General features: G+C 38.4%; 1 protein-coding gene across 1 annotated transcript; it reads right to left on the reverse strand.

Annotated features, from left to right (window-relative positions):
* Positions 1-43,999: 43,999 nt before the first annotated feature.
* On the reverse strand, positions 44,000-113,863 carry MYOM2 (myomesin 2; the record flags this gene model as incomplete). The annotated part of the gene is made up of 37 exons (XM_080615924.1): positions 44,000-44,317; positions 47,273-47,328; positions 48,190-48,212; positions 48,338-48,374; positions 48,707-48,870; positions 51,461-51,566; positions 52,236-52,274; positions 55,227-55,314; positions 56,686-56,799; positions 60,801-60,868; positions 62,224-62,283; positions 62,396-62,540; positions 67,895-68,031; positions 68,499-68,543; positions 70,522-70,628; positions 70,730-70,886; positions 71,433-71,547; positions 71,716-71,894; positions 75,936-76,062; positions 78,578-78,765; positions 80,136-80,156; positions 80,979-81,100; positions 82,493-82,667; positions 86,145-86,328; positions 89,349-89,476; positions 91,872-91,925; positions 93,087-93,286; positions 94,870-95,011; positions 96,892-97,053; positions 101,370-101,534; positions 101,801-101,851; positions 101,933-102,021; positions 109,480-109,572; positions 110,445-110,602; positions 110,792-110,930; positions 112,600-112,719; positions 113,757-113,863. The coding sequence occupies 37 exons, from the start codon at positions 113,861-113,863 to the stop codon at positions 44,000-44,002; spliced, it is 4,383 nt and encodes a 1,460-aa protein (XP_080472050.1).
* Between the last annotated feature and the right edge of the window lie 30,316 nt (positions 113,864-144,179).

Below are 144,179 nucleotides of genomic sequence, written 5' to 3' on the forward strand. Positions count from 1 at the left end.
TGATTCTAAATGTATGTAAATACCACATAGAAATTCAACAAATAGCTTTTAGCATAGCAAACGGTGAAATACCAAATGTTACAAGTTCTTACAGTTTGGGACTAGAACTGAGCAGCTTCACATATTTAATGAACTGATTTCAGAGCAAGATATTCTCATATAGAAGTAGATTATTTACATTCTTGACAACTGCAAAGATTTGTATTATTTTGATCGATCTTTACTAAATATTGGGACAAAGGTCATAAATTGGCTGCTAACTCTTATAAATGTATGTCAAATTTAGGAAGAAGAACTTTTTAAAAAATGCATAACATTTTGAGAAAGGTAACAAGTCAAACCTTTCATTTCAATCAAAATTTCTTGCTTATAATTTTTTTGATTGAAAAAAAGGTCCTTAAGAACAAAATTCCTCTACATTTAAGTACATTTTACAAGACCCTGGAAATAGCATGAAACAGTTTTTCTTTCAGATCAGATTAAATGCTTTGTTTTGCTTATAATCAGTTTTAGACGCATTTATTCATTGTTTTGTAAAAGGAATGAAAACAGCAAGGTTAAAAAAAAAAATCAAAACCCTGCATGCTTTATATTATAGCATTTCACCTTAGATGAAGGAGGGTTGCAAAGCAGTGAGATGTACATTCCTAGCAGCATATTCTGCAGCTTTACAGAAACATTTATCAGTCTTGCAGGCTGCAGCTAGACTCTCTCATATGGACAGTCTCAGCTGTGCTCCAGGATTCTAATTCTCTGACTTCCAGAGTACTTGTTAGCTCACAAGATCATGACAGTGTTTATGCTGCAGAGGAGTCAAACTCAGCAATACGCAACCTTAAACTGCCCTCCTAGCACCTTCTGAAGTAGGAACAAGACCATAGTTATTGGGCACCAGATTAAAAAACACCTGTATTCTATATCTGTAGATCACTCATCAGTGTTTGCTTTCCTTCACATATAAGATGCCCAGGTCTTTCATTTACCTGGACCGTCAGGTTACAAGAAAAAGCACCTGAGGTCTTGTCAGAAAGAAAGGCACACAGATGAGAAAAACTAAAACATATCATTAAGCTTCACAGGACTCCCAGTAACTTCACTGAAGGAAGTCTTCCTTTTTGTTACCCACCTCACCCTCATAGTAGTGGGAAAGGCTCCAGGCAGGCACACACCCCAGCTAACACACAAAAAGCCTGCTTGATACTGCAGATTAAAAGTCTGCTCTTAGTTTGCTGGGCAAAACAAATCTTTCTAGCAATGAAACTCTTTGATACCACAGGTGGGATAAAAGTGTGCTGCTAGCCAATACCATATGCATTATATAGTCCATTTTGACTTACACCATCTACCACACCTGACAACATCTGATGCCTCCTAGGCACATTTCTTTTCCACAACAAAGGAGCTGCCTGGCTTTCTGCCTTTTTATGTCATTTTCATTGTACATTCAAACTCCACAAGTCCAAATCTGACTCTTCAGGCTTTCCCCAGTCCTGACCATCAATGATGGTGCTATGGAGAAAGGAAAGACTGCACACAAATGCTAACAATCAAAAAAAAAAAAAAATTAGAATGTCACATCTGTCCCAGGGCCACATTTTGCCTTGTCTTGGGATAGGATGGTCACAGATTTGGAGAATAGAGGACAGCACTTTCTCAACAATCTCTCAGCTATATCCAGGTCATTTCCTGGTTCTTCAGTAAATGGGAGTGGGACTCAGTTATGTTAGCACTCTATTCCCAAACCAAAGCATAGAGATCATCAGGAACCAGCTATAGTACATGCAGGTAGAAGAGCAGCATGTGTTTAGCGCTGGCTTTGTGCTGTGCCTGCTCTATCTCTTCCACAGTGAATGGCGTGCACCAGACCCCAGGCCAGCAAGAATATCAGGGACTGCCCAGAACCCTGGCACTCCTGAAACACTGCAAGCTTGCTGTTCTGCCTTTTTTTGTGCAGGGAGAGACACCTACCCAGATAAGGTTACCTAGCAACCTATCCAATCTCACTTGAAAACCTCTGGAGATGGGGACTCTACCACATCCCTAGGAAGGCTGTTCCAGTGACTGATTGCTCTCATTGTAAAAAATTTTTTCTTTATATTGGATGAAACCTTTCCCAGCACAACTTGTACCCATTGCCCCTTTGTCTTCTCCATGTGGGTCCTGCAAAGAGAGGCTCTGTCCTCTTTGTAGCTACCCTTTAAGTACTAGGACGCTGTAATGAGGCCGCAGCCTAAGCTTTCTCTTTTCAAGTGAGAAGAGACCTAACACTTCAGCCTTTCTCATAGGGAGTTTCTCCAGCCTTTTGATCATCATGGAGTTACTCTGGACCCTCAGTGACACCTCTCCAGTCTGTCCTCATCTTTCTTAAAATGTGGGGACTAGAACTGAACACAATACTGCAGATGCAGCCTGGCAAGAACTGAGTAGAGTGGGACGACCCTCTGGCTTCAAAATAAAATGGTCACATGCAAGTTACCTATTGAGGGTAGTCTCTGACCTGTACCAACTTCTATGGTATGCAAAATCGACCAGGAGAGTACTAGCTTGTCCAGGCTGAAAACCGTGTTTGGAAGCGTTGCAACAATTTAACAGTAGAAGCAATTTAGTTCAAGTGCCTACTTGTGCACTATTTTATTTACTAGTATAGACACTGCCTACTATTCTAAGCAATGGGATTGTGCTGTAGGTTCCTAAGGAAGTGCTCCCGGCTTACCAACATTTAGAAGATCTGTTTAGGATCACCTCACACTGTGAAAGCACCTGATATCCCCATGAATCAGGTTCTTTGTCTTCAGCACTAAAAATTAACTCACCAGGCAATGCACCTGGAGGCTGCAGGAATTGGAGGCACAGGAAGGAAAGCACCAAGCATTAAAAATGCTTATGCAGCTGATTATCCATTCCCTTTTTGCAATCTTCCCCTTTCTCAGTATTTCTATCTCCATTCACATTATCCTCTGTCCCACAACTTCTTAGCCTTATCCTCTGGAAGATCCAACTGCTTGCTCACATTCCTCTGAGAGTACATTTAGGGCAAAGGAAAAAATTACTGAAGACATGCTTCAGTTCTGAATATTTGTCAATTCCCAGTTTCCTGTAGCTATCAGTTTCTTTTATATGTATATGTATACACCATTTATGAGTTATGATTTCTATTTTGACATTCACTGCAACTCCAATAGCCTTTCTCATATTAAAAAACCTGTACTTAGTAAGCAACACCTGTAAGAAGCGTTGTTTAGGAAGTTTCTACTCCTCATGGGTCCTTTCATCCTTCTTCAGAGATGATGAACCCTGATGATACTAACTGAGCTTAATCACTGCAGCCTTGTGAACAGGAGGGAAAAATCTAAGGTGTTTAAGAACAGTTTCAAGCAATTGGTGCTTGTGCTATCGCATTTAGAAGTCAACATGTCAGCAGTGATGAAAGGGCTTTCTTTAAGAAAATACCTGAAGGAAACAAAAGAAAACTCTTGCTACAGCTTAGTTTCTTTTCATAGCTTGTACATACTGAGAGACTGCAAGGAGAGTATTTCTCCCGAAGGCTGAAGTTGTACCAGAGTGAAGATGTATAGGACTGGAAGAGATCTTGATCAAATCTCTTCTCCCATTTCCACAGATGTTGAAAACTCTGATAAACTGACCAAGATTCAGCTAACTCACATTTCTCTCACTATTCATAATGGAGCTGCCCAGAACCTCAGTTCTGTAATGACAAGACTCTAAGTCCCAGCCTAAATGTATTTGCAGCTTCTTTACACCTCTTTGTCCCTATATCAGCATTGTCTAAACAGGAGCACTTTTATGCTTTTTACCTTCCTCTCACAAATTTTTTTTCATCTCTTTTACCATCTCATAATACTTGAATCATCTTTATTGAATTAATTTTACCAGTGCCTTATGCTAATAATACTTCTTTATCTTTCTTGGAAAAGAACAAAAATGCCCACGATCACATTTCTTTTTTTCGCAGCTACATCACAGTGGTTGCTTCTAGTTATCATGCTATGAATGAATGAATGAGTGCTTCTTCTTATTATTCTGTTTTCAGTGCCATGAAACAGTTATGAGCCTGTATTATTCAGGATTCATCTGGGTTAAGAATATCTTAAAAGCTATCAAAAGAAAATCTGTTTGAAAAGTTCACATGTTACTGAAATGGCATTCTGTAGCAACATCAGTAGCTAAGGCTGCATGATTTTATGTTTGAAATTTTTTGTTTATGCTTACACTCAAATTTACCAAATTTCAAATTTTCATAATGGCATTTTCTGCCTCTGCTTTCTGTCTGAGGGTTTTTGTGTGGTATAGGTGAAAATAGTTCAGCAAATTTTAAGTAAAGTGAGCAGAATAAATACTCTCTTGTCATTATTTAAACATTTTAGAATAAATTTAATACCTCTGGTTTGCAATAAACCCTTGATATTTGACAAGAAAAGTCTTGGAACAATAAAGGATAGACAGCTCTCTGTAGAAAGCCAATATCTATCTGTAAACTAAATGGAATGATTTTTTAACCCATATATTCCCAAGTTTTCTTGGTACCAGATGCGTATCTCTAACAAAGGAACTGAAATAAGGAGGGATCCCTTAAAAAGTTCTCTGTGAATATGTTTATAGTAAGAAAAAGAAACTTCATTTCATTCAGCAGAATTGAGCAACCAAAAGACCAAGAGAGTGGCAATGCTTTGAGTCTGTTCTAGAGAAAGGCAGTGTAAAGACCAGCAGTCTTGCTGAGGGAAGTCTGCTGTTGTGTTCTGTACTATTTGAAGCATCCAAATATACAGTGATCATCTATTTTTCTTCTCTTTCACTGAATCAGAATTAATCTTAGAAGTATCAGTCCAAAAACTTCCCTGGCTATGTGTGGTCTTTGCAGACAGCATAGCTTTACCAACAAAGAACATTTTAAGATCATGACCTTAGTACACAAGGTGTGCCAAGCAGCAGCTTTAAGAGAGACCTGTCTAGGCAAAACAGCTTTCATCCATTTGATTAAATCATCCTCCAATATAAGATAGCTGACTGCAAGCTGCCTAGTGAATGGTCCACAGCCTGTGTTAACCCTGAACCATGCCAAGGAATTGTTTGGGAAAGTGTTAGCCCAAAAGCATGCCAGGAACTGCTTGGCAACTCACATGATGAAGTTTCAGCATGAAGAAATGTTTCTTGGCATTATCATGTTTACTAGTCAAAGTAGTAAAAAGATGTAGTCAGTGTACAACTTTTGTGCCTTTCAGTAGTATTCAGCTTTGGTTACATGACTATTATTTTCTAAGAATAGAAGAGATCAAGGACTAAGCATCTCAGAAAGTATTTGACTGCAAGGACCCATGGTCAATACCCACTGAGATATATAGCAGTGTGATTGTGTGTCTCCAGAAAGAGCAAAGTTCAACTACAGTGTCAGTAATGTGGGCCTGAACCTCAGATAAGTCCAAGTTCCTTCCTCTGTCTATCATTCAGAAGTTGTATTTGATGTTATGTAGTCTTCAGATAAAATCCAGGGGTATTCTTATGAGATCAGGAAAGAAGCCACATCATCAATCCAACTGGAATTTTCTGCCTTACAAAGTCATACATATTCTTGTATGTTCTTATTATCCAGCAAGCCTTGTCACCACCTTTGCACAGCAGTGCAAAAAGTGAAATTCCATGGAAAAGCTGCAGTGTAGTTCTCCCTGAAAATTACATTTACTCATGGTTGAAACACTGTCATGAGAAACCTGGGCAGGAGCACACAAGCTGAGAAGAGAATTGAATTGACTTGGAAGAACTAGAAAAAAAAATGGTAACTGCAGATGTATTTTGTGAGATATCAAATATTATTGGTGTGAGTTGGGGGACACACTGAAAATTCAGCCTGGACAATGTTTCTATTTGGAAAAAATCACTTATTTCTACATCTTCATTGGATTTGCAGATGAAATGGGCTGCTCAGTCAACCTGGATCTCTCTGGGATACCATGTAACATCAAATTCCACTTCTTTTACACTTTATTTATGTATTCTTTCATCATAGTTTGATACCAGAACCTTTGACAGAAGAAAAAAAGGAAACAAGGAAAAGAAGTGATTTTTTTTTTTTTCCTGAGTCCAATTACCAGCCTTACAGATAAATTCACATGCTTTAGAACTCCTCTCCAAAACAGGTCATCTATAAGCATAGAGAAAGATAGAAAACAAAATAATTTCCTCCACTTACATATTCTGTTTTCTGTGTAGCTTTTACAATGTGCAAACCATTCAAGTGAAATAGTTTCTTGGATCAAACTGAGCTGAAAAAGCATTAGTGACTGCCTAAAGCAACATAAATAAAAGAACAAAGTGATAGGTTTTTATTCAGTGTTTGACTTTTGTTCTTGGTTTCCATTGCTGAACCACACTTCTCAGCAAAAAGACACTGAATATTTGCAGGTCACTTGCATTATTTCACCTGGGGATTGTAAGCTTCAGTTCTCCAAAATCTACTACAAACACAGTCAAAAACACAAACAAGATCAACCACTTATAAGCACTAAGGTGTTTCCAACTTTGAATTTTGCTGTAAAGGAAATACAAATTTCAGCATAGACATGAAGTCAGCACCCTTGTAAATAAGTCTTCAAGACACCCATATGCTCAAATAATCTTCACAAGACTGCAATTATAAGGGAGAATTAACCTGAGGAAATTCAGATGCAAGAGTAGCACTAGTGTGGAGAGAGCAGGCTTTTAAGAGGAGAGAGAGTTAAGCTGGCTAAATTCTTTACGTTGCTGTTCACATACATCACCTGCAGTGCTCATGAAACAGAGGGTTTTACAGATAATTTACAGGTCACTCATCTGAAAATATGGTAAAGATTATCTGTCACCACTTGCCAAGAAACAAACAGACCACCTTATCAAGTCTGATTTTCATTTTTATCAGCATAACCTCTAGCATGCCCTAGACCTGTGTAAGCAGACATTCTGCTAAGTATTATAATTCCTATTTAAATGAAGTGAAAAAGTAATAATTCCACATATTGCAAAGCAAAGTTAATGATCTCATTGTCCGTTGTGTTGCATGCATATTTGTTTATCAGCATAAAGAAGCTTCTTATCTGTTTTCCAAGCCCAAGGCAAATAAAGTTAACATTTAATTAGAAACCTCAGTTTCTAAACTTATTAATGTTGTTGCCTTACAGTCATCTCCCTGCTCACTGACAAACACCCAAACAGCAAAATTTTCGGAGCACTTGTATCTACTGATGTGGTAGAAGTTGGTACTAATATAACCGATTGCTTATTCTTATGCAAACTCCTTTATTTCAATGTCGTTTGAAGAACTGTTGAGCAGATGTGGGTTGATGGCTCAACCTGATAAACTGGCCACTAGTGTTTTAGTCCTGTGAATACATATGCAAATGGTGATGATGACTTTAATGGAAATTTTGCCTACATAAACATTGCCCTCTAATGAAGGCAGGAGCTACTTAGAGCTACTTAGAATTTATACTTGGATCCTGTGGTTCATAACCCTTTTAAAGGAATGGGCCTTATTGTACTTTTACGTACCACTTTGATTAACCTTCCATCACTTCATAGAATTTGAGGCTTCAGGGATCTTCCGATAATCTAGGTTGATTTCCTAGCTATCACAGACCATTTATTTTCACCCAGCAACCCTTTTATTAGCACACACAAAAAAAACCCCAAACAAACCCAGCTACCGTATGTTAAAGCATTTCACTCCACAGAAGCTGGGACCGTTACATTGCACAAGCAGAGGAGCAGGGAAGCTCTGGATACAACAACACTTCAGAGACCCAAAATACCAGAGAACTAGAGGATATATGCCTCAATAATCCTGCAGGTGCTCTCTGCTTCATGTTGCCAAGAAGAAAAAAAGTAGGAACTCCGCAGCCCTGTGAATATGAATGACAAGAATATTTCTTTCCAATGCCAGCTCTGCCAGTAGCTCAGGCTGGGGTTTTTTTCTGAACAGAAATAATTGTTTTATTCCCCAGCCAGGTGATGTGGTCCACCTCACAGCACTGCCCACACTGTCTTGGTCACCTCTGAAGTGAGAGAGGAGAAAACAAAACAAAACAAAACAAAAGATATAAACAAAATGCCTGCTTGATTGAGGAAAATTTTCCTTCAAATCCAGAGAAAATATTAGAAATGGTGTCCTAATGCTGAAATGTAATATGAATACTCTTGGGTGAATTAAAGCTTTTTTTTTTTTTTTTTTTTTTTTTTTTAATTGCTTTAATTTTTATTTTTTTTTTACTATCCAAACTTGTTTATCTTTCTCTGAGCTGTAGTGAGTCCATCACCTCCACAGTGTTTAATTACCTGAATTGCAGGTAAGATTTATCTTATGTTAAGGCTGATTTTCTCTAACATTAACTTCCAGTCATTGAATCCTGTTTTGACTTTTTGTAAGAATGTTAGAAAGTTTCCATCCATCAGATTCACTAATGAGTGAAACAATCTTTCAGCCTGCTTTTCAATGAGCTCAATAGGTTGAGCACCTTAAGTCTCACATTGTTTTACAAATCACAGATCATTTTGAGTGTCTTCCTTCCAGCTGCCTCCATAGATCTCCCTTAAATTATGGAAGCAGATGCAGTGGATTATCATTTCAGCCTTAACAGCAGCAAGCTCATGACCCTATTTCTACTATTTACTTATACAAGAACCATATTATTTTTTCTTGCCGCCAACATTACACTGTGGAGGACATAGGGAGCTGGCTATTCCTGCTACCTTGAAGCCCTATTCTCAAGATTTCCATTCTTCTCCTGTAGACTGTCTGCCTTTCTTACCTACACTAACTTATTTTTCAGCATTAAAGTGCATTTGGTTGGCATCTGACCACTCACCTTGGCAAATTATATCCCTGTATGAGAACATGCAGTTCCTGTTGCTTATTCTTCCATGAATAGTCATGTCATGGCTGGATTTGCCTGGTAAATTGCTTCATTGTCATAAAGAATATTGCCATATAAATAAATACGAAAATATTAGTCCAAGGAGAGACTTCTGTTAGTTGCAAAAAAATAAAGAGTCAACTTAGAGATTTGCAGTAGACAAGCCTTTAATTCATCTGATAGAATACCTGATATTTCTATAGGTCTAACTTTTTAATTAATGTGACATTGGATAACGTATTATACCACACAATTGTCGATATAAATATACATAATCCATCCAAAACCAGTTCTTACTATATGGTCACAATCATATTTTTAGACACGAAAATTCTTCACTAAATTTTTTTCTGGGTATCAATGTCTGGTCCACTTTAACTTCTGAAACTCTAAAAATCACAGTCACAGACACCCATTTCTTTCAAACTTCCAGTACCCAAATCCAAACAGCTGATATTCAAGGATCATTTTCTCCAAGCTCAAGATTGATCAATACTGCTTCATATCTAACCTGAATCCTGGGAGAGAGCACACATTTAGCAAGTTCACAGATGCTACAAAACTAGGAGTAGCTGATACGCCATATGATTGCCCTTCAGAGGGAATTGGACAGGTTGAAGAATTGGGTGGACAAGAATCTCATTAAGTTCAGCAAGGGGAAATAGAAAGTCCTGCCACTGGGGAGGAACAACCCCATACATCTACTGGCTGGAAAACAGTTCTGCAGGTTGTAGTCTCAGTTCTTGGTTATGTTCAAAACCTAACTGGACATGATCCTGCTCCGGCTCTGCCTGAGCAGGAGGCTTGGAACAGATGATCTCTGGAGGTTCCTTCCAAACTCAACCATTCTGTGTTTCTGTGATTCCACAAACACGTCATACTGGTTTAGTGGTTTTTAGTCTATCAGACTCTAATGTTTCATCAAATCTTTCAGTGTATCTCTTTAACTAATAAGAATAATAATACATAACTTATCTGAATTACTATCTGTTCTATTTTTTGCAGAAGCTGACGCATTCATGCAGGCTGACAGGACTTACAGGACTTTACAGGAGCAGAGGCCTGCCAGCAGGAGGGTGCAACATCAAAGACTTTGTAGTGATGGTAAGAATATTTTCTTAAAAATCCACAGGGTACACTTTGGGATATTTTCAAGAAAGCACAGATAAAAACTAAATTGATAAGAAGAGTAGAGGAAGGGATTGAACAAGAAAGGACACAATGAGTACGAGAAAAGTTTTCAAGGTCTCTATTTAATCAGGGTTGATTCATATCTGAATTTCCTCGTTTAAAGTTTGCCTTGCTTCAATTTAGTACACTTTTAAAGTGCTGATTTCAAGCTTAGAACATGCTGATGCTTTTTGGTGTGTTCATTCTGAAGTTTGGTTCTGATCTCAGTGCATCCTGACATACCTTCACATGCAGTCTTATTACAGTGATTTCTAGATGACTGACAGTCATCTTGGAAAAGTACAAGAAAGATGGAGCAACAGAAAAAAACCCACAAACAAACAAGCAAAATGCCCAGACCATAACCACCACTGTGCCATCTCATTCTGTTAAACAGGAGACAGAGTACCTGCTGTGATAATAAGCGGGAGGAGACATGTCTGTTGAGTCTGGGGAAGGTGGAGGGGTGTGTTTTTGTCATGGTTCAGTTTCCATAACTAATTTAATGTTCACTTCTTGGTTTTGCTCTTATTTCTTAATATCCAAATGAGTAATTAAGGATTTATATTAATTGACAATAAATTAAGCTAATTTCCCCAATAGAGTCTGTTTTTCCCCCAACAGTAATTTGGAAAAGATCTTCCTATATTTATCTCAACACATGAGTTTTCTTATCCGTTTTTTTCCCATATGCTTCCTGTCCCATCGAGGGGAGGGAGGGAGCAATTGGCTGCATGGAAACTTGGCCACCAGGTGCGGCCAACCCACCACAGACTGGAGGCTTCTGACATGGAACTAGATTCTTGAAACCTCACATCTTCAAAAACTGCAATAAGGACACACTTGATCAGTGACTTGACTTTGTGTATTCACTGGAAACAGAGTTTGGTGAAGATAGCATCAACAGATAGCATCAACAACACTTAGGAGACAGTCATATTTTAGGTTAAATTATATTTTGTTTGTTTATCAGTATAGAATATCAGTTCTAAAGCATGCAACAAAATTCCAGCTGATGTTGTTTTTGACAGTGGAGTTCATGTTAGCACAATAACCCATGGGAAAGACCTGGGATGGTAGCTTCCCCTGAGAAGCAGATAGAGTAGTGAAGGGTTCAAGCAGCCTCCCCAAGTTGTGCTTTAATTTATGTATATATTTTATCTATAAAGCACCAGCTCATTTTCTTCTCACAATACTGTTCCAAGAATCAGCCTTCTACTTTGAACTAAGCAGGCAATTGTGGGCTATAAAGGGGAGAAAACCAGAACAAGAAATCTGCTTCCTGTCATCTAATGCTGTAGTCCTTAGAGTCTGAGGAGTGGGGCTGGACAACTTGAAGGCAAGGTTTTGTCTTCAACCATGACTTTCCCATCACATCCTTGAATTGCAGGCATGGTTAAGCTCAAAAGCTCTTACTGGAGATTGCCTGTGGGTCTGGGCTTAAAGCTGACCTTTAGTTTGAGTGCAAAAATTATCACACATTGAAGCTTCAATAATGCTCAAGAACTTTCTGAAAAGACTATTTTTTAAAGTACTGCATATGTGAATGGAAAAGTTAACTTTCTTTGTTTTGCAATGCATTTACAGAGAAGCCACTGTTGTTAGTGTTTTTAACTTGTGTTTAATTGGTTTCCTGAAGAAATATTATAATCTAGTCCTCAATCTTACAGTACTCTTGAGGGACAGAAATGTTGCTGCAAAAACAGAGAAGTCTCAAATGTCCCAAGACTTATTTTCTTCAAAAATGGTAAGACTCTTTGCACAAAAACACCTCTTTCAAGGCTTACTGACAGCTGTTGATTCAGAAGCACATTCAATAAAACAGTTAGTCAACTTGAGAAAGTGGCAATAGCAAATGATGAACACCCCATAACAAATAAGAACATCTGGTCATCTTAAGATATGGAATAAAAACTACAGCACTTAAGGCCAAGTTCCCATTGTATTCTGAATATTTTATCATAAACATCCAAACTTACTCAGCTCTTTCTATAATTAATTTCACAGAGAGTATTTCACAGGGTTTTGTCACAAGACAAAAACACAAAAGATGGAAAATGCATTAAAAGTGTAATACATAACTGAAATAATAACTATAAGCTAAAAGTGCTACAATCTGAAAAGAGATTAAATATTTGATAATCAGACCTGTCGAATATTCTTAGGAATGCTGAAAAGACAAATATATGATCATTATCAAAAAAACTCTTGTAAAAACAGTACATTCTACCACAAAAATAGCACTGTCCCTATGATACTGCTGAGGGCAGACAAAATGGACCGTGAAATGTCATCATATATTTAAAAGTATTTTGAAAATACAGAGTAGTTCTGTGTTTGTTTTATGAGGTATAATGACTTGATTTACCTGCTTAATTTAATGGGGAGGATAATAAACATAGAATAGTTAGGGTTGGAAAGGACCTTAAGATCATCTAGTTACAACCCCCCTGCCATGGGCAGGGACACCTCACACTAAACCATGTCACCCAAGGCTCTGTCCTTGAACACCGCCAGGGATGGAGCATTCACAACTTCCCTGGGCAACCCATTCCAGTGCCTCACCACTCTTACAGTAAAGAATTTCTTCCTTATATCCAATCTAAACTTCCCCTGTTTAAGTTTTGTCCTGGGCTCAGCAGCAGCAGTCACTTTTTCTCCTTCTTAGTAGCTGGTGCAGTGCTGTGGTTTTGACTTTCGGCTTGGGAATAATACTGATAAAGCCGATGTTTTCAGTTACTGGTCAGAATGTTTACCCTGACCAAGGACTTTGTGAGTCTCATGCTCTGCCAGGGAGGAGGGAAGCCAGGAGGAAGCAGAGACAGGACACCTGACCCAAACTAGCCAAAGAGGTATTCTATACCACAGCACGTCATGCCCGGGGATGTAGAACTAGGAGTTCCCGGAAGGGCTAGAACGCTGCGGGGCGGGGGCGAGATATCTGTCGGCGAGGTGTTGTATTCTCTTCCCTTGTTATTTCCTTTATCATTATTATTATTGGTGGTAGCAGTAGTGATTTGTGTTATACCTCAGTTATTAAACTGTTCTTATCTCAACCCTTGGGAGTTGCACTCTTTCAATTCTCCTCCCCATCCCTCCAGGAGCAGGGGAAGAAAAGGTGGGGGGGAAGTAAACTGCATAGTTCTAATTTATGGCCTGGGCTTACACCACGACAAGTTTGAACCCGTTACCCCTTGTCCTGTCACTACAGTCCCTGATGAATAGTCCATCCCCAGCATCCTTGTAGGCCCCCTTCAGATACTGGAAGGCTGCTATGTCTCCACGCAGCCTTCTCTCCTCCAGGCTGAACAGCCCCAACTTTCTCAGCCTATCTTCATATAGGAGGTGCTTCAGCCCCCTGATCATCCTTGTGGCCCTCCTCTGGACTTGTTCCAACAGTTCCATGTCCTTTTTGTGTTGAGAACACCAAAACTGCACACAATACTCCAAGTGAGGTCTCACGAAAGCAGAGTAGAGGGGCAGGATCACCTCCTTCGACCTGCTGCTCACGCTCCTTTTGATGCAGCCCAGGATACGGTTGGCTTTCTGGGCTGCAAGCCCACACTGCTGGCTCATGTTCATTCTCTCATTGACCAGCACCCCCAAGTCCTTCTCTGCAGGGCTGCTCTGAATCTCTTCTCTGCCCAACCTGTAGCTATGCCTGAGATTGCTCCGACCCAGGTGTAGGACCTTGCACTTGTCATGGTTAAACTTCATAAGGTTGGCATCTGCCTACCTTACAAGCATGTCAAGGTCCCTCTGGATGGCATCCCTTCCCTCCAGCGTGTCAACCGAACCACACAGCTTGGTGTCGTCAGCAAACTTGCTGAGGGCGCACTCAATCCCACTATCCATGTCACCAACAAAGACGTTGAACAAGATCGGTCCCAACACCGATCCCTGAGGGACACCACTCGTTACCAGTCTCCAGCTGGACATTGAGCCATTGACCACAACTCTTTGCGTTCGGCCATCCAGCCAGTTCTTTATCCACCGAGTGGTCCATCTATGAAATTGATGTATCTTCAATTTAGAGACAAGGATGTCATGTGGGACAGCGTCAAACGCTTTGCACAAGTCCAGGCAGATTATGTCAGCTGCTTTGCCCCTGTCCATCAGTTCCGTAACCCCATCATGGAAGGCCACCAAATTAGTCAGGCAGGATTTCCCCTTAGTGAAGCCATGCTGGCTGTCACCAACCACCTTCTTGTTTTTCATGTGCCTTAGCATGTCTTCCAGGAGAATCTGCTCCAAGATTTTGCCAGGCACAGAGGTGAGACTGACTGGTTTGTAGTTTCCTGGGTCATCCATTTTCTCCTTCTTGAAAATGGGGGTTATATTACCCTTTTTCCAGTCGTCAGGAACTTCACCTGACTGCCATGATTTTTCAAATATAATGGACAGTGGCTTAGCAACTTCATTTGCCAGCTCCTTCAGGACCTGTGGATGGCTTTCATCAGGTCCCATGGACTTGTGCACATTCAGGTTCTTAAGATGGTCTCGAGCCAGATGCTCTCCTACAGTGGGCTCAAGGTCTTCATTCTCATAGTCTCCATGTCTGCCTTCCAAGACTTGGGTGGTGTGGTCAGAGCATTTGCCAGTGAAGACTGAGGCAAAGAAGTCATTAAGAACCTCGGCCTTCTCCAAATCGAAGGTAGCCAGTTCTTCCGATAGCTTCTGGGGAGGGCCCACATTGTCTCTAGTCTGTCTTTTATTTGCAATGTAATTGTAGAATCCCTTCCTGTTATCTTTCACATCCCTAGCCAAGTTTAATTCTAACTGGGCCTTAGCTTTCTTAACCTGATCCCTAGCTTCCGGGACAACATCCCTGTATTCTTCCCAGGCCATCTGTCCTTGCTTCCACCTTCTATAAGCCTCTTTTTTGCTTTGAATTTTCCTGAGCAGCTCCTTATCCATCCAAGGAGGTCTCCTGGCCCTCCTGCTGCACTTCCTTCTAGTTGGGAGTTCCTGAGCTTGTAGCAGGTGATCCTTGAGTATCAACCAACAGTCTTGGGCCCCCCTGCCCTCCAGGGCTATATCCCATGGAATCTTACTAAGCAAGCTGCTGAAGACGCCAAAGTCTACTCTCTTGAAGTCCAGGGCAGTGAGCTTGCTGCACGCTCTTCTCACTGTCCTGAGGATAATGAGGATAATGTAAGGAAATAATCAATTTGAACAGACACAACCCACAAGTGGCAAATAGCGTGCACGTTTTCTATGTATTGTGTCATGATAGCTGTTTAGCGTGAGCACTCTGAGGACTTGTACATTTTTTAACATGTTTATCTGTGTAAAAGTAGCATATACAAGACAAGAAAAGTAAGCTCTACTATTCTTGTCTAAACTTAATCAAAAGATTAAAAGCAGATGAGCTGTGGTAAAATTAAGTTCAGATATCATCCACAATACATTGCATCTATGTACTAACATACTCTATTTCTCATTTGAGTAAATTAGCCTTCATTTAGCTCTGTGTTATGCTGCCAAACTGCTTCCAAGCAGTTTGTTTTGTCTCTACCTAATCCCACAGTATAGACATCCCCTAGAAACTAAATATAAGTGCAGACTTTAAAACCACAGAATTGGAAAGGCAACTGTAGGAGCATGCTCTTGTGGCAGAGAGAATTTGTTTCTGTTATTCTATCAAGCTATGAATGAATGAACACAAGTGGACAAACAGAAAAAAGGAGTGGCTCCCTGTGAGTTTATGGATGAAAGAGAAGGCACATTTAGAAAAAGACACTCTGGAAGGCTTATTAGATTATTTCTAGGTGTTGGGTATAATAAGTAATATGTGCAAGTGGTTTATTTCTTGTGTCTGGAGCTACATATCATTTGTGTCATCAGAGTTGAAGAATAGCTGCCCTATAAACCTGTTGGCAGTCTTGTTTTTTGGCTGTACTACAGATTGGCAATTAAAATGTTTGTTTGATGACAAATACCCACACAGCAGCCAAGGTGAGCTTTGGCAACAGGTGGTCGGGTAGCTGGATCATGAAACTCAAGTGCTGTAAAGATCAAATCAGAGCCTACAAAGCATGACAATGGAACGAAAATACCAGAAAATTTGAAAACCTCTTGGACCACGGGAACCACAACACAAGGAGTTGAGCCTATCCATAAGGAGATTCAGTTATAGCAAATTTATATTATACATGTAAAAAATTTGGGACTTGGAGTTTTAAACATAACTGCCTGATTCTGTGAAGGATAAGCTTCAGGGGCAGGAGTGTGCAGTATATGTTAGTGTATACAGATACCCAGATACATAGGGACAAAAGTATCTCTGAAAGTAAAATTCCAGGATTCTCCATTGTCTTCTACACAGCCATTTTTTCCTGTCTCTCTGTTGACTCTGTTGATTGTCTGCTCTGTTGATTCTGCAGCATAAGGTCAACTATTCTGTGCCCTATTTGCACGTAGTATCTGTTTCATGCATTTTAATCCACCATATTACATTATAAATATATTGAAGTACAAAATTATTCTTGCTTTTTAAAATATGGCATGTTGCGAAGATTTTCTTCTGTAAAGAGATTCACAGAAGGTAGGCATTGATATGTTTTGTTGTCAATATATGGCTATATTTCCTATATGTCTACAAATTTATATTTGATGTTGTTAGATTAAACTCTGGTTTAATAACACCTGCTTTTACTGTAGTAGATTTATATGGTAGATTTATGTGGTAGATCTTATTGTGACTTTGTACCACAAGGAATCCAACCCCTGTGACAACAATTGAGATAGTACTAGGCTGCTTGTAGGTTTATTTTACCTCTTCCAATTAGCTCCAGGGGGTATTCTCTTCTGAGCAATTGACAGAGATGCAGAATACCTACCAAATCAATTTAAAAAATTAAACTCTAGCAATTTAGTTTAATCTAGTCCCTAACCATAGCAACAGAGCCAACAGAAATACATAATCCAGTAAAGAACAGAAGAATTAGCATATTTTTTTTAAAGCAAGTAGTTTGTTTCACTAAACAAATTTTTCCAAGGCAGCAATATTGCAGTCATATCTGAATTGAGCCTTGCAATAATGTTCACATGCTTTCTTTGACTTCATTTTAGACATCTTTAACAAAGTGAAGTATTCAAATAATTATAATTTTCCTTTAGGAATAAAAAAGTCTGCATGTAAGACAGTAAATTCCATTAAACTTTTAATACCTTTTGAATGTGTTATTAGCAACATGATTCAAAGAATGAAAAGTGAAAAAGCCAGTTTTATTTTTCCCACATTTAGATACAATCACTGGCTGTAGTCCAGTATAGGATATTCTTTTAAATTGTCCTGCAGCCAGGAAAATGTAATTAATTGTATATACTTATTCCTATAGCTGTGATAGGAATGCGTGTCCTGGCTGTTGTCACTTCAGTCTTTTGAACATTTGTACATCCCTAGCTACAACAAGATACTAAGATGATGGTGTTTTATTCAATAGAATAGTGTCACACATTTTTTAATTCCCAAGCACTGAGTCTGTTATATATGCACACAGAATATTTGAGGTTGGAAAGGGCCTTAGGATGAAACAAAGGGGGACATAAAATCATAAAATGGAATATATAAACTTTTAGAATTAGTTTTAAGTAATGCTAAGTTTAATGGCTTTGTAACAGTAGCAGTTGAAAATTACTGAGGGGCATGATATGTAGAGGGAAAAATAGAGTACAGCTAGAGAAAACACTGAGAATTCTTGTGCCAGATAAGTCGTTACAGTTGACATAGTTTTAAGAAAAATAGTCTAGAATAACGAGACATAGGGATAAGGAGTATCCGGGAATGGCAGGTGTCCAGGATGGGCTACAGTTAAACTAACTGATAAGTAGGAAGCTAGAAGGATTATTATGTCTTTGGTGTTAATGATCCAATTAAGCTGGTATGAGCATCTACTGTGCATGCGTCAAAGGCAGCCAGAAGTGATGAAGACTGCTGGAAGAAGTAAACGACCCTCACAGACCCCTACCACAATTTTGTACGCATGCGGGGAACTTTCTGGAAAATTATGTAATCCATACGTAACCTCATGAATATGTATGTACGCCCAACATCTATATAAGGCAGTGTATGGAGCAATAGGGAGAGACACATGTTAGGAGGAGCTATCCCCCGTGTCTCCTGGTGCCACAATAAAGAATACCTGCTTGTCAGCTTGAAAACTTCGTTGGCAAGTTTGTTCCTGGAGTTTCCTCCAAATCAAGGAGGGCACCTTTTATGTAAGCAGGCTTACTTAGACCCTATTGCCCAGGACCCTGTTCAGATGGCTTTTGCATATCTCCAAGGTGGGAGACTCTACAACCTCTCTGGCTAAACCTCACAGTCCACTGACAATAAAAAGAAAAGAAAGAAAAACCCCATGTTTTCCTACTTACAGTTAATGTCAAACAAGTGTAAAGACCTTTCTTCTGTCCCCTCTTTCCTCATCTTTGCCCTTTTCTGACTGTCTTCTACCCTACTTTTGCTTTTATTGAAGAACTCCCTCGCAGCTTTCTGCTGCATATTATTCGATGACCTCTCTCCAGCTCATTATGCAATGCTGTCTTATCCACAGTCTCTAGATTCAACATAACGTAAGTATTGCTGTGATGATGCCTGAACTTATTTGGTGGAAAATAAGTTATTTCTAATAGAAACCAATATATGAAAAATTAAGTCTTGGTCAGATATTAAAAACATACTCGTAAAAATTTCAGCCAGGGTAAACTAGCATAATACCACTGTCTTCCGTTTACTGATGTACCCTTCAGTAACTGCTTATTGCTTTCTGCTTTGGACATAAATATATTGTGATGATTTGCTTGAGCCAATAGCCTATGAATAGCTTCTCAGTGATGGGGAGAATTAACTGGATAGATAACCACTGCCCCTTTACCCTTACAGTGAGCAAAGCCCTTCTGCCTCTATCATCTTGAATAACATCAACCATGCTAGGTTTATGTGAGTGGGATTACACACATCACTCTAAGGGAATGAAAGGAAACATCAGCAGGCAGCCTAAATGGCAGTGTATTTACTTCAGCACTATTCATTTATTCACACCAGCTGAGGATCTGGCTCTTGAAGCTCCCTTTCAGTCCAAGAAAGCAAAGTGCCTCGTCACAGGGCAGCAAACTGCTCACAGTTGGTGTCATTCAACATGCAGTTTGCAAAAGCAGAAGTACTTTGGAAATACCGGGGAAAAAAATGAAAGGACAATGGTTTCATATCCAATTCACTGAAGTACTCTTCCCAGAATCAGGTGAATCACCAAAGCACTGTAAGATTTACTGCCAGTTCATAAACCACTGAAGAAGCAAAAACCTGCATTGCAGCTGATGATTATGTTCGAAAATTAATAACTCTTCTGTTAACATTTATATTGTGTCATAAAAATTGTACAGATTAGTTTGTGCATATGAGATTTTCTTGTTTTCATAATTCAAGAAACTCCCTTTCTCAAGCAGGCAAGCTACCCACTCAAGTAAATATATAAATCCAAAAGAGGCAGACCTGTTAAGATGGATGTAGTTCAACAGTGCAGAAAATATGCTTTGTTACAGAAAAATAATTCTAAATCACTGTCTCTCAAATGCAGGACTTGGGGCAACGAAAAGGGGAGTAAAATTTTCCCTCAGATGGAGAGTCTAGCAATTGGTCTGTATTAGAAACAGCACAAGCTACATCTTTTATGCACAACTGTTTCTCTGGCACTCTCCTACCCTTGGCAGGCCCAGCTATAGAAAGGAGTAGCCCAATGTTCATGTCCATGTTCCTGGGTTCCTGAGCTTGACCCATCTTCTCCACCACACCCCATACCATCTTAAGCAAGCGATTTTGTTCAACCCATTTTCCCCCAGTCTTCTTTCATATAACTCCAGGCAAACTTATATTATGCTAGCCTGCAGGCAAGTAGTTTCTGAAGAGCAGAATGGAAGCTGTTCCTATTTGAGGAGGCAGGTTGGAGCTCCAGAGCCTTCCCTGGTTAAGCGTACGTTGGAGTCTGCTTGTGCATGGGAGTGGGGATTCAAACAGCAGATTTAAAAGAAGGGGAACAGCAGAAGCTGGGGAAATAAACATTATTGGACTGGCTGTAGCAAATAGAGACTGGCTAGTTGTTTTTTCAGAAGACTATCTCAGACCCAGACTCTGCATCTTACCTTGAGCAAAAATTTTATTTATTGCCGTTATCGTTTTCTTCTCTTCTCTGCACCAGAACCACCAGTCTGGATACACTTTCAAAAGCCATCTGTAGACTGTATAGATGGTCAACAGGCTTTCTGCATGGCCAAGATCTGTTCTTTATCAGGTGTAAAGAATGGAAATAAGTGATTAAACAGCATTCACTTGTCCCTGCAGTGAAAATAATACACCACTGCATGTGCATAACCCATACATTCACACTTTAAGGTACCAGCAAAAACATGAAAGACAAAAACTTTCCATGTCCCTTGTTGCCATATGTTCAAAGGATAAAAATCTAGACAGAATCAATCATCTGCTATACAACCCGAGTATTAATTGCACAGAGACTAATTAGTTGCCTTCCTTTGATGAGAAATGAGATATCCTCCCCCTCTCCTTTTTAAAGAGAAAGATTTACTGATCAATTTTAATGGCATTTTAAAAGTTTCCTTCTCTTTTAGTCTGTGGTACTAATTTAGTACAGATACCTCTGCAGCAGAAAAGCTCCCTGCAAAACTGATTCTGATACATAGGGCGAAGTAAGATCATTTTTTAATAAATTGTAAGAGTCAACAGTAAGCTGAATATGATGCTCTGCTGCTAAGCTCAATTAATAAACTTGCACTGTGGATTTAAAATGTCAACAGCTGATGTAAACTCCGATAAATTATACTATAATTAGTATCTCTGACTATAAAGTCTCCATTCCAATCTCTTTTAAAAGCAAACTAACTAATATATGTTTTATCCAATAAAGCGACCCTGACCACCACACAGTAATGAATGTATGTATCATGAATAGTCTCACTGCCTTAAAACAGCTGTGGTATATGCAAAATATATATTAATGGCAAAGAGACTTTCTAGAAACAATTTATTAAGTTCTGCTCAATGTAAGAAATAGATGCTGCTCTTTCCAGTCTGAGATTTGATGAATGATACTCTCTGTTTCTACTGTCTATGGTATTGGCAGGATTAGTACAGCCAACATATGCTGAAAGTATAAAACACCCATTATGGAAGTGTTCTTTGATAGAAACTGATTTAAATGAGAAAGCTGAACCAACTGAAAACTTTTCTATCAAGGAATTAAGTATTATAGCAGTTGTTCCTCAGATCTTGCTGGATTTGGGAGGTTCTAACATAGAAATGTATTGATACACCTATTTTATCAGTTAATGGTATGACAAATTCAAGACAAAATGCTTAATAAAAGGCACCTCAACACACTTGTGAGGTGGGCTAATGCCAACCTTATGAAGTTTAACCACACCAAGTGCAAGGTCCTGCACCTGGATCGGAGCAATCTCAAGCACGGCTACAGGTTGGGCAGAGAAGAGATTCAGAGCAGCCCTGCAGAGAAGGACTTGGGGGTGTTGGTCGATGAGAAAATGAACATGAGCCGGCAGTGTGTGCTCGCAGCCCAGAAAGCCAACCGTATCCTGGGCTGCATCAAAAGGAGCGTGACCAGCAGGTCAAAGTAGGTGATCCTGCCCCTCTACTCTGCTCTCGTGAGACCTCACTTGGAGTATTGTGTGCAGTTTTGGTGTCCTCAACATAAAAAGGACATGGAACTGTTGGAACAAGTCCAGAGGAGGGCCACGAGGATGATCAGGGGACTGGAGCACCTCCCATATGAAGACAGGCTGAGAAAGTTGGGGCTGTTCAGCCTGGAGAAGAGAAGGCTGTGTGGAGACCTCATAGCAGCCTTCCAGTATCTGAAGGGGGCCTACAAGGATGCTGGGGAGGGACTATTCGTCAGGGACTGTAGTGACAGGACAAGGGGTAACGGGTTCAAACTTAAACAGGGGAAGTTTAGATTGAATATAAGGAAGAAATTCTTTACTGAGAGGGTGGTGAGGCACTGGAATGGGTTGCCCAGGGAGGTTTTTCAAGGCTAGGTTGGATGAGGCCTTGGGTGGCATGGTTTAGTGTGGGGTGTCCCTGCCCATGGCAGGGGAGTTGGAACTAGATGATCTGAAGGTCCTTTCCAACCCTAACTATTCTATGATTCTATGATTCATGGACCAGCTCAAGTCTCCTAAGGCTTATGCAGAACAATTCTTATCTTTCATAACATGATTCAGTAAATTGCACCAGTTCCATGGATTTCTAGCACACTATGATTTAACTTAGGAATGAAGCATGATTATTTTGGGTAACAATGTGATAGATAATAGAATTTTATCAGCAAAGATTTACCAGGAACCAAATATAACCTCAGGACCTTAGCCTGAATGCTGACTTTTTATTGAGGAATTCACTTTCTCTTAATAGTACATTCAAGGTCATCAACACTGTGGGGAAAAGATTTCCTTACATACCTTTATATTTACAAGCCGCTAAAATAATAGCCTTTCTCAGTCTGTTTTTTTAGTACTACAAGTTTAGATTTCATATAAAAATAAGATTTTCCTTACGCATAATTTTATTTAATTGGAAACTTTTATAGCATTACATATGGGATGAAAATACTGCACAGTAAAAAAGATTTTTGAAATAAAAAATTCTTGATGGTGTACAATTGGACCCTTGTGCGTATAATGTTATTAAAGATTTAAAATTATGATTCTTTGCATGGCAGTTTTGTCCATAATATCCATACTGTAATTTTTGAAATACTCTACCTAGTGTATATTACTACTTAGGGAAATATTACAGTGCTGAACTTGCTCAGGGAGTGTGATTTCAATGGAAGCATATGGGTCTCTGTTAGCTCTGGATCTGAGTCTAGATTATTTTCACGATGCGTGTCAGCTAATTCATAATCAATGATCTAGTTGCTGCTAAGCCACCTTAAAATATTTCTTAAGGTTTTGCAATACACTAACATAGTAAAAGTCTGAGTTATTTCACAGGTGAAATTAAGTTAAAAGTCTCTGTATGCAGCAACATGACAAAACATAATGAAATAGGGATAAAGCTGGGCAGTGGGATTGCTTTAATTCTGCTATTGTTACCAGCTTTGTCTGTATTTGTTGCCACAGTTTTTTGTTTCCTATTTCCCATCTCCAACGATGATAAAACATACCTTGTACATTCTGCAGAAAACTTGCAATTGACTCCTGACTTATAGACTGGGTAGCCAGGCCAATGTTTGGGCCTGTGGCGTCACATGACAGAGAGGATCTGTAAATCTTCCATCTACTGGACCAAAAGTCTAGAGTAATGATTTGCCCTGGTAGTATTTTGCAGCTAGAAAATAACACCATACAGAGACTGCAAGAAACAACTCTCCTGCTAGCCACCCTGACCATCTCCTGTAATAGGTTCCATCCTTTCTCTTTCTCTGTGTGACCCAAATCCCTGGCCTGCGTTCTTCATTATGTGTCTTTACCCCTTTATAACCCACTGCATACCGCTGAAAGTGACATCAAAACCTTCTTTTCCCCAGAAAAAATGCACAGTGTTCCAGTAAAGTGACTTGCTCAGGAAGTGTTGAAATATTACTCCCTTAAATGACTACTAAATGACAGAGATCCAGATTGTGGCCCATGCTGAATCCTGCCCTGCTCTGCTAAGAGTTCAGCAAGTCCACAACTTGCTGAAAGGCAAGACAAAGCTAGATTTATGGCTTAATTTACATTCAGTCGTTTTAAGAAAGGACAAATAAATTCTCGTAAGTATCAGATGGTCTCAGAGCTCATCAAGTGCTTTTTAAATGTTAGCTGGGAGACTGGCTAAACTAAACCAGAAGGCTGTGGTCAAGCAGACAGATTCAGAGAAAATGTTACACATGAGTAGGCCTGCTAATACAGGAGAAGCTTAAAGCATAAGAGATTAAAAGAAACCCAGTTTGAAAAAGCTGTGATTGGTAACAGAAATCAAGCAACTTCAATTAGACTTGCCCTCAAGGAGATGTCTGAAGCTGCAACATGGGTATAAATTGCATTGCATTGAGAAAATACAGAAACTGCCTCCTTCAGAACCACAAAATCTACTTTGAACAGACAATAAGCCTACTAGCATATCAAGTGGAACAAATTAAAACTGCCAACATCACAGGAACTGTTTTAAATTAGTAACTTAGCATGACCCTAAAGCAGAATAGAAATTAGATGATCTGATAATGTTCAGAAATGTGAAGGCAGAGATCGGCAGCTTGCCATAGCAAATGGCAAAGTTATAACATATGGAGCCTTTCTATGAAGTGTTGGCTGAACCGTACAAAACAGAGCTTTAGAAACTTCTATAGGTTGTGCAATAATCTCTGACAAAATAATCATCCAAGGAAAAAAAGTCATTAGCAGTGAGTAATCATCACATGAGTGATTTATCACTAGTGTTCTAAATAATTGGTCATGGTGATTGTGAAAACTTCAGATAATATTTTAAAAATATCATGGAATCAATATATAATCTTTACTGTATTGTGATACATAGTCAATAAGAGAGTAGTAGCATACACCACTGTTGTCTTCCTACTGCTGCTCTTTGGTTTAAAAAGAATATGTTAATTCAACAAAACTAAGCACCTATTCCTGGCATATTTTTTCAAATTCGATTGGCAAATTTATAAATTTGATTAATAGATTAGAAAACTCTTACTCTCAAAATATTCCCCATATGCACAGCAACCAGTCATAATCAACAAAGTATAAAAGCCCACAAGAATTTAGGAATCAAAATGTTAAGCATTGTGGCATCTAAACTTTAGGCACCATGATGCAGGACAACTAGGCCGGCAGAAAATAGCATGCCAAGCAAAAGCAGCCAAAAGGGAAGTCCTGAAGAGAGGGTTTACACTGAGTTAGTCCCCAGCACTCTGCCCTCATAATAAAACAAACAAAAAAAAAAAAAAAAAAAAAAAAAAAAAAAAAAAAAAAAAAAACAACCAGAAAAAGAGAGCAGGAATTACAGCTTTCTTTCAAGGTACAGTTTTCTGTAGTAGGAAGTGTCTAAGTGTCATCTCTCTGCAAATACTAGCTCAGGACAGAACAGCAAAAGGCAGACTTGAACATAGGCAAGCTTACCCCAGCCGTCCCCTGGCCTCATCATGACTAAGATGCTACCAGGTAACTCGAATGTTCTATACAAGGCATTTAGCAAATATAAGTGGTTAGCAATAGACAGAAGCTGGGTGAGGTTTTTATGATCATAGTTTTGGTGTTTCCATTCAGTTTAAATCCCCCATCAGACACCGTGGCCTTTTTCTAATCTTTGAATGAACAGCTTTAAGATGGCCTACAAAAGCCACCTCATTCAAAGTAATGGAAAACAAAGCATGGGGGCTGCAGCTCACTTAATGCTGGCCAGATAAATGTAATAATGTGGTATTATGCTGAACTGATACGCTTGACCGGTTGCTTGCTGACTGGCCCATAACCTGCTGGAACTGCAGTCTGTGACCTTTCAGGGGTGAAAGCTGCTCCACAGTGCTGACATTTACCCAGGCTTTGGGAGTTTCTGTCTCCTAATACAGTGGCTGCTTTATGAGGGTTCTTGGCATATTTCACAGGAAAAAAAGAAAATGAGAGGAGGGCAGTGTGAAAAGGACTTCTGTAAGCTAAGTTACAAGGGTAAGAAAGGAGAAGGTAAGAAATCTGGACATACAGGCTGACTATAATCCCCAGCAAGTGGCAGGTCACCAAAACCCCATTAATTTTACAACTGTGTGGATTTTATTGCACAGATGGACAGTGGCTGTTACCCACTAGGTCTGTCCTAGTTTCACATGATTCAGTTGCTACCTCTGGACTTCTTTTTGTTGGTGTCCCTGGCTGCAGATGTTTCTACCTGTTCTTCCACTACATTAATTTGTGTTTGTCTATAACAATTGTCCACAGATGATAAAACATGAAGATCTTGAAATATGTTCAGAAAACTGCAAAATATACATGGCTCTGACCAAAAGCCCCTGCAAGATAACAGATAATACTTATCACTAAAAAGCAGGTAGACAAACAGGCAGGCAGCTTTGACATGCACTAATATCATCACACTGTGAAAACTGTAGAGAGGATGCAGTTGTACTGATGGATAATTTTGCAATAACATTGCTTTTCAGTTACCATTTTTCAGCCAGGTGAACAATTTTTTTATACCATTAAAAGCTTTTTTTTTTTTTTTTTGGATCTAGGTTTTGTAATTAAAGCAAAATTAATGTCCATGCTATTACAATAAAATAGAATGTAAATCACAAACAAAAGCAAATCAAGGCAGAATATATTGCCTTAGCTTGTCCCTTAAGCTCAAGATGACTTGAAGCTTTTTACTGAATTAAAAGGGCCAGCCAGCAGCAATAGAAAGATATTTCAGTGTGGGGTAATTTCTTAGTGGGGTAGAAAAAATGTAATAGTTTCCATGTTACCTTCAGTCCTACAGCCAGAGTAAGGAAGGGAAGGAAAAAAAAAGCCTGGCAGGGGCTCAGCATGGCACTGGCATTACATGACTGCCATGACAGCTATTCAGGACCACCCACAGCAGCAATTATGCTATTGTAACTTATGCCACCAGTCTGGTCTGATACACAGCTGGCCCAGGGTCATGATAATGGCATCCCGGGTAATTTACAGCATGTGTGCACCTCCCCCAAGTTACACTCCGTGCCCCGTGGCTGCATTGAAGAATTTGGATCATTAACTTTAGAGTCATTTAACTTATGCTTGCATTATGACTGCTGCCTGATGGTATCCTACTCCTCTATCTGTTCCTAGGTTGCCATGACAAGCTAAAAACCTTGATGCAATGAGAAGTTAGTAAATCAGATGAGTTCCGTGAGAATTTAGGGGATAGTAGCTCTGCTCCAATATCTTACCAGATAATCATTTTCATGGGCACTTGACGGTGGCAACTGTTACGACTTCTGCACACTGCCTTATTAATACTTCTAGGATTTAGCACTCTGCAAAGATGCTGCTGTTCTCTGATTCATGAACACTGCAGCACTACACATGGCCAAATATTCATTAACCCATATTTAGGAACCTATGTAGGTCACCTGCTTTTTGTCATTATTGGGAACCTTTAACACATCTTTTTGGCATCATATTCATCAGAAGAAATCTGGTTGTGTTTCTCCTCTTTATCTTCACCCCTTAAGCTAAAAGAACGTTTGTTTCATGCAGTTTTAAATAATCATCTTAGATGTTGGTAAAGTTTGGGTTTCTGACCTGTGAATGTGAGTTGAACTGGTTGATTTATGCATCTTTTTAAAGAGTACATCCAGAACTAGGTATCCCCTAGACCTTAGTTTTCCTCTCTAAACAGTAAATACTGAAGATCTGCCTTAATGTGAATGTGAGCTCAATTCACCTAATCTTCATTTTTATAAAGTGGCTTCTAGATTTTACTTATTTCTTTTTTTATTCAAAAAGGACAAGGAAGAAGAGCTTGTATTTCTCTTATCAGGAGCAGAAATATTATATGACGATTACATTAATAAGCATAGAAAAATTTACTTTAGAGTAGCACAAGCAACAGAGCTGCAACAATTAAAAAGACTGCGCATATCATTGAATAAAGAAGCTTATTTATGAGTTTATGGCTAAAGATAACATTTCTGTTATGAGGCTTGTACACTGAATTATTGTATGTTGCAGTAAGCAGATTATTGTGTATGATCAAGAAGGCTTCTTGCACAGATAAGCACATTGCTGTGCCTGGAAATCAAACTCTTGTATGAAGCTTTGGGTTTGCTTTTAAGCAGGGTTTTTTCTAACAAATCTTGGTCCTCATACCACTGCAATTACAGGTGAAGGCAAAATTCATATCACTGTGTTCATACATTATTAACTATCAGCCAAATGCCTTCAGATTTATAATAAAATTATAACCTAGGGATGCTCAGCACACATCCAGTGGGGCTTCATGTGGCCAATCAGAAAAATGATCCAACGTACAGCTGCTTTCAGCAGTACTCTCGCTGCAGGTGGTTCAGCAGCAACCAAAGAGTGGGGGTTAAGTTTAATAAATCAATTTGCTGCTTTCATGTCATGAGGGAAGGATCACTGGGGAAAATGAAGGAGTAAATTGTGGTTGTAACAAAGACAGTTAATGTGGCCTGAGAAGCTTTCCCCACCCCATGCTACCTCCAAGGAAAGAGGCTCTGTAGCAGATAGTTCTCCAACTTGCTTTAGCGGCAGCAACCCACTTCTGGGTGCATTTCTTTGGGTACACCTAGGAATACCACCCTTATAATGTGGTTAGGGTGGACAGAATAAAACTAGTTCTCTTCAGAAGTCTTAAATGCATTTGACTGTTTTTTTTCTTAGAGGATAAATTCTATTATTTGCTGCTTTCTCACTTTTCTAACCTTTTCTAGTTCATGTTCTTAAGCTTTTCTGCAACACCAACAGACTAGAAATACATTCTTATATTTTAAATTAAAACTGAGATACATCAAGCTAGGACTTTGAGTCTAAATTATGAGATGGTGCAGTAGAAATTGCAGTTACCGGCAACATGACATCTCATTGATGAATCTATAACTTTTAGTACTATTTCTAACACTATTCAGCTGTGCTTTTTAGCAGAAATTAATTTAATGTTATTGTAATAAAAATAATGAACACTTATATTTTTAATATGATTGCTGGACAGCTTTTATTGTTTGTCCTGTATCACAAACACCACTTGAAAGATAAACCATCTTAATACTGAAATGCAAAATCATTGAATGAGACGCACTACTGTAAACTGTCTCTTATTCTCATCAGCCTTTTTCATTATCAAGGGAGTGCAATACCAAATTAGTTCACTTCTTAACTGGCAAGAGAATATAAAGAGCTCACAAATTAAGATTTTCTTGCAAGAATGTTTTACTGCCAGGATTAAATACTGAATGAGCAATTGATTGACAAGCAGAATTAGCATGGACGAATAAAGCCCTTGAAGGCCAAACCTTCCTAGTACCCAAGAACGTCACTTACTATGACCCTGTTTGTTTCAATAATATGACAAGTCTTTGACTCAAATTTTCAGCTTGAAGATATACAAAGAGTTGCACCCAACTCAAAATCCTTAATGATCTCCATCTCTGAATGCAAAGAAAGACAGCTGTTTCTTGTCATATATATTGTACACCAGGAACAGCTTCATCTCTCTTCCCCAGTAAGAGAAGAGACATCTCACAGAGAGATCTAGTTGAACTTCTCATTTTGGTTACTTCTCATTGCTAATGAGTTTTACACCTTTCATATTGATAGAGTTACTCATTCTTTTGCTCAAGGCCTTGTCCCTAAATTCATGAGCCAAAGAGTTACCGTAAAAAGAATTAAGGTTTTACTTAATATCACAAGATTATATGGGACTACAGCAATTGCTTTTTTAAGGCAAGAAGAAAATAATTGACCAGCTGTCCTGGGATCAGCAGCAGCAATCACTTTTTCTCCTTCTTAGTAGCTGGTGCAACGCTATGCTCTTGACTTTCGGCCTGGGGATAATACTGATAAAGCTGATGTTTTCAGTTGCTGGCCAGAATGTTTACTCTGACCAAAGACTTTGTGAGTCTCATGCTCTGCCAGGGAGGGTGGGAAGCTGGGAGGAAGCAGGGACAGGATACCTGACCCAAACTAGCCAAAGAGGTATTCCATACCACAGCACGTCATGCCCAGGGATGTAACTGGGAGTTCCCCGGAAGGGCACGTGCTGCTCAGTCAGACTTGTTTTTGGCAGGTGGTATGGTATTCTTTTCCCTTGTTATTTCCCTTATCATTATTATTATTGGTGGTAGCAGTAGTGATTTGTATCACACAGTATCACACAGAATCACAGTATGTTAGAGATTGGAAGGGACCTCAAAAGATCATCTAGTCCAATCCCCCTGCCAGAGCAGGAACACCTAGATAAGGTTACATAGGAATGTGTCCAGGCGGGTTTTGAATGTCTCCAGAGAAGGAGACTCCACAACCTCCCTGGGCAGCTTGTTCCAGTGTTCCGTCACCCTCACTGAGAAGAAGTTTCTTCTCAAGTTTAAGTGGAACCTCTTGTGTTCCAGTTTATACCCATTACTCCTTGTCCTATCATTGTTTGCCATTGAGAAGAGCCTGGCTCCATCCTCCTGACACTCCCCCTTTATATATTTACATACACTAATAAGGTCCCCCCGCAGTCTCCTCTTTTCCAAACTATAGAGACCCAGCTCCCTCAGCTTTTCCTCATAAGGGAGATGCTCCACTCCCTTCATCATCTTAGTTGCCCTGCGCTGGACTCTCTCCAGCAGGTCCCTGTCCTTCTTGAACTGAGGGGCCCAGAACTGGACACAATATTCCAGATGCGGTCTCCCCAGGGCAGAGTAGAGGGGAAGGAGGACCTCTCTCGACCTACTGACCACCCCCCTTCTAATACACCCCAGGATGCCATTGGTCTTCTTGGCCGCAAGGGCACAGTGTTGGCTCATGGTCATCCTGCTGTCCACTAGGACCCCCAGGTCCCTCTCCCCTACACTACTCTCTAACAGGTCGTTCCCCAACCTATATTGGAACCTGGGGTTGTTCCTGCCCAGATGCAGGACTCTACACTTTCCCTTGTTATATTTCATCAGGTTTCTCCCTGCCCAAATCTCCAGCCTGTCCAGGTCTCGCTGGATGGCAGCACAGCCTTCTGGCGTGTCAGCCACTCCTCCCAGCTTAGTGTCATCAGCAAACTTGCTGATAGTACACTCAATTCCCTCATCTAAACCATTGATGAATATATTAAATAATACTGGTCCCAGTACTGACCCTTGAGGCACTCCACTAGATACAGGCCTCCAACTAGACTCTGCCCCATAGACTACAACTCTCTGGCTTCTGTCCTTCAGCCAGTTTGCAGTCCACCTCACTACCTGATCATCCAGGCCACACTTCCTCAATTTAGCTATGCTATATACATATATATATACGCACACACGTATATATATATACATGTATATATATATACACGTGTGTATATATATATACACACATATATATATATACATATAAATGTGTTATACCTTAGTTACTGGACTGTTTTTATCTCAACCCGTGGGAGTTACATTCTTTCGATTCTCCTCCCCATCCCTCTGGGAGGTGGGGGGGGGAGCAGAAACTGCATGGCTGACTTGCCAACTGGCTTAAACCATGACAGTTCTTTTTGGCACTCAATGTGGGGCTCGAAGGGTTAAGACAACGACAGATCTGACCAGAGTGTGTCTAATCGTATTTGTGATGAGCATTCAGTGTTTCAGATTAATAGTCACTCGTCACAATGCTGATTTATTGGCTCTCAAAGTTGTTGGTTTTGATCTCACAGTCTCAATATGCCGTAGCTTACTTAGAGCCGGTATTTGCTGTTAGTGTTTTTCAAGTGTGGGGCTTGGGCTAAGGTTATTGTCTCATTGTACTTTATGGTAATGACTTGTAATACAATAGAATTATTGATCAGGGCTCGTCCGGGAACAAAAAATATCCTCCACAAAGTTGACTGCCAATTATTAAATAACATGTGGTTTAACTAATATGTAATAATTCAGAAAGACCCTCTACCTCAATTCCTATTGTAAGCTATGCCCCATATGTTAATTGATTCTCACTGTTGAAAATTAGCTAGTTGCTTCCAATTTGAATTCTGCTAGCTTCAAGGAAACCTATTTTCTCCTAATGTGGTTTTAAATGTTTATCAATTAGTTATGTTTCAAGTAACAAAATGAGGGCTGGACTTTACTACTGCCAATATTTTCACACATTTCTTCTTGCATCATACAAGACAGAATTATCTATTTGTTTCTAGAAGTACATGTGTTGTTCTATGAAGAACTTTTGCCTCTAGGAAAGGATACCCCAGAGAGAAATTGAGATTTTGTGGTGAATCAGTCACTATGTAGAAGTGCTCAACTTCTTTCATTTTTTTTTCCTTTAATTTCTTCTTTAAAATTTAACAGGTGAGACAAGCTACGAAACATCTTTTTTATCAGGTCATGTTGTCAGAGCTCCCTACATTCCCTCTTGCTAATTTCACTCCTGTTCTCAACTTCAATATTTTTAAGAAAGTCTCATCTGCTCTTGATATTCTTTCATTATACTTCTTATGCCTGAAGCGCAGTATCTTTTCTCTGCTATCCTGTCTTCATCATTTTGTTTTTCTGGGAAGATGTTAAATAGCGGCCTGTTAAAGCTTTTCACTAAGATGTACTTCCAATAAATGATAGGTAAGATGTTGCCAGCCTGAGTTGAACAGGTATATTGCAGCAGTTGTTATCAAGTTTCTCAAATGTGAGTCATACTGTTATGTACTCAGTTAAATCCTCGTGAAAAAAAGATGTGATACTTGTATCCCATCTAGGGTTAGATACAAAAATTAAAAAAAAAAAAAAGGAAAATAACATCTACATGAAGTAGCATGCATTTGTCTTCCAAATTAGATGTAGCATTTATTATTATTCAGGAGAATAAAGAAGTCTAACATGGCGAGGCTTAAAAATCAGAAAATGGCAGTTAAAATATACAAATCTGTTTTCTGCAAATGTAGTGCCGTAATTCTTCACACAACAGTTTATGCCCACAGTGGCAAGAGAATGAAAACTAAAGAAAATCTTGAAAACAAAACGCTTTTACAGGTGTGAAAAAGACTTGTGGCATTCTTGGGGGTTGTTTTGTACCATAGCAGTAGAGCAAGAGAGTCATGAACATTAAGGTTATGACCACAATGTGTCACTGGAACTGGGTACAGAAACCAGGGGCACATCAGTGAAAAGAGATGGTTTTTTTTCTATTACAGATTTTGGCTTTGTAAAACCAAAGCAGAAAGCTGTATGCAGCCTGACAGATGAAATCACTGCAGAGAGAATACTGATAGCTGTGTAGTTCCTGCTCTGCCCAATCTGAGATAAATTCTACTGACAGTCAACCAGAAAAGAACATTTAATCAGGTTGTGAAACCCAAACATAAACTTCCTTTTGTCAGTAGTGCTTTTATTAGTATTTGAACAACTGGTAAGGAGAAAAAAAATCCCCAGACTATAGAATTTGCTACCAGTATCCCCTTAGATAGAAGACAGTGTCCCACTTTTCATCATGAATAACATATCCAGGTTATCTGTGTGCTAGGTTTAGGAGGTACTATGCTGTAGACATCCTGAGTAGAGGACAGGTTTAACTACCAGAAAGTTTCAGATCAAGGTTTTGAAATTTGTCTTGAGGATCTGGTCACAGACTTTCATTTATTTATTTAGAAACATGTAGCTGAGTTCCTCAGTGAGCTTGGTAGTCTTCATATGTAGATGATCAGAGCTTTGCAGGGATACATCTGTCATAACTAAAAGAACAACTGTTATATTAATCTGACTAGCTTGAACCTTCTTGTGTAGCTCTATCATACATCTCTGCTTCTGATGCCAGTGTATTCTGACACCTAACACTTTCAACAGACTGTAATTCTGACACTCTCACTGTAAATATCCTCATGTGGTCATGAATACACCCACCATCAATCTCGTTCTCAGGTTGCAAGCTTCGTTGAATGTTTAATTTCTCTCTTTCTCCCCTGCATACTCTGGTTGGTGTTACTGCTGACTCCTGCTTTATTATCTCAGAGTTGGTACCTTTCCATATCACTCTGGCTTGTGGTCTGACATGGTCTTCCTCAGTTATAGCAGCATCTTTCCCTCAATTTCTCACCAGTGTCTCTTCCTGTCATTCTATCCCACTACTTAGATCTTCTGATTCTCCTGAATTTCAGCCTTGTCACTGCACTCACCTGCCATGCTCTTGCTCCCTTAGAAGGTGCCACCATTAATAATTTTGGTTAATCAACAGCAGATTGCATAAAGTGTGCTAAGCTAAGATATCCAGATATGCCCATGATCTCAGGCTCTGGAGAGAAATACATGTCAGCCCTTGCTTTTGTCTTTACTGCTTTTGTGACTTTTTATCCAGCTGTATTTTGTTTCACTATCACCTCTTCCACACATATATCTGGGTACTCATCCTCACTGCCCATCCCTTTCATTACAATCTCCTTCCCTTTCTTCTTGTGCTCCCCCTTGTAGTTTCAAAATTCTCCTCTTTCCCTACTATTGTCTGTTTTCACAGCCATGCCAGTACCCCCTGATGCTCTCTGAAGCTTCTGTGTTCACTTGCTTTATCAGCTGCCCCCCAGCATCTCCGTGGTCTCCTCCCCTCTCCACCTTGGGCTCCCTGCAGTCTCAGCCTTCCCACAACCATCTACCCTCACCTGTTCTGCACTAGCATCAGCCAACTACCTCATCTTACCCTGCCTGAATCCCACAGGGAAGCAGGAGCAAAAAAAGGGATGCTCTTTGCTGCAGCATCTAGTTAGGAGGAGAGCAGGCACTGTCCCTGGCAGCCCAGAGGAGTCATCTCAGGAAAGGGCAAGCTGCTGCTGTCTGGAGCTTGACCTGTGCTCACAGAATCATCAGAGACTTTTTTATGTGTAGGAAATCTCTACTCATGTGCAAACTGCAGTTTACCAACTTGGCCAAATTTAGACTGGTTTTTAAGAGGACGGTTTTCTTCTGCAGATCCACTTTCCCACTCCTCTCCATTTAATCTGTCACAAATGGGTGATTTAGATTGCTTAAAGAGCCACTGTCAGAGGTATTAACAAAAGTGGGTTTAATATGATGTTGTAAAAGTACAACAAAGTTTGATGGCAAGGTTCACTCTATTACTGTATGGCACAATCATTTGATCAGTGATTCTCAGTGATTCAAAACTGTCAAAGTACAAATCAAAGTTACCAAGTCAAATCAAAGTTACCCAAATCAAAGTTACCAAGGCACAAATAAAATTTACCAAGACAAAACTGAAGTTCCAAGTCACAAATCAAAGTTACTATACTTTGTATATTGCACCCACAACTAAGAAATATGTATGATGCAGAATGTACTATAGTTACCATATTGATTAGCATATAAAAAAGAAGTGAGGGTCTCCACCCTGTGGATCGAGCTTGTTGATATGTGAACCAAGTTTGGTTCATGTTCATGATGAATATTCCTGGAAGAAGGACAAGCAATCCTTCAGTGGTTAACCAAATCTCCAAGGAAAGCGTGGTGGTATCATTCCTGATATTGTTCCTGAAAGGTGAAAACAACACACGTCTCTGCAGTGTTTTTCTGGATGGGTTACCTATTAGTGGCTCAACTTGTTTTAACTACTCAGACTAAAGAGAAAAGTCCCTTTTGCCACTCGGAATATCTCTGTTCTGTCTCTTTAACATAAAAATACAGGATCAACCAAAAGAATATAGACGAATATAAGCAAGCTGCCAATCCTGAAATGCCTGTGGAGCATCTGTAATTACAGCCTGAGGCCTCAGAAGGAGAGCACTTGGGAGCACAGTTACTGAAAAGTCATTGGCCCATGGCATTTTCAATTAAGGCCTGTCAGACCCACAGAGGCTGTGCTCAGATGGAAGGGGAATAACTAGCTGTGTTCTTCGGAATGGAACAGTCATATCAGTTCACGTTTTGGAATGGGATGGATATGGGGCTTGAACAGAACCCGTCAGAAATTATCATGCCAAGCTCTGTAAGTGATGGAAATTATGTTTCTGAGTTTTCGATACTACTAGGTAAGAATAAAGGTCTGAGAAGGGAAATTGTGGTTAATTAAATTAAGTACAGTACAAGTGACTTGGTGATGCAGGAGACAGAGAGGTCTGCAAGACATTCTGATTTGCAGCAGAACACTTCAGACAGTTACAACAGGATGGAACACAGACTTACTTCAGAACAGTAAGCCCGAAAAGTAAAAGACCCATAGGAATTTAGCTGCCTGAAACCAGTAAAAGGAGAGCTGGGTTTATAAAGCATGATTATGTTTAAGGGAACACAAAAACAGATTTAAGACTTGATGACAAAATGAAACAGGTCTGCATGTCACACTTGGAATAAAAAAACATATCCAAGGCAACCTGGAAGTCCATTGACCAGACATAAATGCCAAAGAGACTGGAGAAGCAGAGAGCATGTACCAAGATAAAGAGAAAGGTCTCACAAGAGCCCAACCTGCTCCTGAAAGGTCAGAACATAACCTTTAACAGCAAAAGCTGCCAGAAGTGTTTACTGTATGTGACCGGGAAGCCTATCCAAAAGCAAAGAAGGAAATCAGGAAGTTTAAGATCTAAGCCTGAAAAGTACTGTATACATTACAGAAGAGTCCAAGGACTAATGTGCCAGTTAATCATAGCACATTTTTCCCCCAAGTTACCCCAAAATTAGTGGGAAGACAATCAGTGGTGGGTGCTGGTGAAAGGGCATCAAGAAGAGAAAAGGGTCAACACTGAGAAATGCTGGGTTCAGGTAACAACAGTAGAGAGACACACAGGCTCCTGACCCAAACATTTCGTTTTCATTAGGGTAGGCTTGCTTGATGAAAGTGGTTAGGAGAACAGCAGGCCATGTAGGCTCAATTATTTACTTACTAACAGGACACTAAGTCTTGATGCTATCACATGCACATTTCATGTGGCTACTGATGCTTGGACACTGTAGTTACAGCCTCTTGTAGTAAATTAACCAGTGCTAAATTAACCAGTGCTAAAAGATCAGCACAGTGCTTTCATTTGTTCAGACTGACCTTAGTGAAGTTTTGGTGCAGGTCAGCTCACGCATTCTTAAACATCTCCTGGTCTGAAGTTAGGGTGGGTAAATACTGTCTCCAGTTGGTAGTTCAGGTGACATTACACTTTTCAGGGAATATTAGAAGAGATTAATGTGATACGTAAGGGGTGTTGGCCTAAGGACTAGATAATCAAGCCTGGTACTGCATTATTTACTGATATAGATTCTGCCATTAAACAGTATCAAAGGACAGCAGATTAAGTTACAGAGGAACACAGATCATACCAAGAAACCAGAAAATCTATACAGCAACAGATCTGATTAGGAAGATAACTGGGAACTAGTTAGAGACAACAGAAGACAAAAGCAGGAGCCCAGGAGCAGGAGGATTCAAAGCTCTGGCCAGTCACTGAGCTGCCTTAGGCACACTGGAAGAAGTCTGGCATATGAAAACCACAAGATTGTGCTTCTCCAACTAGAGGGTGTGCTCAGACAGCACAACAGAGAAACTGCACAAGGCATATTTTATGGTCTTAGCAGAAGAGCACTAATTTACCATGAAAGGCTTATAGCATCTACTGATTGAGATGCTGCCACAGGGCAACGGGGAATAAAGGCAGAAACAAGTCCCACACTGACAGCAGCATCACAGACAATCAAAAACTGGGCTGAACACTTTTCAAAGAACAGAAAGCCTAACCCAATGTCTTGGTAAAGGCCAAATCATGACAGTCATCTAGGACTTGGGACCAAGTGGCTGCTGGAAGTCAGCAAATGCTTTCACAGAGAATTCAAAATAACACGGATATCAGAGAAGGCAGCAAAGATTTCAAAATACAAGAATTCATTAGAGGAAGCCAGCCTGTAAAAACATAGCAAAAAATCAGCTATTATGAAACATCTCTGTAAACAGATTTTTCAACTAAAGAGCTAATAAAATCAGAGAAACATGGTGCCGAATTTATCACATCTAAGTTCAAACATCAGCCATTAAGATGTCTCCCATCCTACCCGGCTATACTAAGCTCCCTTTACAGTCGTTGGAAAGAAGAGACAAGATTCATCTCACTTATTTGAGACACCTGCTTTAGAATGACATGACTTTGTGCCCTACTTGTACTTGTTTTTCTCCATTTTCTAAGAAGGGAGTTTCAGTGATTAGCTCAGATGGAGACATCTGCATGTAGCCTCGTAACTTCCAGCCAGGGAGTCGTCTTGTGTTTTACCTCCCATTAAGCACCATGCAGGAGGTTGATTGCCATTTTCATATGTCGAAGGCATTTTTTCCCAGACAGCTAAAGTGGCACACGACTATATGGGGTTCTTTTTCACATACTGTCTTGTAATCAGGAGGGCTGGATCTGGGGTTGATTTACAATTGTTGGATTGGCTTTTAGTGCACTTCATTTAAAATGGTCCAGTGGAGGTCACTAAGTCAGCAGACTAAAATTTTGATCATCATTTTTACCATGATTTAAAATGGTAAAGAGCTACACTGGCTCTATCTTTAACAGCAGCTCTAGCTCTTTCCGTCTGCCTCTCTTCTACATGCTGTGTGCACCAACGTCATCAGATGGATAATGGCTTCCTGCAGAAGCCCTCAGCAGGGTGGAGGGCAAATTCCCTCATGGGGGATGTTGGCGCCCAGTAAAATCTGCATGAGACATCCCTGCTGGATAGTTTAGAATACCACAGGAAAGTCTTTAGCTACAACTATTAACCATACTACTTCTAACTGCAGTAGGATGTCTAGGTCTCTCCTATCAGACTCTCTGCTGCACAATATTAATGTAACAGAGGAGCAACAATTAAGAAAGTGAAGCTACATTAACTTAAAAAACAAGACAAGTTTATTGCAAGTTAACAGTCCTTTAATGCACCCACACAAAGTTCAAATGTTCATAAAGAAAATTATGTGAGGTCAAGTGTGCTGTTTTTAAAATATAACAACGTGATAAACCTTGAGCTAATACCCAAGGACAAAGCTGGTACTGAGATACTGCACATTCCAATGAGGAATTAAATATTAATATCAAAGTCTATTGGCAGTTTCTTACAGGTCTCGACATTACTGAATCTTGCAGTAGCAGAGCTGAGAGCCAGACCCTGTGCCCTTTGGTCCCAGACCTCCCCTTAATTTCAAATGGAATCATCCCTCTGTAAAGACTGAACAAAAATATCAGGGCATGGGCCTTGCTGTATTGGAAACAGTGTGAAAACCTATGGAAGCTGGTAAGTCTGAGACATTTGCCTTTAGAGCTCCAATTCAAATCTCCCTTCAAAAAAAGAGTCGGTATGCTGGGGTTTTCATATCCTAAGGAGAAACTTGATGTAACATGAGTCTTGCAGTATTTTACAAGACATGCTTAACCTCTTCACGTGTGTCATGCAAAGATTAAGAGGCAGTGTTATTGCTTGCAAAATCACCTGCTATTTCCAGGAAACAGCCATTTGCTGGACCTGTCCTTGTCACTGGCATAAGTGTAATGCTTTTCATAATCTCCCATTCCGTAAGTGATGTGTTTGCATCGAAGTGATGGATGTGCTATAGCTGCAGAATTTTTTAAGATCTGCTCATTTCTATCTTGTTCTTCTGGTGCCATCTAGAGGTCTTAGTCTTAAGTTCTACAGAACAGAAATAAAATGATTTACAATATTTCACAAGTTTTCCTTAAAAACTGTCTGTGCATTAACATCACCTAGAGTACTGTAATCACTGAACCTGTGTCTCCATACCACAATTTTTAGAGTTGTGGAATGCAAGTGAAGCTTATGGGCTGCGGAAACATTTACACTAGAGGCAAATACTGTCACAAAAAAAAAAAATCTTTTCCTCATAAAAAGCACCTGTAAGTCTGCCTTAGGAGGAATTTTCACAGAACTTGTTTTCAAGAAAATAAACAGTAACATATCAAAGCTGATTTGAAGGAAGCAGGTGCTTGGAGAAAAGAAGCCTTGCCAACCTTGTAGCAAAATGCCAACACAACAGACACAGCCATGAGTTTGGTCCGCTGGCAGCTGCCTACCGTGACAAGTCAATGATGCTCCATTTCACACTAGCACTGTCTAGAAAAGCGCAACATGAAACTCAGAGAACACAAAACTCACCAGTGTGACAGAAAAGCATTCTAATAGAAACATTTCTTCTTATAGGTAGCAGAAATAGCTAATTCACTGTAATGGGTCCCTGGATTTGTAAAAATAACAAGCTGGATTCACATCCAGTGTAACTGAGTCAATCTCCCTTGACCATAGTGTGAGTAGGATCATTTGGCATCAGACCTTCTCCAGCGAATCTTGCTTTCTTCTCTTCCCCCTTCAGAATGGTTATTAATTAAACTAATGCTGAAGCCAAGTCTGTGAAGGGTGTGTGCAAATGCTAATATGCCTCATCATGTATTCCATCTGACTTGATTACCAGAGCATGTTATTTGTCCCTCTAATATGAATGAAATTGTATTGCCCCTCCAGACAACTAGATGCACGTTTGCTCTGAAAAGATACTCCTTTTTAAATAGAGTTTACCCAATTCATTTTCTAGCAGTGATAACAAGATTTTTAAATGTGTACAAAAGAATCAAAGGTACACCAAGCACTGAAAAATGTGAAACAGTTTATAGAAAGTCTTTTGAATGCAACATTCCTGTGAATGATAATTTCTGTACTTCAGCAGAGGATTAACTGTTATAATAAATTTTTTCTGGTTGCCCGGAAGGAAATAAGTGAAGCTTGCTTAACTAAGAAGGCCAGCTAACGGTACAACTGAGATGAGACTAACCTTGTCTCTTGTGCCCAAGGATACCTCTGAAAAGCTGCCATAACATGCAATAATTTGATAGTGTCAGCTAAAATTAACCTGTGTACTGTAGAAGAAGATAAGAATAATATTAAATTCTTGCTGATACTCACTTTGTACACTACGGAGACTGGCTCTGATGTTTTGTAAGGCTGCAATTGTAAGATTTTGAAAAAAATTACAGGCATTTAATAAGAAAATAGAGTAGAAAAGAAGAAAATTTGAGTTATATTATTGGAAGATTTTCTGAAGGTCTTGTGATGACAGATTCATATAAGAAAAATAAATTCTTATTTTGATAGATTTTTGGAGGAAAAATCCTTGTTTACTTTGTGCCATAAAATTTCCTAATGAAATTATCTTTTGGCAATATCATGGTCTTGAGACTTTAGCCATCTTGGCCACTTTCTTTCAATGACCAGACACAGAATGTGGTTCCATAGCCACAGGAATTTTTCACCCAGAAGAAGCTTTTTTCATCACTGCTCAGTGTAATTCCTGGCTGTTTATACTGTATTTCAGTATAAAGTCACTGTTCATTGGCTGTAAGTAGGAAAATCTTTCAAAAGCTGTTTATTTAAAATCAAAGCATCTTTTAATAAGGTGTGATTAAAGTTTATTTTCTTTCCAGAGCTGGCCTGTTGGATTTTATCATGACTACTCACAGATACCAGTGAGTTGCAAAAGGTCCTTGCAGTCATTCTTAAGGAATTTGAAACTACAGTGAATCTATCCTCATCATTACCTGTTCATTATCAGGTTCTTAAATCATCTACAGGACCACACCCTCAATCCCTCCTTCAGTACTGAAAACTCAGATAAAGTACAAGAAATGGAAAAAACCTTGTAAATCCAGCATTTAACATGCTCATGTGAGAAGCAAGTTTCCTAGATCTAGTCTCTTTTTCAGTTTACCTAGTCAGACTACTCAAAAAAAAAAAAAAGATAAATAGAAGCAGCATTTCCAAATACAGAGATGTCTGGGGATTAGTGCACTGCATTTGGTGTTAAGAGATACAGGTCCAAATCCCCATGGATGGAGAGGAGGGGGAAGGGTAATGCTACTTTCCTGTCTCCCACGAGTTCTCCAAGCTACTGTATCTGACAGCTTGTAAATTAGCTTCTCATTTCCTTTGCTTTTCATCTGTCTCAAAAATAAAACATTTTTTGAATCAAGCGAAGTATTTGCTTGCCAGACAAAACAATGGAAGGTCTATGTCATTTAGATCATAGAATCATAGAATAGTTGGAAAGGACCTTAAGATCATCTTGTTCCAATCCCTCTGCCATGGGCAGGGACACCTCACACTAAACCATGTCACCCAAGGCTCTGTCCAACATGGCCTTGAACACCACCAGGGGTGGAGCATTCACAGCTTCCCTGGGCAACCCATTCCAGTGCCTCACCACCCTTACAGTAAAGAACTTCCTCCTTATACCCAGTCTAAACTTCCCTTATTTGAGTTTTAACCTATTACCCCTTGTCCTATCACTACAGTATCTAATGAAGAGTCACTCCCCAACATCCCTATAGCCCCCCTTCAGTTACTGGAAGGCTGCTATGAGGTCTCCACGCAGCCTTCTCTTCTCCAGGCTGAATAGCACCAACTTTCTCAGCCTGTCTCCATACGGGAGGTGCTCCAGTCCCCTGATCATCCTCGTGGCCCTCCTCTGGACTTGTTCCAACAGTTCCATGTCCTTTTTGTGTTGATGACACCAGAACTGCACGCAATACTCCAAGTGAGGTCTCACAAGAGCAGAGTAGAGGGGTAGGATCACCTGCTTTGACCTGCTGGTCACATTCCTTTTGACGCAGTCCAGGATACGGTTGGCTTTCTGGGCTGCGAGCACACTAAAGCCAGCTCATGTTAAGTTTCCCATTAACCAACACCCCCAAGTCCTTCTCCACAGGGCTGGAACTGCTGATGAGTACCATCGTCATGGTACCCATGAAACTGGCCTTGCAAATACACACTTCTAATATAGTTGAACACATACACCCTTGCTCTTACCGGATTTAATGCCTTCCATAATGAAACACTCCCAATCTAAAGCACAATTATAATCTATTTTGCAATATTATAAATCTATGAGAAAAACAAAGGGAGAAAACCCTTGAGATTAAGTAAATTTACTCTGAAACTGCTTTTTTGGGGGGGGGGTTCACTTTTTTCATTTACAGTCTCGATAGTTGTGCCAAACACTTTCATCCAGCTTGTCCAGTGAAGATCTTGCAGAGTGCAATTTCTCTTATCCAAGTGCCCGTCTCTCCCACAATGCTCCTTTTCCCATGCATTTATCCTAGAGACTGCGAGAAGTCACAAGAGAGGAGGGCTGCATCTGGGATGTTTGTTCCACCAGTGTTACTTACCATTAGAAGAACTCTGCTGGAAGCTGCTTAGCAAATTACGAAGTTTCATCTCGGTAGATAAATGAAATTCTCTTGAACAGGGAACCTGATCTGAAATAGCCAATGCTTCAAGCACTCATGTGTTGTATGACAGATGATATGTGAGTAATCTCACTGAAGCCCATTCTATCTGATCAATTCATGATAAACATATATAGAAATCTTTGCCTAGCAGGACATCAATTCACCCATGAAAGAGTTCTGTTATTCATTTTGAATAGAGGAGAACCAAAGACATAATTATCTTAAGTTACTGAATTGTATACATGTCTTTTGGTATCAGCTGAAGCTTTCATCTTGACCTGTATTGTAAAGAGTAAATTAACATCAGAAGTGCCACCCAGTGACTGTGATTAACCATAATTTTCATTCTTTATTGAAAGTTGATAGTCTGCATGCTGCCAGCTGTGAAATTGTAGAGTAAGTAATAATTAAACAATGAAAGAGAGTAAACAGAACTTGCTAGGTGTCATTTGGAGCAGAGAGTAACAAAGGTGGCTTTTAAAGTTTTATTATCACACAAAAAAAAGAAAACCAACATACAACCATGTGACCTATGCTACGACTATAAAACAACGGTATCACTACTAAAGAGGTACTACTCACTAGACTTACAGGATCAGAGGCTTCAAAGCCAAAGGAATTGTGTGTCAAACAAATCAGGAACTATTTCTGAATATTACCTAACTGCAGTTCTCTACCTTTACTGATGGGACGTTTTTTCACAGAGGGTGATGAGTTGTTTGGGGTTTTTGCAGAAGGTTGCGGAGGATGGAAATGGAGGTTTACTGCAGGTTTGTGCAACTTGCCTTTGCATATGGTAACCTCTGCATATGGTAACCTTTTTGCTATTTGTAAGTCACACCTTATTACACGTATTCAAAATGAGACTGTTGCAAATGTGTACAGCACCATAGCACAGCTACCTCTTAAAGCAAACTCTTAAAAGCTCAGTTTCCCTCTGGACATTACCAATAAGTTATGTGAGGGAATACCTCAACTAGAGCTCATGTATTTTGTTTGTCAAACATAGCATCAAGCTTTTCTTCGTACTGGATGCTGCCTTGTCCTAAGGTTGGAGGACTTCCTCCGATGGTGGTATTGGGCTGGTTTTAGCAAGCTGGCCAGGCTTAATTTCAGGCATTTTTTCACCATGCCTGTACACACTTATAGTGACATCCACTTTTTCCCCACCGTACTTGTTCTTAACATGAATGCTATATTTGCCTGAATCTTCTGAGGTCACTCCCTTGATTGTTAAACTGGCATATTTCCCTTGTTCCAGTGAAAAAGCATAGTGCTCATTAAGTTCAAAAACCTTGTCATTCTTGAACCAAGTCACTTCGGGGTCAGGATTTCCAAATACAGTACAGGTCAGATTCAGCGTCTGAAGGAGGAAAAATTAAGTAATTTTAAGGATCAGTCAGATTTGTTTAACCAGAATATTCTCAGTATTGCTTTCAGGCACTTCTTATTCCTAGTCCATTAAAATAAGACAGGTATCATGTTTCTGACGACTGAAAATTAGAGGATTTATTTATTTATTTATTTATTTCAGTCTTTCCACCATCTTAACAGTGACTGTAATGCAGTAATAGCCTCAGGGTAACATTGTCTGAAGATGGTAAGTTGGACTGTCATTACAGTCCTGCCTGCAGAAGACTCCTGACAACCCATTAGTCCCACATGAGCTTCAGGCAATGATAGGTTTAAAAACATCATTGATGTTTCTCAGTACACAACAGGGAGGAGAACTGAGGGAATCTTTTCTGACCAAGGCTTCCTGAGGTTATTGCTTGAGATGATGAAAAATAAATCACTTAAAAACAGAGTACACAATGTGAATCATTGGACATTGACTCTCGTGCAGCTGACTGGTAAAATGGAAATATTTCACAAAAAATAAATAATACATAAAAGTTTAAAAAATGAGTGAGAGAATAGCTGAAATGACCTAGTAGTCCATCCTGGCATTTCAGGACTGAACTGAGATTGAACAAACCCATAAAATTTTCATGGTTGTTCTTCAAAATTTTTATACAGTTACTACTGAATCCCATTTTGACCTCCATACAATGACAGAATAAATAAAAGAGCCATTTGAAAAGCTGCACTGATTAGTGCCTACTTTGTCCACCTTTGTTTGAAACTCATTCTGCCCAAAATTCTGTCCTAGATAATTAAGTCACCTAAGGAATTTCACATATGCAACATTGTGTTAGGGTAAAAAAAAAAAAAAAAAAGACAAAAAACCCAAAACAAACAAACAAACAAAAAACCAAACCAAAAAGCCAAAACCAAAGAAAAATACCCCAAGCAATTAGTAATCTAAAACTGATAGTTTCTACCAGAATGCTTCCTCATATTCTCTCCCCTCCATATTCCCCTTTAGGTTTCTCCAAATCCTGACCCAGAGGGACAGAGGAAATCCATCTGTGTGCATACATGCATGCTTCCATGCAATATTTTTCTTGAATGATGATGACTGAATAGTTGTGATGTAACTCAGAGGGAAAAATTAAATAAAAAGACATTTTGAGTGATCAAAAAATTATTCACATATATATATTCACATATTTAAGCAGCCTTGTATATTAAATGCCTCCAAGGTCAGAGGGGAATGTTGAAGGAAGACTTACCTGCTCTGGTTACAACCTACAACCTAGTGACAGCGTAAGTGTGTGAGTACTCTTAAAGAAATTATATCATGTAAAGTTAACTAATAGTCCGTAGGAACTATCCTTACTATAAAATATTTAAAGGTTTAATAATGCAAACATGAAAGTAAAATTTTGGGAAATCATACTTAATTACTAAAGACTAATAGCATGAGTTTAAATCTTACTGTCCTTTCTGTAACTCAGGCCACATTTCATGACTATTGCCCTTTCAAAGTGACTTCATTTGAAAGCAATTAATAATTAATAATAATTAATCAAGTCTTAATAAGTTAATATTAAAATCTTACCAGAGAAAAGATATATTCCACAGTTATCTTACATCATTTTGGGCTTGTTCTAATTTATTAAATTATAGATGTGACCTAAAATCATTTATAATCTCTTAAGAAGCACTAGTAAAGCTTTGTGTCTATATACTTGTTTAGTTATACCATTCCATTGCACAAAGAAAACTCTTTTTTTTTTTTTTAATTTTTTTTTAATTTTATACTTACTTCTCACACTTGTACTTACACAGCTCTTGCAGGGTACCTGCTAGCATTAAATTTAAAGATGATTTTAAAGTCTCACTTCCTTGTGATGCGTTCCTTTCTGCTTGATTGCAAGAATCAGAGACTTTCTCTTCACATATTCAGTTATTTAATCCTCAGTCACTAAGGCTCCTTTGAAGACTTCTGACTCTGCACTTTGTAGCATTTCTTTAATTTAATGTTGTAGTTTGTAAGGTATGACCGTATGAGGAAACTGCAGCTAGTGTGTGTATGTACTCAGGGGTGACTCCACTGAGCTGTTTACTTACAGTTAGGCTGTTTAAAGATGTTGGTTGCAGAGTGCATTACACATAACCTTCTAAAAGACTAGCTCTCTGCTTTCTTGCTGTGAGGTGCTTCTGTCTACAGAATAAGAAGGTCCCTCATGTAAACCAGTATTAGAGACAAAGGAAGGAATGAACCAAAAGGAATATCATCTTTGTATGGTCCAGAGTTGAACACCTTTCAGCATCCAGTATCAGGTCCACATGTTCCCTGTCATCCTAAAATGACTGCTCCTGACTTTTCAGAAAATGGCCAAGTACACGAGAACTGGAAGAACTGTATGCAACCTCTTACTCAGGTGCTAAGATTTTCCATACAGAGCAATGCAGCAGTAGCCTCTAAAGATTCACTTCATACAAGAGACATAAACAGCCTGATCAACATGCTTTTGATAGCCAGCAGATGGTAAGAGTCACATTGGCTCAGGAGTTGAGCTGCTGTAGTCTGTTGGAATGAAAGTCCACCTAGCTCTTTTAGAGGTCAAAAGCAACTGCTTAAGACAGTACACAAAAATACAAAGGGTAAATAGCATGATTCCTATTCCCAGTATACCTTCCTGCTTTCCACAGATTCATGACTTTCAAACTTGTAAGACTGAATCCCCCTGAGGCCGACCTTGCTTGCCTAAGATCTGAATTGGGCTGTGCTCTCACTGCACAGACAGCTTATAGTACCTTTGCTTACTTAGAATTTGCATGTGTCTTAATTAGATGATTACTATTACATGGTTTAAATTATCTTCCTTTGCTTTCAGCTTCTATGAAATCATCTTCATTCCCTCCCCTTTTGCCATAAAAGCAAACTTCTCACCAGTCAGCATGATTCTTTGACAAAAACTCTCCTTACCTTCCCGTCCATTATAGTAACGACATCAGGCAAGCCACCAATGACTTTACCACGATCTAGGAGTTAAAGAAAAATATATGGGCCATGTAAGGTTTAGAACTCAAAATTATTCATTTCTTACTGATTTTATAACTTGGCATCATATTAGTCACAGCTTTTGTTGAAACTTATCTTTTAAAAAGCTAGTTCCTGGTTAATTAAATGTATAAACCCACAACTTTTGTGATATTTTGTGTTATTTCTTCTTACTGCATTTTATGGTCGCCTCTTTTTTTTTTTTTTTTCTTTTTTTAGCTGAGGTTGTGCTATAGCATTCTAAACTAATATACATAGCAACCTTGAAGCTACTGCTGAGCTTGACAGTTTCTGCTTTGGGCACAGAGCAAAGGTAGGAGGATGTTTTTAGCATCTTGAAGATATCTAAGAGTGAAGGAAGATTTGTTCTGCCATTCTCTTTGTGGACAGAAGTATCTTGTCATTACTGGGGGAACTGATATCAAATTACCAGAATTCCTAAAGCCCCTAACAGTAATAAAGTTCCTACTATGTGTCTCTCAGCAAGCACTGCCCAACGGGCATTAGCAGCTATTTTTTTGCTTCATAGGTAGATTCAAATATTCAATATCAGCAGAAGCTTTCAGAGTCAACACCTCCTTATAGCTTATAGCTCACAAACATCTGCAGATATAAGAAGATACAGTGAATGTTTTCAAAATGCTTAAAACTTTAGTGGGTTGCCATTGGAATAAAAACTAAATAAATCCACAAATTAGTATTATTGCAGTATTATATGCCAACAGATGATTTCTGCGGCCACAGAACTCTGAAAGCTATGGCAGCATATGATGATGGATGCCTTAAAGAGAACACTTGTCTAGATTGTAGAACACTTTTGATAAAATGTAAAATAAACTTACTTTTCTCAGCAAAAGCAGCTGCCCTAAAATTGTTGAGGAAGAGGAAAAGAAATAATTATTGTTATTAATAAAATTATTCATGAATTCTTTTTCTATAAGTAAAGACACTGTTGCTACAGCATTAAAATGCAACAGATGTAGCACTTACTTGAGTCGCTGGAATTCTGCAAATGCATCATCAAAAGCTGTAACAAAACAATTGAGAGAGTTTTGTCCATTAACATAACTTGCACTTGGGGCTCAGTATAAACATTTAAACAGATATCCATGTTAAAGGTCTTTTAAAATCCATACAGGGTTACACACTAGCAAAATGGAAAACCAAGCTCCTGAAGCCCCATGCCATTTGTGGTGGACACAGATAAAACCCTAAAACTATCATAACAGTTATGCAACTAAACTACAACTGGTTCTGACCAAAGGCTTTCTGGTTTAACCATCATTCCTCATGTTCTTGCCAGTAAATTCTGTTTAATTCACAAAAAGTCACCATAGAAGTATGGTCTTCTAAATATACCTTGCCCAGACAGATCAAGTGTGCGTTTGTAGGATTCCTTGCTGCCAAAGATCTCAATGGTATAGTTCCCCTTATCCTTTTCAGTGGGTTCACGTATCTGCAGCCAGGCAACACGCTCTCCACCTCCAATCTTCATCTTTTCACTAGAAGAAATCTTAGATTCCCTAGAAAAAAAAATAGAAATGTTTATGAACATTCTTCTAATATATATATTCTCCATAAGAGATCATCTGTAAATTACAAAGAATAGCATCCCATTCCTAATCTACAGATAAACAGCAACTAACAGGAGCAATTTCCCAGAAGATTCATTTCTTTCATGTAGGGGTATAAAACATTTTGGAAGACTAGCTTGAGCTTAAATGCCAAAGATTAATTTGTTCACCTTCTTCTCATTACCCTCCACATATACAATCAGCTTTGTTTATATCTTATTGCACATACATGTGAGTATGGGAAAATGGTGCATAAATTTAGAGTTCTGTACATTTCATGCACATTAACATGGAATACATCAGAGTAGCAAACTAGAAGCAAATAATCTTTTCTGATGAGAAAAAAAAATCTTTACCTTTCATTAACTTCAAAACTTAAGAAAACAAAATATTTGCATAGAATGTATTGCTTTTGCATCAAGTCAAAATACAACTTTAGTGGTTTTTTTAGAAACAAGAAGCAAATTTTCTAACTGAATTAATAAATAGGTCTTTAAAAAAACCAGTGACATTATATTGATTTATCATCCCTTTCTCAGCTAAGAATATAAGAAATGCCCTACTGATTCAGATCAGGGGTTCTTCTGCTCCATAATCTGTCATGTAGAGTGGAAATAGAAGAAGCCATTTAATGATAGCATGCAAAGCAGGACACTTTTAATGCTTTGAAGAAAAGTTCTCTTCCACTCACTAACTAAAGAAATATTTCTTTTATCCTTCCTCCCCAAGCATCTTAACTGGAATTTTTAATAGATGAAGTCAGCATTAGCTTCCCTTTGATCACTTTTTTTATTTGTCCAGACAGGACTGGTTTGGCTTCACAGCAAAAGTTACTTTGACGGGGAGAGGAATTTTCACTATTTACCCTTCTGCAAGACGACTGTATTGAGTTTAGCATACCAAATTAGATACCTGGAGAGAAACTACTACCTTAGAAAATACTAAACATAATATTCACCAATGTGCCTTAAGAGGATGATGCATGCTGGCTTTAGGACTTGTATTACGTTCCCTGCTATGCAGTGTGTTAGAGAATTCAAAACAAGCTAGAAATCTGCATGTTGTGTTACATGATGTGCAGATAATGGTAAAAAAACATGGATTGTCTAGCCTTTCATTTAAAAATAAATTAAATAAAACATTGCATAGAACCCCTTTTAAAAGAGCAAGGAAGTTTGGAGAGGCTGGGGGTACTTGTTTGGTTGGTTTGTTTTAGTCTTTGTTTTAGCTTTAATAACTCTGGCTTATAATCATTGTATTCAAGGAAGGACTGAAATTTTATTGGTTCACAATTTATGTTGAATGATCTTAAAGATCACCTCAAGGGAGGTGCCTGTATGTAAATATAAATATGCATACTGATATTTCCAGATAAGCCGTGTAACATTCTCTGGTTTTATATTTCCATGAACTGGATGGTGGCATGATCTAAGTCGCTTTTAAAACTCAAGCAGATATGGTAAAAGGAAGATTTACTGAAAAAAGAAGCAGAACGTACTGAATACAAAGCCGGAGTTATGAGTACAGCTGCACATCCTTTCAGAAGTGTTCTCAAGTTCCCTGAACCTGATGATCACTGACACTTTTCTTGTGTTCCTGCCTTCATAGAAATTAAGCACTGGACAGCATTGCAAAACTAGAACAACATGCTGACAAAACAGCCTCTTCCTTGTCCAAGTCAGACCAGTTCACCGTGTGTCATCTTTGTATGTCATCCAGGAATGTGAAAGTTGAAAATACTTGAAGAGATTTTAAATCCTTCCAAACCTTAGATGCAGTTTCAAACAAATGAGGGCCTGACATGGCTAAGCATTTGAACACATAGTTAACTGTAAATACACAGATGAGTAGAGTGCTTCTAAAGTCAAAGATTAATTTAACATGACAGTGGACAAATATCGTGAACTTCAAAGTTCATTACTGGTTGTATTCTCAGCTCAGAGGGCTAGTCTCAAAGTATTTTGTGCCCCACTGAATATTCTTTTGAAAAGAAACAGAATTAAGATATTTTTAATATATCTTAATTAAGATATTTTGTGTTACTTAAGACTGTATCAGTTTGGGAAAAAAAGTCCTTTCTTAATATCGGCTTTTAGTAAACTTTGAGAGCAGGTCTTTGGTATTCATCATCTAGTACTGGAGGAGAATTTAATTCATTTAAAGAAAAGGGCAGCATAGAAAACTATGCTCAAATAGATTGCTATCTTTGAACCAAACAGATAATATAGTGGATGACAAACAATTTCATGTTGAATAAGAGGCTGGAATACTGTAAATTCTTTTTTTTCTGGCTATTACAGTCCTCCTGATAGGTGTCTATTGGCTGTCTGTTAATATTTGTCTGTGAATATTGGCTGTCTATTAATATTTCTTTTTCTGAGTGTACTGTCTATGTGGAAAGACAATGGACAGAAAAAAATCAGTAACGTGGTCTACTTAATAAATGGCACACAACAGTAAATAATATAAATAAAAACAGTAAAATTGCATAAAGACTCTTTTTTTTCTCATATAAAATTGAAAAAATATTATCATGTACCTGTGAGACCAGTTGATTTTCATTTCTTCATTGTAGTACTTCAAGAAACACTGTAGCGTTATTCCTTCTTCAGTGCAAAGGATCTTCAGTGGAGAGGCTGACTTACCTATGTGAAATAGGATATATACAGATCAAACAGGATAGTGGAATGAACAGGAGAAAGTCAAATGGACTACTTGTACTGTCAGGTCAAAAAATTAAAATAAAAATCTGGGCCATGATTCTCAACTACCTCAAAGAGACAATTGTTCATGCCTCTCAAAGGAGATATCCTGGTTTATATCATGTGAAAGTTCAGTATAAGTTTATGGTTTTATTGTCACTTACAAGCATTATGACTAGCAAGATCTGTTGGGAAATAAGCTAGTCATGTAATTGCCATGAAACTGTAGTGTCATGATTCTAACTGCACAAAAATTTTCTTCTTGTGCAACCCTTGTTCTTTCAGTGGAATGCCACCCAGCTTCTCACTGGGAGCAGGATCAGCATCTCATTCTCTCTGTATCAAGGTTCACTTACTTATGGGAAGAAAATTACTGCTACAGCATTGTCACAGTATCTAAATCAAACAATCCAGGTAGAATAATATGTTCCCTTTTAATAGTTTCAATTAGCAAGGTCAACTGCTAATTCAGAAACTTAATAACATGTACGTAATAATATAAGCATCATGACTCTCAGAGATTTCCCACTTATAATAAAAATCGTCTGCCTCAGGCTCAGGTGACTTTAACATAAAAAACCTACAAGGAAATCCAAGACAGCATTTACTTACCACTGACTTCACTCAATGCCAGAATTATATCATCATACACTGAAGAGAAAAAAAAAAAAAAAAGAAAATGCACCATCAAAATTCAATCAGAACATAGCTTTGTTATGTAAAATTTAATTAAAGAAACACGGGAAATTTGCACGTCCTTAGGTAAAGAAAACCATTAAAATTGCAACAGGTGTATGGGACAAATTAGAGACTGAGTACAACATGAATTCTGTGCTGCATCACTCAGTATCTGCACTGTGTGTGGAGTGAGCTGACTGCTGTCAAATCTTTCTCTTTCTCTTTGCATCCCTCAGGCCAGAAACAATAAAAGGTCATTAAAACTGGATAGCTCCCATTCAAAGGACAGTAGAGGGGAAAGAAAAATAATGACATTCTAGGTGAAAATAGTTTTCACCTGCTCCCCGTAAGACAGCATTTGACAAATGTAAACCCCTTTAACAACAAATGAAAAAATATCATATTAAGCTTTTGCAATATTACACAGCTGATGGGCTTGCAAGAGGGGAGAACCCTGGAGACAGGGGCAGAAAAGCAAGGGAACTCTTTCATAGCAGAAGAATCTTATTCAACGTCACTGCGTAAAATGGAAAGAGAGAAAAAGAAAGAAGTGCCATAATCTGAAGAACACATATTCAAGGCTGAAGAATTTTTATAAATAGGGGCAACAGTGAAATGCATGAAGTTCAGAAAATGTTACTTGTATATTTGGTCTGTATTGCTCCCTATCGGCACATTATTTATCTTTCCTAAAATAAACAGTGATTCAATTCTGTAATCCTCTGAAAACTCCAGTATGCTTCTACTGGCATATTATCATGAGGACATGAATTGCATACTATATATACATTACATTATAGATGTCTGGGAAAGTGGGGTTATATTACTTATGCTGTCTAAATTGTAGTTTTTTCAGAAAGAATAATGGGCAGAATTTATACAGAGGAAAAACACCTGAAAGACTACCAAGTGATGATACAGCCTTCTGAGGTAAAGACTGACTTCTTAAGCTGTAAAACCACAGGTTAAGAACTCAGTCTGATATTCATCTTTTCCTCTTATTTCAGATATTTCCCCAACCTCCTAAAAAAAAATGTGAAGATCTTTGGTAAACTGAGTTAATATTAGAACACTCCTTTCTCCCTCTATTAGGACTCAGCAAAAAAATATTAATTATTTAGGCCAAATGTCTACATGCAGGTGGGATGTAATAAGGTTCACTTTGGACTAGTTAGTGGGACCTAAGCAAAGAAGCAAAGTTGAATTAAAATCATTTATGTTGGCTACAGATCAGTCTTTGTTATAGACTCAGAAGTAAACTAACTTTTGTTTTAAGTGAACAAATTTAGCTCGACAAAGAAATACAGTAGATCACTGTAATATCTGATAACATATTAAACGTTATTTAAATTACTATCATTGGTATATTTTGGACTAGATTATCTTACCTTTGTTTGCATTTGTCTTCATTTGAATGTCAATACATACTAAGCTTGAACTAACCAGCTCCATAAAATATGCAGCCTTCCAAGGCTCTGTTCATGTTGAACTTTTCTGCTTATCTTTTACATATCAAGGTTAATTCCATCATTTAGGAGGCCCACTGTTTGATATAACACCACAGTTCTCGTGGTTTTGCTGGCTGACATTTTCAAAGCCTTCTGGGCCTACAGAATTAGGCACTGAATTCTCTAAATAGGCATTTCTAAATATGGCAAGACTGTACATTTCCGGCACAGCAGTCTTGCCATAGTTGAAGTATAGACTCTGGAAGCTGGAAGGACCCCTGACCATAAGATGGAGAACTGACATGCTTTTTGTTTATTCCAGTGGTCAGGATATCCCTTACTTGAAAATCGATAGATTGAAGGAATGATATCTGTATATATCAAAGGACAGGAAGGGAGGAGGTGGTTAATGAGGATGTCTTGGATAGTGTGGGACTTGAGCATGGCATAAATGATATGGAATAAAGGATGGAGATGGTAGTTGTTTTGGCTGAGACAGAGTTAGTTTTCTTCATAGCAGCTTGCGTGGTGCTGTGGTTTGGATTTGTGTCTAAGGCAGTATGGACGACACAGCGATGTTTTTGTTATTGGTGAGCAGTGCTTACACAGAATCAAGGCCTTTTCTGCTCTCACCCACCCCACCTTGCACAAGGTGCGCAAGGATCTGGGAGGGGACACAGCCAGGACAGCTGACCCCAAGAGATATCGCAGACCATGTGGCATCAAGATCAGCAATAAAAGCTGGGGGAAGGAGGAAGAAGGGGGGATGTTCGGACTGACAACGTTTCGGCTTCTCAACTCTTATGTATGATGGAGCCCTGCTTTCCTGGAAATAGCTGAACACCTGCCTGACAATTGAAAATGGTGAATGAATTTCTTGGTTTGCTTTGCTTGTGTGTGGTTTTTGCTTTATCCATTAAAATGTCTTTATCTCAACCCACGAGTCTTCCTCTTCCAGTCCTCTCCCACATCCCAAGAAGAAGGTACAGGGGAGAAGGGTAAGATGGGGGGGAGGAGGAGGGTGAGAAAGCGGCTATGTAAGGCTGAGCTGCTGTGGAGGTGACTCGCAAAACAGCTTTAGGATTTTAAAATCAAAATAATTCTCAGTCCCCACTGACAGTCTCATATCAACCTATTGAGCACTTTGGTGCTTTAGGGGTTCTTGTAGACATTAAAGCTTAAAAAATTTGAAAGAAAGAGAGCTCTCTACAAAAGATCTCACGTCAAAGGGGGCATCTGTTTTATTAGAAACTTACTTCATTTCTTGCTTGTTAGAGTGCTAGAAATTAATCATTACAGTGTCCAGCGTCTCCTTTCCTAAACTGGTGATATGCAGTTCAGGCCTCTATAGCATATGAAGAGAACTGAAACTCAAAGCATCTCAAAAATAATTTGCTAACTTGCTTTTTGCAAGAATAGACTTTTGACACCTCTTTGAAACGTGATCATTATTTCAATATAGTAAATTGAATGTTACCTTTTCCTGATAATTCAAGAGTAGATACATCGTGACCTCTATCATCTGATAGTGTTGCCTTATAAACTCCTTCGTCTTTGCGAGATAGCTACAAGGAAAATACAAGATGTTTACTGACAAACTTGATAATAGTACAACATTTGCTCAACCCCTGCATGGTTTCCTAAACTAAAAAACATACATTGTACTGCATTCTGGCTAAATAATCTTATCAGAGATTAGACAGAAACTATGAATGGCTTGTACATGCTTCTTTATGAACCTGTATTTAGCTTTTAAGCCTAAAACATATTCTGATTTCAGTTCAATTGCCTTAAGAAACTGTGTTTTTTCTCTTGTTCCAGAAAGACAAACAGGATTGATCCTGGTCCATAGAAACTACAAGTAGTATAGTAAGATGTAACAGAGGGCAACTTTAACCAACACAAACTTTAGAAATGCAATTTTTCTTTAACCAAAACTATTACTTTTTTCAATCAATCTACGTAAAGCATAACAGATTTATACCCTGTAGTTGTCCAAATATTATCTCAGTAGCTTTCATTCAAGCAGCAACTGTAGTAACATTACATCTATGTTAAGTAAATAAAGAATTCATTACCCTTGGAAAGCTCACATTCTAAAATTAACATCATGATACTGTGTTAAAGGCAGTAGGAGTTTTTGGTTTAGGTGGGTTTATCTTAATTTATTTTAAAACCTGAAGGAAAATACATGACATTACATATTACATATAGTTTGGATCTTGTCTAATTGAGTTTTAGACTTACACAAATCTATAAGCAAGTAAATCATAGTAGAAACATCATGCAATTGAATGACAAATAACAAGAGCAATTCAAGACAAGAGGAAAACTTCTTCCCCCCAGAAGATCTGCTCAGGAAAAATGAAACCACTGGAAAGTCAGTGTCCATTTTCAGGTGAAATGAAAGAAACAAATAAGAATAATAAGAAACCAAGAAATAAAATAAATGTATCAATTAAATGGAATGCACATTAAGCAGAAAATTTCAGTCCAGGGAGGTGCTGGACTTTGAAGGCAGCAATTAATGCAAGTTAAGGCTTCAGACACCTAACAAGTCAGGTTATCCTGTTTGCATAAAGATAAATCTTAAATATGCATATACCTTAATCCTATTCATTTGGGGCAATAAAACTGAAACACTGTCAGAACTAAGGTGCTTTAGCAAACTGAAACATTAAAGAGCAATAAGAAGGAATGAGATAGAGTTCACCTAACGACACTGAAGCAACTTAAGCGTGAACTGTCTGAGCTGATAACAAAAATAGATACTCTTTCACTAGCATTAGTTACTTACCAGATAATTGAAGGATAGCAAATATGCTTTTTCTTAAAATAGTTCACAGAAATCATGATAGCTGGTTTAGTGCTCTGCCTGGCAAATCTATAGCATGTCAAGCAGAAACTATCAATTTTAACAGTAGGTGATACTGTACCCCGGGAATACTGAGGTGACATTCTTCCTTCTGCAGATCAGGCACCTCATCAACATCAATCCCAGAACCATCCTTATACCACTTGAAAACAGTCTCCTTCTTTGTGTTTGCAACCTGTACAACAGAAAAGGCACATAAACCTGACTATGCACTAAAGAAGGGTATCACTCTGTATGTAGTCACACAGGTACTTTCAACGTAAACCAGTGGGGGTTTTTTAACACGTCAAGTAAATCTAAATAAAAAACCAAATCTAAATAAAAACCCAATTTCAACAGAGCCCTACTAAGCAAATCATAGTTCTACAGTATTTAGTTGCAGGACAGAACTGGTCAGAAGTATACAGCTTACAGCTCCACAGCCCTGTTAAATCCTTAAAGGCAATCATAGAATCATAGAATGGTTAGGGTTGGAAAGGACCTTAAGACCATCTAGTTCCAACACCCCTGCCATGAGCACGGATACCTCACACTAGACCATGTCACTCAAGGTTCTGTCCAGCCTGGCCTTGGACACTGCCAGGGATGCAGCGTTTACCACTTCTTTGGGCAACCTATTCCAGTGCCTCAGCACCCTCACAGTAAAAAACCTCTTCTTTATATCTAAGCTGAACTTCCCCTGTTTAAGTTTAAACACATTACCCCTTGTCCTACCAATCCTGTCAATCTCTCTTCTCTTAGAGGTTTTTGCACTCTGGTTGTAGTTTGTCTAGAAATATCTGTAAGAAGTGTCTCTGAAATTAGAGTTCCTAAACTCTCTCCTTTACCTTTTTCTTTTTGAATGTGTCTCTAGAGGGATGTGTACAGAATTTACCCCTATCTTTGAGAGTCTTCAGACAATTTGCAGATTTATCCCAGCTATCTAAGCAATGTCTTTCAGGGCTAAACTGCAGAAAGCATCTGGAATTACTATTCTGAAAGCATTTCAGACTTCAAAATTGCAAGCTGCACCAGAGATCCTCTTTTTCTACTACATTCTATCTTATGGGAAGTACACTTGAGGAATCCTACAAATTGCAGTCTCTCCCAACACAAAGGGGCTTAACAATGCACTGAAAATGCAGAGAAGTTGCTTGAAAGCCAGGATTTTGCTATAGTAGCAGCAGCTCATCTAGGCAATGCATAGACTACAGCTATACATCAAGTACTGCTCTAATTTTGAAAAACACATTTTGTATTGATGTCGCTTAAAATAGAGCTGGATGAATGACCTCAAACTGTGAATTCAAAGAAATTAAAAGCCCAGTACTTTCTAGAAACCTTGGCAATATATATATTATTTTTCTCCCTTTCTGAAACACCATGGTTTATTTGACATCACTATCTCCATGCCCTTCAAAAATCACAAAAATGTGATGGCATTTCTGTCTGTAGCCTGAATTCTCAGTGAGCATGGCTTTGGTAGAAGGACAAAGCTGGCAGTACATTTCTCAGTCCCCAGGCAGTTGCTTTAAAAAGCTTCCTTAAAAAAGAAGTGAACAAATGTATAGAGGGCAGCCCAGAAGTTAATACAGATCTTAAATAGTTTCCAAGTGGCCTGCTTGGAGGAAAAAGCATGCACCAATTTCTAACCCTTTTGCATTAGAGAAGTCATTCCATAGGTGAACGGCTCTATGAAAGCTCTCTATAGAGGTGACTAGACAAATCGGAGGGCCACCTATTCTCTTTCCTGGACATCTCTATAAAACCTGCTTAAATTAACTACATATATTAATTGCATATATTGCTGCTTAATAACCAGTGTGGTTGCTATGGATCTCTGACAGAGTATTTGGAATCACAACCTGGCCCAAAGCAATGCCTTGGTCGAGAAAAAGTGAGCAGCATTTTACATTTACCATTAACTAAAAGTGACTATTCCTGTGGTTACATGACAGCGGTGGCAATTTTATTTGAACAAAGCCTGAAGGAACAGGCCTTTAATGCTTTTCAACATTTTTTTCATCAAAGACTGTTAGCACTCAATCTGACAATAAACAGAGTTTCAGACACATGCAGTTTGCTGTGCCAAAGTTATTTCATGTTGACATTTGCTGTGAAAAGTTCTTTTTTTCAGTGTTTAGACACACATCAAAAATCTTGCTTTTAGCAGACACAGTACAAATAAGGGTCAGAGTTATGCAAGAGCAGGTAGCTTCTGAACGTTATGCAATTTAGAAATACTTAAGAAAAAATTATAATAGATGCTGCCATATGAAGAAAGATAAACACACAATAAAAAGCAACCACCATCAGATTATCATTCAGATGGACAAACACGTTCTACTAGCATGCAGGGGCTACAATACCGAGAACAAGGCCATCAATTCCAGCTGATTCAGAATCAAATACTAAGTCAATCAAAAGTCCATCAGGTCCAATCATATAGAAAATAAGCAGTACGTGAATGATGCATATTACTTTTGATACACTCTTTATTCATCATTATTTTTACGGACCTTGATCATACAGTCAGACCTCTGCCCTACACAAGCTTCCAGTTGCCTGGTTTCCTGACTCTCCTGTTTCATGCCATGGTCATTGAGAAACTCAAGGAAAAAAGCCTTCTTTTGTAGGTACTTCCTTCACATTATCCCAGGCTCTTTCAAGAGGTAAAAACACCTCCTGTGCACAGGAACACTAAAGAGAGTGTAGAAGAGACCAGGCCGGGTGTTATGATATGGCCTGGGGAGGCAGATGTTTTAATTACCATAGAAATAGCCCAGGGCAGCCACACTTCTAACTTGAATGCCAGGTGTCCGAAGTTCATTGGACAAATGCAGGGTTTATTTTTCAAACTCTTCCTATGTGCAAAAATCAGCCATAAACAGGCATAACTGTACCATGTGAACCTAATAGCCAGTCACATACTAACAGTAACAAACATTATAAGGGCAATGGCATAGTTAAAATGATGAATGTGCAAACAGCCCACATCCTAAATTTCATTTACATAAAATGTTCTGACCTTATGAACGAAAAGTACACTGGTGAAATGTATATAATCAGACACTCAGCTTTTCACAGTTTCAGTTGAATAAACAGGCTTGACAGCCAATGAAAAGGATAATTTCAGATTAATTTGTAGAGAATTAACACTAGTATAACTGATTTAGCAACATTTAATTCCCCATGTGAATGAAAGGATAAGCAAGGTTCATGCCTGAAGCAAATCACGTCGAAATTATAAAGTACTCCAGCTATACAGCCTCATACCAGCAAAGGTACCATGTTAACTAATGAGTGTTGAGCCCTAAAATGGGGGCAGGCAGAATGGCAGATTCACCACCCAGGTCAGTTCTGCAGGGAATAAGCTGAGGTTAAAGGTCTCCTAATTAGTGAGCAGGAAAAAAAAGAAGGAAAAAAATCCCACAAATGTGCATGCAAATTGCTCATAATGAATGACTCAAGTTAGTCTAATTAAAAGCCAAAAACTTATTCAAAAGAAGTGGAGAAAATTAACACAAAAGAGTCCATATTAAACGAAAAGGCAACAAAGAGGAGTCTGATGCATATTGAATTCAATTAACTCAGTTATTCAGGCCTCTAATTAGTCACTCTAGAAAAGCAAAAAAAATGACAATATATCAGTTTATAATGGCATATAAAGATGTTAATAGCAGAAGTTACTCTGAATTCCATGCACATTTGTTAAGATTCAAAAGTCATTAGTCAAATGTAATAAATATCATGTTTTATAACTTTAGCTCTAGAAGCCTTTTTTGCATGTTTGGTTACAGCTGATTAAATAAAAGATGTTTTGGGAGAGAAACCTCTAAATAAGAAAACAGTGAGGAAAGAGTTTGAATCCTAGTTTTGTGTGGCAATTTTTTGATGAACAAAGAAAGACCATTAGAGGATAATTTTTTTTTATTATTATTATTCTTTTTATAGCCCACAATTGTTACAAATGCTTAGATCACCTAACACATTTATTAATGTCCTGGAGTTTTTTTGCTGTTTTAATGAATACTAGTGCTGAAAAGTAGTAATTGAAGTGATTTTAAATATTTCTAAATAACAAAAAGTTTTACTATGAAACTTTTAATTTTAGATATCAAAAACTTTCCTCACATTTTCTTACCTCAATTTTTAATCAACACATTCTAAAAAAAAAAATTAAGCATGTTTCCTCACCTTACAAGCAAGTAAAACTTCACATTCCTCTGAAACTTTCCAGTACAAAAACTCTGAGAAGTGAGGACCTAAGAAACAAAATTGTCTTGAACATGGGGTAGAATAAAGAGTACCAGAAAGATGCAGTGAAAGAAAGAAAAAGGATGACAGTTGTAACATCCTGACACCAGAAGGATGATATGTAAAAAAGTGAGACAAATGAGTTTTCTAAATATATTTATGCCCAATTGAAACTAAGCATAGGAAAGAAACGGGGTAGCTCCAAATAAGCTTACAAAAAATGTCTTTAATGCAAAAGGAACTGAAGAATAAACAAATGTATCCAAACACCTAATAAAATGTTAAAAGCAAAAATTCCATGCCAGACATTATTTTACCAAATCCTCTAAAGCTAAAAAATGTATTAAACATTATGAACAGGACAAGAAATATTCCTTTTACACACTGAGGCTCCAATCCTGTGAATATATATATACTCAAGTAAATTAACTGCCATTCACAGCCTTCTAAAAGTTATTGTGGTTACTCATGTCAGTAAATTTATGTTTTAGTGTCTGCAGGATCAGGACCCATAATTGTAATATCCAGATCTAGGAGGTAGCAAAGTCCCAGACTTTCCCTCAAATCATTGGGAACTGAAAGATCCTGTGAGTTTATGCAGTAAGTGGTTTTGTTTTTTTTTTTTAAATCTACTACCTCCACCACAACCACCCCCCCAAAAAAAAAAAAAAATAGAATTGCATTGCTTATATAGAGAATCTTAAGTTATTTATAATAAATGTTTTTAATTATTATTGCTACTTTCATCCTAAAAGCTATCTGCTTGCCAAGCGATAATTACAAACTAGAGCTCAAACTCAATTTTTTACAGATGTCACAGTGATAGAATTCTGATTTAGATATCCAACAGTACTTTCATCTGCAAACAGTACAATAACAAGTATATAGCAAACTCTGTAACTGTGTAGTAGCTATCCAACAAATATACATTTAATTCCTGGAATTTTGCTTTGACAAAACCAACAGGAACAGTTTTTTAATATTCCTTGTCTGAAATTATGCTGTCTACCCTTCCATCAATTATATTGAAGCAACAACTTGTATGCTTAAAACTAAATATGTTGAAATGTTCTGTTGGATCAGACCCTACAGTAGGCACACTTATCATAAATAGTGAGTAAAAATAACCTCTTGTAAGTACTCCCACTTCATTTCTTTACTTTGTGGAAGTTCTGTCACAACTTGAATGCATCATATGACAATGTTAGAAAAGAAGATACAACAAGGGTTGAATGTTTCCTCACATTGTGCAGTATATTCATCTTCTAATGAAATCATTGGAAGCTGGAAGTATTTAGTATTCACCAGGAATGCATCATTAGCTGCAAATTGTGCCTAAAGTCACCCATCTACTCTGCCTTACCTTGCTTCCTGAGAAATTCCTTTTGCTGGAGCTGAGATTCAGCCAATACTGCCTTGAATGCTAAATTTGAGAAGAGGTGAATGAAAACTGAGTTAGCCACAAAATTACTCAAAGAATAATTGAAGTTCATTTCTTCATCAGAGTTAAAGTTTCAATGTTTCAGTGAACATACCATCTCCGATGAGAACTAATGAAGACTGGTTCTTGGCCTTTCCATCTTGAATCTGCACTGTGTAGGTACCTTCATTGTCAATTGTAAATTGGTCCATCACCATTTCTATAATGCCATTTGAACGGTCACAATTTATTTTATGCCTCTGAAATAAAAAAGTAATAACTTTAGTATAATGCAAATTACTTATTATTCCTTATTGAATTAATCATGTTTCACACCCCTGCCTCCACACTCAACCCTTTTCATGTCCTTTTAAATTGTAAACTATTGAAACAGGGCTGTGCTTATATATCTATTGTACAACAAGGTCCTACTGGTGACAGAAACCTCTGTGTGCAGCTGCATTTGGAATACTCAAGTCATCATAATACCACTGGTTTGGATTTTAAAATAATAGTTTATGGCACAATGCATGTTTGAAGAAAAGCTTTCACATCCAGGCTTTAGCTGCATTACAGCTTCCAGTTCAAGAAGGGGTTTTGCTAGGCTGGAGCACTATTCCTAGCAGAGTCCAGAAATAGTTGGAAGAATTATGTTCATAAATACAAAGGCAGACATCCAAATAAATCCATCACAACAATTTCAAAACGTCATCACTACTAAATATCTCTGACACATATTTGGCAGCTCAATATGGGATTTTTTTTCTCACTAAAAAAGTAAATTTAGGAAGGGTATAATGATTTGCTCATCTAATGCTGGCTATCCTTTTCAAAGAACACTAAAGTGCAAGACCATGAGGACAGTAACTTGTGCAAAACCAACAAAGCTTCTGGGAATGAAAAGAATCAACCAAGTCTAGCAAGGAATTAGAATTCTATCAAAACATATAGTTACCTATTAAAGTGCTTGCAGAATACCCAAAGTATCAAATATTGACTTGAATTCAATGTTAAATATGCTGTTCATTGTTTGTGTCTTTTTTGTGTTTGCTTTCTATTAAATATTCCAGAAAGATAAAATATTGGCAGGCATACTCAAGGAAACAGAAAATTGCAAGCAAATATTGGACAGTACTTGCAAAACACGTGTTTTGAATATACAGGTATTAGTTTAGATACGATCACCTTTTACTAATAACTTCTTTCATTTGGCAAGTAGCAAGCATGAAGGCTGTGTCCTACTAACAGTCATGTTTGAATATTAACTAAAAAAATTCCTAAAGCAAAGTAAAACTAATCCACAGAAGTACCTTGATGAATACTTTTAGGTAAGCATTGTAGCCAAAGATATTACACACTAACTGTTCCATTCATGATGGGACCATCTAGAAGTAGTTCTACACAGTAAATTATAGAACCCGTTACTGTTAAAAGGCAACATATATATTCTGCCTTATAAACAGAATGCTTTGGTTAACATTTTTATTGTACTCCAAACCTAGAAAAAGCCATTTGAAGCCACAGGTAAAAAAAGTTTAGGAAAGGAGGGGGAAAAAAGGAAGAAAAGAAAAAAAAGCTAGTAAAAAACCCACTTATTAAACTTTCTGGGACCACATCCCTAAGTGAGAGAACCTTTAAGTACTGATTCAAAATTAGTAGGAATGAGCCCACAGATGTATCTGCTTCAGGTATGAGGGACACCTCCTGGCCAGTCTCAAGAACAGATTTACTCTGGACAACTAGCTCTCGTGAGACCTCACTTGGAGTATTGTGTGCAGTTCTGGTGTCCCCAACATAAAAAGGACATGGAACTGTTGGAACAAGTCCAGAGGAGGGCCACGAGGATGATCAGGGGACTGGAGCACCTCCCCTATGAAGACAGGCTGAGAAAGTTGGGGATGTTCAGCCTGGAGAAGAGAAGGCTGCATGGAGACCTCAGAGCAGCCTTCCAGTATCGGAAGGGGGCCTACAAGGATGCTGGAGAGGGACTCTTCACTAGAGACTGTAGTGACAGGACAAGCGGTAACAGGTTCAAACTTAAACAGGCGAATTTTAGAATGGATATAAGGAGGAAGTTCTTTACTGTAAGGGTGGTGAGGCACTGGAATGGGTTGCCTAGGGAAGCTGTGAATGCTCCATCCTTGGCAGTGTTCAAGGCCAGGTTGGGTAGAGCCTTGGGTGACATGGTTTAGTGTGAGGTGTCCCTGCCCGTGGTAGTGGGGTTGGAACTAGATGATCTTAAGGTCCTTTGCAACCCTAACTATTCTATGATTCTATGATTCTAAGAATAGTGTAGACATAGTCATGATGTTCAGCATTCATTGCTGGTACTTTCAAATATACGAATAGTACTAGTTTAAATCTTATTGGGGTAACTGAAGACTGAAGAAAGATGAAAGATAATGGAATTAACAAAACAGTAGCCAACAGACTGATCAGGATTATAATGTTTTAAATAAATTATTTAGAGGGAAGGGACTGAGGTATAACATTTATATAAAATAGCAGGGGAAAATACTCATATAATTTGGGTATGCACTTTGCCATATATAGTTCAAAGAAAGATAATGTCAAAGAATAAGAAAAGATTAAATTAATCAGGAAATCAGCAGCAAAATTACTTATGTAAGAGTTCATTTGTAAGAGTTGAGGAGATAGGCAAGGTAGGTTAAAAAGAGAAGTTATAGACTTCACAAAACTATCAAAAAGTGTAAATTCAAATTCTCACTTACAGAATCTTGTCCACAGAGGTCAAGGACAACAATCGCATTCATTTCATAAGTTTTCAGGGAGAATGTTAAATTGAGATTTGTCAGAAGCAGAAAAGGAAGAGCAATATGTATGTTTTAATCTGATCCTTTATCACGCTTCTAGAACTTTTTTTCATTTCTTGCTTTTGGGTAAAGGGAAAAAATAGTAAAAGATTAAAATGACAACTGATTAAATGGGGGCTAGTTTATTCCTTTCTTAGATTATTTTGAAATCTTACAGAAACCATTCCTTGTTAGGGCCTACAAGGAGAAGTTTTTCACTTCAGCCAATGTCAAGAACCAGGCTACAATTCACTGGCATATAATGGTCTATTGAACATGTTCAGTGACTGTAGCCCAGTCTCCAGGCAGGCTTTAGAGTGTAATTAGGCTTCTAACTATTGCCATTATGCAGCAAGATGAAGTTCAATGATTTTATGAGTACCATAAATACTCAGGTTTTATGTGACTTTCCACAAAAATATCATCAGTCTCCAAAAGTAAATGTCACCTGTGGGTTACTAATTAAAGAGGTGAAATAATGCAGCTCCTTTTCAAGACTCTCTCTGATGTCAATGCTTCCAAAACATATGCGAACTAAAAATAGGTCATTCTGTTCCACTAATATTATTAAAACAGAATATCGTCATTTCAATAAATCATAGTCACTAATATTCAGATTTTCAATGTTATAGTGTATTAATTCTTAAAGTAAGAAAAAGAAAAAAATATTTTACTCAGAAACACTTCTTTTTCCACATGTCAATATATAATTATAGTAAATGCTCTTTGCTTTATTAAGGTATAAAAATGCTGGTAAGCTTCTCTGGCCAAAACCAGGCTTTGCATCCTCAGGAATAAACTGAACCTGTCAAACAGCTGCACTGGAGATGGATTCCTCACAGGAAAAGATATTTCCAGCGCTTTATGCCCTGGGATCATACTCCAGCTCTGCAAACGTATGACCTTGCTTTCCTCTCAGCCCAATCTGATCATTTCTTTGTTTCTTTTTCTATGAAAGGTCTTCCTAGAGCTATAAAAATGCAGGAAGGTGGTGGCCTGTCCTTTCAACTCCATTGTAGCCATTTAAAGCTCATTTAACGTCCAGGCCAAAATTAAAAAAAAAAAAAAAAAAAAGAAAGTAACACCATCTAAAATCTTTAAATTTATGGGCAGTCTTGTATTTCCAAGTGCCTCCCACTTTCTATGCAAAACTAGTAGCATTAGCCTCAGAGAGAGGGTCTCTGGGAGTAGCATGTGTTGCCAGTTTGGAGTTCAAAACTTGAAGCAGCTCTTTTGGTTTGAGATGTTTTCATAAAATATCTGTGCACTATTTTTATGATTAAAATGTTTAATACTAGTCTGTGTCTCATTTCTTCTCTATGGCTGTTGGTCATCTACCTATCCAAAATGAATACAGAATTCTGAACATTAAACTTTGCTCTCTTTTTTTGTTTTTTTTGTATGAATAGTCTCACTCTGCAACAGGAAATTAATACTGTAAAAAAGATTCAAGTTAAAGAATGGCATTCCTCATGTGTTATCAGACCTTACACAGCTATAGGATCCAGGTAACTACAGGCCTGTCAGTCTGACCTTGGTGCCAGGAAAGGCTATGGAGCAGATCATCTTGAGTGCCATCATGTGGCACAACCATGTGTACAGGAGAACCAGGTGATCAGGCCCAGTCAGCATGGCTTTATGAAAGTCAAGTCCTGTTTGACTAACCTCATCTCCTTCTATGACAAGGTAGCCCACTTAGTGGATGAGGGAAAGGCTGTGGATGATGTCTACCTAGACTTTAGTAAAGCCTTTGATATTGTTTCCCACAGCATTCTCCTGGAGAAACTGGCCGCTCATGGCTTTACGGCTGTTCTCTTTGCTGGTTAAAAACTGTGTGGATGGCTGAGCCCAGAGAGTGATGGCAAATGGAATTAAATCCAGTTGGCAGCTGGTCACAACTGGTGTTCCTTAGGGCTCTGAATTAGGGCTGGTTCTGTTTAATATCTTTATCGGTGATCTGTGGATGAGCGTATTGAGTGCACCCTCAGTGAATTTGTGGACAACACCAAGTTGGGTGGGAGTGTTGATCTGCTTGAGGGTGGGAAGGCTCTGCAGAGGGATCTGGACAGGTTGGATCAATGGGCCGAAGCCAAATATATGTGACCCAGGTGCAGGGTCCAGTTGCTGAACTCGGGTCACAACCCCATGCAATGCTACAGGCTTGGGGAAGAGTGGCTGGAAAGCTGCCCAGTGGAAAAGGACCTACAGATGTTGGTCAACAGCCAGCTGAATCTGAGCCGGCTTGTGCTCAGGTGGCCAGGAAAGCCAATAGCATCCTGGCCTGTATCAGAAAGTGTGGCCAGCAGGGCTGCAAGAGTGATTGTCCACCTGTATTTGGCACTGGTGAGGCCACATCTCAAATCCTATGTTCAGGTCAGGGCCCCTCCCTACAAGAAAGACATTGAGGTGCTGCAGTGTGTCCAAAGAAGGGCAATGAAGCTGGTGAAGGGTCTAGAGCACAAGTCTTATGAGAAGCAGCAGAAGGAACTGTGGTTGCTTAACCTACAGAAAAGGAGGCTCACCGGGGACCTTATCACTCTCTACAGCTACCTGAAATGAGTGGTGGACTTGGCAGTGCTAGTTTGACAGTTGAACTCAATATTTATAGAATCATAGAATCATAGAACAGTTTGGGTTGGAAGGGACCTTCAAAGGTTATATATACCAATACCTCTGCAAACCTTTAAGGTCTTTCCCTACCTAAATGATTCTATGGCTCAATGATGAAAACATAATAATTATTAATGCAGAAAGGTTTATTAAACAAAATCACACATATATAGTACTGAATATATACTCACATCACTGTTTTCAATTTCTCTATCATTAACAACAAATCTGAAGGTAGAATCTGGTGATAAGCTTTCAGCCTGAATCCAGAAACGAACTTGTCCTTTCTCAAGAACCTCATAAGCTAATTCTGATTTCAGAGGTATTGCTGCAGAAAGAAAAGCAATAAAAAGTCAATAATGCATGAATTCTTGTGAGAAAAAGGACTACTGTAGTAAAATATTAGGATTTGACTATTATTTATAGAATGCTGGCTATAGAATAAATTTTATGCAGGGAAAATACATCTAAAGCCATCTTTGGCTGATTTTTAAATTGATTTCTCAAAGAAAGAAAAGAATTTGCAGCTTATAGTTTGCACATTTTTTAAGGAATTGGCTAGCAGCAACTTATAGTCTCTTGTCAGAGTTAAACTTCAAAAGACTTTTAGGCAAAGATTATTTTATTCAGTGCAAGCAAATATACTTCTAAATGAATGGAAAGATAAGGAAGCAAGTTGTTCCATGAAAAATGAAGCTGCCATTGTTTAAGGAAAAATCTTTTTGGAACTCCAGCCATTAGTATGCTATTATAATTCTTCTAGAAGTATCAAACAGATTGAGATCTTCAACTTACTTGGATTCTTTATCTCATTGCTTAATGCCATCAAACGTTCAAACTCTGGAATTAAGAAAAATACTCATGTTTTAATTTATTCTGAAAAATACAGTCAGAAAAAAATATTAAAGAAGGTACATATCAGCATCAGCGTATAATCTCCTTAAGTCTTGTGTGTTAAATGCCCGTCTTCAGAAAATGATGACTAAAAAGAAAAAATAATAATATTTGAGAAACTTAAAATTCTGATACATATATTTTAGACAATTTCATTCATCTTCATGCACACCTTCTTATGAAAAATAATCTAAACAAGGGATGAAATCTATTTTAAGCTTTCTGTTGGATTTAAACAAAAGACGGGAGGCAATAGCTTCTGAATGCATGAGGTTTCTTTATCTACTTACTTTCTTTCTGACACTGTACCTGAAAAGCTTGTTTTACTGTGGCAGGAAACAAGATTGAGTGCAAGTTAGTCTGAAAAAGGTACAGAAAGTTCTATTTAAGCCACTGAATCCAAATGAAATCTGCATGAGAGTCTAGAAATCACTTCATTAGAATTTCATACTAAGCTTATTTATCATATTCATTAATAATAAAGATTTGTAAGATGAACATTACTTCCAATTGCAAATTTACAGATTATGAAAAAACTAGAGGAAATTAGCAGGGATTTATGATATGGTCAAGAATTTAGCAAAATTACAAGAGAATTTATAGCATTTGAGGAAGTAAATGGGGAATGAAGGAATGGGTTTTGGTGCTAAGATGAAAATATGACACTTGTGCAAGGATCCAGTACAAATAAAAGTGTAATTCTGAATGACAGATATGACAAGGAAAGACATGGGCTAAGTGTCGGATGGGAAGCACCTTCAGTGCTCTTCTACAAAAAGAAACTTCCACTGACAGTGGCAAGACTTACAGACAGGTTTCAGAGTGATGCTTCAAAACTAAACCAAAGGGAAGTTCTCATGATCAAATGTATACCTGTCTTTTCCTACAGTACTCAATGGAAAATAAAAAATATTATACTTTAGCTTCCCTAGAAGAAGCAGATATTGGTAATAAACAAGAGTCCATATCAGTGGTCCATGTCCTGGAGAAACATTTTTTCTGGCTGCACATGGGTTTACTCTCAACACCTATTATGGGTGGGAGGTTTGACATGGTTCATACAGTGATAAAGCCCTGTCTGCCATCAAGGCTCACACACAGTCTCACCTTGTCTCCTTAGAAAGTAGGTAAGTAGAGGAATTTTCATGCTTAAGGAACTGGGCATAGCAATTATAGCCTGTGGACTGGGAAAGCACCAAAGTAATCTTTGTGCTATTTGAAATCAGAAAAGTCCCCTGCTTTGCCTTTCACCTCAGCACCTCTCAATGGTAAACCAAAGTCAGCCTAAAGCAAAATTCATTGCAATTCAAATGAAACAAAAAAGCTACAATGAAATAAACCCAAACTAATTTAAATTTAAACCAAAGGATCATTCAATCCAATGTATTCAGATGTTAAAGCAACAACCTTTTTCTCACATTCTTCTCACTAATTCTCTGCATCTAAGTTTTATGAAACTATACCTAGATCCTCAAGGTCTGTCTCTATATTGGGCTCCATGATAAACAGAAATCTGATGGTTACTTTAAAGTTAACAGAGAACCAATTATTATAAAATGTAAAAAGCTATAAAGTCAAAGCACAGCAAAAGCAACAAACTAGAAAAAGAGATTCACAAAGCAATTAAAAAAACGAACCATTTCAGCCACATAATTGAAAGTGTAATAGACATTTACAAACAGCATTATATCCCAGAATAAAGAAAACAATTCTAATTGGACATATTATTTTATTTTTTTTTAAGAGAATATTGCCTTAAGTTATGCCCACTTCCATTATTGTGATAATCAGAAAAATAAGTACTCACACAAAGCTTGTGCATAGGAAAGAACGTGAGAGTTGTGGCATTTTTTTTTTTCTTGGACAACTTTAAAGGCAGTTGAGGTGATAAAATGAAGAAAGCTTTAGCTGATAAAAACCTTACCTTCATCATCCATAACAAAGCTGGATGAAACTCCATCTGTGTCACTAACTGAGATAGAATAAGTTCCCAAGTCTGATTTATCAGGATTTTTGAAGTACAGCTTTGAACTAAAGTCACCAATAAAGAATATAATTAGCAAGCTTTCTCATGTTATTGGGATGTTTAACATGACAAATGTCTAATAACTCAGTAGACTGGCAAGACTTACCAACTTCCTTCTGTTTCAATCTTGAACTTATCAAAATCATCAATCTCCTCATATGATTTACCCCACGCAAAATGAGATGCATCTGTAGCTTCTTTGCACTCAAAAGCCAGGTAAATATTACCTTCATCATCTACACCCGAAAAGATTTCTTTTGTTCCTGCAAAATAGGAATCAACTCAAATATCAAGGTTGCATTTCTCTTTCAAGCTACAATTCAGAAATTACCAAAGCCCATACAAATTTTGACCATTTTCACTAACAGGTACTTGGAGATCTTACTTGCAGATCTTGAAGCCTGTTTATGTCATTTGCTGACTCAGCATCACAAACTAGAACAATTCTTACACTATACAAGCCAAAAAAAAAAAAAAAAAAAGGAATCTTAAAAATAATAAATTCTTATTGAGAGGCAAATATCTAAAATGAAAATTAATATGAGATATGAACAGCTTAAGTAAATTAATTTCATTATCACTCTTGAAGCTTTAATAAATGTGTGGTCATACTTCTTTTTCCTCAAACAAGTAAAACATGAAGACTTGAAGACCTCTGCATCCACAATATTTTTTCTTTAAGTTTAAAGGCTAAAAGCTTCTTAACTCTTGAAATACTTATCTATGCTACAATATCAAATCAGATTGATTAAAGTCACTTCTAAGTATTTCAGTATTTCAGAAGCAGAGGAGATAAAACAGTTCATTACCTGGTCGTGCCTCGACAAGCACTGGTTCAGATATTTCAGATGACTTGCCTATCCCACCATCATTTACTGCACGAACTTTGAAAACATAGCTATGACCCTCTTGTAAATTAGTGACCTTGAACAAGATAAAGAGCAAAGCCAGTTTAAAAACAATCTAAACTCTTATGTTTATTTATATGAAGATGTTAGCCAAAGTCCAAGTTCAAACACACACGTTTGCTGCACTCAATGAAAGGGTTTTTGAACTCAGTTTTGAATTAACACTAAGTGATTAACATGTTACCTTAAAATAGCGCTTTGGAGTAGGCTTTTCATTAGCAGTGATCCAGTCTTCTGTATCTACTTCCTTATAGTCCACTAAATACCCAGTAATAGGGCTTTTGCCTTCATACACAGGAGCTTTCCACAGAAGAACCAGTGATGTATTTCTAACTTCACAAATGGTGAGATCATAGGCAGGACCTAAAACATTTCAAATATAGGAAGTTCACTTCAATATAATAACATTCTACAAATTGGCCATGTAGAGGTCAATTTTGTTTTGACTGTGTTTGCTTTCCAAAATCTCATCCTTTACAATAAACTTGGTATATGTGGTATTTAGGTCATTTTTCCCTCATGGCTGTATACAGCAATACTTGCTTTATGCTGTGAAGGACATTAGTATTCTGAAGCACACATTCTTAGCTAGATCTCAGTAACTCCATTTTAAGGCAAAGCTAATCATGCAGAAAATCCATGCAGTTTAAAATTTTCCAACAAGAAATAGAGGTTGCTTGTCTATTAAATAATTTCACCAGCCCATATCAAAGCTGCTTCACTGAGCCTGACTCAGGTTCATAATTTAGCATCAGGATTTTTATATTTTGTTGATACACTTGAACCATGACCCTTCAGACTAATCTGATACCCACTGGCACCAGTGGATTTTGGATCAGGTTTCTCATTCCCTGACAGCAGAATTTTTCATTGTGATGTGGGTAACAATAGCCAAGAAGAACTTCTCAAGATGATATATGTTAGAAGAACTATTTAAGCCCAAAACATCCAGATGTCCTATGAATAAGTGACAGTTCATAATTTTGTATCTACTGAATTATGTTTCTCATACTAGACTTTCCTTTTCCTTCATTAAACTGTTCCAGTGCCATTCAGTTTAACTTGTGGCATTTATTTTTTTGCTATAATCTGGATATTTATTTATACCTGTAGACTATAAAGGCAGAATTATATCAGTTTTGTACAGTAGTGAAAACATCCATGACAAAATACTGATATTCGGTCCAGTTATGTGTAGTTGGAAGCTTGCTTCTTGTGCTTTAAATTTAGAGTAAGAAAACCTGAAAGTACCTGAGACTTAGGGATTTTCTCACTGTTGTCAGTTTGGCCTACTTCTTCAGAACAACTCTCACCATTTAAAATAAAGAAGAATAAAAAAACCCTTACAAATAAACCTGATTGCCATTACAGCCTACATGATGTTAACCAATGCTGAATGAACATGAAATTTATAATGGATGATGTTAAGCAAATATAAATATACAGCAAAAAAGAACTGTTTTCATTTTAGAAAAGTTTTTCCCCATACTAGACAAGCACATTTCAGAAAAGAACATTTAAGTACCTGTTACAGACCTTATAAGGATAAATAATAGATTTCTGATGGAAAAACCGCTAGTTTCAAGGAGTCTAAAGCCTTCTTTCAGGGCTTTTCAAAAATCCTAACATGAATGTCTATATATCCACAGATAATTAAAATTCCACTGGCAGATTCACCTGCTAGAAATGTAGACAGTAGAAAAAAATGTGTAATGAAATATGTTCTATTCTGAGGATTCTGAGACCACAGATTATTTGTTTTTTTCAAGTCATGTAAAATATTTCATTAGCTATCATTGCTAATTCACAGAGGCTCACGGAGATACCTAAGACTAGAGCTCTGCAGAAGGATGAAATAATTATGGGCTCTGGGCAACGAATCCATTATTTATGCTGGAAATCTTGCAAGGGGTTTTGGCCTTTCTAATGAAATCTCCCTTCCATATCAAGAGGTGGAAAAATATTTTGTTGACACTGGGAGTCTATTTCAGTCACATTACATTAGTCTCCAGTATCTTTGGTAAGCAAGAAAAGAGGGTCGGCTTCTTTCTCCCAGTCTTAAATCTCAATTATTTCTTTTCATTTTTGCTAAGCTATTGTTTAAAAAAGTATTCTAAAAAGGACTTGTGAAATATTTTAACAGGTTTGGTAATTTGGAGAGGGATGGGTGGTTGGTTTTGTTAAGCAGGAAGAATGCAATACTCTCTATTCAACTAGTTTCATAATGAGAACAAAGTAATCAGCTAAGAAGTAGAAGAAAGGTCAGATTGTTCATTATGAAAATGGAAATTTCACTCTCTTAATTTCCTGAAAAGGCCTTTTACTTTATTTCTTTATATATAATTTAAAATGAAGTATAATCTTCACTTGTTTACACACTCAACAGTTTCACAGGTTTTGAAAACACTGTAGAGAGTACAAATCGGAGATCCACTAAGGAAAATAATTATTCTACTGAGGATGCATTTAAACTAAATATTACAAGATTATAAGAAAATGTAGCTAACACAAAGGGAGTTAAGGTCAGGAGATTAAACATTTTGTTATTGATAGCTTTGTCATGTCATTAAATCCTGAAGATAAGATACATGAACTCAGAAGAATTTAGCTAGAAAATGTGGAGAAAAACTCTCTGACAAGGTTTTTCAGAAAAGAGTGTGGGCATTAAAGAAATAAACTTGGAACTTAGAATAACAGTATTAAATTGAAAAAAACAAAAGAAAAAAGAAAAAAAGGAAGTAGAAGAGTATTTGTAAGCAGCCAAACAACTGTGGCGTCTGGAGTTGCCATTCCTTCGCTCAGCATTGAAAAATCTTCATTTGAAATAGTGTCTCCAGTTTGTGTACTGCCATTGGAGAAAGACATGAGCCAACTAGAAAAAGTTCAAATATCAGAAAATTGTTCACTTAGAGATAGGAAATGCATGATGTATGAGAAAGAATGCATGAACTGGAGTTTGTCAACTTAAAGGGGAAAGCTGTGAGTCTGGAAGTCTTTAAACACAGAGAAAAGTTGTTGCAAAGAGGAAAAGAATAATCTCTTCATCATGCCTTTGGTGAACAGGACAAGAAGCAAATTGACTTAGATTGCAGGAAGAAAGGTTCAAGAATACTAGAAAAACTTTTTAAACATATTAAGGTTAGGAATAGATCCTCTCTAAAGAACCTGGACTTTTCCATGGGTAGAAGTCTTTAAGGATGGATTAGACAAGCCTCTGTCAACAAAATCGGTATAGCTGATCCTGCATGTGGATAAGCAGTTGAATTATATGACTTTTGACACCTCTTTCCCAGTAAATTATTCCATTTGAATCAGCTCATGATCTTACTGAGCTGTTGTTCCAGGCAAGAATTACTTTTTACATATAGCATGATAACTTTTTACATATAACATAAAGAAGAAAATTGACATTTTCCTGTGTCGTGGTTTAAGCCCAGGCCGTAAATTAGAACCATGCAGTCTACTTCTCCCCCCCCCCTCCTTTTCTTCCCCCCACTCCTGGAGGGACGGGGAGGAGAATCAAAAGAATGCATCTCTCACGGGTTGAGATAAGAACAGTCCAGTAACTAAAGTATAACACAATTCACTACTGCTACTACCAATAACAATAATGATAAAGGAAATAACAAGGGAAGAGAATACAACACCTCACCACCCACCGACCAATAACTCACCCCCACCCAGCAGTGAACTAGCCCTTCCGGGAACCCTCAGTTCTACATCCTGGGCATGACGTGCTGTGGTATGGAATACCTCTTTGGCCACACTGTGCTACTTCCCTCTATGTCAAGAAACAGGCCCATGTTGTATCTGAAACTCCAGGAATATTCTTAATAGACTGCAATTATCACTGTAACAGGTTGCCCAGAGAATTTGTGGATGCCCCATCTCTGAAAACATTCAAGACCATGTTGGCTGGGGCTTTGAGCAATCTGATCTAGCGGAAGTTGTCCCTGCCTATGTTAGGGGGGTTGGAACTAGATGTTTTCCAACCCAAACCGTTCTATGATTTTATGATACTGGTGCAGAGACACCTATATATTTTACAGATGATGAGTGTGAAGTGGAGCTTGTAGGGCTGGAGTTGAAGAGATGGTAGTGATAAAAACATAGACTGAAAACTGAAGACTTTTTGCTCCGAGCCGATGTGGGAAATGAAAGAAGCAAACACTCAGCAAGATAAATAAAGGTCACCAACTTCCCAGGATATTCAGTGCCATCCATGGCGATATGAAAGCAACTTTTAACAGGAGATCTCAGAAGCAATAGCAATCTCAACAAGTAATATGGCAGAAATTAACATCCAGCAGAGTTTGCCTGGAACAATACACTTGTAACAATACACTGACTGTGCTTTAAGGAGGATGAATTGAATTGAATTTCATGAGGAACTAATAGACTTACCAGGTTCTGGCATAGTCCAGGCTTTACACTTAAAATGCTCACTGGGATCTGAAGGTTGACCTATTCCAACCAAATTTGCAGCAGCAACTTTGAATTCATAGAAGGCATCTTCTGTCAAATCTTCCACCTTTTTTGAGAAAACAATTCAATATATCAAAATCCATAATTTATATTATTTTAATAAAATAAACAGTTAAAAATAAGCATTACTTTATTAGTTATAAGGCCTTACTGCTGTGCTGGAGCACTGGAAAGATTTATTTTGAAGATTTTGCTCTTAAACAAAGTAATGCAGAGATCTACATTGTACTTCCATGTTTCAGCCACATCATCCTAAGAATAACAGCACTCAATATATGGGCATGAGAGGCCTTAAAAGGTTAGAACAAATAGAGCAAAGGTCCAGGGAGCCCACTCAATAAATAACAACTAGGAGATACTTATGAGTGACTGTTCTAACATGAAATATCTTCTTGCATTTCTTATGAGTGGCTATTACTAAGCCATTCACTTCAGAAAGAGTTTAAGTGGTGTTCTGGTCTAAAGAGTTCACTGTGGACATACCAGGGAATCAAAAGGAAAAGGCGACCCAATTAGTTCCACAGTGTGCTAATATAAGCTTGGGAAAGATTCTCTTGGTATTTTTTTCTGGCTTGTATGCATCTTTCTTTTAATATTACTTACCATTGCAAAGTGAAGAAGTAAGCACTGGAAACGGGATGCCTGGTATCTGTGCTATACCTCTGCAAGCATCCCTGGTAAATGAACCCTGACTTACCTAGTAAGTCCATCACATCACCATCTCAGATTTTGAGGTCAAGGTATAAAAGTTATACGGCATGAGCTTCTTAATACCCTGAGCACCACATGATAGCAACCCTCTTCCATCCTTTATTTTCCAGACTGTCTAAATACAATAAATAAGTCTTCTACACCTCAGTCCTTTGCATAAGTTTCCCAAAGTCATATCTAGTCACGTGTCTCAAGAGAAAGAGACAGCTGAGGGTAGAACATATAGTGGAGATATGGAACAGTTTTAGATTTTCATGAATAAATAAACTATAACTATATTCACTGGGAAAATGTAAAAATGTGAGATAAAAAAGAACTTTAGTATGATTTTTTTTAATGGAACAAACATATGACGGGATGGTAACAAACATATGATGGGGTAGTATCAAATACAAGACCAAAGCAAACACTGTAAGCTAGGAAAAGTCAGGCACTAGTACAATTTAGACAGAATTCCTGAAGGCATAGGGCTGTAGAGTGTAATTCACAAGAAAGAATAACAGTTTAGCCTGTAAAAATTATTTCAAAACCTCAGGTTGTTAAAGGAAAGAATATTTGTTGGGTTACCATAGACTAATTTAATCAGAGGGTTAATCCTTTAGTGATTTCCCAGTGCTTCACTGTATATCTCAGTGCCTTCTCTGTTTCCAGTATGTCATAAAATATTCTGTGCTACTACAAGCTGTCTTACTTTTGTTTCCCATCAGTATTTCAGATTCCAGTCATTCAAACTAATGTATGAAGATGCACCTTCAGGCACAAATACAGTTACTGGCAGGTATGAGAATTAAATATCCAATTAATTAAATTCTGAATGGTTTGCCTTAATTTACATTACTCATTTACAAATGCATTAAAAATGAAAAGATCTGGAAAGCACTGATTTGTAGTACCCTTTCATGCCTATCTTCCATGTCATTTTTTATTTCTTAATACCCATGCTCCATCTGCTATGTCAGAGATGCCCATTATAAACTCACTCACAAGCATATATACACCTGAGTACTGAAGGCTGTGCATGAAGCATTCTTCCTGAGCTCATCTGCAGCATTATTTTCTACTTCAGGGTCAAATATCTGATAAAAATGCATTTCTGCCTTGAGGTTTATAAGAAAGTTGCTGACTTGAAGAAATACTTTTAAGAAACATTTTGGAATAACATCTGATTAATCTAAAAAGTATTAGAATAATTAATTAGTTGTTATATTCTATATTCTTAACCTTTTCTCATGGAAATTCACATCAAAATTTTCCTATTTTAGGAAACATCGAATACATTGCAAGTCCAACTAGAAGTAATTTATCTTAAAACTAAAATCATCACCCTGGCACTCTGGAGAGGAGGCAGTAAAACATATTGCTAGGTTTATAATGTACTTCCCTTTCCAGCTGCAGGCAGATTTTGGGAGTAAGAACAGGGACAGTTGAATTTGTTCGCAGCCTATCTGCATTTCACTTACAAGTCTTCAGTTCTACAGACAGTGTGGTCATCTGTTGTGAAAATGCTTCCATCTTTTGTCTGCATGTTATTACAATAATACATATAGTGCTCATTAATGAACATAGTTAATGAAGCATTTTATAGCTCATCTTGTTCTTTGTGAAGAATGTGCTTCACACCTTTTTCCACAAACTTAACCTCCCTGAATTTGTCTTAGAATTTCTTAGCAAAGGAAGCCATTAATTCCCTACAGTTTATAGGCATGTTGCACTCCAAAATACACAATGTAGGGCCTGGTTTTACTGTAGTAAGTATTTAAAGAATTTCTCTGCAAGAAAGTAAAAGTCTGCCAAAAGCAAAGAAATAATACAAATCGGCTCCAGAAATGTAAGTATTAAAAAGTACCAACCGTGTAAATTGTCTGGGTAATAAGGGAAGAATTGACTTCATGCCAGTTTTGATGATTAGCTTCCCGTTTATCCATATAATAACCAAGGACTGGTGAACCTCCACTGTACCTTGGTGCTTTCCAGCCAAGGGTCATTGAATGACCATCGCAGTTCAGAAGTGTGATACCATGAGGGTATGATGGACAAGCTATAAAGAAATAAGCAATCTGAGAGTTAGGACAGTCTAAAACACGGCACTGTATAAGTTGTTTAGCACTTTTTGTATTCTTTCTGTTTTCTGCACTGTACTGCTATCAGTTGCATATTGGTAGCAAAGTAGTTGTATAGCTGCTAATCAAAATTAATTTTATTTCCAAACATAAATGTGGAAGCTTTTGAAACATCTGCTTAATGTCCTGCCCTCTCAGTAGACAGCAAGAAGGAAGAGATAATCTCTGGTATAGGAATGGTAATGCCAGTGAAAATGTTTTCAGACCAGGTATTATGCTAGGAGATTGAAAGGGATCTGAAGATCTTTTCTGATTAAGAAACCAATAAACTACTCAAATACTTTTGGAATATGGTAAGAACCACACAATGATAAAAAAAAAAAAAAAAGCCTATGAACTTCAATGAAATGAAGTTGTATGACTGTCTTATCTATGTCCTTCATGGTTTTCCACTCCTATTCCCATATTATATGCCTGCTTCACAGTGAGAGTGCTTTCTGCCCTATAATGAGTAGAAAACATTTAGATGATCACTAGCTTAATCTTTGCTGAGGCAAAAAGGACACTTCCTTCATAAGTCTACCTGTGTGAGTTTACTTCCATATGTAGCAGAAGGAGAAATATCACCCAGGCATCTTTCTAGAGATGTATAAAACTGTTTTCCTTAGCTTTTTACACCCCTACTACTAGCAAACACCCTTTCCACCAAACACTGTTTTGTATTTGCCATCTGTGCATGAAAGTTTGCCTGGAGATACTCTTTCTTAACACTGTAGTGCTGCAGTCAGTACAGGCTGAGCTCCTGCCGCTAAAGCTCATTGGATATTTTCAGTTGAATTACCAGTATAAATTCAGAGAATGTGACTTATCTCATTCAGAATAGAATACGTTAGCAAAGGCCCTTAATACAATTCCTAATTTGTAGCTGTACTGGTGATCAGCATGAAAACAGATAGCAATCAGGAAAACTGTCATTTTGTTCTTTTTTTAAAATGTCGCATTATACTGAGAGGCCATAAAACATGGCTTTCCAATTATTACCACTTCTTGGTAAATAAGAGTGACCACAGCGAACTCCTGTAAATGCCCTTAAAATAATACTACAGAAAGATTCTGTCCACTCTAATACAGGTCACCTTTAAATAGCCCTGTGAAAATCCTGTTAAGGCTACTGAAATGGATAAAAGCCATCCACATCCCATAGCTGTGTGTAAGATCCATGTGCTCTGTGTTCAGTGACATACACCACGCAATCCTCATCTTCAAAACACACAGTGACAAAATAAAAGGTGCAAGTGCATTTATGACATAGGGGTGATATATGTGCAAGTGTCCGTGCACCACCTACCCATATGAGACACACTTTGCCCTAAAAAAATCAAATAGAGTAAGATTGTCAGTAACATCTCATCCAAATTTATCTTATAATAGCCATTCTGAATTATAAATCTGTTAGAAAACTATTTCTGACAAGTATGCCTATTGGTCTTCTTCTCCAAGAAGAAGAGGCCACTCAGGTGGGGAAAAGGTGTTCTACTTTTAAATTTTCAATATGAAACCGAAACTGTGCAGATGAAAAATGGGACAGAAGTAGCCCAGATGTGTGTACTTTTTGTTCTAAGTAATTATCCAGCCTTTCACTCAGCATGCATCATACCCACTGAAGGTTGCACAATGGATTGTTCTTACAGTGAAATTTTGTTTGCAGAGTACCAGAGGAGGTAGATTGCTCCAACCTGGAGCAACCAAAGGGAATTTTCTGTTTGTTTCAGCCACACAGCAATAAATTTTCCTGAAACTCTTCTAAATGAAGCAGATTCTGTGCTGAACAGATCTGCACTTCTTCAAATTAGCCAGAAGTTACTTGTCTAACTTAACCAAGATTTACCATGTCTTTATGACAGCTGAGGAGCAGAAAGCAACTTGGTCTTTACAGTGAATCTGACCTAATATTTGTAACAGACCTTATGCATAACATCTTTAGTTTTTAAAACATTTTTTTCTCTAGAACACATCCCAGAGCACAAATGTCACTAAGGGGACGTACTCAGTGGCTGCAAAATGTACTGTTACCACAAATGAGACCAAAGGAGTTGATTGCTGAAAATGTTACTCATTCTTCCAACCCGAACCATTCTATGATTCTACTATTCAAGAAACAAGAAGCTGAGTTGCAGAGATTCATACTTACTAAGGGCTGCCTGTACTGTTATAGCCTCTGACTCCTGTGAATTTTCACTGAATCCTACAGCATTCACAGCTTTCACACGAAAGATGTACTGCTGTCCAGTTTCCAAACCATGAACAACAAACCTGAGTTTAAAAAGAAAGGTATTAGTATTCATTTTACAGGTACCATTCTGCACTGTAACATGAAATCTGGGCAACAATCAGAAAGCTCAGCGTCATGAGTGTTTAACAAAGAAAAATATTTCCAAGAGGGAAACCTTAATACAATGATATAATGTAGTACAGTGCAGCCAGATGGGATGCCAGAACAAAAGTCACAGTACTTAAGTTGCTAACATTGATCTACCACTTAGAGTCAGATAAACTATAGTATATTCCCTCTGAAATTTGGCTCACTGAATTCTAATCTATCTGGGAAGGGACTATATTTTTCACTGTGTTTTCATAGTCACCATCAAAAATAGATTACAGTTTTGATCTGAGGTTCTAGGTAATTATTGTAGCAATAGAACTATCCTATTGTAGGATATGTTCACATAAAGCAAACATTTTGTTTTGGTTTGCATTTTCTTTTTTTTTTTTTATTATCTTTGTGCTCTCCCAGTCCCTTTGATCAATAATTATTCTCTACTTTTTCTTTGATCAAATTTCTTGACTACTTGATCAATGGATTCAGCAGAATACAAAGTCACTCCAAATTAATAACTGACAAAATACACTAAACAACATAATGTGCTTGTTATATGCCCATAAGAAAATATAAATTGCACATCTAAACTTTGCATTTGTCATGCATTTGTGAGTGATTCCAACAAAAGTAAGAATGATTGTCACAAAGGAAATTAATTGAAGAATCACATAATGAAGTGTGATGTTTTCAGGAGGGAATAAGAAATCGTCAGAAACACAGACAGGGCTGGCATCATGAAAAGGGAACTAGAAACAGGGGCTATTATCCTTTATCCATAGATGTAGCAGGTCAGGGACCCCTGATGTTTCTGGGATGGGACACTTGGATTTCCTGCACAGTAGTATCAGCAGCTGCAGCACTTTCCCCACCATGTTTGTAGCAGACATGGCCTGCCCTTATGCCCTGATGTCCATGGGCTATGGGAAAGCTTCTGAATTCCCTCTCTTTCTCATACTCTCCCTCATGTGCACCAGGCCTGTTTACCCCATAACATTATTTTGATTTTAAGAAGGCATTTATTTTATGCTTATTCATGTCCATACAGAATCATAGCTCTATAACCTCCTTTTATAATTCGGAGTCATGCAATAGACAAAAGATGCTTCTCTCCAGAAAAAAAAAAAGGGGGGGGGATGGGGGGAAGGAGGAGGGAAAGTCTGCCCTGCAATCTAAAATGCTTAGCTCTGAGAGTCTGCAGACTGTTTTTCTTCACATTCATTTAACATTCATCTTCCATGATAACATCATTGCTTAGCATGTAAATTGGCTTAGGACCAATCCTACAGTTTTCAAACCTTCCCAAAATATAGAATTATTATCAATACCTGTTATATTTAATAGGTTTATGGTTACTAGGTTCCCAGTGATTTGATCCCACCACAGAGTAGTCAATGTAGTAGCCATATAAATCCTCTTCATGCTTTGGTTTATCCCATTGAACCACAACTGACGTTTTTGTATTTCTTGTGGCCACTACCTGACCAGGTGTAGATGGAGCAACTAAGAAAAAGAGAGAAAACATGTACTATTATGAAATACTTAAAAATAAATGTAAGCTGAGGTAAATGAAACACTGCATACTTTTATCATATTTCATCTCTACAGACATGACTTCTCCTACCATGTTAATACTGCTATATGAGATATATATTTTAGTATATGTTTTTCACTGTAAGTCTGGATAATTCTATACATGTGTGTACAAATACATTTATTTTTCATGTTGTTTTCTTAGAGTAAACTTACTGTAAGCTATGAGTAAGCTACTTCTCTGATTTTGTACAGGTTTCTGAGGAGGGAGTTTTAGAATCACAGAACAGTTAGGGTTGGAAAGGACCTTGAGATCATCTAGTTGCAACCCCCTGCCATGGGCAGGGACACCTCCTATTAAACCATGTCACCCAAGGCTCTGTCCAACCTGGCCTTGAAGAACATATTTTCAAATATCAGTGTGGATAAAGATATATAGATATGAAAATGTTCGTTCTCAGAAGTCCTCTCTCTAATATTCTCTCTCAAATAAAAGATTTGTGTATAGCTTATACCCCTGGAGTACAACTGCATCCGTAAGAAATGCATATAAACTGTAGAGGTATTATATAAAAAGCATTAAGATATACTGCCTTCCACTCAACTAACAACCTCAATTCAGAAAAGGACAGCCTTTCAAGACAGCTTTAAGCACAGGTTTGAATGCTAAGTGTTTAACTAAGCTAGATGGATTGCACAAAACCATAAGAACACTGGTTAGAAGAGATCTCTAGGGACCATCTAGTCTAACTTATCACTGAAAGTGAGATTATCACTAACACTAAACTGGATTGTCAGTCATGAGTTTGTCCAAGTCTTGAAAACTTGTGACAGCAGAGATTTCACACCTTCCCTGCACAGCCTCTTCCATCATTGCACTTTCACACCTTTTTCACCAAAAGAGTCCAACCTGTATTTAGTAACCTACAATTTATGGCTGTTATCTTTTTTTTTTTTTTTTTCTGTCATTTGGCATTTCTCAGAACAGTTCAGCACAATCGTCTTTGTAAGTCACCAAACGAAACAAGCCCAGCTACCTCCACCTCTCTCCACAGCTCACAACCTCTAGTCTCTGGTTGTCGTGGTTGCAATCCAGTGGACCTCTCAAGGTCCTCTACACCCATCCATCTAGACTAATGAAGCCAGAAATGGAACCAATATTCCAGAACCAACCTCAGCAGCACCAAGCAGAAGTGGGTAAAGTTTCCTTCAATCTGTGAACTACATTTCTCCCAACAGTAGGCAGTTCACTTACATGCAATGAAAGTTCATTGTTAGTTTATATGGAACTAAACACTCAATGTGCACAAATAGAACCAAAACCATCAAGATCTAAATGGAAAAAAAATCTTTCTTAGGGCCAACACGCAGTCTGTACACTATAAAATAACTGTCCATAAGGAACTAAGGCAGTGTCTCAGTCTTTCATGATAGGTTAAGAGAGACATCCAGCACTTGCCTATTGAAGGTGGTTTTAGTTTCCTTAGATGATATATTGTGGAGAACTACAAGTAACACATAACAAAAGAAAGGAAGCATTTTTTTTTTTATTTAGTCTTTCAATCTCAAAATAAAATATAGTACTTATACACTATTGAAGTTTATGCAATAAATCTGTAAGATCAGAAGGATTTGAGATTAAGATATCTCCATTTAGGGCTTTATGTGTGTCTACACATACATGTTCTACATGTTCTTAAGCTGCCATTATAGTCAAAGAGCTAGCGTTTATTTCAATTACCCAAACAAATTCATTTAGAACCATTTTAGAACAACTTAACATGGAGCTGACATATAAGACTGAATACGTACACTCCTCTGAAACAGCAAACTGAAATCATCTGAAAAGGTACTAGATGTCTGTTTGGTCAATTAAACCAAACCTCTGATCATTGGTTGGTAGAACCTGAAAAATTATTCCTCTCACCCCAACGTAGACACTTTATAGCTGGGTGCCACAGGGCAACTTATGGCAGCATCAGCCACCTTATCCTTCAGACTCCAATTGCCACAGTGAAAGCAGAGACATCTATAACATCTGTTGATGCCTACATGGAAACACCTAAATTTAGATGTTGATTTCAAACTGAATATTCTTTTACCACTCAATTCAATTGTATAATATTGCATCATTTTGTATGACTTAGAATACCCCATCCTTCTTCTAGTTTCTGCTCAAGAGAGAAAGCTACCCATAATTCTAGTGTAATGGTTGTCCTCAATATGAAGTTACCCTCAGGAATGCCAAATGCTGAGGTACCCTTAGCTACCTTCAGGAATGTCAAAAGGTGCTATGTGCAGGCCACTAAAAGAAGCTATGTGCTTCTGATATATTTTAGCTCAGGTGGTAAACTCCATCTCTGAAAAACTCCTGCAGTTTCTCTTTAAAATAGCATCTTCTGCTTTCTGCTTTCAGCTATAGCTATGATTTATTCAGAATGTCTTGTGTTAACCCCTAAGGGATAGCCTATTTTCTGTACTAAGTGAAAAAAATACAGTATTTTTCTTCTTTACCTTGGGGAATGTTGAATGATTTAAATAATTTATATGCATTAATGAGACATCAAATCAAGAATACATAAAAGCAAAAGATGCCTTTATTTTATTATGTATAGTTACGGATCAAGCTAAAGGTGATGGATTATATTTTTTAAAAATTATGGCAAATATTTGAAGGCTGTATCTACCAACTTTAAGGGAACTATGGTATATCAGATACTATAAATATTTCTTGTATTTCTAGCAAGTGCAGTAGTATAATATATATGCTCTTCAGGTGACAGTTGTCAATACATGAGCCTGTTTCATGTGACCTCTGCAAAACTGTAAAACAGCAAACCAGATATTTGATCAATGAGCTGAGAAACCACTCTCTAAATTTTCACTTATGTTTATGAATGTGGCCCCAAGATAAACACCTAATTTTCATTTGGAAAGTTACCAATGAATATGCAGATGTATCTTCTCCTATCCCTGAAATCTACTAATCTGCATGCCCTGGGAATTCTTCATCAGCAGTAATTTGCAACTTAGAATACTGAGAAAGAAATTAAAGGCTAGCTTATCTATCTGAACTGTAGGGAATTAGGTTGTATATAATTATCTAAGCCAGATAGTATAATTACCCAAATTGGCAATTAACCTGTATTTTCTTATTTTTTGACGAGTCACATTAATAGAGCACTCATTAGAATGAATAACTAAAATTAATTTAACTTTTTAACAATTATTGGCCTCAGCAAGGAGACTTGTGGTCATCAGGAAAATTTTTTGAATGTTTCTAAAGTTTAGCATCTTGGTCTTTCTGAAATCTTCACAGTATTCAACAACAATTGATTCAATTACTATTACTGTAGTTATACTAATTTTATTATAATGAGTTGTCTATTTCCATTTTGTAAAACAACAACTACATTTAATATTGATGCCATAAAATTTATCTCTTACCAATGGTATCTTCTGGTTGAATAGGTACTGTGGTTTCAGATGGATCACTGATGCCATGCTTGTTTGCTGACAAGACTCGGAAAACATATGGTTTTCCTTCTGCAAGGTCAAACACTGCATAGCGAGGAGATTTTACTGCAACCTGTGCATTGACTCTTTGCCAGCTCCCACTGCCAACCATGGACTACCAAAAAATAGAATAAATAAATAAACAAATAAATGAGAAAAAAAGGCTGTGAGTCACTTCTGTGGACTGTAAAAAAAAATTAACATATTGCTGTATTGCATCCTGTTATGAATTCATTTAAAACTATGAGAGAAGGATCCTTCAAAGTGTCTTACTCTAACACATGCAAATTCTAACAGCTTACGCATTCCATTACTCTACAAAAATGTCTGAATACCTCACTGTCTCCCTGCTTGTGTAGACCTCAATATATGCACACTTGTACATATAGCTAGCCTTCAGTTAGGGCCATGACTGTCAACTGTGATAGGTTCCAAAAGAATTAATTTCATGCCCTGCAAAACTCACTTGAATGCCCAAAGGTTTGGTATAAAGCAAGAAGTTCTAATCCAAATTCTACAGAAAGGTAGAGAGAGGGATGTTAATTTACACAGTGATTTATCTTTATGTAGTTTGGGGGTTTTTTTTGGTAAGGTCATGTCCCTAAAAGCATTGATCAAATGGAATGATTACTTTTGAATATTCTCAATGCAGCAGCTGAGCTAATCATCACTACAACTGTGCATGGAAGAGAGCCAGCAAACCAGTACTCCAACAGGTCTGCTGTCCATTAGGTTCCCCAGAGAAGCTGTAGACCCAAAACAAAAATTAGCCATGGAATATTGCGGCGACTCTATAGTAAACCCCAAGTGCTCAGTAAATAGCTTACATGAAATTTCCTTCAAGCACAGAAAGGTGCATACAAGGTAAATGCTTATAAAATTTTAGAACAGAGAGTGGGAATAAAACCCAATAGATTGTGAAGTTCTTAATGGAGGAACAGTGTTTCATAAGTGCTTGGAAACTACACTGTATATAAGAGGCCTACTATAGCTATGTAATTAAAACGCAAACAGCTGGAGCCCATATATCAAAATCTTTTTCATAGATAACAGAAATAATAGCCATACACTTTATTTATAATAAAAAGATGGAAAATATGAAATAAATATTATTTTGCCATATATTCTAGTTTTGGCCATGAAAAATGTTAATTGTTGCATTTCATTTTCACAGAGGGAAGAACCAACATCATGTTTTATTCTGTAGTTTTATTTGATTTATCTGTAAAATAATGACTTTAAGAGAATATGGCTATACAGCAGAGAGAACTCATTTTCCTTTCGTGTTTCCCGAGGCCTTTAAAAATACGTTTTTGCTCTTCAGGACCGAGACTTCTTTATTTTAAATAAATTAATTAGAAATTGTGTTTTTCTAGAATTATGCTTTTCTAAATTAACAGATAACTGTAAAAATCAAAAAACCAAACATTCATCTATGAACTGAGATATTCATATATATAAGCTATTTATATGCAAAAAGATTTTAGATTCAGGTATTAATTTGTATAATGCATCATATTTTTTTCCCCTAATAATAACTTTTTAGTCCTCATTCTTACTTTCCCTTGTTATGTTTGGCATTTAATTAAGTCTTGTTTATTCACTATTGTCATTGCTCTATACTGGTTTTGGAGCTATACAAAGATATTTCCGTAAAACAAGCAGACATATATCTTTTCCAATTCATATGAAATTCAACTAAGCAAGCGTAGGTGTATTCTCAGCAGAAATCTACATCTGAGCTTTTTGGGGGCTATTTCTGTATATTCTGGAAACAATGAGGTATTTTCATTCCAACAGCTGGTTGAAAATCCTTAAGTCAGTATGCTTGAATTTTATAGATAAGAGTAGATGTATGCAACCAGGAATAAGTACAAGGAAGACATTATTTTATTGCATAGAGAAAAACCTAGCTATTTATATCTATGGAAATTTTCATTACTTCTTCTGATTGTGAGAAATCAGGGACGTGCTTGCTGAAAAATTTAGCTAGTGACTGGACTTCACTTTACACCCACTGGTTCTACGTCCAGCAGGTAATGGATGATGAAGGATGCAGAAATGGGATATAAAGGTCTTTTGAAACGGAGATTTTGATGTTACTGAGAAGGAAAAGACAAGATGGGGGCTGTAAAAAGAGAAGTGATGTGAACAGAATGGTTGGCTGAGAAACAAACTTTGGAGAAATGTGCTGAACAGATGTGAGAAGAAAATAAATTGCATGGTAAGGGCCTGAGAAAAGGCTGCCACAATATTGAAGATGCAAATTGAATGTGTGGCAGTTTTATGGACAGTTTTAGTGCATCATTAAGAAGGGGCATATGCTAGAGGCGTAATTCATAGAAACTAAGTATAGCTTGGCAAGTAAGAGTTTCAGAGGTCACATATGAGGCGCCATTTACCTACTGGAGAAACTTTGCAGTAAGGAGAAGAGATTATGACCTCTGGCTGTAATCCAACATACTTAATTTAGAAACCTGGCTCTGGAACAGATGTGTCTAAATCTTAGTAGTTTAAATGGGAGAAGAACAAACCTCTCCTACTGTGATGACTGAAGTCCCCTGTCAAGTCAAAGGGAAGAGGAAGGCAGCCATTAAGACTGCCAGGGAGCAGTGAACCTGAGACAGGCATCTGCCTCGCTGCTGACCTTACAAGGAATAAATTAGAAATGTCAGGATATAGCAGAGAGTGCTGTAAGCCTGCAAAAATGAAAATGAGGATCAAATTATAAGTCACTGTTTATTCCTAGCTCTACCACAGGACTATCAGAAAATTCCCTTTAATACAGACAGACTGCAAACTTCCAGACTTGCCTGTAGGACTGCAAAATCTTAAAATGGTTCTTTTCCATTAAACCACTACCTTACATGTGTAGCTTGTTCTCATTAAAATGAGATCAGTACGCAAATAGCACAGGGGTGTCCTTTCCCCTGGGCCTTGAATTTCAATGCTCATTAAATCACATAATAAGACATTTGATTCTCCATATTTCTCTGGCATCCCATTACCAAATCCTGTGAGACCACAGAATGTGTTAGTTTTATTGTTCATTCTGCAGTTCTAAAAATGAATTGAATGTAATTGCACACAGCAATGAAACACCTTACAGACAAATGCCACTGTACAGTACAGTACCTTCTCAATGAAATATGTCAGTGGCTCCCTGCCACGGGGAACAGGAGGATCCCAGCTGAGTACAATATATGTTTTGTTGATTTCTGAGGCATGTACATTGGTGGGAGGGCCTGGAATCTGAATATCGCCTGGAAGAGTAACAGAGGTAGTGAATGTTAAACAGCAAATCAACCCCTGGGTTAGTACTTATGCTACAGCTCGTCTTTCTGAACTCACACTCTGCAGTGCAATGCTCAGCTATAAGGAGCAATGGTACCATCTGTGCAGTTCACTTGCTCACTTCAATTAAATTTTGAGAAATAAGGCATCAGTTTTAAAAGCTAGTTATGTACTTTTTCAATAAAAGTTAAATATGCCCCCTGAAAACCTGTGCATTTGACACATTTTTTTCTTTGATCACATTTGAATTACTTCTACCTGCTGGGCAGAATGTTGTGGAAAAGAAACTACTCACGATATGCAAACGAGATATTTTTTTATCAAAGACAGAAGTCTAAAGAGCTATTATGAGAAATTAGAATATGCCCCCAGCCCTCTGGTGACTCCACCAGCTACTTGGTTTGGCCTTCTACCCACTTACTCTTCAGGGTTATCAGAAACATGGGGCAGGAGTTGTGTACCATGGACCAGGCTGGAGGATTTCAGCATGGCCCTTTATGGTCAAGTCATTCACCCAGTGTGTGAAAAAGACAGTTTCGTTATCTCAGGAATTACAACGGTGCACTAGGTAAAAGAGGCTCAGACCTATGATGAACCAGTTCAAGCACACAGCTCTGAAGAAGCTTCCTCTTGGAAATGGGTCAGAAGTAGCAACTCAGCAGATACCTAGAAATGTTTTATTTTTTACGGCTTGCAATAGAGAAAGAAAAAAGTTTTGTTCTTTTAAGATATATTTTGCCACTTCTCAGAGTAGCAAGGAGCATATATCCTCTAAATTATCAGGATTTGACAATTAAAAGACAAAAATATTTCGATAATAATCTCTAAATCATGGGAGTGATGTTTTAACAGTTCATAAATATCTGCAGAACCAACCAGGCTCAAAATGTATTGAAGTTATTTCATCATACACATTTCCCAAGCACAACAAAATTTTTAAACAAACTGACATATCCAAAGAAAAATTATTTTCTGTCAATGCTTTCTGTACTTGTTTTCCTACAAACACACTTTTTCTTTAAGAAATGCACATGAATCAGCTGTTTAAGACAAAATTACTAACATACAGTAAAGAAAATTACAATAATCCTTCACAACACAATGAAGTAAGGTCAAAAGGTTTTCAATTGCTTTCACGTAACTAAAACACAATATGTTTTCTTACATCCTGGAAAACCCTAAAGCTGACATAATTTGTAATGGTAAAACATGATGACACAGGCTGCTGCCCCAGAATAGCACTAAAAAAGTAAATCCGCTTGTGATCTATAGGATCTCTTTTTAAGAAACTCCAATCTAGCGGATGAAAGTAATGTTCTATATAAGCAATGATATTTGCATATCCATACTCCTTTATTAGATTTGCACGTTCATGTAACTGAATTCCAAATATTATTCATGTCTATGCCAGAGTGGCCATTTAACACCTCTGATCACTCTCAGGCCATCCTGAGAGCAGGAGTACATTCTATTAAGCCAAACAAGCAACACAAATATATTCTTATACTATAATAAGATTCTGATCCTGTAATACCCATATTATTTCACCCAGGGTACCATCTCTGTAAAAGAGAGAAAATTCATCTATCCTGCCCATGCACTGGGGAAAACATTTAATGTCTGATTCTCCTTCAAACTACACCTGTTTTCACATGGTTTTTCTTTTAGTGTGTTATTTTTGGAGATACAGCTTTATAACCTTTGTGGAAGAGAGTAGACAGCCTTATTTTTTAATACTAAGCCATTATAGTTAATGTTTTTGACAGTTTAAGTGAAAAGAAGATCATTATCCAAGCCTAAAAATTATCACCACATATAGAAACAACCAAAGACAGAAGAAATTGAGGATTTATCTCAGAAGTTGGCAGCAATCTCTTCAGTTTTCCTAAGGAAAAACAATATTTAGTGTATAACATTAACCTTATGCACAACCTCTCTATTCAGAGAGATATTAATTAAAGAATTCAGATGGATTGCAGAAGTTTCCATGAAAATGGAAATAACCTGCTCAGATCATCAAATTCAGTGTAAAAAAGCTATATTTAGCTCCCAGAAGTATAGCAGAAAGGGAAATGTGAGCAATCAGATGCAATGTTCAGCTGTTTAAACTCAGCTTAGCACAAGTCAAAGCTAAAAGGTGAGGAGATGCTATCAGCATGCTTTTGGGTGTGTGGTGTTCTCTGTACTTTTAGACTTCACCTTTCACCTGTGTTCTCTCAGCCTTGCAATGCAGAATATCTGTCTTTATTGTTTATTACAAAGAATTTACCTACTATGTGGATTTTTTCAAGCTATATTTCTAATTATAATGCTAAATTCTTGGAATATAAACAGGTGGACTGAAGTAATTGAAATGCTACATACCTTCTAGGTCATCCTTACTGATCACAATCTTCCGCCCTTCATCCATATGAATAGCTGTTAATCAAAGTATTCAATTAGTTTCTTGAACCAGTTCAATAAATTTACAGATTTTGCAAATTATTGTCCAGGACCTGTTCAAAAGCCCATATACCTCTGTTTCTATAACCCTGTTCCTAAATCTTTCCCCATATGGTTTCAACTCAATGTCATACACTGGTTCATTCACTGTCCCAGAAAAACAGAGCATGAGAAGTACTATTTAAAGATGTACTTAAAAGGAAGAGTCATAACCACAGTAGATGGATTCAATTCCGCAGCAGATTAGTAAACAACTGTATCATGAACTGGACTTTTTTTTTAGGAATTAATAAAAAGCTAACAGAAACACAGCATATTCATCTCAAATTTTACAGGCAACATTGGGGCAGTGCTCTGCAGTCTTCATAATGAGTTCAATTCCCCTTTGAATAAAAGGAGAGCACACAAAACAGAAGGTGTGCAAGCACACGATATACAAAACCTGTACATGGGTTTAGGACAAAGCTAAATCAATAAAACTACTCCCCAGAGCAAGCCAGCTTACTCTGTTCATGGAGAAGCTCTCACAAGGCTCCTTTGCAGTCTGCAGTGGCCTTGAACACAAAATGAGCTTTCAGAAAAAGCTTGTTCATTAGATAGATTGACTCTCCATCTGCTAGAAAAGTCACAATCTCAGAGACCCCCCCAACCTATAACACTGGGGGCCTTGTGCCAGTACTTGCACTTCACTGGGAAAAAAAAGATGTGGATAAATACAACAGCATGTGAACCAATGAATTCATATGAAAATTTTTGGTTTTTCTTTAACTAAGACGTATTCAATAGCATTTTCAAAAGTTACTACCAGCACACGTAGAAGTTTATGGGATCTGAGGGCCCATCTGCTAGTGCAAATGATAAAAGCTTCCAGGTACTTCTTTTGAAAACATTTCTCCTTGTGATAATGAGTATCTAAATTTAAAGCTAAGGAAAACCAGCCATAATTAGATGGAAGTCCCCAGGCCCTGTCTGTATGGAACTTGCCCTTGTAACCACATCCCCCACCTTGAAAGTAGTGAGATATTCAATGAAAGGAAGAAATAAACTCTGCTTCTTAAGCTAACTAAGCAAAGAGAAACATAATAAATAAATAAATGAATAAGTATTCAACATCTGTTTCAGCCTTGCATAACCTACTTTGTGTTCTCTCCAGGTCAGCTGGGTCAAGAGCTGCAACTGGTTCAGACACCCGAGAAGGCCTGCTAATGCCAGCACTGTTCACTGCTCTCACACGGAATATGTAAGAACGTCCTTCGTAAAGACCAGTCACAGGATACTTGCAGATTTTTACAGGAGCATCATTGCACTGGACCCAGTTTTCCAAACCTACTTCACATCTTGGAATAACAGAAGGCAGCATTTATCAGTATCATTCCACAATAAATATATACCATACTACACAGAATCACACAAGTCATAGTCACTAAGGAGAGGAACTAAACCATACACCTTATTAATGAAAGTCACACACCTATACACTCTTTCCTCTGATCAGGCAACCAATTCCCACCCTGCTAATATTTATTCATAATGCAATTGCAAAGGTCATTCTATGATTTTTCTTGCATGTTTTTTGGCCTTTTCAGCTCTCTCTGCTTCCCTTCCTTTTGGTTCTCTTCCTTGTCAGATAAAAACTAAGTTATTCACTTTTATTTTTTAATATGCATCTCCACAGAACATGCTGAAGTTGCAACATTCACCCAATCTTTTCCATCTCTTTCTTGTCATATTTTTAAGCAAGAATCATTGTGTTTTTCCCTCCAACAATGGCTGGGCCACTGACTGCAGGAGTCATCAAGAAGCAGAGTGATGTTCTCATACTGGTTCCTTTGTGTATACATATCTCTTTTGTGTCCTACTACTATAAACTTTTGTGGAGATGACTGCCCTTTGCCCTGGCAGTACCAGGAAAAATAGGGTCATGATCCGGGGCTCCTTGACACTGCAGTAATCCAAGCAAAATGTCAAAAGGAACAGCAGACTAAATTATATATAAAACAGGTTAAATACTCCCATGATATATGCGCTGCACAAATTAGGTATAAGTGGTAGAGTCCCCAGAGCTTAAGTTAATTTCCTCATACTGACTGCCACTCATAAACCGACATTTTCTAGCAATTCCCAGACAGTGGTCACTGAACTGGATCAAATTGCAGGATAGCAAATAACAATGAGCTGCAAATGTTGCTTTAAAGTGTAGAGCAGTGTACATTATGAAATCATTCCAGTAACGTTTTTGCTGACTGACAGTTTCAGACACTAAGGATTAGATGTTCTGCTCTGCTTACAAGAGGCAAGCATGCACTTCAGTGGAAGAGAAATGCAAAACAGTGCTTGATCCCTTGTTCCCTGGCTGCCTTCCCTCAGCTGAAACACCAGCAAAGTGCAAAGCAGACTGAAGGAGAGAGGATTGCTATTCTGATTTAAACTAGCAGCTCCTGGGAGCTCCTGCCATACCACAGTTAAAGCAGAAATAAAAAGGTAATGTAGTAACTCCTAGATTTCAGCTTTTGCAGTGTACAGATTAAGGAGACTGAATGTAATTGAAGAAGCCCATGGATTCTGGCTTCTATAAACCAGTTAGGGCTTATTCTCCGATTTGGCCACATCCATATTATTGAACATTTTTAGTGTTTGTTAAAAGGTATCTGCCTGCACCTGATTACTGGGAATGGTCCCCATCCCTTGCTAACTCCCAGACTGTACCTGGGAAAGTGCTAGAACATCTGGGCTACAAGTTTGCCAAGGAGCAATCTAGTAATTTAACACAGTAGGCAGCTGAGTTCCAGTGCCAATGGTTTGTAAAAATATATCTAAAGAATCCATATATTGAATGATATAATGGCAAATTCTTTTGTTCTTCAGTGTTTATATGGTTTTGGCAATGAACAAAATTAAACAAATCCCAGTGTTTACTTACTTGTCAACAAAATACCCAATGACTGGGCTCTCATTGATTGTATTTGGTGGTTTCCAGGTAACAATAACATAGTCTCTATTAGCATCATGGCATTTAACATCCATTGGTGCCCCTGGTGCTCCTGCGATCAATGCATCAGCATCTGAGTGACAAATAAAAATAAATCAGTTTTGACCCTGACTTGACAAAAGGGAAGATTTTCAGTTCACTGTACTATTTGCTTATATGAATGGGAGCCCAAGGATTTCACTACACACTAATTCACTGCACTAATGAATAAGGCCCACAATCTCTACATCTCCACATAGATAAAGATCTTCAGGGATATTTTTGAGGACAGAAAAGCAGCTTAGGCATAAAACATCTATTACATTTCACAAGAATTAAAAGCCCATGTGGTTTTGATGCTCTTTCCCGCTGAAAATTGTGGCTCGGTGGGTTGCTGATCAGCCCAAGGTACTCAGTAAAGAACATGTAGCTGAAGAAAATAATTCTCTTAAAGAATAAAATCTTTGCAAACTCTTGGTATGTTTCTAAGTTTGCTTATTATTTAAAGTCTTACAATACCAACAGGCATAAATAATCTATGTTCCACCATTAAGATAACCTTCTCTAGCTTCATTTTGAGATGTGTTGACTGATGTGAATCTACAACTCCTAATGAAGTCTTCTAAGAGGTAAAGTTCTCTCCCTTCAAAGAAAGATTTCTATAACAGAAAAATACTTTTATGAACTCTAAAATTATACAGCCTAATTACAATCAGTTCTGAGGTGGCTGGTGCTCAATATCACATCAGAGGCTACATGAATAAAGGCAAGAGGAAGGCCAACAGAGGACACTAGAGATTCCAGAAGACATAGCTCAAGTCTAGGGTCCTGTACATGCAAAGGGATCAGTCATAATATAAAATGGACAAATACATATACCTAAAATAGACCCACTATTACAGCAAAAACTCATAGCAAAGTTATTATATATTAGTGGGTCTTTTTCACCTGAGTACTTTCTTTCTTAGAAGGTAATTCGGAAATAGAGAACTTCAGCAAACTGTTTCCAGTGAGATGAGGGTGGCAGAGTGGCTTGTTCAGGGCATACTGCTAAGCCCTCATGAAGTCCTGTGAGGAATATGGATCTCAACCCCGTGATAACATATTCATTTCCCTCCACTTCATACCAATTGTCTGCATGACAGTTCTGCAAGACACATATGTTCCAATACATTTCCAAGAACAAAGTTTAAAATTAATACAGCCCCAATGGCTTCAGGAGGGCTGCTCCAGTTTGCCAGCATCAAGAAAGAGGTATCTAAGAGAGAGAAAGAACTACTCAACAAGAGACATTTCACTCTTTCAATGAAAAGTGAAGACTGGGTTCTGCTCTTAGATGCATGTGGAAGCTCATTCTCACTTCAGAAAGTTGCGCATGCAAATGTGAAGGAAGTTTCTGGCCTTTATTCTATTTTAATACATTTACCTCCTCTTCGCTATGTCCCTTGCGAAAACTGTATTTCTTCAGTGAGTTAATTTCTTATTTTGATGCTTTTCTCTGATTATTGTGGTGACTGTGAGTGGTAGAGTGGTAGGAATATTTCTTTTGATTTCTTCCGTGCCTCCTCCTAAGGCCAGGCACAGGATAAGAGAGTGCTCAAAAAGGCTTATTCCTACTTGGCAATCTCTAGAGCTAAAATCATCACAGTGAGGACTGGTAGTATGCAAAGTTGTTTATTTCCTGCAGGGAAATGAGATGGCAAAGAAAGAAACAAGCTGTTTCATCAAAAGAAGGATTTCTATGGTTCTTCAGGAAAGAAAATGTCCTCAGAAGTGTGTTCTTCTTGAAGCCCCCCATTTATTGACTGACTTTAATAACACAGTACTATATATAAATTAAATGACTACGAAATACCAGAAGGCTGGATTTCTTTTGTGCTTCAGCCATTACATGGGATTTTTTTAATAAAACTAATCTTTTCACTGCTTTTTTTTTTTTTTAATTTCTCCTCAAGAAACAGGTGAAAAACTTACCTCTGACAAACAGGTATGCGCTGTATTCACTCACGCCACCTCTTGTTACCATGCGCAGGGTGTATAAACCTTCATCATCTTTGTTCAGATGGGTAAAAGAAAGAGCTGCCTGGCCTTCTCCAAAATACAGCTTTGTCCACTTGGAGTCCTTTATCAGCACATCTGGAAGAGAAGACCCATATTACTATGCTGGCCAGAACAATCTATGTCCTAGTGCAGCCCTGTGCTAATCACCTGCACAAACTAACCTTTATGCGGACTTTATGCTGAGTGATGGTGCTTCGATGTTCTGAAAACTCTACAGAAAGTAAGCTGCATCTCTCGAAACTTATTTGCTCATTGAATTTCAGAGAATATGAGGTCTCAGACTACCCTATGAAGTGCCAACAACAGAATTTCCATCATTATAATTTTTTAATACATTGACAGAGAAGAATGTTGCCCACATTTCAAAACAATGGACATAAAAATCTGACATACCCTGTAATGAATGCAGGGTGGAACTTTGTTTCATGTTTAAATAAGTTTTGCTATCTGTTCAGGTCAAAAGTCAGATTATTCAATTTCTTCCTCCAAATTCGAAGACCAGGTTTCAGTTTAATCTGAAGACTGCTATAAATATACACCAAATCTAAACCTTCAAGGCATGCCTGTTGAGCAGTGAATGAAATTAAATTTGAATCTCTCACAGGTGAGAGGTGGTGACCCATGATTAATGCAAATTAATCTGATTGCTTAGTGGAACCAGAGCAGATGAATGAGCAGGATATTTTATGCTAGCCAAGGGACTTTCTCATACCACCTTTTTTAATAACTGATTGGATTATTTTTGATTTTTAACTCCCTAAGACCTAATTCATACTAATTTATTGTAATCAGTGCAGCAGAACTGCATTTAAAGGAGCTGAATATCTATAAATGTTTATTATTCTATTGCTTAAATATACTTTGGAGCAGACATTCAAACAACTGCAAAGGAATCAGTTTTCTCACTTACCAGCTGAACTGCATAAGAAGGTCTAAAAAATGACACACTTTCAGATAATAAAGCATCTGGAAGACACACACTACTAAAACTTACAGCAGTAAATTGCACAATCACCTAAGCATACAGTTGTTTTCTGAGAACTGAAAAAAGTAAATTCCATCACACTCCTTCCCATGAGATCCTTAGTCATGAAATCCTTACCTAGAAAATCTGCATGTCCCCTTTCTGTCATGCATATCACAGTGGTACTGAGAGATATGTAGGCTCATGAATTACTTTAAATTAAATCAGTAAACATCTTAATCTAGAAACTTCAACCAATGCATGAGTTTTGTGCAAAATCCTGAAGAAAAAATGAAGTTCAGTGAACAGCACCTGAAAAGCCTGAGAGGAATGGTAGACACTCTAGTCTGAATATACAGAAACTGTAGACAAGTCCGTATTGTCTGTTAAGGCAAGAATCATCCATTTCCACCCTTTATGTGTACCTGAGACCAGAAACTGCAGAAGCAGTCATGTTTGGTAAGAACAGAAAAACTCTCCTTCACATAAGGCCAAAGACACACCAGATCCCCTAAGAAACCAGGAGCTCTCTTTTTTAATGCAGTCTGGATGCCTTTCTAGACAAGTCAAGAAGAAGAGTAAATTTTTGAGGACACAAACATATTCAGAAGTTCTAATAAAGCAAGTATTCATGCACCTGTCATCACAATAATATTACAATTGCAGGGTCTCAGTATTGCTCTCAATTTCCCAGTCTATCCACTTGTTGGGCTATGCCATTTCTCCTAGAATTTATCAAAGAACAAACCTCTAGAAGACTATCTTGGAGGCAGTGTGACTCCAGCCTTACATGCTGTTTGAAGTACATGAGATAATTTTCCTAAAACATCACTCTGCTGAAAATTCATATAAAGAGCAGGGCATTAGTTGATATTGAAGCTTCTTTTCATCATGTCTGCTGAAGTTTCAGTTAAATTCAGCACTCCATTTTTCCCTCTGAATACAATTATTTTATTCTAGCTTACAATATTAATGGTTACAGAATACTGGTGCTTATAGCTGTATAATGTTTATATTAAATTAGAGATCAACAACAGAAAGCTCCTGCTACCAGCTGAGTTCATATCTAGATTTACATTTCTAAAGTATTATTTTGATTTAGTTCTTTCAGTATCTTAAATTGTTCTAAGTGGGCTATGAATTATACACATCATATTCGTGTTTATAAAATCACAAACCACTTTAGAGGATTTGATTCAGTTGACTTATATTTCCATAGGAATGTAGTAGATATCCTCCATAAGGTTCACTCACGTGAAGCTTATTAATGCTGAATACATATTTCTCTCGTTTACAGTTATTGGAAGTAAATCATACATATCTATCTCAGGGCTTTAGTTATTATTATTTGATTAACACAAACCAGAAAATTTTAGGAAAAATACAGTTTGTCTTAATGCAAGACACTACCTCTAAGAAAAAAAAAAAAAAAGAAAAAAAAAAAGTATATCTAAACCACGTGATTTTGAACAAATTATTAACCTTCTCATTATTTAAACTTCTGCATCTGCCCCCAGCTTTCAGGAGGAGAGTTAACACTGTGAACTGTACAGCACATAGCAAAGGTTCACAGTGCATGAATTCCTGCTGTGTTTGGAAACAAGTTTGCCAATTGATGCACCTATATACCTCTTGAATATATTGCAATACATGTATAAGCAAGAAAGGACAATTCTAAGCTTATTTGTCTTATTTCATGTAAATATAGGTAAAATAATGGGATGAAAGCCTATCTGACTCCGTAACAAAAACCTATTGGCTACAAAGAGACCAAAGTTTTCATCTCAGGTTTTCATACAGAAGGTGTGTGAAAGGTAAGGTGTGTGAAATGTAAGAAGGCAAACTTAAGTCAAATAAAGCAGAAAACAAAGAACATGATATTGTTATATATCAAAAGGGAAATGCCTTGGCATTAGGAAAGATCAAACTGAAAGGGCTGTAAGCTTTTGTTCACCTATCCATAGTACAAGAAAAATTCATGAATGAAGCATGGAAAAATATGGGACACCCCTTGAAAATTAGCAGTTTGTCATAGCTGCAGTTTCAAACCCAAAATCTCAGAGGTTTGACACCCTGAGAAACTGGGCACAGTAAGAGACAAAGTAAAGGTACTAATGACTCACCTCAGAGTGAGGTGTTTATTTATGGTTATTACAAATCCCTGCACTTTTCAATGGCAACAGAATCTGGGTTTATGGATGAGCCTTAGATTTCGTGTTATTCACCAAGCAATAAAAAAAGCCATTCTGACCAGCTCATCTTTTTTGTTTTAGTAACATCTAATAGTTCCATCACAATGAAGTATCCACAGTGATAGACTAATAGGAATGAAACACTGAGCACTGAGTAACAGTCTCTCCCTGAAGGATCAAATGTGAATCCAAGTAAAACTACTATGTATATGAAATAAAAAGCATAACTAGCAGCAATAAAAGCATCCTTGTTCTGATTTTACTAACCTTGAATTCTTTTGACTGTCTTATGAATCTTACAGTCATTTATTACATACATTACATTTTTTCAGCTACGGAAATTTCTGCTTCCTTGCCTAGGACCAGTCCTAACATTAGTCTTGGGAGTCCAACATTCTCAAATGTGGTCCTTTTGTGGAAAGGTCTCACCATTCACAAATAACCAAGGTTTTCCTTAAATCCTCAGGCAAAATATTTACTTTAGAATCCTACACAGAGGTTATAGTTGGTTAAAAGTGGTAAGCTAAATATCCATTATGAGCCTGTTATCCATTAAATTTAAGTAGTTAATTTTATCTTTCAAGACCTTTTTTTGTGTGGTGAACAAACACTGCTTATGCAGGGTTTGAATACCATCCACCAGAGTATTTGATATGCTTCAGTTTTCGGTATTTCCTGTTAAGACTGCTTCATGGTGTTACTTTTCACTGACAAAAGAAGGAAAACCTACCGACATGGCACTTAAACAGAAGAGCAAAGGCATGTGTTTCAGGCCTACTTTCTATAAATATTTCTTAACTATGCATTAAATTAATTTTAATATAAAATTCACAATAAATACTGGAATAAGATGCAAGTGGACACCTGTGCACACACCTCAGTGCTTCAAACCTTATTGCTCTGTGAGTGCCCTTCAGCTCAGTGGTCACAGCATTCAATTATAAATCATGGTCAAATCTAGGAAGTGAGTTTGGATCTCCACCTAGTCAGTAAATGTTTAACTACTGTGTTATTAGATAATATGAGATTGCCCCTGTTGCTGTAAATGTGTACGCAAGAAAAGGTTGACCAACTGATTTAACTGAAAGAATGTGGGTCTATAAATTCTAACGAGAGATATTTGTTTGCCCTATTCAAAATATAATTATGACAATCTCATGTTCTAAGCCTGATCTGTGCCCTCAGTGTTTCCGCCAGCATTTTCCAGGTAGCTTCTACCCAATGTACTAACTTACCATCTCTATACCACTCAGCACGAGGTTGTAGTCTTTTCAGGTCTGGGGTGATCAACATCGAACACTTCAGGGTCAGTGTTTCACCTTCAGTTGCAAAAGTGACTCCAAACTTCTCCAGAAATTGGACATCAATGTGAGTGAAGCAAACATCATACGACAGGGGTACTATGCATGACAAAATGAAAACATTCTTGAATATAATTGTACTTGGCACAAACAGATTACTATCCAACCTGAACAGGAGATGGAGCTCTCTATTATACTGAATGCTGATCTAGAAATACAACCGGGAAAGCAAAAGCATCTGGACAGCTCCTATCGTAACTGAATGCATAGAAAGAAAAGCCAGAAAAAGCCAACTTTTTCATCTGTAAAACATTAATCAGATAAGAGTACATAAACTACCTAAGGAAAACCAAAACAATACTTACAGTGGAAGGGCATTATCCCAGCTGGGTGAGGCTCTTCACCCTCTCTGTACCCTACAAGATAAACATACAATAAACATTTAATGACATGAGCATTATATTTATGTGTGGTTTTAATCATGAAGTAGGACTTACTTCGCACAACCACAGCACAATTAGTTGATGCCTGCCCATGGACATTTGTTGCAACTGCTGAATAGGTAGCAGAATCATCAAAATCAGCTCTGAAAAGGGAAAGGAGGAAAACAGATGACTGCACAAATACAAATTCTCTTAATGACTGATATTACAAAACAAGTTATGTCAATCCCAAGGAAAGTGTATAAAGCTCTTTGCTGTTGTCACACAGTGCAAGAAGTTGATGAAAGACAATCAGAAAGTGATGCTGATATTTACCGCAGTTTTATCACAGCTTAGTGACAGGCTGCATTAACTTGAGTGAATTGGAAATGACCTTTAGAGTATGACCAAAAGGACATAGCCAGAGGATGCCAGTCTGGCTATTCTTTTTCTGTATGTAACCTTTTTCCTTAAGCCATCTTGCCCTTCTGCCACATACTTCAAGAAGAAGACATGGAAGAAAAGTACGTGTGACGCTTACAGAAATTTCTCTTTCTGTGGCGATTCCCAGGGTGGAATAAAATTTCCTCAATTTTTATGAAAGAACTTAGTGTGAATGAAGTAACAATTTTGAAAAAAGCATGATATTTAATTCTTACATTTCAGAATGAATCTTAAAAAAAAAATCAGAATTCTTTCTTCCCATAAACATACTACTTTAATAGGAAAGAAAATACTTTGGTTTTTAATCAAAATACTTTTTATTTGGTCCAATCCAGTATTTTTTTCTTGAATTTTTCCATTAGTCACGCATTCTACAATATGTCCATCAAACAAAATTGTTGATTTTTTTTTATTTCTTGTAATTTCTATTAGTTTTATTTATTAGATAATCAGAGTGCTTTCTGAAATACACACAATTAAATCCTGCTTGTGTGTAGTTCATTTAGTAATGAATTTAATGGAGGTGACTCAGAAATTCCCAGTGATGAGATACAATGATGTTCTGCATGCACACATTTAGTTTCCTCTCAGAAGAACAAATCTGTATTTTCTTGGCAACTGCCATATGAGAGGGATGAGATTCTGGTTCACTTGTCTTCTAAGAGGTCATATATCCCAACTGTGAGAAAAGGAAGCATACGTAAAAGCGTTTGAGTTAAATTGCATAATAGGATGCCAGTTTTGTAATATGTAGCACCTGTGACAGGCACATCAGACACCTATTTTTCAGCTTATGCATATACTCTGGACAGTGTCATATCATAAAAATGATAGTGTCTGTACTGTAATGCAATGTCTAAAGCACAACTTGATGAAAGCCCTATTAAACTGAGATGTCTCTCTCTCCAAATATAGAGGGCTAACAGCTCCTCCTGGAGGGAATTCTTCAGACACACATTTCACAAAATAAAGCAGTAAAAGGCAAACTTTATCATACAATTAATTAACAAAGACACAGGAGTCAGTCCTAAAATTAGGCTATTTAACCAAAAAACCTGCCGTTTGGTATGAAGCCCTTGAGTGCTCTACGACAGACTGAACAGACAAAGTCTGGGAAAAAAATTAGGCTTGATACTATTAAATTTTTTGTTTTGTTTTGTTTTGGTGTTAGGAAGGATTTTAAAAAATGCCAATCCCTGTTCACAAATCTATATAAAGCCTAACTGATTCTGGACTTGTTTGAAAGCTGCCAAAGTTGATGACATTTCCTTGCACTAGCTTCCTTCCTAAAAAAGAAGACCTTTTTTATTATCCCAGTTTCACATTATCTAATACTTGGGTGAAAAAAAGCCAAAAGCAAGGTAAAACTGCAGAATAGGCTTTTTTCCTAAGTCATGTTATAATGTCTCTATACTGAAATGCACGTAGTTCATACATATATCACAGCTCAGTACAGTGTCTTGCTATAATGAAATAAGCTAACAACAAATGAGGCATCCTGGAATTTTCTTACAGGAAAGGGCATTGCAGAATTAACTGTACTGGAATTGCAAGGGTTTCTCATCACTCTGCACCTCATCCTTACTTTAAGGAGATATTTATAAAGTAAATAGTAGATAGTATACTTTATAATGCATGTTATGTATTAGCAAATTAAACAGTGTTACATCATTTGTCCCCAGGAACTGGATCTTGATCACCTTAGTGCTAATGTATTACAACAGCACTTGGCACACCTTGGCGTGCACCAGCTTGTCAAAAGGATGGCAGATACCTGATTAACTTTTCAAATGGATATATAGCTGTGCTTATTTCAGTCCCCTCCCCATAAGGAGCAGCAAAATACATGTCTTGATGAGATCTTCCTATTTGCGGTGGTCTCCAAGGTAGAGAAAACAGAATAGGATCCTAAAAGTCTCTAGAAGAGACAGGAGATTCACAAAAGTAGGGGGTTTTTTAGCCCAAGAAGTTCAACGTCTGAAAGCAACTATTTGACAAAAGGTAGTGATGGAATGATAATTCATTTTCTCAGGGAGAACAAAAGAAAGAAGTTACTGATCAAATGACTGGCCACACTCTTACAACATCCTTTGGTTTCATGAAAAGAAACAAGGTACTTACAGTTATTATGAACAATTCCCCAAGCCAAGCACTTTCTGCTGTTTAAGATCTCTACCCATTTTCTGGAGGTCACTGCTTTGAAAGTAATTTACAAATCCTTGCTATAATCTCTAACCTGACACTCAAGTTGAGAAATCAAACCATCTTAGATAACCTATCACTCAGTGGAATGCTTTCAGATATGATACTAGAAGTGTATGGAGTTAGTGGGTAAGAGCTACACAGCACATTTGTTTAATATCCACTCTGAAGAAAGTTGGACAGGATGGCAAATCACCTAGGTCCTGACTCTCCTTTCATGCCAGATAATGCTAAGACTGAGGATTATTCTGGCAACTATGTACTTCCCTATGTGCTAAACCCCCTTGATTTCCTAAATTGCGCTGTAAAGCTCATTGAGTCAAGACCAGTTAGAAATTACATTTCAAGTACCCAAGAGGTAAGGTGTGGTCTCTCCAACAGTTATTCTTGCATCACAATGGAGAATGTGTTTTCCAACTTTTACAAAGGTCAGATAAAATATGCATAGAATACATTTAGATAGGATGAAGTGTGAGTTCAGAGCTGTATCTATCCCAAGGTACTAATATTTTTTGTGAAAATTAAATTGCCCTGAATCCACATGAGGTTCTGAAGTGCTAATATTTGTGCAGGGAATATTCCCCAGGCAGATATATCTGTTTAAAATGCATATATTCATCCATCTGCCTAGTGTACATTTAAACATAGGAGTTAAGAGTGAAATAACATTTTTGCTTGAATTGGAACACAATTCAGTGCGTGTCAGGAACAGGAAGCACTGCATTTTACAGAGTTAAAATTTCCTCCCTTGAATCCAAATGACAAAATTTTCAGTGTTATGGATATATGACATCAAAATGTGGAATGGAATGTGATATGGAATTACCATCTCATGCACTGATTCCCCAGTCACACTGAATCTGATTCATCCTTTTTGTTTGACTGGGTTTTGTTTTTACTGAAGAGGGGACCTCTGTTATGAAGTGGCCACCTCCCTACTATTGCAGCTTATAATGGACAGTAACTGACAGGTCAGAAGATCACAAACTGAGGGCTGTTGCTTGCATTTCAGCAAGGAAAGAAGAGCAGGAGTTCAAGCCTGCTGCCTATACACTCACTGGTACTGCATACTTGCAAAGCCCTGAGAGCTGCAGTTTATCACCCAATTAACCCTATTCTGCTCTCAAAGGCTCTTCCTTCTGCACCGGAAGACTGCCTTTGCTGCAATGCCTCTGCTCTACTGCTACTTACAGCAGGAGAAAAAGCAGGTCTCACTACCTCTCTCAGATTAAATCATCTCAAATCTTTTATGCCTAATCAAACTAAAATAGCGCTGCACTGACTGCACAGTGTCATTTGTTAAATAAGAATAGTTAGAAGAGAAGATTCATTCCATTTTTAAGCTTTTTTTTTTTTTTTTTTTTTCCTTTAAAGCCATGCTGGTGGTGCTGCTTGGAGCGCCTGATCAGACGGCCAGCTCTGCCTCCTGACAGCAGGTATTACACTGCACTCTGCTGGCTCTGTCACACATTTCTGCTGATGAAACCACAAACCTTTTCTGCTGTAATTGTAAGCACTTCTTAAGCGATGGCTTAATGAAACAGGAGAGGGCCCTATTAAAAGACAAAATACCCCCAAACTTTGAGCCTTGTATAGGTGAGATTGTGCAGTCACATCGCACTCACGGAACTCGGGAGAACAGAACTTCCTCCTCTTCTCCTTCTGCTGTCCAGCCTCCATCAGCTCCCCTGCCTGCTCAGTGTGGGGTGGGGGTCAGGAATGTCCTCAGACAGAAGCACACTGCTGTCCCCTCTATGCCTCAGCGTACGTACTAGGAAATGCAATGTAGCCATTCACAGCTGCATAAATCTAAGTGATTGACGTCAGGAGTCATCACAGTAAACAAACAAAAAACCAAAGCCTGTTGCTAAACAAGTAGTGGCAACTAAAAAATTCAAAATGCTATGATTTTTAATGACTAAGTTATACACTAAGGCCGAATATATTTTGCAGCTATGCTATAAAGCAACAGGACATCTTCATCTCAACACCTCTGATACAGAAATCTTGTATTATAGTTAACCTATAGTTAAATTAGGTGGGATAAAGAAATATACTTTAAACAAACCCTCATATTCTCAGATACATATCAATCAATCACTTCAACTACCAGTAGCCTTCCCTCAGAGGGTTCCTCACAGTATTCTCTGAATCACATATCAGAAGTTAGATGAGAGATGGGATGAAACACTATCCCTGTGCAGGCTGACAATATCTCTTCACCTATAATTCTGAGATGTGTGAAAAAAATAGTGAAACTCCAAACCCATTTTTTTACTGCTCAAGGGAGACCTTAAGCTTAAGCTTCCATTTGATGAAGTGTAAAAGGAGGAAGAAAGAGGCTTAATATGATAATGATAGTGCTGAGTGCATGCAGAAAATGTCGTAAATTGAGTACAGAGCATCATGAAAATATGAGACAGAGAAATGAAAATGATCTGGTTACTGTATAGGCTGATGGGCCCTGGAAGACAGCAAACAGAGGGTATGAAACTGTGTCCAATTACTACTTTAAGTTGATGAGGTGACGTTCTGGTTTTGGTGCCTCAAGAATTTTTCCATTGGTATCAAGGAGTACTCATAGGAATAAATATCACACTTGCATCAGAAGGAGAAGTTCACTCCCGGAGCCTCACTGAAGGGCCAGAAAGGTAGCCAAGAAATTCCAAGGCCATTCTGAGTGACTGCAGATCAGATGACATGCAGCTCAGCACTTTGGTATGAACAGCTGAGAAGAGCACAGAAGTTGATAGGTAGAAAATCCCCAGAGTTCTACTTTACAGAAAAAAAAAAAAAATACTCCAAATACATGTGCAGAAAGATACATATGGAAAATCGAGAGCAAATTGACACACACAAAATTATATATATATATTTTAACCCCTGCCTATACATCCATTGTTTTCAATGCAAAAATCATCTAATGATAGTAATGCACTATCAAAACATTATTCCATTTTCTGCATGTTGATTTTCTGTCTTCTGGGACAGAAAATACAGCTGATAGTCAAGTTGTGAAATAAAATAGATTAGTTGTAAATAAATAAATTTAAGGTTAGAACTTGAATTTAATTAACAGTATCAATCTGTGGTAAATAAATCATAACAGTCCCCAAGGTATTCTTTTAAGTGAAGACGGGAAACTTGGGAGAGAACAGTTAGGCATCTTTAGGTGGCAAAAAGGCCACACTGACACACAGAAAGAAAGAGAAATGGAGCAACAGTCTCAGAAGATGGCAGCTTGGTTGAATGTGAGGGAGCCTGCATGAATACCTGCAGGTCTGAGACTAGTAAAAAAAGGGTAATGATAAGTGGGTGTGGGAATCTGAGTAGGTACCAATAAATGACTCTGCGGTGTGTCTGATTAAATATGGCTGGGTCGGAACACTCCCAAAGCTGATGGTGGATGGTGACTAAATGACTGATAACAAGTACAGGAAAGAGAAAAAACAGCACCAAGGGGATGTGAGCCACTAGTACTCTTCAGCCTGATGGTTACAGAGGCTCAGAAAGGAGCATCAGCACTGATTCTCATGTCCTCAAAAAGCCATTTATTCCCAAAATGTCACAAAAGGAACCTACATACTACATATCCAGCATCTGGACCCTACAAGCAGTTGCTTATGGACACCAACCAAGGGAGATAAACACAGTCACAGACACTGACTGGCTGTGCGTCACAGTCACCAAAGTTCCATCTCCTGACTGTCACTCACAAATCCGGACAAATGAATGTTTCATTTTCCCTGCTGCAAGAGAGAGGATTGCAAGAGGACAACCTGGTTTTATCTTTTAACCTCCTGCTCTTATCTGCAAAAGTAATGTTGGTGGGAAGGATCAGCTGTGTTGAGACATCTCATGGATGCAGCAGTCAGCAAGTAATCCATGCCCTAGGGGTAGAAGATTACATGAGTGCTTTAGAAGTACTTGTAAGTACTTCTACTCCTTGAGAAACATCCCTTTAGAAGCAGCAACATAGTAATTCTTGCTACCAGCTTCTGTACAGAGGTATGTTTCTCCCATCCTGAACAATGAAAAGGTGGGCAGTTTGGCTGACAGTTCATCCTGGACTGCTACAGGGTGATAAAGGCAAGTAGTCTTTCCCAAAAGCACTGTATTAATGCCACAAGACTGTGCTCTGGGCTGCTTCCACTGGTGACAGATGGAGACAGGATAGAACATTAAATGTTTGGCTAGCAAAGTGTTAGCCACAAAAATTACAGCTGTTTCAGCACAGCTGATGCTTGTTAAATTAAAAGTGTGTGTTTGTGTCTCTGCTCTACATATTAGCTTTCTTTTTAAACACCACAGTCATCTTCATTTTTCTTTGGGTTTTTACATTTTTACAAAACCTTGTACCAAGTCACATGCAACATTGTTGAGGACAGCAGAGGATTAGTTTTGGGAAGCTGCTCTATCCCAGCATTTTTTATACCACAAGGTTAACATTATTTTGAAAAATTAAATTAATTAAATTAGAACCTTTTTTAAAAAATAGCTTACACTTCATTACTTTTTGGAGAACAAAAGAATGGAGACCAAAATGCAAACAGAACCTAATATATAATACTAATAACTAGGTATCCTTGTGTGATCAGCTAAATTTTAGCTTACCTTAAAGAACTTCTTCATGGCAAGACCATAAAACACAGACATTTTTCCACTTTGAAATGCTGAGAAGATATAATTGTAATAAAAAAAGGAACTACCATTCTTTCAGGTACTTCCCTCTCCTTTTTTATCTTCTTGTAGATTGCGGGAGTTAAATAATTGAAATATCTAATTTTTCATTACATTTTCATGATCTAATATTCGTCTGCTTAGTTAACCTTCTCTAGCCTAAATGTGAGTATCATAGAGAATTGTGCTGAATTTAACAACTGTCTTGCAGCCTTTGTGGGAATTTTTAATTGTATTTGATACAAAATGCTTTGCTTAGAGTATACAAAACTTTTGTACAGCCTAGAATAATCTACCTGTTTATATGCAACACATGTACTCCATATTTGCTTTCAATTCTGTACTTTGTTGGATCACTTGCAGGGCTAATCAATTCTTCATTTTTGTACCTGAAAATCAAGAAAAAAAGAACTAATTAATATCTATTAGTATTCACTGCATTGGCTTAGTAGATTTTTACATTCAGATATCATTCACTATCATCTGAGCTCTCTCTATAAATCTTCTCTACTTGCATAGAGTATTTTCCAGCACATATATATAGCTACACACTGGGCCATGAAGGCAAAAGGGGGACCATCACTCTAGTAAGCAATTGGAAAGAGAAGATGTTCATCCAAACCGGAAAAGCAGGCAGTGAAATAGAGAGAATATGGCATGTGTCTTGAACTTTCCAGTCCACTTGCCATGACAAAACGCAACATGTAAAGCAAGCTTTGTCTTAGGTCACAGTAAAGTACTTCTTCACAAATAAGGGAAGCAGCAACAGGATTGTGCCTCAGGTTCGATTTTCTGCCCAGCCTGGGGCCCTCACATATACAGGACAGCACTTGTCCAGAGAGTAGGGCAGCTTCAGAGACGTTACATTCATGTCCGTCTCAAGAGAGACTGACACAAACTGAACACAGTTACAGCCCATGACAATAATGTACAAGTTTACACAGGCTTAGCAAGTAGTCTGTCTATTTTGCCATTTGCTACTTCATCATGAGGGAATTCAATGGCCAGAAAGACTGGAATGCCTTCCACAGTCTGCCTTCTGAAATACTCGAGTTTGCTTCTCACATTGCACAGGGCCATTCAGCAAGTTGTCCTCCCACTCCTTCCACTGCAGTATCAACTGCTACAATCCAGCACATCTATGAGGATTATAAAGGAGGTTTAACACAGCCATTATGTATGTGACACTTATCAGTTATGCCATAACTTACAAATGAAAAAAGCTTAACAACATTTTTAGAGGGCTAGGAAAGTCTCTTACCATTGTACAACAGGGGTGGGAAATCCTTGTACAGTGAAGCAAAGGCTCACAGACATCTTTTCCCAGACAGTGTGAGACCTCAGGCGTACTAGTATTTCAGGAGCCCTACTTATACTTTCCTCAAGAGCGTGTCTTTCTAGAGCCATGTTTTCTTCCACCTATTAAACATAGGAATAAAATAAAATTTAAAAAAATCTAGCACAAGACTCAAATGGGGTAGAAAATCTAATCTCGAATCCACAAAGTTAAAAGATGCTAAATCACTATTGGCATTTGAAACACAGGCCTCAGTTTCAGTATATCTTACAATTCTGCTTAGATAGGAACAAAAAGGTTTGGCACCGTACCATCCTTTGTACTTCAAGTCTATCCAGATGTTCTCTAGCACGGTGCCTGGCTGTGTGAATCTCTTTTTCCAAAACAGACAACTCATTGGCAAACCGTATTCTTTTCTCTTCACTTGCATGAGTCTTTTGTTCATGGGTTCTGTTGGACAAGAAAACATATCAGGTAAGATTAATCGATATGAAGATTTAAGATTGTCGTTCATACACATTAGGCAATTGAGAACTCTGAAACCATATCAGCAAGATGTAAAATTTAGTTTAAGAAATATTCTTAGAGTCTATTTGCCTCCCTAATGAGCATGTGAAATTAATATGGATTTTCTTTCATTTTTTTCCCCCTCTATATTGGTGTCATAGATAGCTTCAGATTTTGAAAGCTGGCATGATCACGTTGATGATGTACCTCACAGTCCTAGTCCTTTGATAACTGAGTTCAAGAACCTGCCTGGCTTCCTTCTGGCCCCTAATTTTCCATTCCATCAACATAAGATGGCAGAGGTGTGCAGGCACGTTCTGTGCCTGTTTGCATCCTAATAAGAGCTGGGCCTTGCTTATGGTGTGCCTCCTGCCCTAGCAACTGAGAAGTTCTCCATGGCCTGTATCAGCTGAGCTCACCTGAAAAATACAGACCAAGGAGTTCACAAGAATTAGATGAAATCCATGCAAAAAGGCTGTCCTTGGACAAGAGTGACCAGGAATTATTCTAGAAACTATCAGGAAAGACAGTGTTTTGAGAAAATTGTGGATTGTTCTGTGAAAACCACACTCTAGATTTCTCAGAACTCCTAAAAAATCCCACACCCAACTTGTAAATGCTTTTAGCAGGAGCTAGCTCAAGCTCCTGCATTCATGCCGATTCAGTAAGCAGCCTATGTCACTCTTTGCCTTGCCAACAGCACAAGGGAGCTAAATATCAGACATTTCTAACATGTCTGTCATTATACAATATGGCAAGACTCTTAAAGCACAACCCAGCATGCCACAAAGCAAATAAGAAGACTTGCATGTGAGGTGCAGTGAACAGTAGACCAAGAAGTTATTTATCTGGTATTTTAAAAAATATTTCTTTTTACCATTTCAATGTCTTTTAAATACCAGCCTTGCTCTGCCATATTTTTCCTCTTACTTGATAAAATTTGAGACAGTTTCTTATAAAATAAATTACAGCATACAAACTAGTTTAATTTTCCTAGAACATTCCATTTCTAAGATATATCTTTCAAAACAAAGTACCAGAACCATATGGATGTATATAATTTTCACAATACATTTTCTACAAAAAAGGCAGAAATTGTTCTTGTAGTATAAATTATCTATGTCTTAGGTACTGTTACTGTAGAGCATGGCAGATTACAAACAGTGAAATTCTCAAGCAGGAACATTGTCGTCAGCAGCACACTTACTATAGGACTTCATATCAAGGCTGTAACTGAGATGTGACAGTAAGCCCTCTTGATATTAAGGAAAGAACTCAAAAAGTTTAAATTGATTCAAATCAGAAATTTAGGAATAGTGGAGTAGATCTATTAAAAAATTGGTTTGGAATCCCAGGCAGATTCTAATTTATTTTGGTTTTAAAGCTGTTTTCAAGGGTCAGAGAGAAGATTAGAGGAACAACTTCAGGGTGAAATATGAGACTGAAAATGACACTCAGTCATTTAGTACTTAGTCCAGCCAAAATAGATTATTGAAGAACAGCAATAGAGAAGCCTCCAGACTTGTCAAATGAAAAAAAGCCCTGATAGAAAAGCAATACTGAATGGGACCAGGCCCACTACACAGGTCAGATGAGACCAACAGAGCTTTACCTTTTCCTAGATTCTTGTATTGCTTCATGAGCCAAGCTGCGTGCCCTCCTGGCACAGAGTCTGCATGTCGTTTTTCCCAGGCCAGGTAATTCATAATAAGCAGCCCGTCTGGAAGCAGCCCTTCAAATATAAAAGACATTGTTATAACCCAGCGATTCTGGTAAAACACGAACTTACAAAAGTCAAAGAAATTACTTTAAATGAGCTGAATACCATGACTGAGCACAGTTCAGCGAGAAACCCACTTTGCATTCCTCACTGACTGCACATGGGTTCCGCTTCTACTTGTTCTTCAAGGGCCCATCGTTATCTGTCACTGGGGATTATTAAGCATTTCATTCTATTAAATTTATATTTGTCTCAGTCTCTAATCATTCAAATTCTACTATAGCACTTAAGAGAACTATGAGTACAAGCCTGTCTAATACATAAGTCACACAGAATCCCTAAAACATTACTTCTAAATATTCCTGCCTTCCTATACATCACAAAACCTTCTGCATTAACTCTTCTCGGTCATAAGGTAAGCTGGACAAGCTAGATAGCTAGCTAGGCTAGCTATGCATCTTAACTACTGAGAAGGGAGACCAGTGATTCTTAAGCAACCAAGATTCAATGCTCCAGACTTTGGGATACAAAGAATGTGTATCTTGTGACTAAAACTCTGATTTTTCACGAGAGGAGTTAATCATTTATTTAATTTTTAAAAAAGAAATTGAATGACAAAACTATAATTATAAATAGCCAACTTCAGGAGAAGAAATGTCCTCATATCATATGAAATAATGGGTGAAAAATTGTTTCTGTAATTTATAATAAATTTCATGGCAATTTTCCTAAAGTCAGATTTTCACTCAAAGTCTAAAAGGAAGCATTTCCAACTTGGAGGTAGAAAACAGGACAGATTCTGAGCTAAAAAGTCTGTGTAGGTGTGCTGCAATGTAACTAGAAAGTCTAGCTATGCTGGTGGGAGACTACAGACAAGGAGCATCCCAATGAAAGGAACCGGAAAAATATCAGAATAAATCAGAATTTATTCTGAAGAAATCACAGTTGGGGAGGAGGAAGGGGAACACAGGAAGAAGCTTAATATCTTGATTTTAAGAACCAAAATTGAAAACTCTTTATGCTCTGTACGTGAAATACATGGTACTTACTTTCTTGCTGCATATTCCTCAAGGACATATCTTGTCTGAATGTTGCGATAAGACTGATCAAAGTGCTTGTGCCTCCTCTGGTAAAATGGCACTGCTACTGAAGACATATTTCAGTGTGTTACAATCAGTAATTCCTACAGAGAGGGAAATCACATTTAGCCATATATTTCAAACAATTATATTGATATTTTTCTATATGTAGTCATGTATGTGTATTGACGGATATATGTAGACATGTCTATATGTAGACATGTATGTGCATTGATGGATAAAATTCCATCTATTTATGACAAATAAAACCATCAATAGTACACATGTGTCTCAGGCTGTATCTTATCAGACATGCAGCGTAAACTAAGGAATCATAGGTTATAGAGTTAGGAGAGAATTTGTTGTATCACTTTTCCCCTTCTTTGCAGATGTCATTTAACACCTCTGTAGAAATTTCCAGAGATGGAAATTTGACCTTTTGGGGTATTTTTAGGTGTTTCAGCTCTCTGCTCTTCAAAGCTCCTCTGTTGCAATTTGTGCTATTTCTTGTCCAATTTACCATGACAACAAAAAATAGACTGTATTCACTCACTTTTGCAGAAGCCTGTTTTTGCTTACATCTCCTTTTAGCTCTCTTGTTTAAACTAAACAAAGCTGGCTCATCCAACCTTTTCTCATAGGTTATTTTTTCTAGACCACCTATCCTTCTGGTTGCCCTCCTATGGGCTTTCTCCAAAGCATGGAATAGTTTGATCAGTATTTGGATAGAAGGTTCCCAGAAATGTTCAGGAAACTCCCAGAAGCAAGGTGGGTCGGAAGAGCACATTTCCCACTGAGTTGTAGTTAAGCAAATTCCCAGCCATGCCAAAAAGAACCTGGAGGAGACCAAATCCCTTTGGTCATTAGAAATCCCTGTGATCATTAGAAATCCCTTTGCGCTCATTAGAAATATGACAACTTCTTGCAAGTGGAGAATACCAGCCGTGTCCTGAGTAGGTGCCAGCTTGTGTAGCTACAGCCTGCTGAATGTATCTCATTTACAGTCTCAGTGGGATGTGGGGCTTTTTACTCCCAGGCCACTTGGCCTGAATAGTGGTGAGGGTTGCCAGGGGGCAACTGAACAGCCAACACCTTCCCCATGAGATGTCTGTACTTCAGTGACAACGGAAACAAATTGCACATATAAAGTTTATAAGCTTGGGCCAAATCCTGAAGTTTTTCAGTCAGGCAAATTCCTTCAATAGCAATCTTACATTCTTCTTTCTAAAAATATGATGTGCTGTATAGGAAGTCTCGATCTCATATTGCAAGAATAAATTGCTGTAATGAAATGTAGAAAATTATTTTGTCTGCATATAAAGTCTGGCTAGTAACACAATCAGAAACAACATTAACAAGTCACACTAAAAATTTATGCAGAAGTCTTGATAATATTTGTAATTTTTCAGAAATTTTATCATTGCTTCCCATTCTCAAATGTGGATTTTGCAGAATAATTTTTCAAAATATGAGGTGCTAATAATATTTCCATTATGTGACAAAAAAAACCCACATTGCTTTCAGAAAAAGTAATAAACATTTAGAAACTTATTTTCAACAATATTTTATTGAAGTACATTGCATATACTTTTCACGAAGTAAAGGTTATTGAAGTAAAAAAAACCACAAAAAACAACATGGAATTTGAAAGTTGGCAGTGACACAGTGACTGAATTTCTTCAGTTTTGAACTAGATCTTATTTTAACAGAAACCACCTTTTGCCTGAACCAGGAAACTTTAACTGAATTCATAGGAGAGAAAATGAAGGACTGCAATTCTTACTTTAGCAAGTCACTTCATTCTTCCTTCATGCTTGTTTGGCATTGTTTTGTGAACTGTATAAAATTAAACTCAAATAAAACAAAAATAATAATTAAAGAAAACCCAGCATGTTTTATGGGCTACAAAATTGAATCTTTAAATGCAGTAAAATACCCATAAATGCTATATTTTCAGCATATAGTATTTGCCAATAAAAGGAAATACTTGTTATTGATTAAGTAGCATAATATACTTCAGCGGTGTTTAGTTTTAGGTATTTAAGAGTGGAGTCAGATGCTCCCAGTCATGAAGTCATGTACACAACAGCTAGTTTTAATTTTCCAAGAAAAAGGTCTCTACAGGAGAAGACAGTAGACGTATTTAATAGCAGATATATGTTATTAAAAGTAATAAGATCTAAATAGATGAATCTTTACAATTTATCTCCTGATAGCTGCATCTTCTGCATAATCCATATTACCATATATGTTACCTTTCAAGTCCTTTTCAAGAGATAAGAGAATGGCAAATCACACCTTCAGGAATGAGAGCTTTACACAAAATATCAGATGATGCAAGACAAAAACAAAACAAGTTTATAACATTACTATGGGACACTAATGAAGTACATTACCACATTTCTAGAGGAACATAAAAGTTAACAAGACCCAAGATAGTACAGCATGGTGCAGCAGCTCACAGAGATGCTAGGTTAGTTAGGTGCCCTCATGCAATGCTGAGCTGACATGAACCTATTAACTAGTCATACGACATGTCTTAGTTACATGACACAGTTACACAGGCCCATGACTAGCCTTGTCTTCTAGTTTTGGTATCTATACATGACATTATGTTATACCTGAAGACATAAATACTGGTTTTCTTTCTGACCATTGTGTATATGACATTTGACTTCCCTCTTCGCTCATACAAGTGGTCAGTTAATGTTATAATGTTCCCTCTTTTCTATTTTTAGTTAAACTTTTCACCTAGATGAAGGTGCAAAGGGCAAACCAATAGATTAAGGGGTAGCCTCAGCTGTTAAGTGCTACTCATGTTTACATGAGGCCCAGTTGAATAATTCTGTGAATTTACCAATGTGCAATTTATGTGTTGCTATGTATATAACTCCCGCTGAGATCTGACACAGAAGAATTGCAGAGTAGTGCCCATGTGTTTGGAGGGATCACAGTCTGGGTTATTTTTGGTTTTGAGATAGGAGAAAATATCTTTGCCATTTACAGTTCAGTCTTTTCCACTATATATAAAATTTACATTTTAATTTGTGTATCTTCTATTAATTAGCACCCAAGATTTATCAAAATTGGGTTCGGATGTTTTCACATTTATCCAAACATCTTTAGAATAGAAGCAAGTGTTGCATCCACTTCCAGGCTCCATACAAGCAATTAACTGAGCTTATTAGCAGCCAGACTCATTTTGCCTTCTGTTAACACAGAGGGGAGCTGCTTGGCAACAATTCCAAATATAATAATCACCACCAGTTAATTACAATGATGCTTGCAGAGTACATATTTAATACTTAATACTGCTGCAAAGACAAGTATCTGAAGAGCAAAATCACAGCCCCACTGTAAAACCAGCTTCAGCTGTCTACAGCAGATGTGGGGTGCCTTGACTTTATAATAAGAGAAGTTTCTATTGTCTTCCTAGGAAGAATGTGTTGACTGCTTTCCCAGTTTTCCTGTAATACATATTAATGTGAGATGTTTGAAACAGATATTAATATTTAGTCAACCTTCCACTAACACAGTTAGATAACATGAGACGCAGGTGACAGCTTAGCCTTACTGAAGTTACTGATTTAGGTGAACCATGATATTATTGCTGGCAGTGGTTGGAAACCTCATTATACTGGCAAGTCACTTGATGGACATGACGCAAAGGGAAGATGCAGGCAGTGGTCTGGCAAACGCATTGTGAAATAATAACCAACAATATTTCCCAATGGGAAATTGAAAATTTAATAACAGAAAGAAAGGCATAAATAGCCCAAGAGAAAGATAAAATAATTTTCTTGATAACCGTAACAAATATATGCCTTGTGTTTCACAAAAAACCTTTGAACTTCATCCATGCAGATCCTATTAACATCCTTGGATTTCAAGAAAAAGGCCTGGAGTTACAAGATAAAATGGTCCTAAAATACTTAGTTTCTCACCCAACCTTTATTTTTTTTTGGTGGAACAGAGCACCATTGTACTCCTACCTTTATTAATATTATTATTGTTATTATTAATTTCTGTGACTGTGAGTGCTGGGGACATCAGAAGGATCTTAACTGCACTAATCTATGTACTGTAGAAACCACTCAGAAAATATTAAACCTAAAAAAAAAAAAATTAAGTCAGCCAAAATGTCTTTAAGAATTAATGATATAAAATACAGATGAATTAGACTGTTCAAATCAATTTACACAAATATACATTTCCACATGCTTAATAGCATGTACAATAACAAATTATACTTGGCAAGGAGTTAAAGGCAGAGTTCCCAGGCCGGGATATGTATAGTTTCATGCCATAGTAATACTGATCTGAACAGAAAACAATAATCTAGGACCATGTGACAACAGGCCACATTCTTGAGCAGGGAAGCCAAAGGTCTGATATAGACATAGTTAGTTTGATAAGTGAGTTAATTTAAGATTTAAAGGACAGGCAGTAAATTCTAGCATGATCACACAGCCTCAGAGAGCAGGCACACAACCAAACAAATTGATGGATGGGATTGACAAATGCCATAGGAAGAACATGATTGTTCTCACCATAGATAAGAAACTTGCATTCCTAAACTCAGGAGGCTCCTGTCATAAGCAATGCACTATACGGCATGTACTTTCTCTGCCTGACCTGTCAGTGCTGTACCATACAACATGCACTTTCATCTCTGTCCTTGTCCATCAGAAGTGCCAAAAACGATTCATGGGTTCTTGCCTGACCTCATGCTGCCTATCCTCCTCATTCTGGCTGAAAGATCAGTACATCCTGCTCCTACACATGTATCCTCACTCTTGATCTTCCTCTGTATCTCATCCTTCTTAAATACCTTTGACCATTTGTATCGACTTGAGGGTTTGTCCTGGTTTTCCCATGATGCAGGCATTGTTTCCTCTACGTGTCTGTAGTTCTGCTGCTTGTTCTCAATATTGTTCAAAGTTAAGTATTTTTAGGAAGCCTTGTTTCGCCAACTTATACTTCCATAGTACATTAAAGCTTATGATATTTAGCTGATAAAATATATAACATTCCATACAACCTAAATACCACAGTGAAGGTAAAGAAAAACAAAAGGAAAAACTGATGACCTTCGTGTCATCAGTTGATTCTGCTGACCAGCTTAAAGAATTACCATATTGCCTCAGAAAACATGTGGTCTTTTCCAGATGGCTATATCAGTCCTGTAGAACTTGCCATAGATAAAAACATAAGAACATTTTCCCCCAGGGAACGAACTTTGGTGGAAATCTTGTAAAACCAGCATGAATCATTATGTAGCTCATAGACATAGCAGTCTAAAACAGAATGGGATGTAGAGGGTCTGATACCATCTTCCCCATTTTGGTAATAAACTTTTTAAACTCTAATATGTCTCTCCAGTCTTCTATCTCTGTATACATGTGTGTATTTAGATCTCACGCCGAAAATCATGTTCTGTGTATTAAAAAGGATGAATTTAAAAAACCACAAAATATACTGTCATTTTAAGATGCTTCTGTCCTTTCCATTAAAAAGGTTTTTTCTCTTCTGTATAATAAGAATTCAGTTTTAACATTTTTGACAACAGAATACAAATGCTTCTAAAATCAACAAACATATGGAATTCTCATTTGCTTAAACCCCACAGAATTCCAGACATTACTTAGCAAGCTTGTCTTTTCTGACATCTTTAGCTACATCATAGTTGGTCTTAAGTTTTACTGATAATATTTCATTTGTATGGGAATAGTATTATCCTAGTTTCACAAATCAGTTTTAAACAGAAATCCTGTGGACAAGTTCAGTCTGGTTCCAATTATCCCTAGAAGTGCATGTATTACTTTTGTCAGTAAACCTTAATCTGGAGTTCTCTCATTTAACTCCAGTAATCTGAATATCCAGTAAAGCAGCATTTTCAAGCAGCTGACAATACCAGCCATCACAGATGTGTCTATTCTTTATTAAAAAAATTATAAAAGAGCCCAGAGATGCTTTCTTATGAATTCATGATCTTACATGACTGGGAATTAAATGAGGCTGAATTTGCCCACATTGAATTTAAACCTTGCCATCCTAACATTGGAAATGCACAGGAAGTTGCAAAGTGTTCCAATGAAGTTTTAAGATTTCCTTTTACTTGGCAACTGCATTACATCCCCTCAAATGAACAGCAAGGAACGTGAGACAATGAGATGATGAAAGTCACTTCCCATCATCCCAAATATCATTATCCTTCATTAGAATACTTTCATTGACTCATAGGTGTTATCAACACACAGGCATATTTTCAAGAGCACAAACATGATTTCCCAAGGCTCTATCAGTGGTATTTAGCTGGAATTTTCATGTGGCGCAGAACACACCACATAGCCTAGAGCAATACAGACACCAGAAATGCATCTTCTGAAGACATGTGATTGGAAGTATGGTAGACAAAATATTAAAGCAGAATTTTTTGTCCTAGCTACATCCTATTCTTCAGCATGCCAAATAGTTTTGCCAGCTACTATAGGATTTTACGCTTGATTATTTACACACTTCAGATAAATCATGTTTTGTCTTCTTACACAGTATAGCATACAAGAAAGTTGCATTGCCTATATATGTGTAGTTGTAGAAGCTCATATACCAAGACAGCAATGGATTGGCATAATGTAGTTCTTTATATGTAGAAAGAACATAAGAAATGTAATACAGAATAAAATCAAGCTTACTATATACAGAAGGAAACAATTTTATTTTACTTTTTTTATTATCTTTTCATAAGTTGATCTATGTCCTGCTTATTGCTTGTTTTCCCCAAGGAAGGTAATTCTTTTTTTACAGAGAAGCTCCCAACACCTCCCACAATCACCCTCATTTGTTCTGAGCAACTTAGATGAAAAATGGACTTACCGAGGGATATAGAAAAATTTCAATGCAGAGAGGAAGACCAGCCTTTCCCAGCTTAGTAAACTCCGGCTGAGTAAAATAAAAATAATTCCTCTCTCTAAAGGCTACTGCCCCTTCACTCCCATTTAAGGGAAGATGCAGGGCTATATTTAGAACTAACCAAGTGATTCTCCCAAAAGTGAGGTCAGCCTAATAAGAAATAAGGGTGTGATATAAAGGCAGAAGAAAAGCCCTACACTATGTGCAATTCTATTCTGTGTTTTAATAAAAGATAGACCTTGATCCTAAAAGAAGTTGTTTATATTAAGAGTGGGGTTTCTTTTCACAGCAATACCAAGTACATTGGAAACACTTTTTTGTCAGAAAACAGTTTAAACTTTTTATTTAGAAATTATTGATGCTTTAAAATAATCATTAACTTAGAAGACCAGTGAGGAGACATAAACTCCAGAATCTTATTAGCAGAGACATGAGATCCCCTTGGTGTCTCAGGCTGTAAAATGAGCCTCCCTGTTGCCTCATTAAGAGCTCCCTGAATTTGAGAACATGGTTGCAATATGCGAAGGCATAGCAACTTATTGACATGCATTTAAAGAAAGACCACTTTCTAATCACTATTTCCATCTCCATAATGTCACCAGTCAACTTGAGAGAGACTTTTCTATGTTTTGCAGGTAAAGTAGAAAGAGTTAATAGACATAGAGACATATACAGGCAGAGGAAAAAAACACAGCCAAAGCACTAAATTCTGTGAGACCCTGATGGTCGCTGATTACTACCAACTAAAATGGAGGTTTGGTGTTTGTAGGGCTCCAAGATTTCTATCCAGAAGCTCAAAGACACTGCTGTGATAACTCTGACATGTTCAGATGCAATGGGCTAGTGGCACTTGCTCTGCAGAGCTGATGAGTGTGAGCTCTATCTGCTCCATTCTGGTGGTATGCAACCCCATGGGAATTTTTCCCATTATGTGAGCCCCTATGCGGGAAGGGAAAGGAAGGCAAAGAAAGGAAGGCAAAGGAAGGCAAAGGGCTCTGACAAGGCTTTGTAACAAGCATAAGGAAGTAATCACATTCATCTTACTCTGTCTGGAAATATGACAACATGTCTGAGAAAACCTGGCTATATGGCAGACCTAATCAACCCACATGTCTTGGCCCATAATGACTCAAATATCCAGTGAGTCAGCAACATACGATAAGTAGGGAATTCATTGATATTCAAAGTATTCAAAAATAACAATGTCTATTGTCAATTTACTTATACAGGAATGCAGTCAAAATCAAAGTCACTAAATGACAAGATCTCCCAGTGCTTGGTATAAGAAACTTTGATACATGAACAATGTTCTTTACAGTCATGCTTTCTTCTTATGCATACACATATAGGAAGAAAGGCAAAATGTGGAAAAGTCTTTAACAAACTGATTCATATCACATCCACAGTATTCATCCAAGTTTTCTAAATAGCTCTGGTAGGGATCTTCCTACTTTCTTACTGTCTAGGACTACCATTTGCTTGACACAGACTTCTCCCTTCCTCCCATTGGTCTTAAATTATAATTCAGTCTGACAGAATTAGATCCACAGAGACAAACACATAGGAATGTGTGCATATGCACTGAGCATAAATGTTGCTTTGGAGCAGCTGTCAAAGTAATTAGCACGTAATAATCCAGAGCAAACCCATTTTGCTTAGCTCCTTCTCTCCTACTGCCTTTTCCTGTGGGAGGTAAAAGGTCAGTTTGCAGGAAAACTTTAAAGTTCTGATTACATTCTCTGCTTTTAATTTCTTGTTTTATATTGATTATCTTTAAAGAATTGGAGGAATGTAGAGCCTGCTCTGTCTGCCTTTACACTTGATCTCTCTTCTATTTAAAGTTCTTCAGGGTGTGGACAGATGTCAAAAATGTTGATGTGCACCCTGAGGGCTCCAGGGAACACACCATAGGCAAGAACAATGTCTCCAGGTAAGTCAATAAATAAATTCTGCTTCTCTTCATAAGTACTCACAAAATAGGATAGAAAACTGCACTATTGTGCTATTCAGTGGTGTTGAAATTTAGGCAGGAGAGCACCAAAAATTATCCAGCATTTTAATCACTAAAGAATTTGTGTTACATTCTCAAACAAACTTCCTACCTGACACTAAAGGCATCTTCTCCTGATCCCACTTCCCAAATAGAAGTTCTTCCCTAAGAGGTGTTTTTTTAAAGCAGAGATTTAGCAGGGTATCAAACGGATTATTCAAGTGCTTAAAACTGAGCATGTGCTAAAATCCTTTTATAAATGTGGCATTTTAGAATTATTCTTTATCTTATACCAGTCCCTTGATGTGGGATACAGGCTTGAGTAATGACTCAGCTACTCCAGTAAAGGGAGAGCCAAAGACCTGAAATGGAGCTCAGAAAAAAGATGCATTAGCTTTTTACCTGCTGGAGGAAACATCCATACAGTAATGAAATGAAATGTAAAGGCGTTAGAAGAGGTAAGTTTTTAGCCTATAAGAGCGTCTTAATAGTGGCCTTGTGCTTTGACCTTTATCCATTTCCAAGAAAACCAGATTCATCTTTACATGGCAGCTTCTGAAGTCCAGCTTTGTGATATGTTAGCACTTGAATTCTTCAAATGTTTGCAGCATATTTATAGTTTCATACAAACTAAAAGCTTGGTAACTAGCAACAAAGTTCCTCAACCCTGCAGCAATCCTAATTATTCACAAAATCCTATGGTAAGGTTTGTAGAGCCATGATAGAACAATGGATACTGGGCAACTGGTGATCGTTGAGAAGTCTCTTGGATTTCCCATACAGCTACCCAGGTCATAGCATACTGCTTGGTGTTACAAATGAAAGACAAAGCAATGCATGCATTCAACTATATGAAAAATAAATCGTGCTCTTTCCTCAGTTACTGCTACTGGTCAGGAGTTCAGGATTGTCAAGTATGACATCCATATATGTACCAAATAGGATGTGTCTTATTCAAAAAAGAATGCTACCTCCTGAAACACTTAATTTAAAACAATTTTGGAGGCTGTGCACCTGCTTATAAAGATTAGCAAACAAAAGAGCAGAGACAGATGCACTTGACTGCTGACAGCACTGTACATGTGTTCATGCAGCTGAGCACAGATTCCCACAGGAAAACACACCTGACTGCCTCTTTCTGGTGGGGAGAGAACAACCCTGGCTCTTAAGAAACTTAAACACTTCTCTCTCTACCTCCTGCTTTCTGCTTATTTTCATTTTTCTTCATGCATTTTCTCTTCCTCTCTTAGAACCTTTTCATTTTCCTTCTCGGTACCCAACTTCCAAGTATTTTAAAGCCACATGCAACTGCAAACTGCCAAAAGCTAAAACTCTCCCTAGAAATGAGGACAGGCTGGTGGACATGAGATCATAGAAGAGCCAAGACATTTTGAGCAGGAAAAGGAGGAGACACTTGCAACCAAGGGAAGGCTGTGGAGCTCCCAGGAAAGAGGACAATGGCAGCTGAACAAAACAAAACAAAACACTTGCTAGAAGCTGTGGGTGCAGAGGCTTCACCACCCTGGGAAGTGGAGGCAAAAGCTACAAATTCAATGCTGGGTACCACCATGCAAAGTCTATTTTAATGCCTTCAGGCTTTACTTGTTGCCAGCTGTAGGGGTTACTGCTCATAACAGCACCTACATACAGGACCCACAGCAGATATAAGCACAGACAAACCAGTTACAGAAGCACAGGATGGTTGAGGTTAGAAAGGGCCTCTCATGGAGACCTTGTCCAGCCCACCTGCTCAAGCAAAGCCACCTAGAGCTGGCTGCCCAGGACCATGTCCAGATGGCTTTTGAATATCTCCAAGGATGGAGACTACACAACCTCTCTGAGCAACCTGTGCCAGTGCTTGGCCACCCTCACAGTGAGAAAAAAACCAAACATGGGTTTCTTGATATTCAGATCCCCTGTGTTTCAGTTTGTGCCCATTGTCCCTGGTCCTGTCCCCTCTTCCTTTTGGGCTGGCAGACACTGAAGGTCACTAGTGCAGGCACATATATGACACTCCAGGTTCACAAGCACACACACATTTGCTGTCTGGCCACCTACTCTCACTCTCTGATCTAGGTCAGCGCCCACTGCAAACAGATGCACTCACTCATACACTCATCCCACAGGCATTCAATATCCGCAAGTGTCTTCCCCTCCACCAATACCAATGCCTACATGTAGTGTGTAGGAGCACCTACACCCCCAGTCTGACTCCAATAGCTGGCACCCAGTCCACTCTTGACAGTCCCTGGCACTCAATGCATACACCACTCACACACATGGGATGAAGAGTGAGGTTACACAGAGAGATAGTTAAGAAAAGTTTTAAAGAAGATAGGACAGCCTGTGATGATGAGATGCAGGGCTCAGCCAGGCAAGCACACTGACTGGCCCTGGTTTACATCCTTTCCTACCCCTTCCTGCCTGTTCCTCTCTTTGTTCCTTCCCCTAAACATTTCTTCATCGCTTTGCACAGATCTACCAATGCCCACTCCTCAGGTCCTCTTCATCCACCCCACCCCAAACCCTTCGGTTATAAACTTATCAGTTTATAAGTTTATAAAAACTTCTAAAAGTCCAGGTTAGCTTTTCTGGAATAATGCATCAATTAGTATGACAAGCATGTTTCTTCTCATAGTATCCATCATTGTTTGTCAGGTCTGTGTCTCTACGGTTTTTGCCTTCACCTTTTCTTATCAACCTGATTTTAGGAGCTCCTTAATCAGATCACCTTTCTGGAATAAGCATTCTCACACTCCACTATCCTTACCAGTTAGTGCCACTAACCAGGTTTGTTTCTGGTTATGGACGTTGTTATCACTACTCAGTCAGGTTGTTTGTATCTGTGTTTGGCTCTCCCCTTTTCCTTATCATCCCATCTGACACAGTCCTTGGTCAGATAATCTTACAGAAAAAAAAACATTCTCATACTTCACATATCCTCACATAGATATCATGGAAATTATCTGCTCCTGTTTCACAGTTGAAAAGGAGAAGGAAATAAATACATAACAGATCACACAGCAGATCACCTGTATGATGAGCCCAACGTGAGAGCTGAAGTGAAAATGTCAAACGGTATCAAGTTCAGGCATATACCACTATTCAAGGTTATTGAACTTCGTGTGCATACGTCACATGTAGCTATGCTGCATACGATCCATACCATGCATGATATACTATCTGACTTATATATCATCATAAATGTGCTCTAGAGCCTTTAGTATATTCCTGGAAGCAGGTAACTCTCAGTAAAATGACATCATTTGGCTTCAGGGCTGAATCCACAACAGCTTGAAGGAATGATACTGTGGAGGTCTGACCACATTTCACTGTAAACAGACAAGAACTGTAAGAAATCCAGCCCAGGCACGATTTTCTTTAGGGATGATTGCAACTGGACCCCTTAATCTCTGTTCCTCACTACTGTTGGATTTCTTTGACTCTTTGGTTGTTATAACCAAAAGGATTGAGCTCACCACAGGTGGGTACCATGAGAACTGTGCTAAGACTTTAAGTTCCAGGCAGATCCCAAATTTACACTCTTTTAATAGTCACTGTTTTGCAGAAATGCCAGTGAGTCATGCTGATCCTTCTTCAACAGTAGTTTCTCCTCCAGGTCTTCAAGAGCAATGCCATAGTGCATAAAACAAAGCAAAATTTCATTACAGAAAACAGACTGAAGAGTCCTACCTGCTTGTTCCATCCCAGCCTCTAACTACTTTTTCTCTCCATGGTCCATATTCTGGTACTTCAAATCAAGCTACATTTGGAGGTCACCAGTTGTCACCATTACCACTATCTGCAAGTGTTCCTGACAGGGACATTTTGCTGAATTCTTTGTCCGTGCCATTTAACTGATTATTTACTTTTCTCACTCTCTGGCATTCACTTGTCACTATATCAGTCACCCACTAGCACCACTGGTCCTCGAGTTAAACACTCATTTGATTTCAAAGGGTCTATTGGGTTTCAAGTCTATTTACCCAAATGCACTGTAGGACTCCCCACACACTCTTCACATTTGAAGACAGCTTAGACAAGTTACTCATACTCTGTTCTTTTTCTTCATGAGTCATCTAGACTGTGTCTTGTCTCACGTGATGGGCTTGCTGAGTATTCCTCAGCAACTATAATTTTATCACAAGGTAGTATTCGCACTGGCGACTGAAAAACGTTTAACAGATGTAAGTACATACCTTTTGATTCCCACCTTACTGATATCCAAATCAAAACATTTTCCCATTATTCTTAATTTTAATCTGAAGTAGTTATGGGTCCCAGATAAACAGCTTGAGATGACAGTAATTTTTTTTCTCCATGAGCAGTATAGAGACTGTTTCTTTCATTCTGAATTTCTATTGCAATCAGGCAGCATTAAGGACCACTCTGGATTTCACTGTAATATATCCTAAATAATATGTAGGTAGATTCAGAGAGTTTCAAGACCAAAAAAGGCTTTCTTCCAGCTTAATAAATATCTTGAGGCCCAGGTCACATCAGAGCAGCACAGAATGTAAAGCTTTGAATGCTTAGGACAGCTGTCCTCCCTCCTTGCCTCGGTGGCCTTTCTGCTTATACTTGTACCCAATCTCACCCACTGGCAATGTTCCTCAAGTGACACAAATACTATAGCAGCGCAGGAGAGGAAAAAATCTTGAGCTGAGTGCAGTCGTCAAGATGTCTGGGCATTTACGAGAGGACAACAACAGCAGCAACCTCATAACATTACAGCAACCATTGGTCTTGCTTGGGACACCACAGAGAGTGACAGATCATTGCTCCTTCCCAGGAGACTGAAATAGCTGCTTGGAGTTTCCAATGCATGGGAACTCTTGGCTGGAAACATAAACTTTGAGGCCAGAAGAATCATCCTGACAGTCTTATTTATACCTCACAGCCTATTCAGTCATGTTTGCTACTTTTGTGCAGTGACACCATGCAATTAATAAAGCATGTGGTCAAAATACCACCTGGCTGAAGCACTTGTTCAATAGAAGGAAATCTGTCTTAATTTGGACTTATCCATGGATTAATTCTTCCCCATTGCTTGCACCTTCCTTCAACTCAATTATATTTAGTGTAAAAAAAAAAAAAAAACCAACCTTTTTTTTCTCAAATCAGAATTTGCCTACCAATACCTTACATCCAGTAGCTCTTGCCGGCATCTCAGATTAAAATAAATAAATAAAGTCATATTTTCTTCTCCTGAAGGTGCTCACACACTAACCCTCACACTTCGCCTTCACACTACAACCGCTAGAGAGAGTATCTGTTTCTGACTTTATCATGCTGGTAAAGCCTCCTAGTACATAGCAGTCAGGACTTCTGTGAACAAGGTAGAAATTACCAAAGAATTAGAACAAGTTTGGTTTGGTGATGTTTATAACTGTCATTTTCTAGACATAGGAGAAAAGAGAGTGATTGCTTAGAAAACAGTAAAAGTAGGCAATGAAATAACAAGGGAGTTGGCATTATGGGTTGACCTTTGCATAATCAGAGATGAGGGATAGACATAGGTCATGATAAACCTGAAGAAATGGAAGAAATAGTTTGCAGTGGTACATTACAAAAAATAAATCATCTGGAAAGAGGAAGCTTGCAGAAAGAGGAAGCTTGACAAAAGGACACCTTAGGATTATGATCTTTTCGGAAGCTTTCTGGGAAATACTAAATGAGCAACCTGCATTACATTCCTATACTGTAATATAAGAGCTTCAACTTGAATTTCAGCTGTATGTGTATAGAAAGACAAATATACTTTACAGATGGTTTTCCCTGCTTAATCATATGTAGAATTAATATAAAGATGTAAAGAATGTAATGCTGATTCTGATAGCTGCTGGTTCAGATGCTGCCTGACAGCTTGGAAGGTTGTGTCTTCACGGGAATCATGAAAGGAACCAGCAGAGGTATGTGGAAGGGAAAGTAAGAGCTCTGTTCTAGTCTCGGTGAGTTTAGACGGGCAACAAAAAATGGTGTCTGGTTTTCTTTGATCTGATCTTTGATCAATCACACACTTTAAACTCATGCATGATACATCAAACAGAAATACTGCCTTCATTTCCAGGTTTTAAAAAAACACAGCACTGAAAGGAGAGCAGACCACTACAAATGTATCTCCCTACTAACAGAAAGGATGCACATGTGCAGTGTCACTCCCTTTCCAATGGAAGTATGCCAGGAATTTCCTAGTGTGTTACGTGCCCTGGGAAACAACTGTGCCTCATGAGAGCCACATGGTAATAGTCCATTAAAGCTCCAGCCTCAAGTAATACAGAGCTGCTGCCTCGATAGTTGGACTTCTAATTTGGTGTGCCTTGTTCATTGCTTCTATTTTGCTATTCCTCCTGCCTTTTCCATTCAATCCCACCGCCCCCTCCCCCCATCAAAAAATATTCTCATGCAGAAAGAAAAGTGAGATGTCTAGATGTCACATTACCAGTGCCAGCCCAGGGAATAAGAGGAAGACAATATTATCAACTCTCACCAGTCACAGAGACACAGAACAAGCAGGGTTATCTCTAACTTACCAGCATAATGATAGAATCATAGAATAGTTAGGGTTGGAAAGGACCTTAAGATCATCTAGTTCAAACCCCCCTGCCATGGGCAGGGACACCTCACACTAAACCATGTCACCCAAGGCTAATGGCATTATCACTAATGATGATGCCATCCATCATTCTGATCCCATTGTTTACAGTCACATATCCTCCTGATGGACCCCATAGGCACTTGGAACACAGTGGGCTAACGCTGGTCCTGAAAGCAGTCCTCACAGCTGCAGAGGTGCTACATTCCTCTCATAGAGCCCTTGACCTGAAATTGGATGAGAGGATAGAAATTACTCTGGGGAGCTGCATAACATATACATTTGGTTTATTCTTTAAATCCTTCCTGGGGACCTGTCATTTGCCATGGACAGGGAGAAGACACTAAAAGTACCTCTAGGCCTGGTCTAATAAAGTCATTCTTATCTTTAAGAGAACACTTATAAAATATGCACCAGGGATCTTAAAGAGGAAAAGGTCAAAAAATTGATTTGCATTCCAGAAGGTAATGAACATTTGCTTGGTGAATGTAATCTGTTGAAAGAAAAGACTAGGGAGCAGCAACTAAGGAAGAAGGAAAGATAAATCAGAGAATGTATAGATCAGAAGAAGATCAGAAGGATCAGAGGATCAGAAGAGATCAGAAGAGGAGCCAAGTACAGTGACATCTTTCTAGGTAGATACATTACAGTTAAAGATCAGCAACAAAGATCAACAACACCCTCCAGCAAATAATTTAAACAGTACCTGTCCAAAGATGGGACTGTCTACACAAGGTGTTTAATAATACTCAGAATAACCTCAGATTTCTTTAAACATTCAAGGAAGTTGCATGACTTCATAATTTTGGCCACTACCAGCTGGCATTTCATTTACAATCCTTGGATTTATTGTTATGCACATTATTAAAATTTACATACATAAGCATTTACACTGAAATGCCATGATGATAATTAAGAGATTAGAGCAACTTACACACCAGGAGACTATGAGAGGACTTGACTATTCAGCCTGGAGAAGAGAAATCTCTGGGGATCATATGAAGGTGTATAAATACCTGAAGGGAGGGTGTAAAGAAGATGGAGCCAGGCTCTCTTCAGTGGTGCCCAAAGCTGGAGAACAGCACTGCTCCATCATCACTGGGGCTGGGACTGATGGCCCAGAGCATGTTGAAATGGGGCCACAGGCAGGGTAGGGGGAAGGCTCTTATTAACTCCAAAATTACATGTGAGAAAGAAACTTGATAAAAGCCTTCTCCATGCCCCTGGCTTCTCTTCAAACATTGCATAGTGTTGGACACCAGTAAAACTGCATTGATTAGGAAATGTCTATTGTCTTACAACACAGAATACAGCTTTTATGAGAAAGGAATCAGAAATAACAGAGCAGTGTTTCCATGGTAGTGAATTTGCACTTAGACAATTGGACCATTAAGCTGGCCAATTTTCTTTTAAAGCCTCATTTAGCTTCTGCAATATATTATGATTCACAAAGCCTAGTTTCAAATAGGCAGTTTTCAATGAGCTATTATTTCAGTATTGCCAATTATTTAAACTCCATGCTACAATATATGTCAGAAATATCAAAGTTCATGCTAAATTTCATATTTACATTACATAAAATATTAGCTTTCAGTCAACAGAAATTACCTCCACGTAAGTACATCTGAGTATATGTAACTGCTAGGAAAGGCTTCTCAGATCCAAGGAGGAGTTTCAGGCTACACTGAGGATGTATTTACATTGTTTATGAATTCTTAGGCTACACTTCTGCCTTCCTTTTCAGACTGGGAAAGCACAGGATAGCAGATTAGCTCTGGGTGCAGGGCCCAACCTGTAACCAAGTAGTTTGAGGAAGAGATGAGAGGTCAGACACATACCAGGCAAAGGACCCGATATGAGGCTGCTCCCACCAGCCTTGTAGCTGTTACTGCTACTGGCTCACCAAGCCTGAGCCCAAGGTCAGATCTTCCTCAGCATAAAGGAAGCATTAGACCATTTTCCAAAGGCATCCTTAGAGACAGCCTGCCCTCTGAGCTGAGAGAGGAGACAGCCACAGCCCTTGGCCATGCAGTTTGAGACTTAGCACTCCATCCTGCACCTGACCATCCTGTCCCCTCGGACCCATGCTTTTTGGGAGCATCTCTTCTCCTCCTATTAACTTCTGCCTGGATTAAAAAAGATTAAAAAATTAATCTTCCCTCTCCAAATGACTGTTTCTGACACTGTGCCCAGTCTCTCTAAAATTTTAATAGTCAAATATCAAATAGAAAATGTTTAACCAGGAGAACATACAGGAGCCCAAGCCCAGGACTTGACCCTCAATACGGGCAAGAAAAGGACTTCCATTTATCACAAGTATCAGTACTGCTTCAGTTCAAGAACTTTTTCTGGAACACAGAAATCATAGTGAAAAAGATATTCATCTAGTCTAGAGTGGGATACAGGTGTAACACAAAGGTTCTCTTGCAAATAAGATCTGTTTCTTAAATACCTTATCAGCAGCCACCCCTGTCAGTCCTTCATTCCTGTCCTGAGGAGCTGAGCTAGGATGATTGTTGGTCAGTGTAATGGATTTTATGGGACCATTCCAGCTGCTGTAACTCTAGCACTATGCTTCAGATCATTTATCCTGAAAGTAATTTTTTCCAGGATCGTTTATTTTGGAAACTATTTTAGGGGCTACAGGCTGAGAAACAAAATGAAAAAAAAATAAATTAATACAGTTTCTCCACACCAGAAGAGAATTTAGAGCTTCTCCAGGATTTGCACAGCTAAAGATCTGTCCTGGGTTCAGCAGTAGCAGTCAGTTTTTCTCCTTCTTAGTAGCTGTTGCAGCACTGTGTTTTTGACTTTTGGCCTAGGAACAAAGCTGATAACAGCGATGTTTAGACTGACCAAGGACTTTGTGAGTCTCATGCTCTGCCAGGGAGGAGGAGGGGCTGGGAGGAAGCAGGGACAGGACACCTGACCCAAACTAGCCAAAGAGGTATTCCATACCACAGCACGTCATGCTGGGGGATGTAACTGGGAGCTACCCGGAAGGGCACGTCCTCTTTCTGTCGGGCTCTCTTTTCCGGCGGGCGGTATCGTATTCTCTTCCCTTGTTATTTCTCTTATCATTATTATTATTGGTGGCAGCAGTAGTGATTTGTGTTATACCTGAGTTACTGGACTGTTTTTATCTCAACCCGTGGGAGTTACATTCTTTCGATTCTCCTCCCCATCCCTCTGGAGAGTTGGGGGGGGAAGTAGACTGCGTGGTTCTAATTTACAGCCGGGGCTTAAACCACGACAAGATCTTACCCACTCTCTGCATGAATCCTGAGACAGTGTAAAACCGACCTAGCTATCAAAAGAAGGAGCTGTAAGTGTGCTGCAAAATGTATGTTGATTATAGAAGGCAAAGAACAAAATGAGAGGCTGAAAACCAATAGAAAATAGTACAAAGGGAGATGATGTCATAAGAAAAAGAATCACTTGTCCATCACTTTCACACAAAGACACACACTGACACATTCCCGTGTCCTTTTTATGTTGAGGACACCAGAACTGCACACAATACTCCAAGCGAGGTCTCACAAGAGCAGAGTAGAGGGGCAGGATCACCTCCTTTGACCTGCTGGTCACACTTCTCTTGATGCAGCCCAGGATACGGTTGGCTTTGTGGGATGCGAGCGCACACTGAAGCCGGCTCATGTTCATTTTCTCATTGACCAACACCCCCAAGTCCTCCTCTGCAGGGCTGCTCTGAATCTCTTCTCTGCCCAACCTGTAGCTGTGCCTGGGATTGCTCTGACCCAGGTGTAGGACCTTGCACTTGGCATGGTTAAACTTCATCAGGTTGGCATCAGCCCACCTCACAAGCGTGTCGAGGTCCCTCTGGATGGCATCCCTTCCCTCCGGCGTATCAACCGAACCACACAGCTTGGTGTCACTGGCAAACTTGCTGAGGGCGCACTCAATCCCACTGTCCATGTCACTGACAAAGATGTTGAACAAGACCTGGAATGGGTTGCCCAGGGAGGTTGTGAATGTTCCATCCTTGGCAGTGTTCAAGGCCAGGTTGGATGAGGCCTTGGGTGACATGGTTTAGTGTGAGGTGTCCCTGCCCATGGCAGGGGGTTGGAACTAGATGGTCTTAAGTTCCTTTCCAACCCTAACTATTCTATGATTCCTCCTTTAAAATTTTTACTCCTTTATAAACAGTAAACTGAAGAGTGAGATTTTCAAGGCATGCCAAACTAAGGCAAAGAGGAATGCAAGATCATGGTTCACCAGTTTCATTCCCAACAATACTCTTTTTATTTTAGCCAGACTCTCATTTGTCTTCCAGTATCTCTACCTTCGGAGTTTCATGCAGAGTTTTTAAATTACCCTGCTATGCAGCTTAATGAAAATAATCAGCCTATCCTCTATGAAATACTTTTTTTTCAAAATAACCTTGTTATAAAGATCCAGAAGTCTCCATCCCTTATGATCCTCTCTGAAGACACAGATAGCACAGAAACTTTTCATAAAGTGCTTTCGTCAGGGTTCATTTAAAATTGAAAGACTGCAAGATAGGTATAGTTACAGACACTCTCTTACAAATAGCTAGCTCTGTAAAACACATTTGCCAGAGAAAACAGCTTAATCTTTACCAGATAGTTTAGCTATTTCCTTCTTTCTTTTCCTTTTTATTTAAAAAGCAAACACCAAACAAACTCAAGTTTTTAGGCAGCTAGGGCCATATGTTCTGCCTAGCTATCCATCTTACTCCCTTGGGTTACACTGAAGAACTTAAGTGCAAGCAAAGTACAAATTTGGCTCACTAAATTCCTTTGACAGATGGACTAGAAAAATGTCATTTTTAAAACTAACTTGGATATAGCCATAAAACCTTGTTCCACTTCTCAAGCCACTTTTTTTTATTTTCCTAATAAATATGTGCAACAAAAAATTCATGTCTGAACATATTTACCATTTTAACAATCTGGTACAGAAGCAGTTCTGTCAAGACAAAATACAGATTTTAAAAGTTTGGCTCTGACAGACCTTGAAGTGTTGCTGGAATGCTTCCTATTTTCAAGGTTACCTAATAAGCCTCTTAACTTACGGATGACTTCACAGTTATGTTATGAAAATGCTTCAGCACATAATGCTAAGTAACATTGTCTGTATGGAGAGACACGGAAACCACGTACCAGCAGGAGAAGAATGAAAACACAGTGATCTCATTTGCGATTATTAAACTCCGTAGGGAACCTTCACATCAGCTCCTTTCACTGCTTTTTATTTCTCAAAGCAATACAAATCAAGTTGCTCTTAGCGCTGCTCAGTGCAAGTCACTACCCACTAGATGGGGCCCCAAGGCAAGAAGTTCTCAGCTCAGGACGCCAGGTCCGCCCTCAGAACCTCCATTTCCAGAGAAGACTTAGTCACAACGGCAAATAGTCGTCCGAAATATCAGAACCACAAAGGAGTGGTCGTGGTTTATATACTGGGCAGGACGCGCTGCGGTATGGAATACCCCCTTGGCTAGTTTGGGTCACATGTCCTGTCTCTGCTTCCTCCAGGCTTCTCGTGCCCTTCCTCACTGGCAGAGCATGAGACTAAAAGTCCTTGATCGGAGTAAACATTACTTAGCAGCAACTGAAACACTGATGTTATCAGCGTTGTTCTCAGGCTAAAGTTGAAAACACAGCACTGCATCAGCTGCTAAAATGAGAAAAATAACTGTTACAGCTGAACCCGGGACAGGAGTTTAAGAGCTCAAGTTGAATTTGGAACTTGGTTCATGAGGGGACTTAAATTCTACTAATAACTGCGCCAGAAAGCAAGCACAGAACCTCTAGCCCCAATTTCTTAGGTATCTACTCCTTAAAAAAAAACCAAACCAACAGGTCCCTGTATTCTACCAATAAAAACCAGAAGGTTTTCACATAACTCTGACTATATAGAACCACAGCTTCACCTACCCACAGCAGAGGACATGGACAAAATGAGGTGATACAAGCAGCATTATGTATTTCCTCCCTGTTTGTACAGACAAACAAAGACTGGCCACTTGGGAGGAATGTAAGGCTGATGCTAGAGGATGTAGGAAGGCAGCTAGGATGGATAAGGCCTCCTTAGAATTAAATCTGGTGAGAGGGGTCAAGGACAGCAGAAAGAGCTTTTTCAAATACATGGCAGATAAAACTAACACCAGAGGCAAGGTAGGACCACTGATGGACGGGATGGGTGCCCTGGTGACAGAAGATACAGAGATGGCAGAGTTATTGAATGCCTTCTTTGTCTCTGTCTACTCTGCCAGAGGCAGTCCTGAAGAGCCCTGTACTCCTGAGACCTCAGATGAAGTCAGGTCACTGGAGCAGTTTGCCTTAGTCGATGAGGAATGGGTTAGAGACCAGTTGAGCAATCTGGACATCCATAAATCCATGGGTCCAGATGGGATGCACCCGCGGGTGCTGAGGGAACTGGCGGAAGTCATTGCTAGACCACTCTCCATCATCTTTACCAAGTCTTGGGAAACGGGAGAGGTGCCTGAGGACTGGAGGAAAGCAAATGTCACTCCAGTCTTCTAAAAGGGCAAGAAGGAGGACCCGGGTAACTATAGACAGGTCAGCCTCACCTCCATCCCTAGGAAAGTGATGGAACACCTTATCCTTGGTGCCATCTTAAGGCATGTCAAGGATAAGAGGGTTATGAGGGGCAGTCAACATGGCTTTACCAAGGGGAAGTCATGCTTGACCAACCTCATAGCCTTTTATGAGGAAATAACACGGTGGATGGATGATGGCAGAGCGGTGGATGTGGTCTACCTTGACTTCAGCAAAGCATTTGACACAGTCTCCCACAGCACCCTCATAGCTACATTGAGGAAGTGTGGCCTGGATGATCAGGTAGTGAGGTGGACTGCAAACTGGCTGAAGGACAGAAGCCAGAGAGTTGTAGTCTATGGGGCGGAGTCTAGTTGGAGGCCTGTATCTAGTGGAGTGCCTCAAGGGTCAGTATTGGGACCAGTATTATTTAATATATTCATCAATGATTTAGATGAGGGAATTGAGTGTACTGTCAGCAAGTTTGCTGATGACACTAAGCTGGGAGGAGTGGCTGACACGCCAGAAGGCTGTGCTGCCATCCAGCGAGACCTGGACAGGCTGGAGAGTTGGGCAGGGAGTAACTTCATGAAATATAACAAGGGAAAGTGTAGAGTCCTGCATCTGGGCAGGAACAACCCCAGGTTCCAATATAGGTTGGGGAACGACCTGTTAGAGAGTAGTGTAGGGGAGAGGGACCTGGGGGTCCTAGTGGATGGCAGGATGACCATGAGCCAACACTGTGCCCTTGTGGCCAAGAAGGCCAATGGCATCCTGGGGTGTATTAGAAGGGGGGTGGTCAGTAGGTCGAGAGAGGTTCTCCTTCCCCTCTACTCTGCCCTGGGGAGACCACATCTGGAATATTGTGTCCAGTTCTGGGCCCCTCAGTTCAAGAAGGACAGGGACCTGCTGGAGAGAGTCCAGCACAGGGCAACTAAGATGATGAAGGGAGTGGAGCATCTCCCTTATGAGGAAAGACTGAGGGAGCTGGGTCTCTATAGTTTGGAGAAGAGGAGACTGAGGGGTGACCTTATTAGTGTATATAAATATATAAAGGGGGAGTGTCACGAGGATGGAGCCAGGCTCTTCTCAGTGGCAAACAATGATAGGACAAGGGGTAATGGGTACAAACTGGAACACAAGAGGTTCCACTTAAACTTGAGAAGAAACTTCTTCTCAGTGAGGGTGACGGAACACTGGAACAGGCTGCCCAGGGGGGTTGTGGAGTCTCCTTCTCTGGAGACATTCAAAACCCGCCTGGACACATTCCTGTGTAACCTCATCTAGGTGTTCCTGCTCCGGCAGGTGGATTGGACTAGATGATCTTTTGAGGTCCCTTCCAATCTCTAGCATACTGTGATATAGAACCACAGCTTCACCTACCCACAGCAGAGGACATGGACAAAATGAGGTGATACAAGCAGCATCATGTATTTCCTCCCTGTTTGTACAGACAACAGCAATGCCAGCATCCCTCAGGAAAGTGTTTCCAACAAGCAATAGTCCTTGGAGAGCTCTCAGTTCTGGCTTGGTCTGCTTGGGCACTCAACCACTCACAGAAATCCATCAGCTTCCCTGCCCCGTTTCTGCTTCATAGATCCACATCTACAGAAAATGTTGATCTTTACCTGTACACAAGGGGTCAAGAAAAAAAAAAAATCTCTGCACTTCACAGACAGAATCGTAACCACTGATCCAGGACATCATTCTGATTTGTATTCACTTTGACCCACAACTGTTCTTCATCTAGTCCATTCAAAGTTGATCCTCAGCTGATGATTTACCATCTTGTAGGTGAGTGTCCTACAATGCTGCTATTATGTAGCTTATCCCCACATTTGTACCTGAACTTGTTACTATGGGTTATCTTCACTGCCAGTGGAGAAAGTCACTTCACAAATGGAATTCATCCCACTCTGAAGTAAATGTCTGAAATTTATTGTCCTAGGGTAAGTAGTTCAGATATAGATGTCAAAGTTACAGAGGTCTTAGAGGTAGGCAAAATAGTCCCTGCATCTACTTCTCAGAGGAGACGCATTTTCTTAGCTTTGTGTTTAACAAAACATGCAGTAGTCTTCTGAGGAAAAACATAAGCTTATCTCTCAGGTTCATTAGATTTGTAAAGCAACTTTACAACCACCTACCTGAAACCATCAGATCTTTTCCGGGAGCCTCCCACTGTTGAAGTGACATTTCAGCTTTAACTTAAATACATAAGCCTAGAGTTACAATGATAAGCCAGAAAGTATTAATTGCAAAGGCTTCAAAAGTTCGTTTGAAAGTTTGGAAAATGTGGGGTGGGAGGTTATCAACATCTCATGCAGGAGAGAGAAGCATAAACCTTGATCTCTGAAGTTAACTATTCTAGAAAAGACTGGTCACATTATGGTTAGACAATGCCATAAACTGTCCCACACAAACTTTTGTCAACTCCATGGTCTGTTTCTATGCTTATGAAAAATCAGACTCTTGATGTTTACCAACTTGCAGGAAAATTGATTTTTTATATCAGCTCTGCATAGGAGCAAGCATGGTTAGGCTCAGCAGCCCTGCTGGATGAAGACAAACTAGACTTGCTCATGGCAAAAAGGACAACAGCCAAGCTGAGGTTGTCTGAGTTGTCATCCTATTTATGTCTGCCTGGATCAGACCCTGGAGAACCAGCCTTCTCCAAAAGCAACTTATGAAGGCAGAACACACTGGCTACTCATGAACCTAACCCGAGAGCATGGTAATTCAGGTAATTCAGTCATCAATACTGTTACAGCGTTCCTTGGCACCTTTGGACTAGTACACATGGCACTTCCTCAAATAATTCCTGAGCAGAGGAAAGATTTAACCTAAGCAGGGCATTGCCCATGGAGGTTTGGATGTGGCCCTCTTGTTCTGCTAGCTAGGATATAGCTTTACAGTGCAGACATGGCCACGCCAGTAGTTCTAGGGATCAGCCATGACAGCCATACCCTGTTCATTTTGTTAGTACATATATATGGCTGCTAAGCCCAGAACCTGGTAGATTTAAAAATGCAGCACTTCTTGAGCACGAAAAACTGCTAAGCAATATCAGCATTTGGAGTGAGGTCAGGGTAAGAGATGCATCACAGGAGTAGCATGGAGGTGAAGCAGCTTGTGCATATTAAGGCAAGGTCACCGGTAATCTTGGAAGCCTGTAATTGGAGCAGGGGAGAACAGTATGCTGTAAGAGAACTGACAAAATAAAATGAAGAAATTGAGTCATTAACACACAAATTCAGGATTCAACTGGAGCAAAGAAACCGAAGCAGAGAAGACTTTTCTATGTCCACACAGGCTGTCACAGGAGAAGGAGCATGAGCTCCAGATACCTCTGAGTATTTGTGGTGACCAAAATAGGAAACTGCTTCTGAACAGGCAGTCATGGGGACTGACGGTGACTTATGATGACACTAAGTCTTCCCCATGAGCTGGGAAGGTCAGGTCCAGATTAAAGAATGCTCTTTCTCATTTACAGTTCTTTCAAACTAGATCCACTGCCTATCCAGTAATTTAAGGAAGGGGGAAGGAGATCTATTACTTCATCCTCATGTATGTTGCAGCTTTTCTTTGCTGCCACCTACACTTCATCTGCCACTGCTTTTATCTGCCCACTCTCCCACTTCCACATGGCTGTTTTACAGCTCTATGTCAGGAAGATATTCCTTCATCACCTGCATGCCTCACTTTGCCAGGTCACTTTCTCACACTCCAGCAACAGTTGCTCCTCCCCACAGCATCTTCAGACTTTTTTTCATTAATCATTTCACCAATCAATCATTTTCCATGTTTATTTTATTCTCTTTGAGGGTTTTCGATTTTCCAAGTTACTTTTCTCCTGTGCTTTATTAGACTACAAGCATGCTTAGCTCTCTCCAAAGCTGAACATGAGCCCATAAGTTCTCAGACAGTGCTCTCAAGTTAACTAGAAACATAAATTGTTAGAAACATGGTATCTTTGTTCAATTTATCTAGAAATTGCTCAGCAGTCCTGTGTGGCCTGAAGATACTTCGAGAATTTACAAAATATAGAGTAAGTGTATCTAAAGCACATTTCAACCACTGACATTTTTAGTAATAAACTAATGAAGAAATGAGGATGTTGTGAATCCTTAGGCATGACTACTTTAACAAACTTCTCATAGTATCCAGCCCAAATTGTTTTAGCTGCAGCATAAGCAAAAATTAATCTGATTTCTTCTTGCACTTCCTAAATGAACAAAGAGAACAACTGATCATTATCTTTAATAGCGCCCTTTTACATAATGAAAGACTTCTCATGTTCCCCACTCGATGTTTCATTTTCTAGATTAAACACAGACAGTGCTCTGAGCCTTTCTTCACTTCCTAAACCTCATGTTCCCTTTGCTGCCCTCTGAATTCTCCCCAGTGAGTCCACATTTCCAGTAAAGGACAATGCCTGAAAGTAGGTGAAGTATTTCAGCTGGTCTCACCCCTGCCAAGAAGAGCAGTGTAATTAATCCCCATTTTACAAATAATGCTGCTGTTCAGACTTTTTCTTAAATAGCAAATTTCTCTTTGGTACATAGCAGAATCCCACAGTAACTCAATATCCTTTGCTTTCCAATACTACCCCAAGGGACTTGTGGGGATTCTGCCACCTGGCCAGCTGCTCCCTACCTCCATTTCACGTTTAGTTCTTACCCATAAGAGCAGCATTTTGTGCCATTCATTGCTTTTGCTTAGATGTGAGGGAAATGCCCTGGTTTTTACTCCACTCAGGAACAGCCCACATTTTTCATGCCTGACTTGAGGCCCCTTGCTTTCTGCAATATCTAATCACTGCATGACTCCGGCCCCAGAAGATGCATGCTGTGACACTGTGTGTGATAAAACAGCTCTGAAGAGCAAACTCCCCCTTGTTGTCATGAAATTCATTTTTATTGCCAGCCATGGCATATGGGACAAAAAGACACACTTGGCCTCTGTGTGGGTGATGCAGAAGGCAAAATCTGAAAAGGAAACAGGAGGAAACTGATACACTTGTTACTACAAGACACAGACAAACACGAGAGAGACCAAACGGTTAGAACAGGCATAGGTGTCTAGGATCTTGTGGAAGAAAACTAGCCTTTTGTTATGTCCAGGAGATGAACAACCTTGTTCTGGCAATCTCGGGGAAGAAAACTCACCTTCCAGTTCTTCTACATTTACTGTTTACCATCTCTGTGCTACCTCCCCTTGACAGCATTGCAGTCAGTTTGTTCAAGTCTGTCCTGCAATTTCCTATACATTTTCAAGACATTCTGAAAGAGAAGAAAGGCAAAGCCAAGGCATTTCATTAAATTCTAACCTGTTGCAGCAAAGCCCTCCAGAAAAGACCCATTTTTAATATCTCTGGCAGTCATTAAATGAGATTTGCTCCCTGAGGTATTTCTCTTTCTGTGCTTGTTTGCAAATATGGCACCAGTGTGGCACTGACATATGCTTAGTTTCCATACAAAATAATGCCAGTGAACCCCATGGGTAAAATTCGATTCCATTACAGTAAAAAATGACCTGTTCTCCATTGACTCACCTGGGTATGGCATTTAATAAGTAAGACTATGTTAGTAATAACAGTTAAGCTAAGAACAAGAGTTTGCTGATACAGCAGATATTCTAGTTAAAGTTTGAGGATATTCTATACGTATTTAGTAAGAAAAATAATGCATGTGTATGGTACTATACAATACTTTAAAAATCGTTAAAGCTATTCAAATGCAGAAAAAAAAATAACCATGTTACACAGAAAAACATACTTTCATGAATTGGTTGTGGCTTTACAGAGTCGGTGTATTTTATGTAAGCTGCAATGACCCCTTTGAACAGCAGAGGACATTTAGCTACCCCAATTTGTTCCTTGAATGGTATCCAGAGGGAAGAACAGTGGGAACAGTGAGGAAACTCAGCCTGGGGACAGGCAGAGAGAAAGGCCCTTTTGTGCAGCAGCAGAGGCAAAATCCCACATGCTTATTTTCACACACAGACAAAGGAGGAAGGGGAACATTTATCTTCTCTGGTTTTCTAATTTTTTTCCAAGGTCTGCAGCACAAAATCCCTTCCAGGAAAATTAACAAGGAGGAAGCATCCTGCATGGATAGGAAGCATCAGAATTCTCCCAGGAGGGATACCACTGTCTCCTATGTGCGTAGTAAAGGTCATGACTTTGCCAGGAAGAAATGTGGGGAAGATAGAGTGGTTGGGAGGGGTTCAGGGAATCAGAGGTTTTGCATCCAGCAGGCAACTGGAGTTTTCTGCAGAACTGGGTGCTCTTGGCATGTCTGTAAGAGCTGATCTGCTTCAGATATAGCCCAGAAAGCGGAAACAGTGTGGAAAGCCAGTAGATTTGTTATCCTGTATATAGGATGTAGAGCTGTAACAAGGGCTCAAGTCTGTCTTTCACTATGCAACTGAACAAGCCCGCACAGCCAATGTCTCTGCTACTGTAGCCTAATCCCTCTCCCTGCCTGCTTTGCTCGGTCTCCAATGCCCACTCCTGCTGTGGCAGGAGCTAATGGAAGCAGTACTCCAGGCAGTTAAATGAAGCCATGAGGAACAAGACAGAAGAAGAGCAGCATACAGCATGCATGTTATGCCATCAGTGTTTTTTTAATTTAGATTAAGCCTGCAGTGGATAATGCTCAATGCTGTTTTGCCAGGGCATCCAAAATTACAAATGCTTTCAAGTCTTCCAAATGGTGAAAAACAAAGCATTTGCATTTTTGTAAGCATTTCAGGCTTTCCTTCATATCCTGATCTGAAACCACAATATATGAACTCTGTGCCTTCTGATGTAACAACTGATTTCAAGGAAGGGCAACAGGCAGCAGCAACCAAATAGGTGACCCGAGGGAGGCTGAGCACAGCTTTCAAACACTCAGACATCCATCCGTCATTCTCAAGCCTTCACTCTGTTTATGCTAGAGAGGCATTAGTAGAGTAGCAGTTAGCAAAGCTGGCAAAGGAAACTGAAGGCTGGGTGTGGGAACAGGCTTCTGTCTGAGCACAGTTCTGATCTTCCCTTGATGCTTATGCTCCAGTCATGTCTCATCTACCCGAGAGATTGTTATCCCCCCTGCCTGCCCCAGCACCTCTGCACTGCCAGTATCACTTCAGTATTTGTCATCCAGCCCATGAGTTCACATGTTTATACATGTCTTTTGCTTTACTATTGCTTGCTTCATTTAAATTTATATGCCACCTACTAGCAGCAAGGCAATAGTTTTGTTTTCTTCCATAATAAGTAATTTACTTCTAGGAGAACTTTATTTTTAGCAGTGGGAGGAACATCTGTCAAAGGACTCAGAATACTATTTCTTTATCCTGGGATATTTTAGACAGACATTCCTCCTCTTTTTATTTTATATCTTTTTTTTTTTTTATCTCTTTTTATCTTTTTATCAGTTCCATTGATGCTTGCAATGGTCAGATAGACAACCTAACTTAAAATACTACCACCAGTGCTTTAAATTCAGTCTCACGTGGATCTCTTTGAGCTGGGTTAGTAAGCACAGTATGTACAATCCCAGAGGTCTCTTGGAGCTCTCTGGGCTAGAAACAAAACCCCACTATCATCATCATGATTCAACCAGTGATTGTAACCATGGGATATTTTATTTTAAAGATCTTGCAGTACGTGCAGTCACCGTCACCTAGGAGATGCTGAACAAGTAGGAGTTTAGCCACGGATAATTATGAAAAGTCATATTTTGCAGGGTGAATCAAAAGATCCTTTCCTTAGCTGGGAAGCTTTCCATGTGACTGTTTTACAACAAAACCTTAGAATAATTTCTCCTGAAAATGTATCTGCTTGCAACTGTGCTCACTTCTGGCACTGTAAAAAGAGTAGTAAAAGGAGTTGGGTAGAAGCAGAAAAGAGAAGAACAGTGTAAGATGGAGAAGTAACACAGAGGCTAAGGAAATGACTGAAATCATAGTTACTTAACAACAGACATAGAAGTGAAATTTATGGTTCTTATATATAATTATGTAAACTATTATCACTGGTGCTGTGCCCATAAAAACACCAGAGAATACAACAGAAAGTGTCTTGTGTGTGCAGTCTGCCTAGACACAAACTCCTTCGGGGAGGGTAGGAGTAGGGAGGTAAGGTATCCTTTAAAACAAGGTACATTACAACCTTAAGAAAGGGTCATATGAAAAATGTCTTGCTCTTCCAAATAGAATAAAAGGGTGAGGAAAAAACAAGCCTGTAGGCTTAGCTTTGAGTGTCAACACAAACATTGCCCTGTAGACAAATCTTTGTCTACTGCCCCTTAATTAAAGGAGTTGTCCCACAGTTTTTTTAGATCAAAGAGAGAAACAGAGAAAAGGAAAAC

The sequence above is a fragment of the Psittacula echo genome, assembly GCF_963264785.1.
Source record: "Psittacula echo genome assembly, chromosome: 4".
In the NCBI taxonomy this organism is placed as follows: domain Eukaryota; kingdom Metazoa; phylum Chordata; class Aves; order Psittaciformes; family Psittacidae; genus Psittacula; species Psittacula echo.